The sequence below is a fragment of the Budorcas taxicolor genome, chromosome X, assembly GCF_023091745.1.
Source record: "Budorcas taxicolor isolate Tak-1 chromosome X, Takin1.1, whole genome shotgun sequence".
NCBI classification, from domain to species: Eukaryota; Metazoa; Chordata; class Mammalia; order Artiodactyla; family Bovidae; genus Budorcas; species Budorcas taxicolor.
In genome coordinates, this window is record NC_068935.1 from 27,699,152 (window position 1) to 27,836,559 (window position 137,408).

A 137,408-nucleotide genomic window follows, 5' to 3' on the forward strand; every position below is an offset into this window, starting at 1 on the left:
ACATGTGGTTTGAGAAAGATTACAGGTCTTTTTCACCAGCTCCAAAATAATATTAGAGTCATGGTGGCCACAGGATCCTGCACCTCTGCAGCCAGCTGGGCCAGGGGTGGGGTGAGCCCTCCCCCCGGAGAGCTGAGCCAGCAGCAGGTGAGGAAACAGGGCATAGTTGCAGACAACAGTTGGGGATCTCTGCTTTTGGGGGACCTTTCCTAGTTGTGGCTGTGAAGTGTCTGTCCCCCCACCCGACCATCTGGGTTGATTGGAGGCAAAATGAGAATGAATAACAACAGGACCTCTGTCTCCCCATGACTGGAGAGGGGAGGGGGCAACTGGGATGAACTTTGGGCATTGGATAGAAAGGGTGATGTTACTGAAGAGGTGAATGATGGAAGGGATGATAATGAAAGTTATTACCTTAAAGGATACCTCAGAGTTTCCTCAAGACTCTGAAGTGAGAAGCGCCAGATTGGCAGGGTAGAGAGAAGGACACAACACTTGGAAGAAGCTTGCAGAGCCTATCTTGTCATAGGCAGCACACTTTGGTGCCTTACTGACCTAGGAGACCTTCTGTAATGAAGGCAGTGTTTCTTTGTGCTCTCTAATATGGTGGTCAATAGCCACATGTGGCTTTTGAGCACATAAAATATGGCTGGTGTGACTGAGGAACTGAATTTTTAGTTGTAGTTAATTTTAATTAAATTGACCTACATGAAAAGATGCTCATCATCACTAATTATTACGGAAATGCAAATCAAAACTACAGTTAGGTGTCACCTCACACCAGTCAGAATGGCCATCATTAAAAAGTCTAATAAATGTTGGAGAGGGTATAAAGAAAAGCTAACCCTCCTACACTGTTGATGAAAGTATAGGTTAGTACAGCCACTATGGAAAACAGTATGGCAGTTCCTCAGAAGACTAAAAATAGAATTACCATCTGATCCAGCAATCTCACTCCTGGGCATATATCCAGACAAAACTCTAATCTGAAAAGATAACATGCACCCTTATATTTGTAGTAGCACTATTCACAAAAGCCAAGACATGGAAATAATCCTAAATTTCCATTGACAAAGGAATGGATAAAGATTTGGTGTATATATACAGTGGAATATTACTCAACCATAAAAAGAAGGAAATAATGTCATATGCAGCAGTTGAACGAATCAGAAGATTATTACACTAAGTGAAGTAAATCGTGAAGACAAATACCATGATACCACTTATCAGTTCAGTTCTGTTCAGTCACTCAGTCGTGTCTGACTCTTTGTGACCCCATGAATCGCAGCATGCCAGGCCTCTCTGTCCATCACCAACTCCTGGAATTCACTCAAACTCACGTCCATCGAGTCAGTGATGCCATCCAGCCATCTCATCCTCTGTCGTCCCCTTCTCCTCCTGCCCCCAATCCCTCCCAGCATCAGAGTCTTTTCCAATGAGTCAACTCTTCCCATGAGGTGGCCAAAGTACTAGAGTTCCAGCTTCAGCATCATTCCCTCCAAAGAAATCCCAGGGCTGATCTCCTTCAGAATGGACTGGTTGGATCTCCTTACAGTCCAAGGGACTCTCAAGAGTCTTCTCCAACACCACAGTTCAAAAGCATCAATTCTTCAGCACTCAGCTTTCTTCACAGTCCAACTCTCACATCCATACATGATCACTGGAAAAACCATAGCCTTGACTAGACGGACCTTTGTTGGCAAAGTAATGTCTCTGCTTTTGAATATGCTGTCGAGATTGGTCATAACTTTCCTTCCAAGGAGTAAGCATCTTTTAATTTCATGGCTGCAGTCACCATCTGCAGTGATTTTGGAGCCCCAAAATATATGTGAAATCTAAAATATGACACAAATGAACTTATTTACAAAATAGACCCACGGACATAGAAAGCAAATTTATGCTTACCAAAGGGGCAAGGGAGTGGGGGAGAGAAGGATTGGGAGTTTGGGATTAGCAAATGCAAACTATTATATATGGGATGAATAAACAATAAGGTCCCACTGTAAAGCACAGGGAACTATATTCAATATCCTGTGATAAACCATGATAGAAAAGAATATGAAAAAGAATGTGTGTATATGTATGCGTGTGTGTATGTATACATATAGTGTATGTATAAATGACTCCCTTTGCTGTACAGCAGAAATTAACACAATATTGTAAATAAATTATACCTCAATAAAATTTAAAAAATAAATACATAAATTGACCTAGCTGCATGTGGTTAGTGTTTGTCCAGTGGGGCATCACAGCCCTAGAGTCACAGTTGACTCAGGCAAATGGGGCAGTCCACTGCAGAGCTGTAAAGTACTGACTACAGCCGACAGCCCTGGCATAAATCCTGGTTTGCCATTTACTAACTTTGTAACCTTGCAGAAGTTACCCAACTTCTTTGAGCCTATTTTCTCATCTGTAAGATGGAGAGTCTAACAGTGCAGAAACCACAGAAGGCTGTTGGAAAGATTGAATGAGGTAATTCATGTAAAACTCTCAGCAAAGTGCCTGACATCTGTGACGTGCTCACGAAATGGTTACTGTCAGGATGTTTTGATGTTAAGATGTAATGATGTTTAGACCTATCTTATTTTTCTGTGCTTTGGCCCTAGTCATTGAACATCAGTAAATCAGCCTGACTTGCTAAGTGCCTGGAGGTGTGAGGATGATGACATTTGCCCTTATTGGCTCCCTTGAGCTCCATAGCACAGGATCTGTTATTTGATTTTGTAGCTTTATTGAGTCTGAGCTCTGAATGAAATGAGGTTTTTTAATGAAAGAAAAGATGAAACTGTCAAGGTCAGAGTAATAACATAAAAAAAAAAAATCACATGTCCCACGTTCCCAATTTTCCATTCATTGAACAGGCATTTATTTGCTGAGAGACTAGTGATTACAAGCACAGACATTGGAGCTAGACTGACTTGGCTTGTATCCATTAGTTACTAGCTGTGTGACTTGGACAAAGTTACTTAACCTCTCTGTGTCTATTTCCTACTTCTCAGTTGAGCATAGTAATAGTACCTGCCTCACAGGGTTGTCGTACATATTAAATGAATCATACAATGGAATATTGCTCCACCATAAAAAGAGTGAAATAATGCCATTTGCAGCAACATGGATGGACCTAGAGATTGTCATACTGGATGAAGTAAGTCAGAGAGAGACAAATATAATATGACGATACATATACATGGAATCTAAAAAAGTGGTATAAATGAACTTATTTGCAAAACAGATAGAGTCACAGATGTAGAAAATTATGGTTACCAGCGGGGAACTGGGGTGGCGTATGTGTGTGCTCATTCACTCAGTCATGTCTGACTCTTTTGCGACCCCATGAGGCTCCTTTTGAAATCTCCATGGGATTCTCCAGGCAAGAATACTGAAGTGGGTTGCCATTTCCTTCTCCAGGGGATCTTCCTGACCTAGGGATCGAACTCAAGACTCCTGCATTGGCAGACTGATTCTTAATCACTGAGCCACCTGGGAAGCCCCATACACTACTGTATATAAAATAGATAACGAATAAGAATCTACACAATACCCTGTAGTGGCCTAATGGGAAAAGAATCTAAAAAAGAGTGGATATATATCTATGTATAACTGATTGACTGGCTATACACCTGAAACTAACACATTATTGTAAATCAACTACAATAAAAATTTTTTTAAAGATTAAATGAATCAGTGCATGTAAAGCACTTATCAAATTACTTAGCGCTAATAATAAACTGTGAAGAAAGCTGAGTGCCGAAGAATTGATACTTTTGAACTGTGGTGCTGGAGAAGACTCTTGAGAGTCCCTTGGACTGCAAGGAGATCCAACCAGTCCATCCTAAAGGAGACCAGTCCTGGGTGTTTATTAGAAGGACTGATGCTAAAGCTGAAACTCCAATACTTTGGCCACCTCATGCAAAGAGTTGACTCATTGGAAAAGACCCTGATGCTGGGAGGGATTGGGGGCAGGAGGAGAAGGGGACAACAGAGGATAAGATGGTTGGATGGCATCACCGACTCAATGGGCATGAGTTTGGGTGAACTCTGGGAGTTGGTGATGGACAGGGAGGCCTGGCGTGCTGCGATTCAAGGGGTCACAAAGAGTCAGACATGACTGAGTGACTGAACTGAACTGACTAATAAGCACTTGATAAATATTGGCTGATGTAATTAACTATATGCTCAGCACCATATTAAGTGCTGGTAAAACAAGTAAGTACCATCACTGCTTAAGGTTATTGGCTAGTAGAGGGAGAAAGCTACATGGACATAGAAATATAATAAAATACAGACAATAAAGATGGAAGCATGCTTAGGATACTGAGGGTACATCAAGAAAGAAGAGATCCAAGTTGGCTTGGAGGGCAATCTGAAAACTTTTCATAGAGCTGGAGAACAGTTAGTGGTGGGGTGTATTGCAGGTAGGTACATGTTTGTAGAAATAAATAAGAATGATGTGTCCAGAGAACTAAAGACAGTTGATCAATTGGTATGCCTAGGATGTAAGGGAGAGGGAATAAATGGAAGATAAGGTTGAAAAGGTCAGCAGGAAACAAATCCTAAAAGACCTTATACATTAGGTTTAAGAATTTGTACTTTATCTTGAACAATGGAAAATCATCAAAAGGTTTTAAGTAGGGAAATACCATGATTGGGCATTTTAGAAGGACCCTACTGGCATCAACTGGGGGAAAATACTAGAGGCAGAGATGCCAAGCTAGAAACTACTGTAGTCATCCAGGCATAAGATGATGAGGTTGATGACCGAAAGTAACTGTCATGGGGATGGAAAGGTGGGGAATAGTACTGGAGATTGAATTCACTGATGAATACAGAAGGAGGACCAGTTTTGAAGAGGAAGTCGATGGAATCATTTGGGGCCATATCAGGTTTATGTAAGGCATTTGGAACTCATGGAAGAAGGAGGTTAGCACTAGACATACAAATATGGGAGACATCAGAACTCTGCATCAGGCCCTTTTTTTTCTCATTCTCCACTTTCTTCCTAGGTTATTTATTCCCAGGGCTTTAAATACTATATCTATATTGATAAGTGCAGTTTCTAAACTTCCATCTCTAGCCCTGACCACTTCACTGAGGTCTATCTAGACGTCTATAGCCAGCCATCTACTTAGGATCTCCAGTTGGATTACTCACACACATCTCAAATTTAATATGTCCAGAACTCGCTTGCTCCTCCCCTTGTCTTCCAGTCTCAGTGGCACCCACTGTCTTTCTGTTTGCTAAGGGTCAGACACTCTGGTTGTTCCTTCAAGTTGCCTTTGTAAAAATTCCTTCCTCTTAGTCCAACAAATGGACTTAGGAACAAACTGGACTTATGAATGTATTCTTGGAATGGAATTCATTCATAGGTAGGGGTCTTACTGTATGTTTATTGGAGAGGGGACTGGTGGAATTCGCTGGGTGAAGGATGGGAGGTGAGGGAAAGGAAGGATCAAAGGTACTCGTACAGTACCTGGTAGGTGCTCAATGAATATTTGCTGAATGAATGGGTCGGGATATGGATGGAAGTTGAAGCTGTGGGAAATGTGTGATCTTAGGATCACTTCAAGGAGAGCCTGAAGAGTAAAATGAGATTCTAAAGAGATGTGTAGAGGAAGGGATGCTTACAAAAGCAACTTGAAGGAACAACTAGGGTGGTAGGAGGAGAAGCCAGAAAGTGTGAGAGTACAGAAGGCAGTCCTGCTTCCCTCTCCAGAAGTAACCAATGCTAACAGATGGGTGGGGAGCCTTCCAAATCATCTTCTATATATTTACATACATTCACAAATGTTTATATTGCATGCATATGTAGTTTGGGGTTTTATGTAAATGAACTCATAGTACATGCATTATTCTAGCACTTGCTTTTTTAAAAAAATAACAGCTTTATTGAATTGAGCTGTACTTCGCACACCATACAATTCACACATTAAAACTGTACAATTCAGTGGTTTTTAGAACTGTACAATTCAGTGGTTTTTAGTATATTCATGGATATATACAACCACCTTCATAGTCAGTTTTTGGAACATGTTCATCACCTCAAAATGAAACCCTGAGCCCTTTAACTGTTACTCACTTATCCCCAATGCCCACCCACAGCCCGAAGACACCACTAATCTCCTTTCTGTCTCTATAGATTAGCCTATTTTGGACTTGCCTATAAATGGAAGCATGTAATCCATGGTCTTTTGTGACGGGCCTATTTCTCTTAGCACATGTTTTCGAGCCTTATCTATGTTATAGCATGAATCAGAGCTTCATTCTTTTTACTGCTGAATAACGTTCCATTGTACATGTACACCACATTTTTTTTTACCAGTTCATCAGTTAGTGGACACTGGGTTTTCACATTTTCAGTTCAGTTCAGTCACTCAGTCGTGTCCGACTCTTTGCGACCCCATTAATTGTAGCACGACAGGCCTCCCTGTCCATCACCAACTCCCGGATTTCACCCAAACTCATGTCCATCAAGTCAGTGATGCCATCCAGCCATCTCATCCTCTGTCGTCCCCTTCTCCTCCTGCCCTCAATCCCTCCCAGCATCAGAGTCTTCTCCAATGAGTCAACTCTTCGTGGCCAAAGTATTGGAGTTTCAGCTTTAGCATCAGTCCTTCCAAAGAACACCCAGGACTAATCTCCTTTAGGATGGACTGGTTGGATCTCCTTGCAGCCCAAGGGACTCTCAAGAGTCTTCTCCAACACCACAGTTCAAAACCATCAATTCTTTGGCGCTCAGCTTTCTTCACAGTGCAACTCTCACATCCATACATGACCACTGGAAAAACCACAGCCTTGACTAGATGGACCTTTGTTGGCAAAGTAATATCTCTGCTTTTTAATATGCTATCTAGGTTGGTCATAACTTTTCTTCCAAGGAGTAAGCATCTTTTAATTTCATGGCTGCAGTCACCATCTGCCGTGATTTTGGAGCCCAAAAAAATAAAGTCTGACATTGTTTCCACTGTTTCCTCATCTATTTCCCATGAAGTGATGGGACCAGATGCCATGATCTTCGTTTTCTGAATGTTGAGCTGTAAGCCAACTTTTTCACTCTCCTCTTTCACTTTCATCAAGAGGCTCTTTAGTTCCTCTTCACTTTCTGCTGTAAGGGTGGTGTCATCTGCATATCTGAGGTTATTGATATTTCTCCCAACAGTCTTGATTCCAGCTTGTGCTTCGTCCAGCTCAGTGTTTCTCATGATGTACTCTGCATATAAGCTAAATAAGCAGGGTGACAATATACAGCCTTGATGTACTCCTTTTCCTATTTGGAACCAGTCTGTTGTTCCATGTCCAGTTCTAACTGTTGCTTCCTGACCTGCATACAGATTTCTCAAGAGGCAGGTCAGGTGGTCTGATATTCCCATCTCTTTCAGAATTTTCCACAGTTTATTGTGATCCACACAGTCAAAGGCTTTGGCATAGTCAATAAAGCAGAAATAGATGTTTTTCTGGAACTCTCTTGCTTTTTGATGATCCAGCGGATGTTGGCAATTTGATCCCTGGTTCCTCTGCCTTTTCTAAAACCAGCTTGAACATCTGGAAGTTCACGGTTCACATATTGCTAGCTGTCGTGAATAATACTGTTATGAACATTCAATTTCAAGCTTTTGTGTGGACGTTTATTTTCATATCTCTTGAATATATACCAAGGAGTGGAATCGTTGGTGTTTTGCTGAAAGTTTTAACTTTTGTCTCAGGTTCAAAGGAGTTGTTAACAAAATAAGCCACTCATTATATACAAATAAATAATACAGATATTTATTAGAGAATTATCTAGCTTACTTTCAACATACTAGCGTTAAAATTAAAGAGAACTAGAAAGAGCGGAGAATACATCACAAAATTGGATTTTGATCAACATCCAAACTTAAAGTCCTGTGTCACAGCACATCTGGAGTCCCGATTGGGAAAAGAGTCCCAGGCAGTGTGTCCACTCCGTGGGTGAGACGTCAAAGATTGTAGTTCAGGGTTACCACTTATAATCCTAGGATGGATGCAAACTGATATCATTATCAATCTGTGACCAAATTGCGAGCCTAGTTTCCTGTTAATGCTGTTTGTTTTGTCTTGTAAAACTTGGAATGTTGCTAAGCCTATAGCAACATTTCTATAAAGAAAGCTGAGCACTGAAGAATTGATGCTTTTGAACTGTGGTGTTGGAGAAGACTCGCGAGTCCCTTGGACTGCAAGGAGATCCAACCAGTCAATCCTAAAGGAAATCAATCCTGAATATTCATTGGAAGGACTGATGCTAAAGCTGAAACTTCAATACTTTGGCCACCTGATGCGAAGAACTGACTCACTGGAAGAGACCCTGATGCTGGGAAAGATTGAAGGCAGGAGGAGAAGTGGATGACAGAAGATGAGATGGTTGGATGGCATCACCGACTCCATGGGCATGAGTTTGAGTAAGCTGTGGGAGTTGGCAATGGACAGGGAAGCCTGGCGTTTTGCAGTCCATGGGGTCACAAAGAGTCGGACACGGCTGAGCAACTGAACTGAACTGAACTGCTAAGCCTGGGGCTTGGCTGGCCAGGCCCCCCCTCCAGGTTCTCAACAATCTCAAGATGCCTCCCCCATCTTATCTATGGTGCTGCAAGTCTTGCACTCATAGCAGGCAGTCACTCCCAGTCACTCCCAGTCAGGGCAGTGTCCAGGCAGGTTAAAAGCAAGGTCAGAGGCCTGCTCTGCTTTGTCTCTGAAGCCTATACAAGAATGTTCATTTAATTTCCCTGACACTGGATCATACAGTATCTCTAGGTTTGAAATTTTGAGAAACTGCCACACATTTTCAAAGTGGCTGCACCATTTTACATTCCCACCAGCAACCCAAGAGGACTGCAGGTTCTCCACATCTTCACTGACATTTGTTATCTATCTTTTTGATGATTGCCATACTCAGGGTGTGATATCACTTGCTTTTTAATTTAAGGTGCCTTGAATATTTGTCCATATCAGCACTTATAGATTTCTTGCATATATAACCACCATGTAATATTCCACAGAGACCATCCTTTTCAAGATGATCCTGTCCTGTACCACTGTGCTCTTTCCTCTCCCAGGGCTCAGCAGCATGGACACAGAAAGAGCAGTGGTGGCTGATTGCATTGATCTGGATTTGGAAGTTGTTAAAGCAGAAGGATAAGGTAAGAATGGTATTGTGGTAATGGTGAGAGAATGCTTGAAGTGAGTTACCAACCCTGGTGCATATCGTGATGGTGACACCCACAGTGACAAAGAGCTGGAATGGGTGACATAGCACAGTGGTTGGTACCTTAAAAGTAGAGGTTCTGCCCATGTTCATTGCAACACTGTTGACAATAGCCAAACACGGAAGCAACCTAAATGTCCATCAGTGGGGGAATGGATGAAGAAGATGTGGGGTGTGTGTGTGGCAGGGGGTGGTGGAATAGTATTCAGCCATAAAAAAGAACACAACAAATGCCATTTTCAACGACATGGATGGACCTAGAAATTGCCATACAGAGTGAAGTAAGTCAGACACAGAAATTACATGATATCACTTACACATGGAATCTAAAAAGCAATGATACAAATAAACCTACAAAACAGAGACTCACAGACTTAGAGAATGAACGTATGGTTACCAGGAGAAAGAGGGGGGATAGTTAGAGAGTTTGGGATGGACATGTACACACTGCTGTACTCAAAATGGATAACCAGCAAGGACTGACTGTATAGCACATGGGACTCTGCTCAGTATTATGTGGCAGCCTGGATGGGAGAGGGGTTTGGAAGAGAATGGATACATGTATATGTATGGCTGAGTCCCTTTGACACTCACCAGAAACTATCACAATGTTGTTAATCAGCTATACTCCAGTACCATATAAAAAGTTTAAGAAAAAAAGTAGGGGTTTTCCATGACACTGGAAGCATAGTTTTTTGTTTTATTTTGCATTTACCCATTTTCTTCGTTGAGGTTTTCTTTCTTTTTTTAATTGCATCATTCACTGTTTACCTTCTTAAACAGATGGCTCAGAACATAATATAACCTTGCTTTGTGACTCAGAGTGGCCATTATGACCATCTGCTTTTGCCCTGGACCTCTGAGGCATGTAGTAATATGTCTTTCCCTATTAAATGGGCCCCAGATTTCTGTGCTTTTGAAATTCTGTCTTGTTTAGTTTCCAGCTTTACTCTTTTTGTGTCAGAGGCTGAGACCAGTATATTCTAGGTTCTTCTAATGTACAGATGTTTCACCAAGGGCTGACCTCATATATCTCCTGTGAAGTTCATAGATTTTATGATAGCAGTTTGACAGGCTGTTTAGATGATTTTTCCTCTTCTAGGTTTGTGCTTGTATTATGGCAGAGGTTATGAGAAATCTGATCTCCAGAGAAGTGTTGGTGCTTCTTTAATTTGATAAAAGCTGTTTTTGGCAAGCTAGTTTTCTTGCATTGAAGAATTGAACGAATAAGTTTGTATTTACCTTATCCACACTCTTTTTAATGGTAGAGACCTGCTTAGTCCAATACAAGTAGCCAATAGCTACATGAAACTTTTGAAATTTAAATGTAAGTTAATTAAGTAAATCAGATTAAAAATTCATTTCCTCATTAGCCCTAGCCACATTTCAGGTTCTCAGTAGTCACATGTGCCTAATAATGGCTATTGTATTGGAGAGTGCAGATACAGAACCTTCCCATCATCATAAAAAGTTCTAATTTTCAGCCGTGGTCTAGACTTTGAATCAGTCTCCTCTCAGACTGGAGTTTTAAACGTGAAACTTATGCAGCAAACGTTTAAACAGCAGCCATGTTGCTACTACTCTACAGTACTCTCTGACCTTCCACCCCCATCATGACCCTTCCTTGCCCTCCGTCAGTGTATTACTTCCTGTTGCTACTATAATAAATTACCACAAACTTCATGGCTAAAAACAACATAAATTTATTATCTTACACTTCTGGAGATCAGAAGTCTAAAATCATCCATTTTTCAGCTTCCAGAAGCCACGGGCATTCCTTGGCTCATAGGCCCTTCCTCCATCTTCAAAGCCAGCACATAGCTTCTTCAAACCTCTCTCTCGGTGTCTGACCCCTGCTTCACATTGCCTTCTTTAATTCTAACCCTGCTGTTTCTCCCTTATGTGGACTCTGTAAATAGATTAGGCCCACCTGGATAATCCAGGATAATGTCCCCATCTTAAATCCTTAACTTAATTACACCTGCAAAGTCCATGTAAGGTAACATCTTCACAGATCCCAATGATTAGGACGTGGACATCTCTGGGGGATCACGATTCAGTGTACTGGAACAGGCAGTCTTCTCCAGTGGCCTCTTGTTTTCCTTGAAGATCAGTGCTGCACAGAGTACACTGCACACTGATATGCCAAGGTTTGCTGCAGAGAAAGGAGAATATTTTAAAATCTTATTTTCAGATTTTCTGCCTACATCCTGTCTGGAAATATTAATGCCAAATTTTGGTTGTTCTGACTCCTCAAAATATGATGTGTGAGTACAGGGCCACTGGAGTGTCATGTAGGCCAGACAGATCCACAGCTGACTCAGCCTCCAATCAAGAGTGTTTCCCTATGATAACACAGTTGCTGCTTCAGGGCTGGTCTCTGCCAGCCTTTCTTTTAAAAAACAAACAGACCACAGACATAAACAGAAAAAACCCTCCTGAACTGAGAACTTGTTATATTACCCGAAGCAAAGCCTCCTGAACATCTCTTTACCAAGAGAAGGGTGGCAGATGAAAGCAGAGTCATTCCTAGGAGAAGCAGCAGCAGAAGCCAATGTGAAATTGGACTTCTACTTTCAGTCTGGACAAGATGGCGTAGACTCACTGCTCCCTGTTCCTCTCAGCTGAGTATAATTATGAATCCTAGAAATAATTCAAGAGGCAACCAAAGAATTCTAAAAGAGGTAAAGAGGAAGGCAGAGTGGCTGGAAATTCCAGGACTGGAGGAACACCGTGGTAGCCTGATGACTTACCACCCAACAGAAGGCAACACAGGCCCAGCATTTCCCAGCTCCCAACCTAGCAACAGATGGTTGCTCAGGTAGGCTCCTCTGGATTGAATGGGAGTCCTGCTGACAATACCAAATGAGCATGGCAACTCCAGCAAGGAAATGTAGCAGGGAGCCCCACTGACAATAAGCAATCAGAAGTGCTTTCCTTTCCCACCAGGCCAGAGACTCCCCTAGCCCATGAAAAGATACTGTGCAAACAGGGCACCATCAAGGGGAAATGCTATTGCAACAAGCAGTCTGGCTCAGGAAGCCTTTTGTCCTTATGATCTTAAGGATTCCCCTCTCCCCAAAAGATATACCAGGCATATAGCACTGGCAAGGGGTGGGGGAGTTGCCACCAGAATAAGCAAAGCCAGGTAAGATGTGCTGTTTTAAAGACTAGAGACTCACCTCCTCCACCTAGAGACATGGGGCAGCCCAGCCTGGTGAAGCACCGTCTGCTCCCTTAGGCAGCACCAGCAGGTACCAGTGAGGGCCCCGTCAGCACAATGTTAACCAGCCAAACAAAATTGCACCACAGAGGCTCTGAAAAGTAAATTGTCATTGAAACTGCAGCCTACAAAAGTAGGTTAGGAATTGTGTGCTAAAACTAAACATTGTCCACTAAAATAAAAGATTTAAATTGTCTCCTAACATAGTAGCCAAATGTCCAGAATACAATGAAAAATCACCCATCATACCAAGAACCATAGAATCACAACTAGAGTGAGAAAAGACAATCAACCGACATCACTATCAAGATGAATCAGATGTTAGAATTATCTGACAAGGATTTATTTTTTTATTGAATGATAATTGCTTTACAGAATTTTGTTGTTTTCTGTCAAACCTCAACATGAATCAACCATAGATATACATTTGTCCCCTCCCTTTTGAAACCCCCTCCCATCTCCCTCCCCATCCCACCCCTCTAGGTTGATACAGAGCCCCTGTTTGAGTTTCCTGAGCCATACAGCAAATTCCCTTTGGCTATCTATTTTACATATGGTAATGTAAGTTTCCATGTTTCTCTTTCCATAATCTCACCCTCCCCTCCCCTCTCCCCATGCTGCTAAGTCTGCTGCTAAGTCGCTTCAGTCGTGTCCAACTCTGTGTAACCCCATAGACGGCACCCCACCAGGCTCCCCCGTCCCTGGGATTCTCCAGGCAAGAACACTGGAGTGGGTTGCCATTTCCTTCTCCAATGCATGAAAGTGAAAAGTGAAAGTGAAGTCACTCAGTCGTGCCCAACTCTTAGCAACCTCATGGACTGCAGCCTACCAGGCTCCTCTGTCCATGGGATTTTCCAGGCAAGAGTACTGGAGTGGGGTGCCATTGCCTTCTCCGCCTCTCCCCATGTCTGTAAGTCTATTCTCTATGTCTGTTTCTCCATGCTGCCCTGCAAACAAATTCTTCAGTACCATTTTTCTAGATTCTGTATATGTGTGTTAGAATACAATATTTATCTTTCTCTTTCTGACTCACTTCACTCTGTATAATAGGTCTAGCTTCATCCACCTCACTAGAATTGACTCGAATGCATTCCTTTCTATTTCTGAGTAATATTCCATTGTGTATATATACCACAACTTCTTTATCCATTCATCTGTTGATGGACAGTTAGGTTGCTTCCATGTTCTAGCTATTGTAAATAGTACTGCAATGAACAGTGAGATACATGTGTCTTTTTCAATTTTGGTTTCCTCAGGGTATATGCCTAGGAGTGGGATTACTGGGTCATATGGTGGTTTTATTCCTAGTTTTTTAAGGAATCTCCATACCATCTTCCATAGTGGCTGTGTCAGTTTACATTTCCGCCAACAGTGCAAAAGGGGTCCCTTTCCTCCACACCCTCTCCAGCATTTATTTTTTGTAGACTTTTTGATGATGGCCATTCTGACTGGTATGAGGTGATATCTCATTGTAGTTTTGATTTGCATTTCTCTAATGAGTGATGTAAAGCATCTTTTCATGTGTTTGTTAGACATCTGTATGTCTTCTTTGGAAAAATGTCAGTTTAGGTCTTTTTCCCACTTTTTGATTGGGTTGTTTGTTTTTCTGGTATTGAGTTGTACGAGCTGCTTGTATATTTTGGAAATTAATCCTTTGTCAGTTGTTTCATTAGCTATTATTTTCTCCCATTCTGAGGGTTGTCTTTTCACCTTGCTTATACTTTCCTTTGCTGTGCAAAAGCTTTTAAGTTTAATCAGGTCCCACTTGTTTACTTTTGTTTTCATTTCCATTACTCTAGGAGGTGGGTCATAGAGGATCTTGCTTTGATTTATGTCATCAAGTGTTCTGCCTGTTTTCCTCTAAGGGTTTTATAGTTTCTGGTCTTACATTTAGGTCTTTAATCCATTTTGAGTTTATCTTTGTATATGGTGTTAGGAAGTGTTCTGATTTCATTCTTTTACATGTAGCTGTCCAGTTTTCCCAGGACCATTTATTGAAGAGGCTGTCTTTGCCCCATTGTATATTCTTGCCTCCTTTGTCAAAAATAAGGTAGCCATAGGTGCATGGGTTTATTTCTGGGCTTTCTATCTTGTTCCATTGGTCTATATTTCTGTTTTTGTGCCAGTACCATACTGAGAATTATCTGACAAGGATTTTAATGCAGCACTGCAAAAATGCTTCAATAAGCAATTGCCATGTCTCTTGTAAAAAATGAAGGAAAAAAAAAGAGGAAGTCAGAGCAAAGAAACAACAAGTTATAAAAAAGAAACAGCAATTATAAAACTGAAGGATACAATAGCAGAAATTAAAAACTTGCTGGTTAGGCTCAGTAGTGTAGTGGAGATGACAGAGGATAGAATCAGTGAACTTGAGGATACACCAATAGAATTTACTCAATCTGAGCAACACAGGAAAAAATAGACTGGAAAAAAAAATAGAGCCTCTGAAACCTGTGGGAAATTACACAAGATCCATATCAGAGTCCCAGAAGCATACCAAAATCAAAGACAGTGCAGAAAAGGGAGAAAGCTATAGACAAATATCTCATGAACTTAGAAAAATGTTCAACAAAACATTAGCAAAATGAAACCAACAATGTATAAAAGAATTATACACCATGACCAAGTGAGATTTATTAAGGTATGCAAATCTGGTTCAATATTTTTAAAATCAACATATAAAAACTTGAAAAAAATCAGTCAACATAGGCTACCATATATATCTGACTCTTTGCAACCCCATGAACTGTAGCCCACCAGGCTCCTCTGCCATGGTATTCTCCAGGCAAGAATACTGGGGTGGGTTGTCCTTCCCTTCTCCAGGGCATCTTCCTGAACCAGGGATTGAACCCAGGTCTCCTGCATTGCAGGAGGATTCTTTACCTCGAGCCACCAGGGAAGCCCCATCCGTATGCCCATATCAATTAGCAAAGAAAAACACATTTGATAAAATTCAACACTTATTCATGATAAAAACCCTCAGTATACTAGGAGTAGAGGGGAACTTCCTTAACTTCATAAAGAACATCTAAACATAACAGCTAACATTATACTTAATGGTGAAATACTGAATGCTTTCCCTCTTAAGATTGGAATGAGGGAAGCATGTCTTATCATTTCTAGTCAGCATTGTGCTGGAAGTTCTGGAAAGCGTAACAAGGTAAGAAAAAGAAATTTTAAAAATACAGATTAGAAATAATCAAGGAAAATTGTCTCACAGAAAATTTGACCATCTGCACAAGAAATCTTTAAAAAAAAAACCTTCTAGAACTAATAATTGAACTCAGCAAGGCCATATGATATAAAACTAACACAAAAATCAATTGCATTTCTATATAATAACTGGAATCTAAAATAACACCATTTACAATTGCTCAAAAGAAAATGAGATATCAATATTTAGGCATAAACTTAACAAAGCTGGTACAGGATTTGTATGCTGAAAATTACAAAACACTAGTGAAGGAACTTGAGACTGACTGTGTTCGTGGACTGGAAGATTCAACATACTAAAGATGTTTGTTCTCCCCAAATTGATTTATAGGTTAATGAAATCTCTATCAGAACCCCAGCAAGGATTTTTGTAGACAGAGATAGGCTTATTATAAAATTTATATGGAAGAAATTCCTTGATTGCCTAGTGGTTAAGATTCCATGCTTTTACTGCCGTAATTTGGGTTCAGTACCTGACCAGGGTACTGAGATCGCACAAGCCACTTTGTGCAACGCCCCCCCCCCCAATAGCAAAGAACCTAGAGTAGCTAAAAATGATTTTTATAAAGAGCAAACTTTTATAAAGAATAAACCAATGTAAAGGCTTACTATATAGCTACAGTAATTAAGCCAGTATGATAAAAGTGGAAGGTAAACACACAGATAAATGGAACAGAATAGAGAACCCAGAAACACACCCACACAGATTTGTTCAATTGATTTTTGAAAGTTGTAAAATCAGTTCAGTGGAGGAAGGATAGCCTTTTAAACAAATAGCGCAGGAACAATTGACATCCATGGGCAAAATAAATGAATTTTGACCAAACATCACACTGTATATAAAGATTAATTCAACATGGATCACAGACTTAAAGTGTAAAACTATAAAACTTGTAGAACAAAAGCCACAGGAGAAAATCTTCATGGTCTAGGGCTCAACAAAGTGTTCTTAGACTCCATACCACAAGCATGATCCATAAAAGGAAAAACTATTAATTGTATTTCATCAAAATAACAAAGTTTTGTTCTATGAAAGATCCTATAAATATGAGCTACAAACTAGAGAAATTATTTGCAAAGTACTATCTGAAAATGATTTTTTAAATTTATTTATTTTTTTGGAGGCTAATTACAATATTGAGTTGGTTTTGCCATACATTGACATGAATCTGCCACAGGTGCACATGTGTTCCCCATCCTGAACCCCCCTCCCACCTCCCTCCCCATCCTATCCCTCTGGGTCATCCCAGTGCACCAGCCCTGAGCACCCTGTCTCATGCATCAAACCTGGACTGGCGATCCGTTTCACATATGATAATATACATGTTTCAGTGCCATTCTCCCAAACCATCCCACCCTCACCCTCTCCCACAGAGTCCAAAAGACTGTTCTATACATCTGTGAAAAGGATTTTTATCCAGAATATATAAAGAACTCTCAAAAATCAAACAATCCTGTTAGAAAATGAGCAGAAGATATAAACAAACTTTGCACTAAAGAGGATATACAGATGACACATAACACATGAAAATATATTCAACATCATTAGTCACTTTAACCTCTGAGCCACCAGGGAAGTCCTCATTAGTCATCAGGAAAGTGCAAATCACAACCATAGTGAGATATTACTACACACCTATCAGTTCAGTTCAGTTACTCAGTCGTGTCCAACTCTTTGCCATCCCATGGACTGCAGCACGCCAGGCTTCCCTGTCCCTCACCAATTCCCAAAGCTTGCTCAAACTCATGTCCATTGGGTTGGTGATGCCATCCAGCCATCTCATCCTCGGTCATCCCCTTCTCCTCCTGCCTTCAATCTTTCCCTGCATCAGAGTCTTTTCCAATGAGTCAGTTCTTCCCACCAGGTGGCCAAAGTATTGGAGCTTCAGCTTCAGGATCATTCCTTTCAATGATTATTCTGGACTGATTTCCTTTATGACTGACTGGTTTGATCTCCTTGCAGTCCAAAGGACTCTCAAGAGTCTTCTCCAACACCACAGTTCAAAAGCATCAATTCTTTGGCGCTCAGCCTTTTTTATGGTCCAACTCTCACGTCAGTACATGACTACTGGAATAACCATAGCTTTGACTAGATGGACACACCTATCAGAACAGCTAAAATAAAAAATATTGACACCAAATGCTGGAGAGGATGCAGAGAAACTGGATCATTCATACGTGTATTCAACATATTAATGTTTAAATAAACTGTAGGACATACATGCCATGGAATACTACTCAGCAATAAAAAGAAATAGGGTATCCGTTCATGTAATAACTTGGATGAATCTCCCAGGAATCCTCCTCAGTGAGAAAAATACATCTTAAAAAGTTACATACATAAAAAGTTGTTTATATAATACTAATGAAATGACAAATGTATAGTGATGGAGGACAGTTAGTGGGTGCCACAGGGGTTAGAAAATGGGGCAGATAGAAGGTAAGTATGAATGCATAGGGAGCAGCTGGAAGGATCCTTGTGATCATACAGTTCTGATCTTATTGGTGGATTCTTGAACCTACACATGTGATAGAATTGCAAACAACTCAATCCACAGACGTATACAAACAAATGATTACAGGTAAAGCTGGGGATATCTAGGGAAGATCAATGGTTCATGGGCAGTATTGGTGCCATGGTTGTGGTATTGTACTACAGTTTTATAAAATGTTCCCACTTTGGGAAACTGGGTAAAGTATACATGGTATATCACTGCATTATTTCTTACAATTGCATGTGACTCTACAATGATCTCAAAATACAAAGTTCAGTTTTTTTCAAAAAGAAAAACAATTGGGGCCTTGAATATTTTGCCAGAAGCTGAACTATGGAATCTGGCTCATGTGTGGGCATGAAACTGATTGGCCATCTGACTACAGAGTAGATAGTTATAAAGAACAGTGACTCCTCCACCTTGGGGATACAGCCCCTTTGGGAGCCTGTAATAATCCAAAGAGGTATTGTTCACCTTCTGGAAATTCTCAATAACCAAATTTAATTGAAAATCACTTTCATGAAATAACAAACATTTGCTACGTAAATCTTCATCTCAGAGAACCACACTAGAAAATCAAAATAGGGTATCTCTAACCTCTCCACACCTTGGCCCTTCCAAAACAGGAATCACCAGCCTGATCGTTCTTCATACAGTCAATGTCTGAGATCTGAATGGGCCTGTTAAGTCTGTATGGTGAACAGCTGTCACCCCTAACCCTGGGCAACCAGAAGGCTCAGACCATTGAGAAACGCTGAGGGGGAATGAGAGGCTGTGGATGATTGGCTGCAAACCCCATTCCATTGCTCGGCCAAGGGCTCCAAACGGATGCACCACCATTAGATTCAACATCTTCCTTAAGAGGAGCTTAGAGGGTTTTTATGATCTTTTCCTAAAAGCTCTTTTCCTGCTTGTTCTTTAGACCTGGAACATCTTGAACTTATCACTTGCTTTGATCAAAGAGAAACTTGATTTCACAGAGGACTAAACAAACAATGGGGAAAGCACATTTCCCCTTAATATTAGGTTTTTTTCTTTAGTGACTCAAATTTAATCTTGTCAAGTTGGCTTAAAAAAAAATGTCCTCACAAATTTTTTGTCTGCAAAAGAGATCATTTGGAAGTTTGCTTTGGTTTTATGATTTAATATCGAAATTACTAAATTGGCCAGGTTAAAAACCTTGACCTTCCTTAAGGTTTAAGTTCTGAGGCAAGAATACTGGAGTGGGTAACCATTCACTTCTCCATGGGATCTTCCCGACCCAGGGGTCAAACCTGGGTCTCCTGCATTGCAGGCAGATTCTTTACTATCTGAGCCACCAGAGAAACCCTATATCAGGATTCCCCCCAAACTCCCTTATGTTGCCCCTTTGTAGTTACACCCCCCCAACCCTGGCGACCACTGGTGTGTTTTCCATCACTGTAGTTTTCTCTCTTTGAGAAAGTCATAGAAATGGAATTATAAAGTAGAGAACTTTAAAACTGGCTTCTCTCCGCATCATGTCTTCAGGATTCATCACATTGGTGTATCTATCAGTAGTTCATTTAAGATCCTTTTTTACTTAAGAATTACTCCCCAATTTCCTTAGTTAGTTTTCTAAGCAGGCTTTGTAATAGTGTAGCAACAGTATAATCTGTGTGCAATGAAATCACCTTTGGTAAAATGACTGACAGTTACCAAGGTTTTTCTTATCCAATTCTTCATCTGTTTCTGCTGATTAAAAAAAAACAGAGAGGCAAGAAGTAGATAATAACTTCTAAACAAGCATCATAGAGTTCTAAAACCAGCAAGCAGCACCCCTGACTGCCTGAACTGTTCTCAAACGACTTCTCTCACCACTTAAGAAACCTACCAGGACAGTAGTGGCCACTGGACTTCTAGACATATGCCTCCTGCCCAGGAGCCTTCCTGTTGATTCTCGAGCCAGCTTCACACAAAAGAATGAGTACAATTGTCTAGAAAGTAACATCCCCCCACTCACCCACCCACAGATCACACCCATATCTCCTGATCGCACCCACATCCCCTGCAGTGAAATCATGGACTCTCAGCCACTGGACTGCCAGGGAAATCCCTAAGGTGACATTTTAAGAAATTCTTGAACTGCCCTCCTGAGGAACCCCAAATGTCTTTTACTAAAGATTTGTCATACCAGAAACTTCTACCATTAGAATCACTCATTTAGGGTAAGAGGTTCCAGAAGACCTCTCTTTAAAAAATGCAAACATGTCACATAGGAGGATATCCCGTTATGAAGTTGGGCCCTGAAGGGCTGAAACAAAACCTTCTGACCTGAGGCAGAGGCCAGATTTGGAGTGGAGCTCAGTGCTAAGGGCTGGGACCCCAGCTTAAATTAGAGGTGAGGTCAGATGACTCTGCAAGGCCAAGTGGCAGTGGTGTAACAAGCAGGGCTTTATGAGGCCTTCCCAGGAGAGCTCTTCCCCCATGTCCTCTGCTTTAGCTCCTCTCTGAAGTACCGAGATGATAGGATTTGACGCAAATTTCCTGAGTTGTTTTGCAGATGTGAAAGTTCAGTTTAGTTCAGTCGCTCAGTCATGTCCGACTCTTTGCGACCCCATGAATCAGCACGCCAGGCCTCCCTGTCCGTCACCAACTCCTGGAGTTTACTCAAACTCATGTCCATAGAGTCGGTGATGCCATCCAGCCATCTCATCCTCTGTCGTCCCCTTCTCCTCCTGCCCCCAATCCCTCCCAGCATCAGGGTCTTTTCCAATGAGTCAACTCTTTGCATGAGGTGGCCAAAGTATTGGAGTTTCAGCTTCAGCCTCAGTCCTTCCAATGAACACCCAGGGCTGATCTCCTTTCGAATGGACTGGTTGGATCTCCTTGCAGTCGAAGGGACTCTCAAGAGTCTTCTCCAGCACCACAGTTCAAAACCATCAATTCTTCGGTGCTCAGCTTTGTTCACAGTCCAACTCTCACATCCATACATGACCACTGGGAAAACCATAGCCTTGACTAGACGGAACTATGTTGGCAAAGTAATGTTTCTGCTTTTTAATATGCTATCTAGATTGGTCATAACTTTCCTTCCAAGGAGTAAGCGTCTTTTAATTTCATGGCTGCAGTCACCATCTGCAGTGATTTTGGAGCCCCCCAAAATAAAGTCTGCCACTGTTTCCACTGTTTCCCCATCTATTTCCCATGAAGTGATGGGACCAGATGCCATGATCTTCGTTTTCTGAATGTTGAGCTTTAAGCCAACTTTTTCACTCTCTTTCACTTTCATCAAGAGGCTTTTTAGTTCCTCTTCACCTTCTGCCATAAGGGTGGTGTCATCTGCATATCTGAGGTTATTGATATTTCTCCCGGTAATCTTGATTCCAGCTTGTGCTTCTTCCAGCCCAGCGTTTGTCTAGATGTACTCTGTATATAAGTTAAGTAAGCAGGGTGACAGTATACAGTCTTGACCTACTCCTTTTCATGCAGATGTGAAAACCCCCCACCAAATTGAAAATATTAACTACTTGATGACCAGGAGCACATAGCCCCAGGCCTCCCAGAGCCTAAGGACTTAACCCCTGTGACACTACCTTCTTCCCTCGCCATCAGAGAATCCTGTGTGAGTTGATCACGTACCTGTCGATCCCCTGTCCCACCTGACTTTTAAAAATGCTTTGCAGAAACCCTTCAGAGAGCTCGAGGCTTTTTAGGGCAGGAGCTACCTGCCTCCTGGCATGGCCCTGCAATAAACCTTTCCCTATTCCAAACTCCACCTTTTCAGTTTGTTTAACCTCACTGTCAGGTGCACGAACTTGCATTAACAGCAGGAGACACTGGGACCCAGGGAAGTGGGCTGAAAAGGGGTGGGGGTAATGTGTCAAAGAGGCAGTGGGACATGCTGAGAACAAACATTGCCTGTGTCCTCAGTACAGCCAGGCCATGGCCTGGTGGCCCCACTCTGGAGTCAGATTGCTAGATGCTGTGTTTGCTTCTGTCTTATCTATCTACTAAGTCAACACGAAGTTGAAGCTCTGAAACCCAGTTCAATAAGAGTGTTTATGAATCCAGGGTACTTAGCCAGCATGAAGGAGGAAGCCACCTTCCAACTGTGGGAGGGCTTTCCTTTTTTATTCAGTTTCCCTTTCTTTTGTGTTTATAGTCTTTTCCCCTTCTCCCCAAAGGCACGTCACTCTGAAAGTCCTGCCTGTATTAATAAAAGCAACTCGATGGCCAAGAATCAGAGACTCTAGGTGGAGGGTAAACCAAGTCATTTCCTGTGAGGGAGGGGAGTCAGCCTCAAGTGGTCAGACTTACCCCGAACTGAGGGCAGTAGGACGACCCTTGCACACTATTTAGGAAGCCAGGGCCGCCTAAGCCTGGGGTTAGCTGGGGCCTTGGTCTTCTTCACCGCTGTTATTTTATAACCTCTTGCTCCACGCAGACACGTACAACTAATGAAGTAACTGTTGGTGCGTCTGCCAGTAACACAGCTCATTTCTGTTGATTAGTCATAGACCAACAATCACTAAATTGGTAGACTGCACTTGAGCTGACACATTTTCAATCTAACGGTTCATAAAACAGAGGGCTGCTTATTTTATGTATATATAAGTGGCTCTTAGTGCATCAAAAGGATGTTTAAAACAACAAAGGAATAGTCAAAAGCTCAGTTTATCATCTTGGTAGCATTCAAGGCAGCCCTTGGTTAAATAAGCAAAGCAGCACACAGGCAGAGGGTGGAAGTGCTGGGGCAAGTGCAGGCTCCTTCCTAAGGGCTTCTGGCCATGGCACTGGGGGCTCCAGGCAGGTGTGCTGAGGGGCTGCCCAGGGAGCAGGAGAACTGAGTTGCAAGATGGTTCAAACCTTTGCAAAGAAAGAATCATAGAGACAGTGCTTTCTGAGAAAGAGCAGAGATGAAGTAGACCTAGGAAGCTAGTTGGGCGTCCCTGGTGACTCAGTGGTAAAGAATCCGCCTGCCAATGCAGGAGGTGCAGGTTTGACCCCTGGGTCAGGAAGATCTGCTGGAGACTAAAATCACAACCCACTCCAGCATTCTTGCCTGGGAAATCGCATGGACAGAGGAGCCTGGCGGGCTACAGTCCACGGAGTCTCAAAGAGTCAGACAAGACTTAGCGACTCAACAAAAGGAAGCTAGTTAAGCGTTTGAGACCCAAATGCCAATGGAAAAAGCTCTGTGTCTTTAGACCTGATGCAATTGGAGCCTTTCATGTTGAGGCACGAACATTTACAGCTGGGCAGCAATCGCCCCTACATTTCTGTTCATCTGATTTTCAATTTCAGTTGTTCATTCTCTATTCCCAGCCCCACTGTGGGACTGCGTACTAATTATCTCATGGTGGTGATACCATCTGCTGAAAAGGCTGGCAGCTGAGCCATTACCATCTTCCTGCCTCTACCTGCCCTGGTACATGAAACAGAAGGCAGTGTACTGTCCCCTGTGCCCTACTCAGGGGACTGACTCAGCTTCACAGATTGAAGCAGAAACTGAGAACTTGACCCATGCTCCAGACTGGAGCCTTTGCCTATGATGTTTAGTACTGAAGTTGGGGGACTCAGCCTGTGTGTACATGTGGCCTGGGTGGTGGAGCAGGTGACACGGGCCTTACTGTGAAATATTTGGCTAAACTACCTTCCTCTGTGGGTCCACACACCTGTGATTGATTCATGGGCCTGGGTCTGATCTAAATGAACAAGTGAATTTCTTAACCACCACTTTTACCTCTCTCCCTGGCCACCTGGACACAATTAAAAGCCATCTGGTCACAAGAGGGTTGAGGGGTAGACAAGACTGAATAATCCCATCCTTGACCCTGGGAAAAGAACTGAAAGGATCTGATGTATACACAAATCAGTTGTACCATCTTTTTGTGGAAATGGCAGCATGATCTTTCTTTGTAATCCCACTCAAAGTATTTTTAAACTTCAGAATAGGAGTGAGGAACCCAGGCGTTGACTCTAGTAAATTGTCGCAGGCAGACAGCATGGAAGAAGGTGGACAGGGCATACGGTCCCTAGTCTAATCTCCCCCGCCCATGAAGTTCTGAAAGTTTGGTGAGAATAACTGGTGAGTTAGAATAATAGTTAAGCATCTATTCTTTTACATATGTTAAAATATTCTTAACGCTTATGACAACTGTGAGGGATGTTACAGAGAGAGGAACATATGCATTGTGTCCTCAAAAGTTAGCAGGGACAGGGAATAAGTCTTGATTTCTTTTTTAGTTATTCTTTATTTTTACTTATTTTTAATTTTATTTTATATTGGAGTAGAAAGTCTTGATTTGACCAGAGAAAAAAGGTGGTTTGTTTTCCACTTTTGAGCCATTGATTTGATCTCCAGGGAACACAGCCTTACTGTTGCACAGCTGGGCACTGACATTAGTAGCAAGAAGCCAATCAAATTTTTTTTCCTTTTGACTCTCCTTTTCTTTTACTGATCGTATTTTGTGATTGTTCAGGTTCCTTGGATTTTTTTCCCTGTTATCAGTTCAGTTCAGTTCAGTCGCTCAGTCGTGTCCGACTCTTTGCGACCCCATGAATCACAGCACGCAAGGCCTCCCTGGTCCATCACCAACTCCCGGAGTTCACTCAGACTCACGTCCATCGAGTCAGTGATGCCATCCAGCCATCTCATCCTCTGTCGTCCCTGTTATCATTAGCTTGTAAAAGAATGTGGTCAGCTTCCCCCATTTGTATGAATGTAGGAGAATATTAATACAGCTACAAGAAAAGCAGAGATAAGCCAGAAGTCAAAGAATCAGTGTTCCCGCCCCAGAGGAACCATAGAAACAACTGAGACCAGCCCTTCACTTGTTTATGTGTGTTTTTTGTTTGTTTGTTTTTTGCCGCTCTTCCCTCGTAGCTCAGTTGGTAAAGAAACTGCCTGCAATGCAAGAGACCTGGGTTCAATCCCTGGGTTGGGAAGATCCGTTGGAGAAGGGAAAGGCTACCTACTCCAGTATTCTGGCCTGGAGAATTCCATGAACTGTATAGTCCATGGGGTCGCAAATAATCAGACATGACTGAGCAACTCGCTTTCATTTTCACTCGCTTTCATTATTATGTGGGATCTCAGTTCCCCTACCAGGAGTTGACCCCCTGCAGTGGTAGCTCAGAGTCTCAACCACTGAACCACCAGGGAAGTCCCAGCCCTTCCCTTTCATGGTGGGGAAACAGAGACCCAGAGAGGGAAGGTGGGTCATAATTCCCATTTCTGTCCTCTTTCTGGAATGCGATATATGATTTTAGTGCTCCATACTTGCCTTTCTAATGATAGTTTGTAAAAGTTATTATTAGGCACTCCTGGGGCACAAGGCCAATTAGGTTAAGGAGTGGTACAGAGCTGTATGATGGTAGGGAAACCTAGACCCAAACTAAACATTCACCCTGGACCATCAGATCTGGAGTTGACCCTCGTTTGTGTTGTGTTGGCATTCCCCTAGGTACTAGGTACTGTCCTTGGCCTGCTTGTCTTCTGTTGGGTTGGCCAAAAGCTTCATTTGGGTTTTCTGTAAAATGTTACTGCAATTCTTAGGCTGTTCTACCTGTCTCAGCGAATAACTCATCCCTTCTCCAGTTCAACACCCACCTTGTCACCTGTCCATCTCTTTACAAATCTCTGCTCTTCCCGTATACCCTGCTGTACTTGTAACTGCAACAAAACCTCTGTTTTGTTTGAATAAAAACAAGCAAAAATCTTTTCAACCTATGTCTCCCTGCCCTCCAAGCCTTGCCAGCCAAGCCTCTTGAGAGAATGGCTTGTATCTGATGTTCTAAGTCCTTCCTTGTCATTAACCCCAGTGCCCAAACTCAACGGGTACCTTTTAAGCCTTTATTTTACAGGATCTTGCTCTGCAGCATTTCTCACTGTATTTGTCTGCCTGAAACTCTTTCTCCTGACTTTTCTTCTCTGGATTCTTCTACTCCTCTGTCCCTCAAGGGTCTTAATCGATAGTAGTTACAGTAGTTATATCTTGGGTTCACACCCAGCTTACATCTCCTTTACTGCAGTACTTCCCAACCCATCATCTCTCAGGAAGGGATGGTAAAGCCCCCGACACAGCCAATAGGTCTAGTGATGGCTCTCTAATGGGAGGTGGATACCGTACCTGTGGGAGTCCATTCTCTCTCCCTCAGAATGCAGTGAGATAGAGGAAGCAGACGGTAGGGAACTCGGCTGAGGGGTCACACTGGCTCAGAGGCTGACCCTACGGTTGTGACTTGTGGATGAGTGACTAGAAGACACTTCCGGGCAGAGGAGGCAGCATGAGAAATAAAGGCAACTCTGCCTGAGAAACAGGGAAGAGATCCTGAAACAGGGAGGGGTGCAGAGGAGAAGAGAGGGGAAGCGTGGTGAGAGGAATAGGAGGGAGACGGGAGTGAGGAGAGGAAGCGTGGGAGAGGGCACCCAGGGGAGTTCTGACTCTCCATGAGGGGCTATGGTGCTGGCTGTACTACATTTCCACGTGACTCCCTGGATCCTTGTAATGACTCTCTCGTCTCACTACCTTATTTTAGTGGGGTTTTGTTTCTTGCCACTTTTATCCTAATGTACCTCTTCTTTTGTGGTGCTGGAGAAGACTCTTGAGAGTCCCTTGGACTGCAAGGAGATCAAATCAGTCAATCCTAAAGGAAATCAACCCTGAATATTCATTGGAAGGACTGATGCTTAAGCTGAAGCTCAAACTTCAATACTTTGGCCACCTGATGTGAAGAGCCGACTCACTGGAAAAGACCCTGATGCTGGGAAAGATTGAAGGCAGGAGGAGAAGGGGACCACAGAGGACGAAATGGTTGGATGGCAACACCAACTCAATGGGCATGAACTTGGACAAACTCCGGGAGATAGCGGAGGATAAAGGAGCCTGGTGTGCTGGGATCCATGAGGTCTCAAAGAATCAGACATGACTTAGCGATTGAACAACAACAACAATCTCTTCCACCACTTCCTCAACCTCACCCTGAGTGATCTACTCTACTCTTTTCAGTTTAAAATGTTTTTATTCAATGCATATAGTTTTTTTTTTAAAAAAGCATACCAAAGGCTTATACAAAAGGCTTATACAAAGTGATAAGCAGAAGACCCTATGCCCATCCCTTTCATGCTTCCTGAAAGCAATATCTCTTTGAAGTATTCCTTATGGTGTTTACCTCAGTCATTGAAAATAACATGATTATCCCACTGTTTCTTTATTTTTATTCCAGTAAAATATACATTGCACAGATTTACCATTTCGACTAGTTTATGTGTACAGTAGCATTAAGTACAGTTGAGTTGTGGTACAGACATCACCACGAGCCATCTACAGAAGTTTTTCATTCTCTCAAACTGAACTTCTGTATACAGTAAACAGTAACTTCTCATTCCCTTCCTGCCCAGCCCCTGGTAATGACTCTTGTAGGTCATGTCACTATAAATTTTATTCTAGGTACATCATATAAATGGAATCATACAATTTTTGTCCTCTGTTGTCACACTTATTTCACTTAGCAAATGTCTTCCAGGGTTGTCTATGTTGTAATATATATCAGAATTTCATTCCTTTTTAAAGGTTGAAACATATTCTATTTTGTATACACAAAACATCATATTTTATTTATCTTTTCATTCATTGATGGACATTTGATCTATTTCCATCTTTGGCTATTATGAATGTGCTGCTATGAACTCAAGTGTATAATATCTGTTTGAGCCTCTGCTGGCATTTCTTTGGGACATATCTGTATCTCCAGAAATGGAATTATTGGATCATATGGTAATTCAGTGTTTGCTTTTCTGAGGAGCACCGTGTTGTTTTCCACATTCTACTGTTTTCTTATCAAACACTTTTTAAACATCATTTACTGATTTTGTGTTATGGTATCCACTCTTAAAGTATTCTCTAGGCCTTGTGTGCTGATGACTTCCCATCTATATTTCCAGCCCTCACTTTCCCTTGAGCTTCAGGCTTATATTATCCAAATGCTTACTGGACATCTCCATGTGGATGTTAAGCTCACCGTATGCAGAGCATAATTAAAATGCTTGCCCCTGCCCTTACCCAGACTTTCTCTTCCTCTGGTTATTATACTGCCCCTTTATCTGTGAATGTCACTAATGTCTACCCAATAACTCAAACAAGAAACCTGTAGAGGGGTGGGAAGGGGTGGGTGGGAGGGAGACTTAAGAAGTAGGGGATATATGTATACTAATAGCTGATTTACTTTGTTGTAAGGCATAAACTAACACAACATTGTAAAGCAATTATCCTTTAATAATAATAATAACAAAGAAACTTGGAGGTTATCGCAAATTGTTCCTGGACCTTACCATCCAATGGCTCACCAAGACTTCCAGATTTTACCTCTGAAATATTTCTAAACTCCATTCTCTTTTCTTCTTACTCACTGTCACTGCCCTAGTTGAGATTTTCATCATCTGTTGATTGAACCACTTGCAGCAGCCTCCTCCTAACTTGTCTCCCTGCCTCCATTCTTGCCCTCATTTAATTCTACTGCAAACTGATCTAGGCCAGTTTAGCCTCTAGCACCATCAGGTACTTTTCAGTGAATATCAGTAATTTCCAATGTCTGGAATTATCTGTGGGTTGTAGTCTTCATCCCCCGGAGCCTCCATACCAGGTGGTATGTTCCACTGAAAACAGGACTTCGACCCAATTCTGCCAAGCATACATTTATTAGCAGTTGGGCATAGCCCTGCAACCTGTCCTCACAAGCTCCAGGAAGCCCCACGCAGGAAAGGTTCATTTGAAGCACATTGAGCAATTCTCCAGCAATAGCATTTTAGCTAAACTTCTGGCCAAATCAGGCAGCAGACTCATCCATCAAGTGTCAGGAGCCAGGACCGAATGGATTTCTAGACCTAGAATGCCACTTGGAAGTACCAGTGTTTTAGGCCCCCTTGATGCAAGGGCAGACAAAAGCAACAGTCCATAAATCTGGAACACTATTTATTTAACAAGTGAAAGTTTATTTCCACCATCCTGTATGTAATGAGCAAACCCTCTAGTGTAGATTTAGGTAGAGTGGTTGAAGCTTTCCAGTAGCTGCTTCTGGAGCATAAACTCATAATTAGAGTCCTTCAGATGCAAACTAAGCACTGCTAGAATGTGTTCCTCTTTGAGGTGCTTCAGACAGTAACTGTCCCTAGAGTTTATCTATATGTTGATGTATATGTATAGGTGTGTGTGTATCTTGCATTGTCTGTGCTGAGGCTTTTGTTGTTGTTATTTTGTTTGTTTTGTTTTTTGGCTGCATGGCATGTGGGATCTTATTTCGCCAACCAGGGATCAAGCCTACAGCCCCTGCAGTGGAAGCGCAGTCTTAACCTCTGGATCACCAGGGACGTCCCTGTGCTGAGTTTTTTCAAGGTAAATTTCAGGCTATATAACAAACCTGTCCTCCCGTGGACATCTGTCCATATTGTTCCCCTGCATAAAACCCTTCCCTTTCATGGTTCCCTGTTGCCTATAAAATCAAGTCCAAACTCTTTCAAGTGACATGCAAGGCCTTGTCAGACAACCCTCTACCACTTTCTTTTCTGTACTTTACACTCTAGTCTAGAATTACCAAGCCACGTGTAGTGAAGCCCCACCCAGGATGCTCTCCCCACCTGCCTAGCCCACCTTCGCACTTTCCTTCACCTGGCTAATTCTCACTCATCCTCTATGACTCAATTCAGGCAATTAGCCCTTTTAAGAAGTCTTCCCTGGAACCTAATGGACTTAAGCACAGAGCCGGACACAACTGAAGTGACTTAGCATGCACACATGCATTTAACATTTGAATAGCACTTATATATGCCAGGAACTATTCTAAGCACTTTTCAACCTCAAAACAACTCTGTGAATTAGGTTCTATTATTATCCCTCTTTTTAGATAAGGAAACTGAGGCAGATGAAGGTTTAACTTGTCCAAGTTCACATAATTGATGAGTGGCAAGTCACACTTCAAACCCAGGGTGTCTGGCTCCAGAGTCTGTGTGTATAGAAATCCATAAGCAATGCTCTGTATTTTCATAGCACCATATACATACCTCTATCTCAGCATTTAGCATAGTAGTTTGACGTTCTTTCTTTGAGTATGTGCCTGCGGCTTTGCCATCAGGACCTTAAAGCTTAATAATCTCTGAAGTATGGTGTAGGGTTAGATCATGAAGTTTGGAATTAGCCATACCTGGGGTTGAGTCCCACCTCTGCTCTGTACTAAGCTGTCTAACCTTACTCAACCTTTCTATGCTTCCTTTTCCTTATCTGTAAATTGAGAATAAGAATACCTCACGGGCCAATGGAAAAATTGAAATGAGATGATATCTCTAAAGCACCTAGCACAGGGTCTGACATAGCTTTAAAAAAAAAAGAAAAACTTTTGGTGATGCTTAACTATTACAAATAGTTATTATCTCTGCATCTCTAGCAACTGGCACAGTGCCTGAAAAATAAACATTTGAGAAATATTTGTTGAACTGAACTATTACGGAAATTAGTAGACTGACATAGATATCTGAAGTATATCTTGTGTGTACGACTTCAGAATTGCTCCCCTGTAGTTAAAACAGAATGTGCCATCTCTCTTTGCTAGGGAGCTTATGAGTTTTACCTCCAAAGGATAGATAGCCCTGGAACTCTCCAGTCATATGATGAACAAGCATACCATTCTGGTCCTTGCAACCATCAGTTTTATTGTAGCTAAAGCTCAAATAGGATAGCTCATCACCTTGAAGTGAGTCTTGTTATCCTAAGTCATCTCATCATCTTTCAAACTGAAAAGAGAACTCCATTTCGTTTCCTTTTCTTAGAAAAAGGCTTCAGGAGTTCCCTGATGGGCCAGTAGATAAGAATCTGCCTGCCAGTGCAGGGGATATGGATTTGATCTCTGGTCCTGGAAGATCCCACATGCTGCAGGGCAGCTAAGCCCAAGCACTACAACTAGTGAAGCCTGCATGCTCTAGAACCCATGTTCAGTATCAAGAGAAGCCAACGCAATGAGAAGCCTGCACACCACAACTAGAGAGTAGCCCTTACGGCAACTAGAGAAAGCCCGCGTGCAGCAATGAAAACCCAGTACAGCTAAAAAATTAAAATGAAAAAGACCAAGAGATTCAGAACTTCCCAGGGCTATCCATTCTTGTCAAATCTCTGACCTTTTTGGCTTCTGAAATTCCTATGTAAATTTCCTTCCCAGTATCCCGGAGATTTGAATTGTTGATGAAAAAATCCAATAGTCAATCTATGAACAGAATGGAAAATTTTAAGCCAACCTGAGGATTATAACCTGGGAGACAGTCTCTCTCAGAGAACTCTGAGAACTGTTCTGCCCATTAGAGGTCAAAGAACAGTTATATCCATTTTTGAGACAAAGGGTTATACATCAGATGTATTGATGGTTTACATAATTCGGATGTGTACCTATTAAGTACTGGGTTACTGTGACCCCTTATGGTGTTAAGAAGGAATATTATCCCCTAAAGGAGTTATCGAGTAATATGTCATCATGACCCCTTACAAGATTAAGAAGGAATGTTGGTCTCCTAAAAAGTGATTTTGCCAGCATTAAGAAGGAATATTATCTCCTAAAGGAGTTATCAAGTAATATGTCATCATGACCCCTTACAAGATTAGGAAGGAATGCTGGTCTCCTAAGAAGTGATCTTGCCCACACCAGGAGAACATAGTTCTTTACGGTTGAACAGGTATTTCTGCCACTGGGGAGATCTGGTTGGTGCATAATGCACACTAGATGTGAGGGAGGAGGTCAGAAGGTGGAGAAAAATTTTATGTTTATGCTTTTCTTGATTTGCCTTAAAATGTGAATTTTTATTTCATCAGTATTAATCCTGGTCATAACCTAAAATCTTACAGTTTGATTAAATCTCTGATTGTTACACTATCATTTTTCTCTTTTTTAGAAGAACCTCACCCATTAACACAAAAAATGTGCAACTAACTGAGGATTCTGGATTCTTAGGTGCTAAGGGAATAATGCCTGGAGTGTGGGTTTGGTCAGGGCAGGCTGCCCAAAGAAGGTCTCCAGGCAGATGGTGAAGGGTTGGTAGATTTCTGATGGCAGGGGCTTCCCAAGTTGAGGAAAAGGCGTTGGGCATGAGTCAGAGACCACAGAGCATGTAATAAACTAGAGGTGAGGCTAGCAGTTTTATGCTTAGAGCAAAACCTGGGATTCCCCTCTCTTTTTCTGTCCAAATGATCAGAAATAAATCCTGGAGGGTCCAGAAACACAGAGATCAGAAATGTTCATCTCTAGAAAAGTGCACTGGGCCAGACATGAGGAGATACGGTCCCTCATTCTGGTTCTACCACCAGTTTGTCCCATAATGGTGGGCAGGTCATATAAACCCATTTTAGACCATTTCCTTGACAGTTAATTAGAGATAGATATGTAATCAGACTATCACATAGAGCTGGGGGGAGGATTCAGTGGAAACTTACAAATATCCATCAGATATAAGTTACTGAGATATTACTATGAAAATGTAGATACCACAGGAAGAGAGACCACTTTCAGCCTTGCCATCTTGCATGTTACTGAATAATAAATACCAGCTGCTCAGAGACTCCAAGAAATAGGTGTCAGGTGCACTGAAGAGAAAGGATTCTTTTTAACAAATGAAGAAACCAAAGTTCAGAGAGGTTAAATCACTCCTCAGTTATTGAGCAGGAACTGTGCTAAAGCCAAAAGTGAACTACTTCACTGCTTTGTTTTCAGAGCCTGAAAACCTAGTTGGATTCCTTTGGCAGGCTCTTTAAGAGGGAGAATTGGTGAGAATTTCAGGAATAGTGGAGAACTAGTGAGGGCAGTATTTTGGAGGTTGGCAGCTGATCTCAGATACAGGTAGCTTAATCTTTTTGTGTGCCTTAATCCACTCTGACCCCTAGAACTAGAGGTTCATAGATCTCTAGTACGTGTGACGGAGAAGGCAGTGGCACCCCACTCCAGTACTCTTGCCTGGAAAATCCCATGGGCGGAGGAGCCTGGTAGGCTGCAGTCTATCGGTCGTGAAGAGTGGGACATGACTGAGGGACTTTACTTTCACTTTTCACTTTCATGCATTGAGAAGGAAATGGCAACCCACTCCACTGTTCTTGCCTGAAGAATCCCAGGGACAGAGGAGCCTTGTGGGCTGCCATCTATGGGGTCACACAGAGTCGGACACAACTGAAGGGGCTTAGCAGCAGCAGCAGTACATATGAAATATGTATCACTCCTTTTCAGCCTCACTTGGAAGGAGGAACTGGGAGTTGATAACACTGAAAAAAGTGGCAATATCCCTTTAAATCAGTAAGTATTTCTGAAGTGAGGTCTCGGCAGAGAGAAAGCAAGTGAAAGGAAAGTGAGCTGGCGTGGAGAAGATCCGCACTCCAGGGGATCAATGAGCAGAGTGGGAATTCAGGTCTATACAAGAGAGCCTGTCCATGGCACTAGTGGTGAGAGGGAGAAAGACAGAGACATTTTCATTGTCTTCCAAAACAGAGTTGTACAGTTCTGGAAGACCTTGGGGCTACTCCATGCAGACACTGGTATAGATCCTCTTTCCATTTTCTCTGGCCTCTTTAGCCAACACTCAACATGTATATCATGAGAGGTTGCTGATTGTCTTTCTAGAAACATACTTAACCAGTTTCTTCATGCTATTTCAGAATCTGAAAGTAGAAATTCTAAACTTTATAACCATCTAAAAAGGAATTTAGGGCAATCTTATGACATTGTTGTGGAGGTTCCAGGCTTCCTCTTGTAATGCATGGAAGGTTTTAAAGCAACTGTTCTCTTTGACTAGCTCAAAAAGTCCTCTTTCCTCCATCTCCTGTTTTTTAAGATTTTTTTTTTTATGTGGACCATTTTTATAGTCTTCCTGAGCACCACAATAAAAAGCAGCCCCTGCTCACCACAACTAGAGAAAGCCTGAGCACAGCAATGAAAACCTAGTGCAATCAAAAATAAAAATTAATTAATTATCTTTAAAAAAACAAAGATTGGGAAAGTCCAGAGGAACTGGCAGTGAAAATATAAGCCAGTCATGGGTATATCATGACAATGGCAATAGCAAATACAAAGGCCCTAAGGTGGGCTTCACTGATGGATGTTTTCCAGATGTGGCCTCAGTGAGGACTCCATCACACTGAGAAACTGGTAGCATTAGCCCAGGGTTTCTAGATCAGCATCTTGCTGAAATGAGCCCAGTTTAGGCCAATGGTCTGGTGGCTCAGTCAGTAAAGAATCTGCCTGCTATGTGGAAGACCTGGGTTCAATCCCTGGGTTGGGAAGATCCCCTGGAGGAAGGCATGGCAACCCACTCCAGTATTCTTGCCTAGAGAACCCCATGGACAGAGGAGCCTAGCAGGCTACAGTCCGTAAGGTTGCAAAGAGCTGGACACAACTGAGCACAGCACACAATATTGCTTCTGTTTTATGTTCTTTGGGGTTTTTGGATGGAAGGCTTGTGGGATCTTGAACCTGCACCTGATGCACCACCAGGGAAGTCCTTCTCCATCTCCTTGAATCTAGTCTGCATATCTGATAGAATTCTGATTATAATTTACGTGACAATGGCATCTGCTCCTATCACTTCATGACAAATAGAAGGGGAAAAGGTGGAAGCAGTGACAGATTTTGTTGGCCTCCAATCACTGTAGACGGTGACTGCAGCCCTGAAATTACAGGATGCTTGCTTCCTTGGAAGGAAAGCTATGAGATAGCTAGGCAAGGTATTAGAAAGCAGAGACATCACTTTGCTGACAAAAGTCCGTGTAGTCAAAGCTATGGTTTTTCCAGTAGTCATGTACAGATGTGAGAGTTGGGCCATAAAGAAGGTTGAGTGCCAAAGAATTGATGCTTTCAAATTGTGTTGCTGGAGAAGACTCTTGAGAGTCCTTTGGACAGCAAGATCAAACCAGTCAATCCTAAAGGAAATCAACCCTGAATATTCACTGGAAGGACTGATGCTGAAGCTGAAGCTGAAGCTCCAATACATTGGCCACCTGATGTGAAGAGCTGACTCATTGGAAAAGATCTTGATGCTGGCAAAGATTGAGGGTGAGAGGAGAAGGGGACCACAGAGAATGAGATGGTTGGATGACATCACCAACTCAATGGACATGAGTCTGAGTAAGCTCCGGGAGTTGGTGATGGACAGGGAGGCCTGGCATGCTGCAGTCCATGGGGTCACAAAAAGTAGGACACAACTTAGGGACTGAGCCACAACAGCACTGGTGCACCATAACACTGGTGCCCAAGGGCCATTCCCATAGCGAAATCCCACCTTTTACACCTGGGTTAAATGAAGGGGTTGGTGGGAGTTCAAATGCATGTTAACATATGACTTTAATCAGAGACTGAAGATGAACCCTTGTTAATAATTTGGCATATGAATCATTTGAAAAACAAAACACTTTTGTTGTAGTGAAGAGAGGTGCTAGAATTCACCCTCATCCCCTCATCCTGAATGTGCATTTTACATAAAATTACTCAGATTTTCTAACAAGTTTAATAGTATGCTGTTATAACATAATTGCAATATAATACCAGAAGCTTTATCAATGCTAACTACTCTCCAATTTAGAATACATGAATAAATTCTCTAAAACTCTTGAGAAGAGTATGCATTTTCCCAGCTAAATAATCTTTAAGTTCAAAAGGTAAAAGAAATATTTCTTCTTATATGGAAATGGATATATATGGGAGTAGAGTTTTGATAAGCATTTGTGAATTCCATGCTGGTAGATTTAAAAACCTCCTTGGCAAGCTCAGCTCAGTGCTCTGTGATGGCCTAGAGGGGTGGGATGGGGGGTGGGTAGGAGGGAGGCTGAAGAGGGAGGGGATATATGTATACTTATAGCTGATTCACGGTATTGTATAGCAGAAACTAACACAACATTGTAAAGCAATTATCCCCTAATTAAAATTTTTTTTAAATGCCTCCTTGGTGACCTCATGGCAACTAGGGATACTATGCCCATTTCTCCCTAGATGCCAAAGTAAGAGTGTCTGCAGAATTATGTATCCATTAAGGTAACAAGGCTATGGTTTTTCCAGTGGTCATGTATAGATGTGAGAGTTGGACTGTGAAGAAACCTGAGCGCCGAAGAATTAATGCTTTTGAACTGTGGTGTTGGAGAAGACTCTTGAGCGTCCCTTGGACTGCAAGGAGATCCAACCAGTCCATTCTAAAGGAGATCAGCCCTGGGTGTTCATTGGAAGGACTGATGCTAAAGCTGAAACTCCAGTACTTTGGCCACGTCATGCGAAGAGTTGACTCATTGGAAAAGACCCTGATGCTGGGAGGGATTGGGGGCAGGAGGAGAAGAGGACGGCAGAGGATGAGATGGCTGGATAAGTTTGAGTGAACTCTGGGAGTTGGTGATGGACAGGGAGGCCTGGCGTGCTGCGATTCATGGGGTCGCAAAGAGTCTGACACGACTGAGTGACTGAACTGAAGGTAACATTAACTTTGTCGTTTCAACATACAGCATCCAAGGTCACCCTGGATGCTGACAACCAAGCCAATAGATGGGAAAAACAGAAAGAGTAGAGAAGGGAGGTGAGCTTTTTGGATTGGCCTAATTGTCACCCACACTCCTTCCACCAGCATTCCATTGGCAAGGACTTGTCAGGAAGGCCCCACCTAAACGCAAAGGGAACTGAGAAATGGTAGTTCTTGTCTGTGGAGTCACTTCCCAGTCACATCTCAGGAATGATGGAAGGACAATACAGATATTTGGAGGCTAGCTAAGTGACTTTGTCGAAGTTGTACTGTGGTAGTAACCAAGTTCTTATCTCAGCTCCAAACTCTGCTTTGTAATGCCAGCAGTAAGGCACTACAAGCCACATTTCTGCTTTGTTGGCCAACTCTATGTTGTTGTTGTTCAGTTGCTCAGTTGTGTCTGACTCTTTGAGACCTCATGGACGCCAGGCTTCCTTGTCCATCACTATCTCCCAGAGTTTGTTTAAATTCATGCCCGTTGAGTCAGTGATGCCATCCAACCATCTCATCCTCTGTTGCCCCCTTCTCCTCCTGCCCTCAGTCTTTCCCAGCATCAGGGTCTTTTCAAATGAGTCAGCTTTTTGCATCAGGTGGCCAAACTATTGGAGCTTCAGCTTGAGCATCAGTTCTTCCAATGACTATACAGGACTGATTCCCTTTAGGATTGACTGGATTGGATCTCCTTGCAGTCCAAGGGACTCTCAAGAGTCTTCTCCAACACCACAGTTCAAAACCATCAATTCTTCAGCGCTCAGTCTTCTTTATGGTCCAACTCTCACATCCCTTCTTGACTACTGGAAAAACTGTAGCTTTGTTAGGTTCTGCCAGTAGGGGGCAGTAGAAGGAGACCGCAAAGCTGGAGAAGGTGGAGACTTCCTGCCTATTTGCTTACCGTGGATTTTCCTGTCTGTTTGTGGTTCCTGTATCACTGCAGCCTTGTGTGTTTCACCCTGCAAACAGCAGTGCCTTCCTGTAGCATCAGCTGAATCTGGTTGCAGTTTTTCCAACACTTGGAAGAATCTGCCTCATCATGTCTTCTCAGAGACACTACCAACAATCTGTCCCCTCTCTTCAGAAGTCTTGGTTCCAGCAACACAGGCACCTTCCTCCAAACTCAGACATCTTGGCACCAGTTGGCAAGTATCTCCTTTTCAGAAGCCTGAGGTTTAGCTCCAGGGAGCCCTTCTCCCAAGTTCTAGTAATTACAAACTCTTCTCTTCCCACACCCCCAAAGCTCCAGGGTGACAGCTGCTCCCTGCAGTTTTTACCTCTGTGATACCTTAGAGAAACACTATCCAATAGAAATATAATGTGAATCCTAGTTTTTAATTTTCTAGTAGCCACGTTAAAAAAGTTTTTAAAATGGTGAAATTAATTTTAATGATGTATCGTGTATATCAATCTGATCTGCTTTCATTTCAGTATATGATCACTGTAAAATTAATGAGATATTTTTATATGAAGTCTTTGAAATCTGGTGTATCTTTTATACTTACAGCACATTTCAATGTGGAGGATAAATTTCACCAGGAATATTTGATCTATACTTAGATTTCATAAAATTTACAGTTGAAAATATAGATTCACCAAATCAAGTTGTTCCAAACATATGTCAAAGTTTTCTAATAATTTAATTGAGTATATCAATTTGTAATTTTTATTTGGAAATGACTGTGCCTCTACTTAATTGTATTGTGCCAATTAATTGTCTTGTTTTGACAATGACTCTAATTATGGAAAATATCACTGATGAGGGATGCTAGATGGTCAGTACATGCAACCTCTCTGTAGTATTTTCTGGCGGTTTTTTGCAATTTCTTGTGAAGGCACAGTTGAGTTTTAAAAGTTCTTGACATATTCTGTATACAAATCCTTTGTTCGAGATGTGATTTACAAATATATTTTCCCAGTCCATAGCTTGTCTTTTTATCTTCCTAACAGGGTATTTCACAGAGCAAAAGTTTTTCATTTTGAGGAAGTTCAATTTGTTGATTTTTTTTTCTTTTATATGTTGTGCTTTTAGTGTAATGTGTAAGAACTCTTCGCCTAACCCTAGGTCATGAATATTTTCTGCTATGTTTTCTTCTAAAATTTTATAATTTTATATTTAAATCTGTGATCCAGTTTGAGTCAATTTATATGTAAGGTATGAGGTTTAGGTCTAGTTTTATTATTATATTTAATACCTTTGCCTATGGATGTCCATAAAAGAAAGATTGAAGCAGGAGGAAAAGGGGGTGACAGAAGATGAGATGGTTGGATGGCATCATTGACTCAATGGACACGAGTTTGAGTAAACTCTGGGAAGTCCCTGTAATATGCCTTAAAATCAGATAGTGTAAACCGTCTGAATGTGTTCTTTCCTCAAAGTTGCTTTGACAGTTCTCAGTCATTTCCATTTACATATGAATTTTCAAATCAACTTGTCATTTTCTATAAAAGTTCCTACTGGGAAATTGAAAGGGATTGTATTAAATCTATAAATCAATATGGGAAGAATTGTTGTCTGAACAATATTGAGTCTTCTAACCCATAAATAAGGTATAAAGCACTTTTTAGATTTTCTTTAGTTTCTCCCAGCAAAGCTTTATCGTTTTCAGCATACAAGTTTTGCACATCTTTTCTTGCCCAAATGCTTTGACCAGAACCTCTAGTCAGTGCTAATATAAACAGTGAGACTGGACATCTTGATTTATTACTGATCTTCTTATAGGGGAAGAACTCAGTCTTTCAATATTAAGTATGATGGTAGGTATAGATTCTTCATAGATGCTCTTTATCAGGTTGATGAAGTTCCTTTGTATTCCTAGCTTGCTGAGAGTTATTATCAGTAATAGATGAAAGAGCTGAGAAGTGGAGGCTTTAGACCTCACCCTACCTTAGTCAGAGTTGTTCTGTTTTATGTTTTAAGTGTGGATTTTCTCTGTGAAATGTGTTTACAAAATGAATTCAACTCCTAATAAGAAAAAAAAGTTTGAATGACACTACCTTATACAATAGGCAAATGTATTAGTCAGGCAAATTCTATTAGTCCAGAAAATAGAACCAATAAGATAGATAGATAGATATGTGTGTGTATATAATATAATGAGGAATTGGTTCACAATATTATGGAAGTAAGAAGTCACAAGATCTGCTGTCTGCAAACTGGAGGCTCAGGAAAGCCAGTGGTGTAATTCTTAGAGAATGGATGAATTCCAGTCCAAGTCCGAAGGCCTGAGAAGCAGGGAAGCCAGTGCTGTAAATCTCAGTACAGGGGCAGAAGATCAATGTCCCAGCTCAGTCAAGCATACAAGAAGCAAAAGGGATGAGTGCCTCCTTCTACCTGGTGTTCTATTCAGGCCCTTGATGGATTTGATGATGCCCACATTGGGGAGGTCAGTCTCCTTTCCTGAGTCCACCAATTTAAATGTTAATCTCATCCAGAAACACCCTCATAGACACACCCAGAAATGATGTTTAATCTGAGCACCCCTTAGGTCAGTCAAGTTGACACATAAATTAAATCATCACAGTAAGTTGATTCATGTTGATGTATGGCAAAACCAATACAATATTGTAAAGTAATTAGCCTCCAATTAAAATAAATAGATTTATATTTTAAAAAATTATAAATTTTCCAATGAACTAGGAACACATAGGGAAATCTTTTGAAAGACTATTCCTACATCCTTGGTAAAATCTAAAGGATTCTGAGGCCATACTTGAAAACGCAGGTTCTGGGAATTCCCTGGTGATCCAGTGGTTAGGACTGTGTACTTTCACTGCCTAAGCCATGGGTTCAATCCTGGGCTGGGGAACTAAGATCTTGCAAGAAGTGTGGTACGGCCAAAACAAACAAAAGCCAACAAAAAACCCCACTGATTCTCTGCCTCTTAAGTAGAGTTGTAAGACTGAGAGGGAACTTTCCAGAGAAGATTTCTGTCACCTTCCACCCCCAGGGATGGTAGTGCTAGAGAGAGGATGTGGCAAGTCTAGAGAAGACATCTCTCACCGTTCTGTATCTTAGCAACAAGACAGAAGTTCTGCACAGCCCTGAAGTCCCTTGGGATCACAGACTGCTTGAGGGCAGGAACTGTATTACTTTCTTTTCTGTAGCTCCTCCAGCTGTCTCTCACATTTCTTTAAACATTTCATGTGCTCAATGGATAAATAAATGGTACATGAGCAAATATTTTTTCCATCCTACCATCTCTTGCCCCTTACTTTTTGAGCTCACTGGGCCCAGCTCTAGACAGACCTGTGAAACAGATCAAGTTTGCCTTTGGTGCTCTTTGCTGAGCAGGTGGTCCTGTCTCCTGAGTGCACATTGTGTCCTCTGACTCATGATGGTTTCACTCTCAAATCCCAGAAAGGCCTGTTCTTCCTAGGCAGCATCGCATACCTCACTTGAGCTTCCTCATTATGTGTCCCTTATCTTGCATTCTTCAAAGGTTTCACAAAATTAGGGTTAGGCCACCTGGCCAATGAGCATTACAGAGAAGAGAGCCTTCAAACTCTTGCCTTGGCATGCAACTTGGGTATCCATAGCACTTTCCTCCATCTCTCATCTTCTTTAAGCACTGAGCCCACCCATGGTGAGCAGTACTTACCCACCTCCTAAGCCCCTTTTTCTCTCTCTGAGGACAGTTTTGTGTAATCCTGGGGTTGTTTGGTTTTTAAGGGCAGGTAAGCGTCAAGAACAGAGCAAGCCCTGCTTGGATCAGTGTATCTTTGTTATTTGTTGGGAAAATAAGGTATTCATCATACTGAATGACAATGTCTGTAGTTAAAATGACCAGTGATCACAATGTATTGATTACTTTTCTTCTGAAATTCATAAACTGGCTTTGAAAACAATTCCAAAGAAGGAATTACAAAAGGTTTTGAGCATTAGAAGCATCCCAGGGCAGTATCTTTGAAAGACTAGTTCATTTATATGTTTGAGTTGAAAATGTGTTTAGAGAAAACTCAAATATTTCTCTTGAAAATTATTGAACATCTACTCTAGGGAGCAGAGTGTGCTATTTAGAGGTTAAGAGCATTACTCTGGAGCTGGACTGCTTGGGTTCTAATCCTGTGTCTGTACCTAAGTTACCTGTATAGTCTTGGACAAGTTACTCAACCTGTTGTTTCCTCATTTGTAAAATCAGGATAGTCCTTCCCACATAGGGTCACTGTGACAAATCAGTTGAGTTAATCTAAGCACATAAAGTGCTTAGAATGCAGGACCTGGTAAATAATAAGGGCTTATTTTCTTGTGCTCCAAAATCACTGTGGATGGTGACTGCAGCCACAAAATTAAAAGACACTTGCTCCTTTGAAGAAAAGCTATGACAAACCTAGACAGCATATTAAAAAGCAGAGACATCACTTTGACAACAAAGGTCTGTCTTGTTAAAGCTATGGTTTTTCCAGTAGTCAGTCATGTATGGATGTGAGAGTTGGACCATAAAGAAGGCTGAACACTGAAGAATCAATGCTTTTGAATTGTAGTGTTGGAGAAGACTCTTGAGAGTTCCTTGGACAGCAAGGAGATCAAACCAGTGAATCCTAAAGGAAATCAACCCTGAATATTCATTGGAAGAACTGATGCTGAAGCTGAAGCTCCAGTACTTTGGCCACTTGATGCAAAGAACTAACTCATTGGAAAAGATTCTGATGCTGGGAAAGATTGAGGGCAAGAGGAGCAGTGGGTGACAGAGGATAAGATGGTTGGATGGCATCATCAACTCAATGGACATGAGTTTGAGCAGACTCTGGGAGATAGTGATGGACAAAGGAGCCTGGCGTGCTGCAGTCCATGGGGTCACAAAGAGTTGGACACAACTTAGCGGCTGAACAATAACACATAGTAAGGGCACAATGAGTTGTTATTATCATCATAACAATGTTTGAGGCATTGTGTTAGAAAACACTTAAGGTAATACTTAAAAGACATATCCCTACCTTCAGGAAGTTCACAGTCTAATAGGAAATACGATGTATAATTTATGTCATAATAAAATTTGATGGGTGCTCTCAGAAATGCCAATGGTCATGATGGGAGGAACAGCTGACACGAAGAGGGCTCTAGTAGGGAGAACATCTCAGTACAGTTCTGTAAGTGCCGAACACCCTCTACTTCATTCAGAACATTGTGTCCTGAGAACAAGAGTGTCAGTACAACCAGATGCTTGATATTCATAGTAGTGATGAGAACAGAAGGACCTGAGAGTAGAGATCATACTTTTTACTAAAATGCTTCCCCCTTTAAAAAAAAAAAAAACACAAAAGAATGGTTTGCAGTGTCAGTCCCTGTGAAAGTATTTAGTGCTCATCCCTTCACTCCGAATAGAAACCTGTCTGGACAGAGAATTCATAGACTCTATCATCAATATATCTCTCTGTTTACAGTTCCCATTTCAAAAACTAACATATAGTATTGCTCTGATCCTGAAAGAATTGAATAGTCTGGAAGAATTTGCCTTTTTACCAAGAGAGTTTAGTGATTTACTCTGGATTAGAATTGCATCAAAATTTAAGAATAGTAACATTAAATAATGAGATAATTTACACTTGAGGAGTCCATTGTTTCATTACTGTATCACTTTTTATGGTTCAGAAATTAGTTTTTTCAATTAAAATATTGGTTGCCTTTTTTTTTAAACCAGAGTTTCCCCCTCTCAGAAATAGTTATGAAGATGACAGTTTGTGTTGCAATCAGTTATTTTGTATGATTCATGAAGAAACACTTTAAAAATAACTTTGTAATAAAGATGGAAAACTGTTTCTTCACGATTGTGATTCATCATCATTATTTTTGAACATTTGGTAAATCCTATTTCTGGGAATTTTAAGAAGTGCTTTAAAACTCTCAACGCCTGTTTAAGGCCCTCAATTATGAATTCTGCAAAAGCTTCACTTTGTGAAGATATGGGCTTGAGGTTGTAAGCATAGTATGAGACAGTGTGGTTAGATGTTTCTGCCCTCTCCTCATCTTTTCAGTTTCTCTTCTGAGAATTGGAAAGTCAAAGGATTGTTTGGGGGAATTAAAGTAATTGCAAAGAAAAAGAGCACAGGCCTGCAACCTTTCCAAAATGGCATGTTCTGTGCTTCTGTGCCCAAGGGGCAAGCAATGGGTGGGGTGTGTACTGAAAGGTTTCTCTTTCACAAGAGAGAAAGGTGAGATTCCCTTACCAATTCTTAAGAGAACTGTGATGGAGCCACAGATGTGTTTTCTTAAGAAAGGGAGAGAGAATATGGCAGTCGTCACTGGAGCCGCCACATGCTATACTTAGTGTTTGTTCCAGATTTGCTAGGTTGAACTGAATTTCCTGCTTAAAGTTTGTAATTACTATTTGGAGAATGGGCAACATACCATTCCAAGTTGTACAGAATGAGCATACAGCTGTCATCTTCATTTTCCTCCAAAGGCTATTTCCTCCGAACAGTTGGTCCTAAAGTGAAGGATTTTCTTCTGCTCTGTAGCTCATAGAGTAGAGCAATCATAAAGTGTATTGATGTTGGCCAGAAAATCTGCATTCTGAGCATGTGTATGATTAACACCCTTATTGAATACAAATGATGCCAAGAGTTTCCAACCTTACCTGGAACTTCCTAAAGGTAGAGAAAATGAATTTTTCACCAACTATGGCTGCTATAATTCCTGGTGCACTACTTTTTTATTTATCTTACTTATTTTTGCCTGTGCTGGGTCTTTGTTGCTGCCCGGGCTTTCTCTAATTGCAAGGAGTGGGGGCTTCTCTTATTGCAGAGCACAGGCTCTAGGGCACTTGGGCTTCAATAGTTGCGGCACATGGGCTCAGTAGTTGCAGCCCCTGGGTCTAGAGCATGGGCTTAATAGTTGAAACAATAGACTTAAATGCTCTGCGGTATGTGGGATGTTCCCAGACCAGGGATCAAACCCTTGTCTCCTGCACACTGGCAGATGGATTCTTTACCACTGAGCCACCAGGAAAGCTATACTGCTTTTAATTTTTTTTTAATCTATTTATTTAACTATAGTTGATCAATAATATTGTATTAGTTTCAGGTGTACAGCTTCAGATTCTTTTTCATTATAGGTTATTACAAGATATTTAATATAGTTCCCTGTGCTATACAGCAAATCCTGTTGTTTATTTTATGTACATTGATGTGTATCTATTAGTTCCATACTCCTAATTTATCCCTCCCCTACTCTTTCCCCTTTGGTAACCATAAGTTTATTTTCTATGTCTTTGAGTCTGTTTCTGTTCCGTAAATAAGTTGATTTGTTTTTTTCACATTCCACATATAAATTATATTATGTATTTGTCTTCCTCTGCCTGACTTATTTCACTTAGTATGATATGCAAATAGAAGTAGTTCATTTTTCTTGTGGTTGAGTTATATTCCATTGTACGTATGTATGTGTATACACACATATACCACATCTTCTTTATCTGTTCGCCTGTCGATGAACACTAAGATGTCCATGTCTTTGCTATTGTAAATGGTGCTGCAGTGAACATTGAGGTGCATGTATCTTTTTGAATTAGAGTCTTCATCTTTTCCAGACATATGCCCAGGAGTGGGATTGCTAGATATGGTAGTTCTATTTTTAGTGTTTTAAGGAACCTCCAGATTGTTTTCCATAGTGGCTGTACCAATTTACATTCTCACAGTGTAGAAGGGTTTCCCTTTCTCTATATCCTCTCTAGCACTTATTATTTATAGGCTTTTTGATAATAGCCATTCTGACCAGTGTAAGGTGCTACCTCATAGTTTTGATATGCATTTCTCTAATAATTAGCAATGTTGAGCATCTTTTCATGTGCCTCTTGGCCATCTGTATGTTATCTTCAGAGAAATCTCTAATTAGGTTGGACTTAGTGACTTTATTCTAATGTAGAGAATATGGCAAAATGATGGGATGGCGCTTCTGTGATTAGGTTACAGAAGATTGTGACTTTCATCCCACTGGCACTCTCTTTTGCCCTCTTACTTTAATGAAGCTTGATGCCATATTTCCACGTGCTATATGGGGAGACCCACATGCCAGAGACTCAAGGAGGCCTGCGGCCAACAGCTTATGAGGAACTGAATCCTTCGTCCAACAGTGTATGAAAAACGGAATCCTGCGAACAACCATGTGACTGAACTTGGAAGCAGATACTTCTCAGTAGAGCCTTCAGGTGAAGCAGCATCCCTGGCCAGTGCCTTGATTGCAGGCTTGTGAGAGGCCCTGATGCAGATGACCTAGCTAAGCCATGCCTGGATTCCTGAAAGTGTGTTTTAAGCAGCTAAGTTTTGGGAGTAATTGGTTATACTACATACTAATACACCTCCCAAGAGATAACCACTATGCTAAGTGTGCTATCATCCTCATGTGTGTTAGTCACTCAGTTGTGTCTGACTCTTTATGACCCCATGGAGTGTAGCCTGCCAGGCTCCTCTGTCCATGGGATTTTCCAAGCAAGAATACTAGAGTGGGTTGCCATTTCCTTCTCCAGGGTATCTTCCTGACCCAGGGATTGAACTTAGGTCTCCTGCATTGCATGCAGACTCTTTACCATCTGAGCCACCAGGGAAAATCTTAACATTCCCATACATGTGTTTATATATATGCTACATTTGTATGTATCATTTCTATGTATGCCTGTTCACACATTTTATATATATATGCATATATATATACACATTACTATATATATGGTATGTATATACATGTAATACAATTACTTTTACAATTAAGAACATGTAATACAATTACTAGATAGATACATGTGTATATATATATTGTTGTTCAGTCACTCAGTCGTGTCTGACTCTTTGCAACCCTGTGGACTGCAACATGCCAGGCTTCACTATACTTCATCTCTCAGAGTTTGCTCAAACTCATCTCCATTGAATTGGTAATGCCATCCAACCATCTCATCCTCTGTTGTCCACTTCTCCTCCCTTCAATCTTTCCCAGCGTCAGGGTCTTTTCCACTGAGTTGGTTCTTTGCATCAAGTGACCAAAGTATTGGTGCTTCAGCTTCAGTATTAGCCCTGTCAGTGAATATTCAGGATTACAGTATTACCCTTATGCCAAAACCAAAGACATCACAAGGAAAGAAAATTATAGATTATTGTCTTTTATGACTATAGGTACAAAAATCCTCAACAAAATACTAGCAAACTGAATCTGACAATATCTAAAAGACTTATGGAGAAGGAAATGGCAACCCACTCCAGTACTCTTGCCTGGAAAATCCCATGGACTGAGGAGCCTGGTAGCCTACAGTCCATGGGGTCGCAGAGTCGGACACGACTGAGCGACTTCACTTCACTTCACTTATGCACTATGAAAAGTGGGATTTATCCTAGGAATATACAGTTGGTTTAACATCTGAAAATAAATTAATGTAGTATATTGTAATGATTGAATAAAAAACAGAATCACATGATCATCTCAATAGATTAAAAAAAAGAATTTGACAAAATCCAATAGCCTTTTATGATAGAAACACTCAACAAACTAGAGATAGAAAAGAACTTTCTCACCTTGACAAAGGACTTCTATGACCCACAGCTAATCTACTTAATGGGGAAAGTATAGGTGCTTTATACCCTTACACTTAGAAACAAAACAATGTCTGCAGCTCAACAATTTAATGGAATTCTATCCAGGGAAAGTAGGTGGGAAAAAAGAAATAAAAGGCAGCCACATTGGAAAGGGAAAAGTAACATTATCTCTATATGCAGATGACATGATCTTGTATGTAGAAAATCTCAAGGAATCTGCAAAGAAAACAAAATACCTATTATAACTAACTAAAAAGTTCAGCATGATTGCAGAATACAGGATCAATATACAATAATCAATTGTGTGTCTGTATACTTACAATGAACAATCCAAGAAGATTGCAAAGACAGTTTAATTTACAGTAGCATCAAAAAGAATGAAATATTTAGGAATAAAGCTAAGAGAAGGAATATACAACTTATACTCTGAAAATTACAAGACACTATTGAAAGAAATTATTTGGGAACACATTCTATGCTCATGGATTGGAAGACAATATTATTAAGATGGCAGTTCTTTCCAAATTGATTTATGGATTTGATGCAATCTATATAAGAATTTCAGCTGGCTTCTCTTTAGCAAATGGCAAGCTGATTTTAAAATTCACAAGGAATTGCGTGTGACACAGAATAGTCAAAGGAATCTTGAAAACAAAGAACAGGGAGGGGACATATGAATACCTATGGCTGATTCATGTTGATGTTTGGCAGAAACCAACACAACTCTGTAAAGCATTTATCCTTCAGTTAAAAAAAATCCAACAATTCTCTTCCAAGAATTGAAGAATATCTTCCTTCCAAGAGAAAGGAAAATATATGCCCACAAAAAACATTGTGTATAGCAGCATTATTCATAATAACCAAAAGGTAGGTATGTGTGTGTGTGCTCAATAGTTCAGTCCTCTCCGACTCTTTGTGACCCCATGGACTGTAGCCTGCCAGGCTCCTCTGTCCATGGAATTTTCCAAGCAAGAACACTGGAGTGGGTTGTCATATCCTACTCCAGGGGATCCTACTGACCCAGGGATTGAACCTGTGTCTCTTGCGTCTCCTGCATTGGCAGATGGATTCTTTACTACTGGCGCCACCTGGGAAGCCCCAAACAACCCAAATGTCCATTAACTGATGAATGCATAAATTAAAGTGCTATATCCATACGATGGAACATTGTTTGGCCATAAAAGGAACAAAGTGCTTACTGATACAGGCTACAACATGGATGCATCTTGGAAAACATACTGAGTCGAAAAAGCCAGTTACAAAAGACCACATATTATATGATTCCATTTATTTGAAATGTCCAGAATAAGGAAATCTATAGACAGAAAGTAGATTGGTAGTTGCTTAGGGCTGGAGGGAATAGGGAATAGAAAACTAAAGGCTATGAGATTTCTTTCTGAGGTGATGAAAATGTTCTAACATTAGTGATGATCACACATGTTGGTGAATAGACTAAAAACCATTGAATTGTAAAATTGAAATGGATGAATGTGAATTATAATTAATTATAATGTTTATGGATATGAATTATATCTCAATAAAGTTGTTTTAAAAATAAGCTGGTCATTCATAGGGCTCATCTCATTTGCTTTCCATCTCTCTAGGATCACTGTTCTTTGTTGCCTAATATATAGTGTTTTGAAAATTGTTGCTTCATACTGTCTGGATTTTTTTTTCTTGGTTGTTTCATGCGGGAGGGTACATACAAATTCTGCCGTGCTGTCTTAGCTAGATGTAGCAATCTCCCTATTTTTTAATTGAGGAAACTGAGGACAAAAGCAGCTAACTGGCTTACCAAAGTTCGTACTAGTTAGTGGCAGAATCAGATCTATAACCAGGATTTCCTGATCTCTCAATCTGAAGTTGAAACAGGATTGTTTCTCACCTCTGCAGCTTCTAGAGCAACTTGAGAGCTGAAGGTTCTCAAGGTTAGTTACCCAGTCCAAGTGAATGTCTGGGCCTTGTGGATCCCTAAAATGTCCAATCAGTTTTCTGCCTTCCCTTCAATCAGCAAGTATTTACTGCACACCTGTGTGCATTTTCCAGTTTATTGTGATCCACACAGTCAAAGGCTTTGGCATAGTCAATAAGGAGAAATAGATGTTTTTCTAGAACTCTCTTGCTTTCTCGATGATCCATTGGATGTTGGCAATTTGATCGCTGGTTCCTCTGCCTTTTCTAAAACCAGATTGAACATCTGGAAGTTCACAGTTCATGTATTGCTGAAGCCTGGCTTGGAGAATTTTAAGCATCACTTTACTAGCATGTGAGATGAGTGCAATTGTGCAGTAGTTTGAGCATTCTTTGGCATTGCCTTTCTTTGGGACTGAAATGAAAGCGGACTTTTTCCAGTCCTGTGGCCATTGCTGAGTTTTCCAAATTTGCTGGCATATTGAGTGCAGCACTTTCACAGCATCATCCTTCAGGATTTGAAATAGCTCAGCTGGAATTCCATCACCTCCACTAGCAACAGTTAGCAACAGAAGCAACAGTTAGAACTGGACATGGAAAAACAGACTGGTTCCAAATAGGAAAAGGAGTACGTCAAGGCTGTATATTGTCACCATGCTTATTTAACTTTTATGCAGAGTACATCATGAGAAACGCTGGGCTGGAGGAAGCACAAGCTGGAATCAAGATTGCTGGGAGAAATATCAATAACCTCAGATATGCAGATGACACCACCCTTATGGCAGAAAGTGAAGAGGAACTAAAGAGCCTCTTGATGAAAGTGAAAGAGGAGAGTGAAAAAGTTGGCTTAAAGCTCAACATTCAGAAAACGAAGATCATGGCATCTGGTCCCATCACTTCATGGGAAATAGATGGGGAAACAGTGGAAACAGTGTCAGACTTTATTTTTCTGGGCCCCAGAATCATTGCAGATGGTGATTGCAGCCATGAAATTAAAAGATGCTTACTCTTTGGAAGGAAAGTTATAACCAACCTAGACAGCATATTAAAAAGCAGAAACATCACTTTGCAACAAAAGTCCATTTAGTCAAAGCTATGGTTTTTCCCGTAGTCATGTATGGATGTGAGTGTTGGACTATAAAGAAAGCTGAGCACCGAAGAATTGATGGTTTTTAACTGTGGTGTTGGAGAAGACTCTTGAGAGTCCCTTGAACTGCAAAGAGATTCAACCAGTCCATCCTAAAGGAGATCAGTCCTGGGTGTTCATTGGAAGGACTGATGTTGAAGCTGAAACTCCAGTACTTTGGCCACCTGATAGGAAGAGCTGACTCATTTGAAAAGACCCTGATGCTGGGAAAGTTTGAGGGCACGAGGAGAAGGGGATGACAGAGGATGAGATGGTTGGATGGCATCACCAACTCGATGGACATGGGTTTGGGTAGACTCCGGGAGTTGGTGAACAGGGAGGCTTGATGTGCTGCAAAGAGTCGGACACAACTCAGCGACTGAACTGAACTGACTGTGTGCATTACATTTTGGGAGACATTCCTGGGCACAGAAAAGCAGGGGCTACCATCTCTGACTCACCAAGAGGTTCACCATCTCTTTGGGAGAAAAGGCCGCACATGAAACATCTCTATGATTCAAACACATTTACCGATGATATAACAAATGACTCATTCAACTGTGTAGCCAGGAGAGGTAGGAGGGGTCACTGTGTGAGGGCTTTTCTCAGGGAAGTCTTCCAAGAGGATGGAGAGCTTGAGTTTGAAGAGATGGTAGCATCCCCTGACCAGAAAGGCAGGATGTTGTCTCTGCAGGGCTTGTGTTAAAGTGCACATGATGTCTCAGAGTCTCCTTGGCTATAATAAAAGCCTGAGTCTTGGGGTAGGGGAAGGAAGAGGATGTTATTATAGGAAAACAAGTGTCTTCTCAGGTCATGAAAAGCTGGGTTGTCCACTTGAAGTTACAGGACAAATGTTCCAGACCCTAGCTATTCAGCCATTCACTAAGCACTTACTGTATACTGGGAGTTGTCCTGGGGGCTGGGGATTGACAGATATCCAGGATTTGTGACTTGCCCTAATTCATGGTCTAGAGGCAAAGATACTTGGACATCGATGACAGATTTCCTTAAGGGAAGGTGCTTGCTTTCCCCGCCCCACTCCCCACTGGTCAACAGAAGCAGCCACATCCTTTCCTTTTGCAGATCCATCATCAGAGTCGGGAAAGGAGAAACAGGGGAAGGACCCAGGGCCACAACAGCTGGAAGAGGTCTCTGCTTCCTGGCGGGCGTGGCAGGGCACACTCCCTGATCAGTCCTGAGCTCTCCTTTACAGCCCGGCCCCAGACCCACCCCTCCAGGAAGCCTTCTCTTCTGTATCTGCTCCCCCTGCGACACCCACAGGCTCTCCTGGTTGCACTGAGATGTGTGGACACTGTTTGGCTCCCCTGGAAAAGCACAGGCCCTTTAGGGGGATTGTCCAGACCTTCTTCAAATTTGCGACCCCCCACCCCCCACCCCACGGAGTTTGCACAGGTAGGTGTCTGTTGACTGAATCATGGGGCTTTTGAATCCGTCTCTCTGTCAATGGTGCTTCTCTTCTACCTGCCAGGCCTGACTGTCTCTGGAGGGTCTTCCCGCCCTCTTCCCATCTTGCTTTGGCTCCTCTGCAAGGCCTCCCGGGAGATTTCCATACCTGTAGCCAGGTGTGATGCTCGTGCTGTGGTGGTGGGTACAACAAGGGCCTGCGCCCCCAGGTGAGGCCCCACCCCCACGCCCACAGGGAGTGACTTGTGCTGTCATTGGCCTCCTAGACCACGTGTCACGGCCAGACCGGGCTGTGGGTGCTCACCGAAGAGGAGCACCGACACAGGGGTGCCATCTCCCTAGGAGAGACGAAAGCCCTGGGGTAAAGAGCACAGGGTGCTGAGTCCCAGCCCCTCCTCTGTTCACGGAAACCGCAGAAGACAGGGAGCCAGCAGGCCTGCGGGAGTCTCTGGAGTCGACCTGGCCTGCACATCTCAAGGGGGTCACTGCCCAGGCCTGTGGCCTGGAGCCCACCCCTACCCCTGGGAGTGGGGTGGAGTGTCAGGGCTCCATCCTTCCTGCTGAGCAGAAGTTCGGCCCTGCGGGGCCCTGGTCCTGGCCAAGTCAGAACTGCCAATGGCCCCTTTTCACTCACAGGCTCCCCTAGCTTGTGGGGTTTGAAGCAAGAATAATTGTGTCATCTCACTGGGTGGAGAGGGTCCCGCCATTCATAGACACTGCTCCTCCCCCATCTCCTCCACGCCTCAGGATAGGCATAGTGCCGGGTGGGCTTTTTCCATAAACTGTAAACTCACCTTCATTTTCCCTCTTCCTGCTGGTTTTATAACAAAGAATTGCACTTCCCCCAACCAAAAAAAAAAATCTTAGCCAGTACAAGTGTCTGAGAGAGAACCAAACATTCCCATACATCTTGGTCGGCAGTTTAAGTCTGATAACACCATGCTCAGCAAGTACAGAGCAGGGACATACGCCCTGCTGAGCAAACAGTTGGGTTTCAGGGCAAATCCCTAATATCTATGAGCATCTTATGGGGTTAGAAACCCACTTGACCCAACATTCATGACAGAGTGGTTTTTCACAATTTGAAGGAATGTTTATTAAAAGAGATTCCAAAGTTATTGAATCTGAGTGACTATGCATTTGCTTGTTCTCTTCCCCTGGGTTTTCAAATAGGTGTTTGTAGAAAGAAAGTGACTCATTCTATCCCATAGCTAATTCATGGCTAAGCCTAGGACTTGGGCTCACTCTTTCTGAGTCCTGGAATCTTCATCTGAGCCTCCCTGGGATTTGGTCAGGGTTTGCTTCCAGGCTGAGGTTTAAACACTAAGTGGAATGGAAGGAAAAGAATATGTCTTAAAGCTCAGAGGTGTGAAGCCTTAGGACGTTGACAACCAATGAAAAACTCATGAAGTGCCTCTGAGAGGATTATATGCTGCAAAGGAGTCAATGGGGAAACAGGACTTGAGTTCCTGCAAGGGGATTTATACATAAAGATCTAGGGACTCATCTAACAGCATATTTGGGAGGAGTGAACAGGAGATGTCAGGGTGGAAAGTCAGAGTCCTGATAAGATTCTTTCTGGCTCTGGGACCTCGTACGAATTATTTCACCTTCTTCAGCCTCTGCTGCTCATCTCAAATGAAGGAATGATGCTAATGCCAGAGTTATTTCCAGCCAGTTGAGGTCATCCCATCAGTCCCTACATCTGCTCCATGTTATTCTAAATGTCTTTTGAACCCCCCACTTCTCTCTGCCCTTGTGGTTCCTTCTTCAGTTCATCTTTCTACCTGGTCTGCCCCAGGCCGCCTCCTTTACATTCTGCTCTACACACTGCGGCCAAAGAGATCTAGCTTTCTAAAACTCAAAGCCAGTTACATGGCGAATCTGCTTAGAACCCTTCAATAGCTTCTTATTACTCTCAGGATAAGACCCAAATCCTGGCCCTGGTCTACAAGGCCCTTTATTTTTTGGCACCTGTCTATCTCTCCAGGCTTATCTCACACTGCTCCTCTCTCTTAAGTTCCAGGCTCAAGCCACAATAAACTAGTAGCTATTCCCCAATGAGGCAGCCTCTCTCACCTCCAGTTTTTGCATAGCTTTTGCTTCTAGCTAGAACACTCAGCCTGCTCCAGCACCCTGTCCTCCCCCTAACCCTGTAGTCCTGTGGAATCCAGTAACCATTCCACCCACCTGGGAAGTACTCACCTGCTCCTCTGTGCTCCCCAGCATCCCATGCTTCTGACTCCTTGGCACTCATGGCCCTGATTAAAATGACCTTTTACCTTGCTTTCTCCGACTCAGCTCTGCAGGATTGTGACTTATTCATCATTATGTTTCCAGCAAAGACAAGTTGAATGAACGATGTATGTTGAAATGATTCATAAACTGCAACTTGCTACACCAGTGTTAATAAGTATTATGTAATATTACGGTGTTCAGGTTGGTTATTTAATATTGTTGACCTACTCACCCATTTGATAATAACTAATATCAGATTTCACTTACATCATCCTGGTCCCTTATTATACCCAATACTAACTAATAAAGGTTACCACTTATTGAGCAGCTAATCTAGGCTAGATTCTGTGGTGAGATTTTAGATGTGATCTCATTTATTCCTCATTATATTAGGTTGGCCAGAAAGTTCATTCAGGTTTTTACAGAAAAACTCAAATGAACTTTCTGGCCAATCCAATAGCAAGCTAGGTGCTATTATAAGCATTATTCCCATTTTTCAGATGAAAAAAGTAAGGTAAGCTCAAAGAGGTTAATTAGCTTTCCCAATATCAAATAGCCAGATTTTGAATCCAGAAACTTTGAGTTCATGATCCAAACCCTGGTTCTAATCATCGCCCAGTTCTGCCAAAGTTTCAGATAAGGACACTATCAATGGAGTGAGAAGCAGCCCATGGAATGGGAGAAAATATGTACAAATCACATATTTGAGAGGAGATTAATATCCAGAATACACAGAAAACACTTAAAACTCAACAACAAAACAACAAACAACCCAGTTTTTTTTCATTCTTTTTTTAAATTGAGATATAGTTGATATACATTATATGTTCAGTTCAGTTCAGTCACTCAGTCATGTCCAACTCTTTGTGACCCCATGAATCGCAGCACGCCAAGCCTCCCTGTCCATCACCAACTCCCGGAGTTCACTCAGACTCAACGTCCATTGAGTCAGTGATGCCATCCAGCCATCTCATCCTCTGTCGTCCCCTTCTCCTCCTGCCCCCAATCCCTCCCAGCATCAAAGTCTTTTCCAATGAGTCAACTCTTAGCATGAGATGGCCAAAGTATTGGAGTTTCAGCTTTAGCATCATTCCTTCCAAAGAAATCCCAGGGCTGATCTCCTTCAGAATGGACTGGTTGGATCTCGTTTATATGTTACAGATGTACAATACAGTGATTCATAATTTTTACAAATTATTTTTCATTTATTGTTATTATAAAATATTGGCTATATTCCCTATGTTGTGTTATATATGTCCTTGTAGCTTATTTTATACCTAATAGTTTGTGCCCCTTGATCCCCTACTCCTATGTTGCCCTTCCTCCTTTCCCTTTCCTCACTGGTAACCACTAGTTTATTCTCTATATCTGTGAATCTGCTTTTTTTGGTTATATTCACTAGTTGGTATTTTTTAGATTCCACATATAAGTGAGATCATACAGTACTCATCTTTCTCTGTCTGACTTATTTCACTTATCACAATACCCTCTAATTCCATCCACATTGTTGCAAATGACAAAATTTCATTCAGCCACATACAATCTTATTTTTAAATAGGAAGACTTAATAGACATGTCTTCTAAGAAGATATACAAATGGCCAATAAGCACGTGGAAAGATGCTCAAATCACTAATCGCTGCTGCCGCTGCTAAGTCGCTTCAGTCGTGTCCGACTCTGTGCGACCCGATAGACAGCTGCCCACCAGGCTTCCCCGTCCCTGTGATTCTCCAGGCAAGAATACTGGAGTGGGTTGCCGTTTCCTTCTCCAGTGTGTGAAAGTGAAAAGTGAAAGTGAAGTCGCTCAGTCGTGTCCAACTCTTAGCGACCCCATGGACTGCAGCCTACCAGGCTCCTCTGCCATGGGATTTTCCAGGCAAGAGTACTGGAGTGGGTTGCCATTGCCTTCTCCCACTAATCACTAGGTAAACACAAATCAAAATTGCAGTGCTATGCCACCTCATACCCCCTAGGGTGGCTATTATAAAAAGAAAACAACAGAAAATAACAAATGTTGGCAAGGTATGGAGCAATTGGAACCCTTATGCATTGCTGGTAGGAATATAAAATGGTGCAGCCACTGTGGAAAATAGTATAGTGGATCCTCAAAAACATTAAAAATAGAATTACTGTGCATCCAGCAATTCCACTTCTAGGTATATATCCAAAGGAAGTAAAAGCACGGTCTGGAAGAGATATTTGATACTCGTGTTCATAGCAGTATTATTTACAACAGTCAAAATGTGGAAATAATCCAAGTGTCCACTGATGGATAAATGAATATACATACAACAGATTATTTTTTGGCCTTTAAAAGGAAGAAAATTTTGACACATGCTACAACATGAATAAACATTGAGGTCATTATACTAAGTGAAATAAGCCAGTCCCAAAAGGACAAATACCACAGGATTCCACTTATTTGAGATACTGAGAGTTGTCAAATTCACAGAGACAGAAAGTCAAATGGTGGTTGCCAGGGCTGGAGGGAGTGGGGAATGGGGTGGTTATTTAATGGGGACAGAGTTCTGGCTTTGCAAAATGAAAAAAAATGTTCTGGAGATGGGTGGTGCCAATGGTTGCATAAGGATATGAATGAACTTAATACTGAACTGTATGCCTAAAAGTAACTAAAATGGTCAATTTTGCATTTTGTATATTTTACCACAATTTATAAAAGAAGATCCAAGCCTTGATTTTAACCATTTCCCAGTCCTGCCCAAGGCTTCTGATATTTTCCTTCTGATGAATGCTTGCTGCTTTTCCTCCAGATAACCTGCCTTTTCTTTCTTTTTCCTCCTGACACTAGGCTGCTCTCTACCAAGATCTCCAGAGCCTCACATTGGTCAGTGCCCTCAAGGAGGCAGAGTCTGGCTTCAGGCCTCTAGCCTTCTCTCTTTTGGGGAAGAAAATACCTCTACTCTGAAGGCAGCCAGCACATATTTTACTCACAACAGTCAGCAGATGGCTGTGGATCCCAGGAATCACATCAGGACAAAGCTCGCTGTGCATTTTCCATCACTGGTAGCTATCCCAACAGTGACGTGGGGCATCGTTATTAATAGGTGAAGGACAAAGAGAGAGGGGAAGTGGCTTGGGTTGAGTCACACAGCAAAGTTAGAACTCCCAGCTCCCAGCAACTGGCCTCACCCTGGGCTCTATCCCGCACACCTGGCAGCTCCAGAGACTTGCTCCTTTTTGTACTTTGGGCCATGAACTCTCTGGTTAACCAAGCGGGTCCAACTTGTCTTGCAGAGAAATGAAGCAAAATCTTCCTTGGGACAGTATATTGTGGTCTTCTGTTTCTATTGATTGGCAGGAAATTGAGTGCCCCCTACTTACTGAATGACTTTGAACATGTCGTTGAAAGTCCCTGGACCCTCAGGTTTCCCTTCAGTAAAGTGTAGACAAGAGTTATTGGTGCCTACCCCCAGAGAAGCTGCGGATGAGCTAGGGAGAGGATCAGGGTACCCTTATCCAATTTATTCTGCATTATCCTTTACACGGGTGAACTTCAGTCCCGGCTGAGCATAATCACATGGGTGGGCTTTAAAAATACAAATTCCTGGGCCTTGACCAACCTGGCTTACTTGGATTTCTTCTATGTTCTTCTGGCCAAGTGGCCCCCAGTGTGAAGGGAACCCCCTTGAGTTGAGCAGTGGGGTGGTCTTTAACCTTTCTGTTTAAATCCTCTCAACTCAGCTTAAAGGAACCTTTGGTAGGAGATGGGAGACATTGCATTCCGTCTCAAGCTCCCCCTTGGACTCCCTGTTCTCCCAATTTTGGCACTTCTTACATACTGCTTGTTATTTTTACTTAACTGTTTCAAATCTTTGCCTCTTATTTCCTCAGTTAGCTATCAGAGGATAAAAACAGTGTCCTGCCCTTCTCTTCTTGCCCCCCCCAAAATGCCAGCTCCATTAGCACCTAGTAGCTCTTCAATAAATATTTGTTGAATGGCAGATCTTGTAATTCAGAAATCTGAAATCATTTATTTATTTGGGAGGTGTTCTGTGTCCTTTGGAAGCTTTCTGGTCACATGGAAAGAACTTTAAACAAAGAGGCAAGAGCCCTAGCTTCCAATCTTGGCACTGTCACAAACTCCCATTGTGACCTGCAGCAAGTCGCCTGCCTTCTCTAGCCCTCAGTCCCTCACTTGAGAAACCAGGACTGATATATAAGTTTTTTTCAGCTCTGGATTTTTTTCACTACTCTGGTTAGCCAGGGGCAGCCTTTTTCGTGTCAATGTCTTTATGTCCACCATGCTTTATTTATTTATTTTTTTTCCTGTAAGAACTATGTCATTGATGGATCACTCCCAGTTTATAAAATGAGAAACTCAACTAAAGAACAAGTAAATGCTTTGGCCAAGCTTCCACCCGTAGTGTGTGTGGGGGGAGAGTGGGGGGGGTGGGGGGTGGGGCGGGGGTTGCTCATTCCTCACTGCAGCTCCCTGGCTAGGGCTGGATTCTTCCCTTCCAGAGCTGTTACCAGTCCTTCCCAAGTGTAGGACTGTTAACCCCGTGTAGGACTGCCCACCCTCTCTGTGAACAGTCCAGGGCAAAGGTGTGACATAGACCAGCTGGGTTTTCCTCTTGTCCCTCTGCTCACTGCCATCTAGGGCCAGAATGTCCACTGCAATGTTCGGTACAATCTGTTTCCATGTTGTTCCCTGAGGAGGAGATGAAGGACATGAGGCCAGTCCTTGTACCCTAGCCGGCCTGGGGAAAGCTGTGCTACCATATGTAAGGGAAGACCTGGGAGTCAAGTGCCTGGTCCAGAGAAGATGCTCAACAAATTTGTTAAAAGAGATGAAAATTGTCAACGTTTTAAAACTTTTTAATTTTAAGGACGGGAAAGCCTTTCTTCAATGAAATCATCCCCAAAGCTCACTAGGTAAAACTGGTGAATGCCCAGTTGCCCCGGTTGAGGGGAGCTGGAGTCAAGCCCTGCCTGCTCTCTTCTCTGGGCCCCAGAGAGGATCCTCAGAGCTCAGGTGGGAAACTTGCTGTGAGTCAGCTGAAAAGAAGGGACAGATCAATTCGTGGGCTTTTTCCTGGTTAGCCTTAGCTAGGAGGGACTCCTGGCCAAAAAAAAAAAGGAAGTTTGAAGGACCCAGCCCTCTAAAGGGAATATTTGCATCTGAAAAGGAGTCATCCATTTCTCCTCTCTCCTTAGCTTCATCAAGTTCTAGGAACTTCAGTTATTAAGGGCAGAGGAGAAGAAGTTTTGAGTAGATTTGTTTAAGTTGGTTCACCAATGAATATCAATGGAGTTGTTTAAACAAAGAAGGAAAGAGAAGCATTGTGGTAACATTTTCCAGTGTTTAATAGAAACCCATTTGGTGTCATCCTGAAGGCAGTCTTGATGTGAAAATACAATGTAAAACTCTCATGGAGTCTGGTGAGTGGGTGGTGTTACCTTTTGCACCATTGCTCCTTGCAGTTTGAACATTCCTAACTTCATGGTTAGCCATGAGAACCCACAGCTGCCCAGAGGGGCTACCTAATGAGAGCATCTCTATTCCAAGTCTGCAGGCCTGCCTGACTTGGGCTTCTCCTTGTCTCTCCACCCATGACAGGTAAGGGAGGGAAGCCAACCCAGGGGATGCTGACTTGTCAAGGTGGTCCAGGGAACAAAGCACATCCCAAATCTGCATCTGGAAGACAATTTTGGATAAGCAATATCTAGTTTTAAAACTTGTCAAAGGGATATAATTCTTGAATTAAGAGGTTTTCGTTATTATCCATCTCATGGCCCTTTCATATGAATTTCTTTACCTGCCCCACAGACTGTCCCACCTCACAGGTGCCAGAAGAGGCAGGCAGATGATTAATGCTGGGAACCCTGCTACAGACTGTGTCCTCTACCTGAATTCATATGTTGAAACATAATCCCCAATGTGATGGTATTTGGACATGCGGCCTTTGAGAGCGATGGTGTGATCACTCATCTAGAGCTAGACATCCTAGAATGTGAAGTCAAGTGGGCCTTAGAAAGCATCACTACAAACAAAGCTAGTGGAGGTGATGGCATTCCAGTTGAGCTATTTCAAATCCTGAAAGATGATGCTGTGAAAGTGCTGCACTCAATATGCCAGCAAATTTGGAAAACTCAGCAGTGGCCACAGGACTGGAAAAAGTCTGCTTTCATTCCAATCCCAAAGAAAGGCAATGCCAAAGAATGCTCAAACTACCGCACAATTGCACTCATCTCACATGCTAGTAAAGTAATGCTCAAAATTCTCCAAGCCAGGCTTCAGCAATACGTGAACCGTGAAGTTCCAGATGTTCAAGCTGGTTTTAGAAAAGGCAGAGGAACCAGAGATCAAATTGTCAACATCCACTGAATCATCAAAAAAGCAAGAGAGTTCCAGAAAAACATCTATTTCTGCTTTATTGACTATGCCAAAGCCTTTGACTGTGTGGATCACAATAAACTGTGGAAAATTCTTCAAGAGATGGGAATACCAGACCACCTGACCTGCCTCTTGAGAAATCTGTATGCAGGTCAGGAAGCAACAGTTAGAACTGGACATGGAACAACCGACTGGTTCCAAATAGGAAAAGGAGTACGTCAAGGCTGTATATTGTCACCCTGCTTATTTAACTTATATGCAGAGTACATCATGAGAAATGCTGGACTGGAAGAAACACAAGCTGGAATCAAGATTGCCGGGAGAAATATCAATAACCTCAGATATGCAGATGACACCACCCTTATGGCAGAAAGTGAAGAGGAACTAAAAAGCCTCTTGATGAAAGTGAAAGAGGAGAGTGAAAAAGTTGGCTTAAAGCTATGAAGATCATGGCATCTGGTCCCATCACGTCATGGGAAATAGATGGGGAAACAGTGGAAACAGTGTCAGACTTTATTTTGGGGGGCTCCAAAATCACTGCAGATGGTGACTGCAGCAATGAAATTAAAAGACGCTTACTCCTTGGAAGGAAAGTTATGACCAACCTAGATAGCATATTCAAAAGCAGAGACATTACTTTGCTGACTACGGTCCGTCTAGTCAAGGCTGTGGTTTTTCCAGTGGTCATGTATGGATGTGAGAGTTGGACTGTGAAGAAGGCTGAGCACCGAAGAACTGATGCTTTTGAAGTGTGGTGTTGGAGAAGACTCTTGAGAGTCCCTTGGACTGCAAGGAGATCCAACCAGTCCATTCTGAAGGAGATCAGCCCTGGGATTTCTTTGGAAGGACTGATGCTAAAGCTGAAACTCCAATACTTTGGCCACCTCATGCAAAGAGTTGACTCATTGGAAAAGACTTTGATGCTGAGAGGGATAGGGGGCAGGAGGAGAAGGGGATGACAGAGGATGAGATGGCTGGATGCCATCACTGACTTGATGAACGTGAATCTGAGTGAATTCCGGGAGTTGGTGATGGACAGGGAGGCCTGGCGTGCTGCGATTCATGGGGTCGCAAAGAGTCGGACATGACTGAGCAACTGAACTGAACTGAACTAGGTCATGAGGGTGGAGCCCTCATGAATGTGATTTGTGCACTTAGAAAAGACCTCACAGAGATCCTTGCCCTTTCCACCATGTGAGGTTACAGCAAAAAGACAACTGGCTTGAGTCAGGATGATGATTCTTACCAGACAGTGGATCTGCCAGCACTTTGATCTTGGCCTTCCCAGCCTCCAGAAATGCATTTCTCTATAAGAAATATCTTTTTTTGTTTGTAAACCACCCAGTCTATGACATTGTGTAATAGCAGCGTGAACAGACTAAGATGGACCCCACTGAATAACAGGGGAAACTGAAAGATAAAAGGAGCTCCCCTTAGACAGCAAGATAGGAGGAGCCCCAGCTTCTCCCCAACTGCCTGGCACAGCCCTCTCCTCTGCCTCCTGGCCAGTCCCCTGACTTCCCTAGCTTCAAAATCTGGCTCAAGCCTGACCTTGAAAAAGAGGACAGCCATCTAATTACCTGCCCTTCCACCAGTACTGCTGACTTCACCCCCTTGTCCAAGCCACCACCTCCTATAGCATCTGGACTAGTCTTTTGTACTTAATTAGTTGAGTTGAGTATCATGACATCTAGTCTTAGGATAGAAGGCATTCAAGGTTCAAGGGGAACTTGGTCATTAGGACCAAGATCTCTTGTGGGAGGACCGGCCCAAAGTCTCACATCAGTTCAGTTTAGTTCAGTTGCTCAGTCGTGTCCGACTCTTTGCGACCCCATGAATCGCAGCACGCCAGGCCTCCCTGTCCATCACCAACTCCCGGAGTTCACTCATACTCACGTCCATCGAGTCTGTGATGCCATCCAGCCATCTCATCCTCCGTCATCCCCTTCTCCTCCTGCCCCCAATCCCTCCCAACATCAGAGTCTTTTCCAATGAGTCAACTCTTTGCATGAGGTGGCCAAAGTACTGGAGTTTCAGCTTTACATCAAGTTATGACAAAAAGCCAGGGCTGCTAGCCAAGTTTTCCTATGTGTGCCTTCTTGGCTATATCCTGAGTTCCTCGGTTTCTTTTCTGGGTCCCCTCCCCCTATGTGCCCGTGTCCCTTCTCCCCTTTGACTCTCTCCCCCTGTCTTGTCTTAGAGGGAGACTCTAAGGATCGCTGCAAAGTACCTGTTCTCTGGGACCTTGGGGTTGACTCAAGGGGAATTAAAGAGTGGAAACAGACATAGCCTGGATGGATACTGTGGTTCTTAGCTCCGCAACATAACCTGTCATTCTTGACGTTGGTTCAGAAGCCAAAACGTTGCCTCTCAGAGTCTTAGATCACTTACCCAAGGTCATTCAGCTCAGAAACGGCCATAGCAGGAATCCATTGTAGATCCTCAGGCCTATGGGACAGCACTCTTCCCCAGGCACCGCTCCAGGCAATATCCAGGGCCCGTTGACTCCCGAGGCCCGCTGAGCCAGAGGCGAGCCCAGACCCCTACCTCCGTGCTCAGAGCAGCGGACCCCGAGGGAAGTGCGTTATTCCTTTAAGTCTCTGAGCCTGTCTGCTTATTTGTGCTTTTGGCTCCCTTCCGAAGTGTGGGGGCGGGAGGGAGACACAGTGTGGGCGGTTCACTCTGGCCTTCTGGAAGTAAGCGGGGCACCCTCGACACAGTAAGCCAAGCACTTAGGCTGTGCGCAGCCCCCTTCCCCCCCACCCCCACCCCACTGTGACTTGCCAGTGTCAGAAGTCTCCGTTCTGGAGCAGCGGACCTGGAGGCATCTGAGCCAGCTGCTGGAGCGCGCCGGGACTCGCAGACTTTCTCCTGAGCCGCGCTCTAGGTTCCTGTCTGCCCCTCGCGGTTCTCCCACGCCCCCAGAATACCCACTGACCCGGCAGCCCTTGTGCTTGCGGCCGCGCCCATCCGGCCAGTGGCCCCCAGGGCCTGGGCGCCGGCCGCCCGCCCAGGCGCAGGTTCCATCGCTGGAGGGGAGAGAGGTGAAGAAGCAGGGCGCGCTGGGGGCCTCTTCCCGGTCCCGGCCGGCTAGTGCATCTTCTCCGCTTGTTCTTTCCGCTCTGCGAGCGCAGCCAAAGTGCTGAGCCCGCTGGGCCGGCTGCTCGGAGTCACTCGCAGCACAGGAGACCAAGCGCCCTCGGATAACCACACTTACTACCTTTGGGGGATTCCCTGGGGAAGGTGGCCAGGGACCCCGCAAGAGAGGAGCCAGGGCAGGGACCCAGGTGAAGGGCTGCCCCGAACACTCCCAAGGTGCTTCCTTTAGCAGACAGCCGCTGTCGCCCCTGGGAGCGCAAACCTCCTAAGTCCCTAAAGACCTGGAGGACTGTGCTTCTCGAGGTACCGGCCTCTGGAGCGGGGAGGGGCCAGTTAGTGAGCGGCTGGCAGAGGGGACCTGTTTGCTGACGGGTTTGGAGGTGGGATGGAATAGGGTTTGGAGACGGAGAAGCCCAAGAGTAGACATTGGTGCTTTTTTTTTCCCTTCTTCACTTTTCCAAAAAGAAACCACATCGCGAGGGGAGAAATAAGACAGAGTGTAAACACAAACAACTGCAAAAAGAAGCCAAGAAAAGCGAAGCCAAAAGAAGCAAGCGCAACACTGTTACAAAACTGTCTGGTTTTGTAACAATCGCCCCGCCGCCGGCCAATGAGCGGCGAGGCGGCGCATCACGTGGTGCCGTTTTATATAACACTTTGCTGAGACAAGACAGTTATTAGGCGGCGCGGGGCGGCCGGCATGGAGCTCGCGGCGGCGCGGCAGGGACCCGCGCGCGGCAGAGCGGCGGCGGTGGCAGCCCCGATTCCCTCCAGCCGCCGCTTCCATCTCCGCGTCCCCCGCCCCTAGACGCCTCTTCTCCACGCGTGTCCCTCTCCCTATGGATTCATTTCAGACTGGACAGATGCTGAGCTTGCCCGCCGAGCTCGGCAGCAACAACTTAGAGCTGGCGGAACCGGCGGCATCAGCGGCCCGCGGAGACACGGGCCCCCACCCGGAGGCGGCTGCAGAAGGCCCCGCACCTCTACCGACTCGGCCGCCGGAGCAGGAGCAGCCTCCGAGGGCCTCGACGCCGGAGTGCAAAGTCCTGCTCACGCAGGCCGACGCCCTGGCGTCTGGGGGGCGCCTCCGGGAAGCCCTCGAGGTGTACCGACAGCTCTCCGAGCGGCAGCAGTTGGTGGCCGAGCAGCTGGAGCAGCTGGTGCGCTGCCTGGCCGAGAACGTCCCGCAAGCCGAGGAGCCGGCGCCCGAGCCCTCAGACGGGAGCCGCGCTGGGAGCTGTGCGCTGGCGGCGGAAGAACCAGGGGCGGTGACAGCTGCCGAGGCCACCGAGGTGTGGGACGGCTTCAAGTGCCGGAAGTGCCATGGGTTTCTCTCAGACCCCGTGTCCTTGTCCTGCGGCCACACCTTTTGTAAACTGTGCCTGGAACGCGGGCGGGCAGCGGATCGGCGCTGTGCGCTCTGCGGCGTCAAACTCTCCGCGTTGATGGTGACCACCGGGCGGGCGCGCGGGACCCGGCGGGCTGGGCAGCAGGCGCCGCCGCCGCTGCGGGTCAACGTGGTGCTCAGCGGCCTCCTTGACAAGTTGTTCCCGGGCCCGGCACGGGCGTCGCAACTCCGGCACGAGGGCAACCGGCTGTACCGCGAGCGCCAGGTGGAGGCGGCCCTGCTGAAGTACAACGAGGCAGTTAGGCTGGGTGAGCGCACCGTACCGCCGGGGCCGGGGCGGGCGGGGGCTGGAGCCCGGAGGGGACCTGGGGGTGACTCCGGCGGAGGAGAGCGCGCAGACCGTGGGATGCACCGCGACCGGAGTGGGGGCGGGGAACTCTGGAGTTCCCTCTCCGACTTTTTCTCTGTGTCTGCTCTTGTTCTGGGTCTCTGTATGTCTCCCTGCTCTTTGTCTTATGTCTCCTGTTAGCTCGTGTGTTTCTGCGTGTCTCAGTCCCTGCTTCTCTTTGTGTCACTCTGTTTCCTCTGTCTTTTCCTTTCTCTCCGCATCTTTGCCACTTGCTTGGTGTCACCGTCTCTGTTTCTCGGGCTCGCCTTCTCCTTCTCCCTCTGCGTGCCCCAGCCCCTCTTACACCTGCCCACACCTTGCAAACAGGGAGGTGAACTTCGCACCCTTCCCACTCGCGCCCCGGGGCCCCTGCGCTCCAGACCGCCGGGGATGTTCGGTCGGCGCCTGTGTCTGCCGCTCCCTCCCGGTCCGGGGCCGCCCTGCCGGCCGGGAGTTGTCCCTTCCGGGGCCGCGGCTCCCGGTGGGGTGGGTCCGGCATGGAATTAGGTCAGGAGAGCACTGGTTGCATAAGGGCCGCGAGCGGCCCGGGCCGGGCAGCCCCTCCTCCGCGCGGGCGGGCGGGATTGTGTAACGGCTGAGGTAACCGAAGTGGGCCACGCTCGCCTCGGAAACCATCCCGGGAGCGTGTGCGGGCGGGGGGGGGTGGGGGCAGGAGCTCTCGCGCCCCGCTGCCCTGTGACTCATTGTCACCGCTTCCTATCACACGATCCTCGGCTGAAATAGATGCCCTCCCCGTCCCCCCTCCCGCGCCGCCTGCCCGCAGCCTGCGCCCTCGCTTCGAACCCTAGCCCTCCAGCCCAGAGGGCGACGGGCCGGGCGACGGCTCAGGGATCCCTGAGGACACTGGACTGGCTGCCAAGGGGGCCGCCTCTTCCCAGCTTTTCCGTGCCGCCTGAAGACGGATGGGTGGGCTCTGCGGCCTCAAGGGCAACATGGGCAGCCCCGCGCCTCTGGCCGCACTAGGGCGCCTGAGTTCCCTCAGGGAACGACTACCCCCAACCCCCCACGTCTGGACCCAGGAAGTGGCCGCCCAGCGACAAGCGACGGGTATTGCCCAGCTCGGGCCGGCTGCCAGGAGCTCAGCGGTGGGGCGCGGTGTCTGGCGAGGCGTGCCAGGGAGAAGGCGACAGGGCTGAGCAGACAGGATTCTGGGATCCGAGGGTGCCCTGAGCCCTGCTTGGACGGTGGAGGAGGGGGTGGGCTGCAGTCTCCACGTGTCGAATCTTCACCCGAGCTTGCAACAGGTAATGGGGGAGGGGGAAGAATGAAGATGGACTGGGGAACACTCTCACCCCCAAACCCCCGACCCATGTGCCCAAGCAGAGCACCTTGTCCGCTGCCACCAGGCTGGCTTGTGCTGCAGGAAATGAACAGAGGAGGCTGTAAACTCTTAACTGATGTCTTAAGAGCAAGTAATGGGCACCCATGCAAACCCTCTGCACACCCCTGGGGGAAAACAACAACAAAGCCTGTTCCCACAGCAGAAGCTGGAGCCCAGTCTCTAGGGAAGAGCAGAACATTATGAAGGAGACAGGTAGAGCCTGCTGAAGCCAGGATCTCAAAGGAAGGTTCCATTCCTGATCGGACCTAGGTCTCCCGCACTGCGGGCGGATTCCTTACCAGCTGAGCCACAAGGGAAACCCCAGCTGTCCCTTAAGAGCCAGGAAAGCCCTTTCCTTCCCTCTTCCTCCTCTGTCTTGGTTACTGTCATCACTTTCCCTGGGGGTTCATCCTTGGACCACTTAGGATCTGGGGTGAAAATGTGAAGACCTCTTCACCCTTCAAAGAGGAAAGGGGCCTCCCCAACAAAGAGTATCTTTGTGCTAGAAAGTGGCCAGTCTCTCTTTCTATTATTCTAAGTGCTATACTGTCCTTCAGAAAAAAAGGAACCTGTCTCTTACCCCAGATTCAAAGTCTGTCAAGGTAGCAATGACTCTGACCAGCTAGCTAGGCTTTGAGCAAATGCCTTCACCTCTCAAACTTGATTTTCCTTGAAGATTGGGTTGCTTGAACCAGGTGATCTCTAAAGATCTTTCCAGCCCTGGGTCTACCGATTTAGAGCATTGATGAGAGCTAACCTCACTTTATTCCCAGAAGCCTTGTTCCAGCCCATTCATATCTGCCCATCTGTAATGAGATGATGGAGCCTTGCAAATGCATTTCTGTTTTCTTAAGAGAAACTTCATATGTGTTGGGGTTTGTAGACAAAGATGTTGCTGATAAGACTAACTTGGACTTGTCTTCCTGGTGGCAAGAATGGGGATCACATCCAGCCACCACCTCTCCCTCTTCCCTGGCCTGTTTCCTTGTGGGCAATACCTGACTCAGAAGCTAGGCTGCCAGTTCCTAGCCACAGCCATGAAGCAGGGCGCCAGAATTTGCTCTGTGTTAGAATTGCTAATAATGCACTACTGACCCCACAGGCCCTCTAAGGAACTGCTTGAGAGAGGGGGGATAATGACTTCCTTACAGTTGGGAACGCTCAGACCTAGAGTGGCTGGGGGTGTGGTAGGCAGGGCAATACTAGGGCTGGAGATTAAGCTTACACTTTTGGGTCTCTACTAGAGAAGTCCTAGAAAACTTGCCATTTTGCTCAAGGTTTTTTTTTTTCCTCTCATTTTGGCAGCTCCAAATGACCATTTGCTTTACAGCAACCGGTCTCAAATTTATTTCACCTTGGAGTCTCATGAGGACGCATTGCATGATGCCGAAATAGCATGTAAGCTCCGCCCCATGGGGTTTAAGGTGAGTGTGGGATGGGAAGGGTGGGAAGGAATTGTACTGAGGACAGGAACTGGCAGGGAGGACTGCCACTGGGGGTTTGGGGGGGAAGCGGTGGGTAGGGGCACTAGAGCTCACTCAGAGCAGGGGAAAGGCTCTTCATAGGAGCTGGTGGGGGGAGTCCCTTGACAAAGGGTGACAAGAGAGCTGAGTTCTGTCCCAATTTGATCTTAAACTGATGACTTGCAAAGCAGCCTGGAATTTGTGATTCTTTAGAACTTGAACTTGGGAGCCAGACTGCCCGAGTTTCTGTCCTAGCCCTGCTACTTTTACTAGCTGTGTGGCCTTGACCAAATTACTTAACCTCCTTGTGCCTCATCTCCTCACCTATAAAATGAAGATATTCAAAGCATCTACTTAACAGGGGGAGACGACCTGTTGTGAGGACTACATGAGCTAATGCAGGCAGATACGTAGAACAATGCCTGGCATATAGCATTGTATGTATTTGCCAACATCATCATCATCACCATTATTTTCCCAGGACACTAGAGAGAGGAGGGGAAGAGAAACATTGCTGTTTGGTTCTGCCATCTTAAGTCCTTAATGTAGTCAGTCAGCCTGCTGCTTTCCCTAAACATGTAGGTCACATGAGGGTGTGGGGTGGGAGTGGGGAGGGGAGAAAGACAGGTTCAGCCTCTTTCAAGATGCCAGGATGCACAATGTCACTTCCTGCATCTCTGTCCAGCCTTCCTCAGGACTAGCCTTCAGCCACATGTCAATAGTTGGTTTAGAAGATTAGATTTGAGCCTGGATTCTATACCTGCAAGCTGAATGACCATAGGGAAGTCGCTTCACTCTCAGAACCCTAGGTGTCCTTGTTTGCAAATCATAGATCTTGCTCTCTGCCCTCATCACCTTGCAGGGGGGCAGTGCTGGTTCCAGGCCAGCTTGACCAAGAGTCTGTTCTGTGAACCGTAACGTTGTAGTGCTCTCTACGCAGCCCCAGGATGCTGTCCTCTGAAACCCACTTCATCCAAGGCCAAGTCCATAATCCCTTATCTGAATCCCATAGAGCTGGATATGTTCAGAATCCAGAATGTTTCCAGTTTCACTAAGACCAGGTATCAGCCCTGGACAGTGCCCCATAGTCAAACACAATAATATTTCTGCAGCATATTACATGAAAATTCACACTAAGTGGGAAGAAGACTGTAACACATATCATTTTAGATCAAGATTTGCCACCTAATGACTTTTGATGTCAAGCTTATGAAAATGTTGGATTATCAGCCTTTTTTTTTTTTTTTTTGGATTTGGGAAACTTCAGATAAAACACTGGGGAGCTGCATACTGAGGTCATTAATGTCAGAGTGAATCTTATACTCTTTCATGAGAAAGTTTTCATGAGTGATGATAGATTAATATATCCTCTTTCCCAAGGAACACATTTATGGTTTATTCAAACTCACCAATGTCTTAACCCAAAGGAACTTCACTGGGAGTATTTCAGGCCTTGTAGCAGTGCAGGCCAGTGAGCGACCTGGGGGTAAGAGGACATCTCTTGTGACTGTTTCTGCTCCCATTCTAAACCATATTGAGGCAGGGACCTCGATAGTGCAGTGGGAAACAGGGCTAAGTAAGCAGTGGACCATTTTGGATGAAATGGGAAAAGTGACTTCCCCAGTGAAGGAAGAGTTGGTGAAAATATTAAACAGAAGTTCACTTTCCCTAAGTGCTGGGTTAAGCAGAGAGGCACTGATGATAGAACTTTATGGACTTGGGAATTGAAAGAAGACTGGAACTGATGCCTCTGATTCAAAGCCACCTCACACCCCAGTTTATGGATTTCCCACCATTTCTGTATGAAACGCTCCTATGAGAGGTGTTCACTTCGTACATCCCTATTCCAGCCACCCAGCCAGGGCTGGAACTCTCCTGAAAGTATGACAACTGAGCTGGCTGCCCTGAGCAGGTGGAGTATATGGGTTGCTACTTGGTATGATTGGTCAGATCCCCAAAACTGCCAGTCTCCCAGCACTTAACACCCTCTAGCCACCTTGAAATGTCAGGCAGGCCTTTCTCCAGAGGGCCCCTGGCAAGCACTGCTGGGAGCATCCAGCTCCGGAAGGAGAGGGAGGGCACAATTCAGGGAGAGGCCCCCAAGAGGCTTGGAGCAGGGGCCACTGCTCAAGAAAGCAGATTCTGGCTGGCTCCTGTAAGCCAGGCCCAAGCCAGGAGGCACCAGGGCCCACAGAGGCATGTCCGAAGGGGAGGTCCATGTATTAGAGTGCCCAGCCGCCACAACCTGGTTTGTTGCCTTCCCTAAGTTAGACTTGGGGTCAGCGTGTAGGCAAAGGCCTGGGGAGCAGGCCACTGAGGGACAGCCTCTAAGCCAAGCTGCCAGGCACAGAGAGAAGACAACCCTCTTCTCACTTCTCTTCTTTCTCCTCCATCTTCCCCAGGATGCTCCTCTCCTACCCCTTAAGGTTTCTCCCCCAGGGCAGTTTGATTTGGACCCTGAGAAACCCTAAAACTTCTTATACGATTTCAAGATGTGGTGAGGGAGCAGAAATGAGCTGAATCCACTGGAGCCAAAGCGTTTGTGCAGCCCCTGGTTAGCGTTCGGAAGGGCTTGGTGGGGAAGCTTCCAGTGCTAGTTCCAGATTTGCCACTAGCTGCCTTCAAGGTCTTAAAGAGGTCACATGCCTTGGCTCACTTGGGCCTCTTCTAATAAGTGATCACTGAGTGTGGGTGGTCACTCAGCCGGCAACATGGACTAGGTCTTTGCTTGACAGACTGGTTAACAGGAAGGCCCATCCAGGCAGGTCCTGAAAGCTGGTTAGTGTGACCTCAGATGGGAGTTCTTACTACATCTGATGCCTCCTCCAATACAATGGTGGGGCAGGGGGTGGGGGGTGGTGGTAGTATGGCACACTGGTTGTGAATCTGGTCTTCTATATCAGTCATTCCCAGGCTGTCAATCTGATTCCACAATTTTCCAGCCAGGTTACTTCAGGCAAGTCACTTCTCTGGGTCTCAGTTTTATTTTCCTGAAAATGGGCTTCAGAACAATTGCCTACACCAGCAGTCCCCAACCTATTTGGCACCGGGGACTGGTTTCATGGAAGACAAATTTTCCACAGATGTTGGGGGGTGTGGGGGGAAATGGTTTGGGAATGATTCAAGTGCATTACATTTATTATGCTGCCAGGAGAAGGAGCTCAGGCAGAAATGCGAGTAATAGGGAGCGTCTGTAAATATGGATGAAGCTCTGCTTGCTCGCCTGCTGCTCACCTCCTAATGTGTGGCCCAGGTCCTGACAGGCCACAGACTGGTACTGGTACAGTGGCCTAGGGGTTGGACAGCCCTGGCTTACGCAATAAGGCTGTGGATAAGATAGTCCTTTTAAAGCCCTCACATGACAGTAAACACCCAGGAAGTAATTTAGCTGATGTTATGAATGATAGCAATGTCAAGAGGTGGAGAAGAATGGGACTGAATGCTCATGTTTTCTTCCAGGCACACTTCAGAAAAGCACAAGCCTTAGCCACCCTTGGCAAGGTGGAGGAAGCACTAAGAGAGTTTCTATATTGTGTGTCCCTCGATGGAAGGAACAAAAGAGCAAGAGCTGAAGCCCAAAGGGTGAGTTGAGATGACGTCAGGTCCAGCTGCCCAATGGGCTTCCAGCCCTCTGTCCTCTCCAGGGCAGGGAATGAGGGAACTGCCTTCCCTAGGGTTGGGGGTCCGGAGTGGATGGTTTCCTAGGTTGAGGGGACAGGAGCAAGACACAGAGGCCAGTTGATGACCCAGAAACACCATCCTTTTGGCATGTACAATCAGATTGAGCAGTTCCTACATTTCTGTAGGAGCCTGTGAGGAATGTGTTTGCCTCTTTGACTCAGAATACAAACAAACAAACAAACAGAAATAAAACCAAACAAGTTAACATGGAGATGGAGGCCCACAGAGGAGACTCTGGCTGTTGGCCAGAGATCCCGGGTGTGAGGCAGTTTTAGAACTTTCCTTGGGCTGAGTCACAGCTTCACCAGCCACACAGGGTGGCCAGCTCCTCACAAGGGGTGTTGGGTCCCATCTGCCTTGCCATATGCAGAACTCCAACCTTCAGCTTCTTTGCTAGAAATGAAACACATATGTGATATAAGTTGGGGACCATGACACTATAATCCAGTCATCCCAATTCTTGAGTCGCTGGAGGATGTGGTTGTTATTTTTTTTTTTAACTGCATGAGATACTGGGCACATTAGCGAATGCTCAAGCATCCTCAATTCGTAGACTTTGTTGCTTATTGTTCTGCAGTGTGCTCTCTCAGTGTCTGGCTCGTTGGCCTGGAAATGGGATGCTGACAGTCAGCGGGAACCTCTGCTATGCTTGTGCCCCGCCCCCTGTTCACCACTGCTCCCCAGGTGCCTCTGTCCCAGGGTGCTTTGGCAGAGCAGTGGATGAAGAAAGGGAGCAAGAGACAGGACTGGTTTCTGAAGGCTCCAAAAAGGAATCTTCAGCAAAATCATTGAACTAGGGGCAGCTGAGCACTGGAGGTTCTGGGAAGTTACTTTGGGCTGGTTAGTAGGAGCTAACCAGCTGGTGGCTGGTGGCAGAGAATTGCTCCAAGCTGTGGACCCTTCCCCAAATCTTAACTGTAGTCCACAGTGTGAGTAATAATAGTAGTAATGGCAAACATTTATTGAGCATTTCTTGTGCACCAGGCACTGTTCTGTGGACTTTATGGGGAAGCTATAATTAAATCCCCACAACGTCTCTATGAGAGTAGGTACTATCATTTATCCCTATGTTACAGATGAAACAGATGAGGAAGCTGAGGTTTGGTGCCTTTCCTGAGGTCATGAACCTAATGATCGGTGGAAGAGCAACCAAACCCAACTCCCCCTGCTTCCAGAGTCTGCCTTGTGAGCTGCTCCACTATCCTACTGGCCCGGGAGGCTGACTCAGGAGTCTCAGCACCCACTGCTGAGACTGGGGGAGAGGAGCAGTGGGGTTATCCAGCTCTGGGACGTATGCACAAAGGTGGTTAGAAGAATAGAGTGTGCAAAGGCCAACAGAGGCAGGTGTGGAGCCAGGAGAGAGTGATTTCTTTACTCTCATTTGTCCATTTCCCAGTTGGCCTGAGAGGCTCTTGGTGTCATCATTTGGGTTGATCCTATTTCCCACCCACTTTATAGACCACCTAGTATCATTTCCCAGGTGGCTGAGTGGTAAAGAATCCGCCTGCCAATGCAGGAGATGCAGGTTCGATCCCTGGGTTGGGAAGATCCCCTGGAGGAGAAAATGACAACCCACTCCAGTATTCTTGCCTGGGGAATCCTATGGACAGAGGAGCCTGACAGGCTACAGCCCATGGGATCAAGAAGAGTTGGACACGACTGAAACAACTTAGCATGTAAGCATGCATGCAGTGTCATTTCCACAGCTGCCTTAATGGGATGGGGCAAGAACTGTGCTAAGCTCTGGAGACCCAAAGAGGCATAAGCCACAGTCTCAGGCCTCCAGGACCTTATACTCTTGCACTGGTTCTATAATATAATATAAATGCCAGATAATACAATCGAACATTTGCCTGTGATGAGTGTTCCAGAGTTCTGAAGCTAGGGTGAGAATTTAGAGGCGAATTTAGATGGAGTGAGGTGAGGACATGGCACTTAGTTAAGAACGCTGAGGACCCTCTGTGCTTGTTTGCTGGATTGTTCCCCTTTCCAGGGATAAAGATGTGACAGAGATGGTCCAGGTTCACTTGGCATGACTTAGCTGCCTTTGTCACTTACAGGCCTGGGTTTCTTTTCAATGTTTGTCTTTACCTCAGATTCTTTTCGGACTTCTTGACCCACCTGGGCCTTTCCAAGGCTGATGCTGAAGTGAAATTGACTTCCATTCGTATGTGGAATGCTCATTTTCACTGAGAGTTGACCCCAACTTTTGTTTTCCAAAGCCACTGGGAAGGCCTTCAGTGAGATCTTAGGTTGCGGAGGAGGAAGCTCAGTGCTGCTGTTCTTTTCCCTAGTTTCCTCTAAGCTTCCCTCTCTGCCTCTCTTCCCCTCCTACCACACTCTGCGCTCGTATCCTTGTACCTGGGGGTGCCCTATGGCTTGCTACGTCTCTCTGCGGGAGAATTCCAGGGGGAGCCCTTCAGAGGTGGTTCCCAGTGGGTCACTCAGAGGCCCCTGAGAGCCAAATTTGGCTCCAGCAAAGGAGGAGTCTCTGAAAGTTGGCATTTACAGCCCTGGTCAGTGGGAGAACCTCCTGTCTCATTCCTGTACCAACTTAGAACTGGAAGGAAACAGAGACATCTGTCATCTGGGGGCTTTGGGCCTGAACCCTAGGCCTCTCTCTGGGCCCTAGGATGGCTGGTGTCTTAACTCAGTTCCGTCCAGTGTGATGAGTATTTATTGGACATCAGTCATGTGCCCCCCAGAAACTGAGCATCTGTAGAGAGCAAGACTTAACATTTGCAATGCAGTTTGAGGCTAACACCAGACTGGGGAGGGTAGGGCACTATCTTCTGGTGCAGTTGAGAACACGGAAGGATGGGAGAGATCAGGGAGACTGGAGGAAGAGAAGAAGGGAGCCCTGGAGCTGAGCCTTGAAGGATGAGCAGGGCTTGGCCACGTGGAAAGTGCTGACATCAGAAGAAACATCGTGAAGGAACTGCTGGGGCCCAGTAAGGAAAGAAATCAAACTGGAGAGAGTTTGATCCCAGTTTCGGTCAGATTCCCCTGATCAGTTAATACCCTGTTACCTAGAGGAAGGGGTGGGGCTCCCTTTAGTTGGTCTCAGCAGAAAGCATGTGAATAGGTTTTAGAAGCAAGTGACCTGCCTTCCTGGGTTATGTGTTACATACAAAAATACCTATGTATACAGATAATTGGCACTTTCACAGGAGAGAACTGAAGCAAGGATGCAGGCGGTTGATGGGGCAGCCTCCACCAGATCACGTATCTTTGACTCCCTTCTGGATCTTGTATCTGCCCCACCCTCATCCCCAGCTTACTCAGTTGCAGAGGAAGCCAACCATAGACTAGAACCAGCCTGTCGTCCCCCATCTCCACCCCAATCATTGAAGTGACTTGACATTCTCTGGAAAGTGAAGGCTAGAAAGTAGGAAGAAAGGCTGGGAGAAGAGGGAGGAAGACTCGGCTCTGCTTTTACTAACACATCACTGCTGAAGGGATTCATGATCCAGGGCTGGTGGTCGGGGAGGAGAGGCAAAACAGGCAGACGGGGAGGGGCAACATACAGAGGAACCTTGGTGACATTTGTTGCCTTCTACCCAGGGGGACGTCTCAGACACGACTCCAGGTCCCCCAGCTGATGTTGGTCTCCTGCCTTCTCCTCGGCCTCTTTCCTCCTAGACAGGTTTTGAAATCCCCCTGCAGATCTTTCTGCGGAAGGGTAGCAGCAGAGTGGTGGTAACTGGGAGACAAAGGCAGATCTGTAGTGCCTTTTCCAAATTCAGATTCCTGGCCACACTTCAGACCCAGGGGAGCCAGGCATGGGAACTTGGAACCTGGAAGTCTCATAAGCTTCCCAGGTGATTCTGATGAGCTGAAGGAGGATCCCTGCCCCGCTGTGTTGGGGTCTTTGGTCCAAGTCTTCCTCCCTGGGGTTTGGCCCCACAAGCTGTACCCTTTGTCCCTTCCTGCCCTCCCACCCCTGCCCTTCACCCGAGCACCTGTAGAAACTTAAGTAGTGAAGTCTTCTGTTTTATGTCCCAGCTTCTCCTTAGTTTCTTTACACCATCATTCCCGGGGGCCTCTCAGGAACATTCTCCCGATATACTGAAGCTGTTGGCACCTCACCCTAGATTAAAGGAACACGTAGAGTCATTGGCTACTGAAGGCACCAGCCATAATCTACCAAAGTTGTCACAGGTAAAACTCCACTCACCCAGCTCGCTCCTGACGCTTCGTTTGGCTGTTTTGTGGGCAAACATGGAGAGTGAGCCCTCACCCTCCTACTTTGTTTGGTTCCCAAGAAAGAAGAAATGGAGTTGCTAGTGGCTGTCTTCTTTGCTGAAAGGCTATTTAAAGATAAAACTAGATTTCAGGCAGGGGCCCAGGTTGATGATTTATTATGTTCAATTTTCAATTCTTGATCAGGTCCAGTTGAGAGAGGTGACAGAACTAGAAAGGCCCACTTCCCCAGGAGCCATTCAGTTGGGGTGAGCTTAGGGGCAGAGCCTGGGAAGAGGGCCTGACAGCCCCTCCTTTCCTGCTTTTTGTTTGTTGAAGCTGCTGGTCTTTGAGTACCAGCTGAGTTCCTTGTGCAAAGACATCTCCATTTGATCCCCAAGTGGAGGTCATTTCATATTCCTGCACCTGTCTTACACATAAGTAGACTTCTAGCACATATGTGGAGCCGGGGAGAGGGAAGCAACTTAGGAAGTGTTAACTTTCTGGGATTTGAGTCTTTGAAAACCATGGTCTCCAGGCCCCAACTTTCCAAGCAGAGGGCAAGTGGGCAGAAGCTGGGGCTCCGAAGCACAGATGTGTGGACAGAGGTGAGTTCTGAAGATCTAGGCCACTCGAAGCATCTGCCTGCTTGCTATCCATGCCCGTGTCCTCCTCTGTGTGTGAGCCCTAGGGTCTCCATGGCTTCTGGGATCTCTGACAGGTGAAAATCTTATATTTCCCTGACTTCTTTCCCTGCTCTGGAGAATGAACAAAATGCAGGTGTTCCTGACTCAAAAAGGCTGGGGGGTGGTGGTGATGGGCAGAACTTAGAGTATATCCTGAAATCAAAGCAGTACTATGTGCTAAGTCACTTCAGTCATATCCAACTCTTTGCAACCCTGTGGACTGTAGCCAGCCAGTCTCCTCTGTCCATGGGATTCTCTGGGCAAGAATACTGGAGTGGGTTGCCATGCCCTCCTCCTGGGGATCTTCCAGACCCAGGGATCGAACCCGCATCTCTTATGTCTCCTGCATTGGCAGGCAAGTTCTTTACCGCTAGCACCACCTGCATTTCAGTACTTCTTTGAGATCATTATTACAGGATTGAGAACCATAATACTGAACCCAAGTGCCTGGAGTGACTTCTAATTGCAGCCCAATCAGAAATGAAGAAAAAAAAGCACCCCTGGCTTTCTTGTATGAGGAAGCTGAGGAGTAGGGACTGGGTTTCTACCCAAACTTTGCCTTGCAAAGCACTGTACTGTGTAGACTCTGCCGAGGGCTCGTGGAAAGCTGAGGATGCGACAGTGCCATAGTGCTGATAAAACCCTGAACTCCCTGGGTTAGAGACTCAGAAAAGCCTTTTCCTCCTCACCTCATCATTTTCTCCCAGCTGTGTGCTCCCCATTTTTCATCTATCAGGTGTTTTTTTGTTTTTTTTTTTTGGTTGGAGTTGGAGGGAACACTACAACCTGAGCATTTTGACCCATGCACTTTGAATGTAGAGTAGAGAGGGGTTCTCCAGGTAAACCTGCATAAACACTTTGTCATTGGATTTTTTTTTTCTAGATCTCTCTCCTGGACAAAAATTCTTGAAAAGGCTAGAGACGTTATTGATCATTTTGCCAGATGATCTTGTCCCTTTTTCAGACTTTTTGCCCAAAATCTAGTGAAAGGATTCATTTGTTCCTAGTTCCTTTGACCAGTATAACATAGCTCTGGAGCGTGAGGGCACTCAGCAGGCCTGTGAGCACACCTGCACCAGAACCTTCCCGAAAGTTCTTTGGAAGCTGGGTGTGGGACTGGAGGATGGCTGGGAATGGCAGTGAGGGTGAGAGGAAGGGCCGAGTGGCAGGATCTACCCTCACTGCACTGCATGCCTTGGTGTCCCTCAGGTGGTGACTGGGGTCTGACTGGAGAGGAGCGGAGACCGGCGCTGCACTTGGCATCTTGCCTTCACTGCTGCCCAAGGACTGTCTCCCTGCATGCCTTACTCTGCCCCAGCTGGGCCTTCTGTGCCTTATGACTGCCGCCCAGTTAAGCTACCTGTCCTGTAGATGGTCAGGACTAGGCAGTGTTTTCTCCTCGTCCCTTCTGGAGACAATTATCAGAGGACGATGGTGGGCCCCAGTAGATTCTGATGTTTGGCTCTCTCTTCCTCCAGGAAACGCCCGAGCGCCCACATTGTTCCAGTCAGGAGGGGGCAGCAGCCAGGGGCCAGGGGGGCAGCCTGATGAACCTGGCCACAGTGACAGGGGATGGGCCACAGGACCACACAGAAGACTCAGCTGGAGCGGAGGAGGAGAAGGGGGTCGCTGCCTCTTCCCAAGCTGCCTCCAGTAAGACTGGCAAATGCCAGGAGAAGAAAAGGAAGCACTGCCAAATTGAACCCCAAGACCCAGAGAGGCCTAAGAAAGCATCTAAGCCAGGTGCAGACTCTACCCAGGGAGTTGGGGGCTTGGAGGGGAGCCCGGGCTCAGCAGTGTGTGGAGGCTTCTCCCCTCCACACGATGGCTCCTCTGCTCTGCCACTTCTAGGGTGGCTGTGGGGTTTCTGTGAGAGCCAGCAGTTCCTAGCATCCTGCTGGTGCCCCATATGAATTCTAAGGGAAAGCCAGGGCTTATGGGCCAACATAGTGTCAAGTAATGACATCTCACGCCCTTGATGGTGTCACTTCCTTCCAGGCCAGCCTCTCTGCACCCCCTTCCCCATTCCGGGGAAGTCGGACCCGGGCAGCTCCATCAGGCCTCATCCTGCTCATTCCCAGTCGTGTCCCCGTAGGTAGGCATCTGAGAAGCAGCAGCTGCAGCTTGGTATCTTTCCAAGAGTGGCTGCCAGTGCCAAGATTCAGTGTCAGCTATAGGCCTGGCTCAGTCTGTGGAGTCGTTGCAGCTGTTTGTCAAGAGTGAGGTGCCTGTTCCATTTGAATTAAGCCCCCCCCCCCCCAGGGCTCCCAGACGATCCCTGACCTACGCGTTTCTTTCTTTGGGGCTGCTGGAAGCCTCCACGTGCCTGTATCAGGGTACCCCATTCTCAGTGTCTCACTTGGCCACTAAATCAATTCTCGGGGAGGTGATGAGAGTGGCTGACTGAAAAAAAATGATTGGGTTCTTTGGCCTGAGAAGTGCTGTCTTGTGACACCAAGGTTGGTTCCCCTCTGACTTCTGCTCTCTACATCACAGATCCTTCCACTGACCCCCGGGCCAAGCCTGCACTCAGTGTCCCACTGGCATCTTTTGACGCCTCTGACCTTGAATGCTCCCTCTGTATGAGGTATGTGAGGTGTCCTGTCGCTTACTGCCTGAGAGGTCTTCCCCTCTGGTGTCTGCACCTCTCTGCTAGTGACCTATGGCTTGGTTGGTTAGCACAGAAAAACATGGTTCTAACAAAATGGAAGTCACGTTGACTGTCACGCGGGCGAGCTCATGTCCCTTGTTTACGGATCACATGCCCCGCACTCCTGCCTTGGGAATACCTAGAGAGCAGCAAGGAAACTGTCTACTCAGAGGTCAAACTGACAGTCCACAGGCTGGATGTCTTTTGTTCAGCCCTCATGGGATTTGGGGGGTTGTTGTTAGGGTGAATGTTTAGAGACAGGACACTCACTCTAGTTGGTCACGGCCCCCCTCCCTTGGCCACTGCCTTCCTCTCACATTTGCATCACTTTCCTGGCCTCTAAGTTTGGGACCCTGGAACTAATTTCTACTGGCTACCAGATCAAGATCTCAAAGCGTGAGTGCCAGTGTCAGCCTCACGGGCCTATCCTCTGGAAGCCAAAGAGGGGGCTGGACTCACTTTTTGTCTGTACCTGCCTGCGCAGTCGTCAGTAGTGGGCATGTTCGACTTGGCTAAGAGTCTCTCCTCCACCCACTGCCACATTGTCTCTGCTTTCTCAGATCTCTGGAGATACATGCCCCCCCTACCCCCACCCCACAACATATACAAATAGGAAACTGCTGCAGTAGTGGTCTGCAAAAACAAATGACTTTCGCTTGTTTCATTTCACAACCCTGGCTTTGTGGCTAAGAGGAGGTCTCCAAAAACAGATGGCCTGGGTTTCCACCCAGGCTGTGCCACTTACTGGCTGTTTGACCTGGAGCAAGTGACCTTCTCCACCACTGTTTTCTCATCAGTAAAACACAGAACAGTGGTACCTATTCTATGGTGGTGTTATGATTAATTGAGAAAATCTATTTGAGACACTTAGAATAGTGCCTGACATATAGTAAGTACTCAATAAATGTTAACTTTTTTTCCTAGACCAGAGGTTCTTTAGCTTTAGGTCCATTGACCCCTGAGGGGGTTCTGTGTATGGATTCTAGTAGATCTAGGGATTCCCTGATGTTATATGTAAAGGTATGTGTCTGTGTTAGAGAGAGAGAGAGAGAGTGTTTTCCAGGACAAGGTCCACAGCTTTCAGTAGATTCTCAAATGCGCCTTCCCCTTGGCAAAAGAGCTTTAAAAGGAGGCTGAGATATTTGCACAAAAGTTGTTAAGATGACTGAACCAAGACAAGAGAGGTCAAGAAAAATCTTTTGGTCCATCACACAGATGGATGCAGCCAATGGAGGCCCCTCAGATGTCTTCTTGCCCTTTACAAGCACATATGCCTTCCATGTCAATCCCAGGCATTTGTCACTGCTCAAAGTGACTTTTCTTGTCCTCTGAATAAAAATGAGTAAGGCAGCTGTTACCTGAACACGTACTTTTTCTTTCTCTCTCTCTCTCAAAAAAAGAGAATTGTCAGATTTGCTTGTAAGCTCAGACAGATTTGATAAGGAACGTAGCAGCACTTGAAGCAAGTCCTGCATACATTGTCAGAGTTCTAGGTGGAGTGGGTGAGGGTGGGACCAGCTGTATAACCCGGTCCCTTGTGCCCCCTCCCCATCACAACAATGTAGCAGGTGGGTCAAGCCAGAGCCAAGGTGTGACACAGACAAGCTCTGCTTTCCAAGCTGAGGTGTGGGCCCCCACAGGTAATGCCATTATGGTGCTCAGCCAGCGATGAGAGCCAGGGTCTTTCAGATGTCAGACTTTGATAGACTTGATTCAGCTTTTCCTCCTGGACACGCCTCCCAACATCCCGGGGATGCAAAATCAAACATGCAGACTCATCCTGTTTGTGTTTTCCCTGAGGGCTAAGAATTCTGAGGTTGAAGTTCTTTTGTTCCCTTTCGTCTGCTTTCTCCCTTTCATCTTGTTTGTCCCTGATCTCAACAGGGGGCTTCAGAGAAGGGTTAGAAATTTGGTCCAAGAAATAAACACCAAGAGGATAAGACCCCCTTCGAGTTTGCTCGCTCTGAGTTGAAAAGCCATTATTTCCCTTATCCTGCCCCTCTGTTCTAAATGAGACTTCAAAGCAAAAACCCATCTTTGCCTGGAGCAACTATTGTATGGGCTGCTGAGTTACATGGGGGACACTCGGGAGCTGCTTGATGGCGAAAAGAAACCTGCCAAGTCTAGAGAACATTTCTAATCTCAAGGCTCTTAAAACTGGAGCCCTAGTTCAGAAACATGTGGTTCCCCTTCCAGCAGGGCTTGTCTCCAAGTCAGAAATCACATGTTGACAGAGGCCATTTCAGATACATGCTTTAGTTTGAATTATTGCAGTCTTGAAAAAGTTCCTGTTTCCTGTAGTGTTTTTATTTTTCTAATCATGATTAGAAGTATTCTTAGGTTCTGTCATGACTGTCCTGTGTCTTTGGTGGAGAGGGTTCATGGTAAGAGAGATTTTCAAGCAATCTGCCGGGTCATGAAACTGCACACGTGTACCTCCTGTGCAGGTTTCAAGAATAAAATCCAGCGCCATGGTGCTGTTTTGGTTGAAGACGAGTTAGAGTAGGAATTGATCTGTTCTGAGTCTAGAGAGAAAATCAGGAGCTGCTTATAAATTCCTCAGGGGAAAATGGTGGAAAGAGTGAATGGAGCAATCATTGGAGGGTGAGCTAAGGAGAAACTTCCCAGTCTCCGAGTCCCCCTTGCTGGACAGAACAAGGTCTGCTGGGGGAAGTTGCTCTCTGATTCCAACACCTCAGAACTCTCCTCCTCCATCTTTAATGACTGCCGATCCTCCCTTCAGATTCACCTGCTCTGGATACCCTTGCCTTGGGGTCACCTCTGGGCCTGCTGTGGAGCAGGAATGTTGGATATTTGAACCAGTTACCTAATGGCCCAGTGGCCCCTTTGTCCACTGAAATGAAAAGCTTTATATTTAACCTAGTTTGAGCTGCTCAAGTAGCTGGGTGTTACAGAGTCGGTTCACTGCTCTCTCTCTCTCTCTCTCCCTCCACCCCCTCCCTCCTCCTTGTTCCCCCTTTGCTCTCATTTGATAGCCACACAAGAGCACAATACAAGGATGTAACTGGTGGAAAAAGATAGCTATTTCCAGACAAGCCAAACATTTTATCCGGGCTGACATCTAACTGAAAGCATTTATTATTACTATTGTTTACTCCATCACCCTGACAATGTAAAATGCTTTCTTGTGAGAAAATCTGGCCCTACACTGATTTATAAATCCCTCCCTGAAGTGTTTTCTGAAATCATTCCTAAAGTGATAAATAAAAGGGAGAGGAATTTGAGTATATATTTCTAACTCTATCCTCTATATATAGAGTTTCTCTCTCACTCTCTCTGGTGGTGGGGAAGGGAAGGGAGAGAGACAGAGAGAGAAGGAGAAAAGGGTGTGTTTGTGTGTGAGTGTGTATCTACATGTACACGGATGGTGTTTGTTCCAAGATCTAGATTCGCACACGGTCGTCTCTGTGTCATCTAGTGGAGAAGGAAGATGGGCTTGAGAATCACGTGTGACTTCACATCCCGAGTGCTGCTATTTACTAGCTAGCTGTGTGGCCTTGGGCAAGTTATTTAACTTGCCTGAGCCAATTTCCTCCATAGTAAAACAGAGCTAATCCAATTAACTACTGCCTATGACTATATAAAGCTAATTTATATGAAAAACAGCAATGCACACATTCCTGATAGCAAGAGAAATGTATTCCATCTGTTCCCAGTCTCTTTACTCAGTCAGCCTGACTAGAAGTGGGTTGAGTATTGAAAGATGATATATTCAAAGCATCTGAACCTTGAATTATTTCAGAGCAATAATTATGCAGCATCTGTGGCAGCATTCTTGTTTGTGACCACTCGGATCAGGGGCATTTTAATCATAGCTCTTGCTAGGAGTTGCTGTATCCTTTTGTGTCTGCTACATTCATCTGCTCATTAAATGTCAGTAGTTATTGCAATTAATTGGCTAGCTATATCATTATTATTTGTATGTGGATTACATTCTTCAGTAAACAAAAGGCCCAATTTTGAAATTCTCAGGAAAAATAGTTTTACAGATACAGGTTCATCAATCAGTCTTCATCATTAGTGTCATCAAATAATGTATAAAAGGCATTCAGATTCACAGGTTTCAAATTACTGAGGAAATGAGATCGTCTGTCTTGGCTGCTTCTAGTAGTTAGATCACAGCAGTGGTTCACAAAGTCAGCCTGCAAGTCACAATCTTGAGAAATACCTTAAATTGTGAAATAGATACACTGGGAAAGTACATAAAAATAGGAATGGATTCTCATAAAATACTGTAAAGAGGCTACTCAAGCAATCCCTTTCAGCCCAAGAAAGAAAACGTTAATTACCGGGACTCCGGAAGCTGCCCGTATGTCACTTCTAAATCACCACCCCCCACTGCCCCTAAAATCACTGTCTTGACTTTTATCTCTTCTTTTTTTAAAAAAAAAAAGTCTTACCACTCTTTTGTTTATCTCTAAACAGTGCAATTTCATTTTTTCCTGTTTAAAAATACTTAATGTAAGTTGAATTTTCCAGAATGGATTCTTTTTGTAACTTCTTTTCCTCGGGATGAAGATTTATCCATGTTATTGCATGTTGGTGAAATTTGTTCATTTTCACTAGTGTATAGTGTCCCATTGTATGAATCTAACAAAATCAGTTATATTCTAGATGGATATTTGGGTTGTATCTAGTTTAGGGCTATTATGGACAATGGTACTCTGAACAGTTTTAATGTCTACTAGTGTATATATGTGTGTGTTAGTTGCTCAGTTATGTTTGACTCTTTGTGACCCCATGGACTGCAGCCTGGTGGGCTCCTCTGTCCATGGGATTCTCCAGGCAAGAATACTGGAGTGGGTAGCCATTCCCTTCTCCAGGGAATCTTCCCAACCAGGGATCGAACCTGGGTCTCCCGCATTGCAGCCATTGCCACATTCTTTACTGTCTGAGCCACCAAGGAAGTGTATATATAACTCTCCCCATTTTCAGTTGGGTTATCTCTCTTTTTCTTACTGACTTGTAGGAGCTCTACGTATGTCCTAAATGCAAATCCTTCATTAGTCACCTGTGTTGGAAATATCTTCCCCCACTCTGTGACTTGCCTTTTTGCACTCTTACTGGCACCTTTCTTTTTTTTTTTTTCCTGTTAATGGCCTTTAATTTTTAATTTGGTTTTTAAATTTTTATCAGAGTTGTACATGCACATAGTTTAAGGAAGAAAGCCATTCTGTGAGGCTTATTAAATAAAGACATTTTTCAGCATGAAAGGTCTCTCAATGGCCTCTTTCAATACACTAACAAGTTCTTAAATTGAATATGGTAACAATGATCAATCTTTTCATTTGCAGTTAGCATTTGTGTGTGTGTATGTGTGTGTGTGTTGTTTAGGCAATCTTTTCTCCCCCTTGAGGTCATACAGATATTCTGTCTTGTATTCTAAGAGCTTTACTCTTTGTCTTTCACATTCTTTTTTACAGCCCACATGGTGTTGCTTTTTGTGTATGGTATGAGAATCAGTCCAACTTCTTTGCCCCCTATGGATAGCCAACTATCCCAAATAGCACTTATGGAGAATTCTATTTATATGTGGAAAATCTTCTCTCTGTTTTGAAGTGCCACATTTTAAAAAATCAAGAATCTGGGTCTGAATCTATTTCTGGGGTTTGTATTCTATTCTACGGATCTGTTTGTTCCTGTGCTAGTCTTTCTGCTTTTCAGTCAGTACTGTTTTATAATAAATTCTCATGTCCGGTGGAGCAAGTTCTCCCACGTTGCTGCTCTTCAAAAGTGTCTTGGCTCTTCTTGGCACTTTGCCTTGCCTTATGAAGTTTAGAAATCAACTTGCCAAGCTCCACAAAACAAACAAACAAGTGAAATAACCCAATGGGGTCTTTCATTGGGACTTAGTTAGGTATTCTTTTACTTTCAATGAAATGTTTGCAGTTTCTTATAATAGAGGTCTCATAAGCTTTTGTTAGATTTATTCCTGGGCACTTGATTTTCTTTTTCATTTTTTTGTTGTCTTTTTAAAAAGATTTTTATTGGAGCATAATTGATTTACAATGTTATCTTAATTTCAACAGCAAAGTGGATCAGTTATATGTATACATATATCCACTCTCCTAAAAATTCTTTTCCCATATAGGCCATTCTAGAGTATTAAGTAGAGTTCCCTCTGCTATACAGTAGGTCCTTGAACGCTGTGTGCTAAGTCACTTCAGTTGTGGTCCAACTCTTTGTGACCCTGTGGACTGTAGCCTGCCAGGCTCCTCTGTCCATGGGATTCTCCAGGCAAGAATACTGGAGTGGGTTGCCACTCCTCCAGGGAATCTTCCTGACCCAGGGATAGAACTCGTGTCTCCTGAATCTTCTGCATTGGCAAATGGGTTCTTTACCACTAGTGCCACCTGGGAAGCCCCCAGTAGGTCCTTATTAGTTATCAATTTTGTATATAGTAGTATGTATATGTCAATCCGAATCTCTCTCCCCACCTTACCCCCTGGTAACCATAATTTTGTTTTCTATGTCTGTGACTCTATTTCTGTTTTTTGAATAAGTTCATTTCTACTTTTTTTTTAGATTCCACATTTAAGCGATACCATTATATGTGTCTTTGTCTGACTTCACTCATGGGCACTTGACTTTCGAAAGCAATTGTAAATGTCATCTTTAAAAAAATGTATTCTCTCACGCTTCTTGCTGGTATGTAGAACTACAGTTGTGTGTGTGTGTGTGTGTATTTGTCTAGCATTCTTGCTAAATATCTCAATTCCTATTAATTCTAATAATCATTCCAAGATTCTTTTAGATTTTCTAAGTTCATCATCATACCATTTATGAATAACAACAGCTTTGTTTTTTTACTTTTCAGTCTTCAGACTTTTTTATCCCTTGCCTTAGTACACTGGTTAGCACCTCCATTAAAGAGTTTTTTTTGAAAATTAATTTTACTTTTTGGCCAATTTAGTAACTAAAATTTATTAACTCGGTTAGACACATTAACTACTTTTTAAACACATTGATACTATTTAAAAAGTAGAAAACAGTAAATATATGAAAAACTTCTTCCCAGGTCCAGACCTTCCTTGGCTTGTTAAAAATAACAAATCTGAATTGCAAACTTTATCAAGTGAGACTTTTCCATGTCTGTGTTTTTAAAGTTCCACAGGGGATTCTGATAGTTAGGTTTAGAGACCAATGGAGATTTGTCCATGCAGAGTTTAGTAGGATTGTGTAATTCAGTGACTCCCAACTCTGGCTGCACATTAAAACCACCCAGGAGCTTTAAAAATCCTGATGCGTGGCTCTTACCCTGGACCAACTGATCTGAATCTCTGTAGGTGAGGTCCAGCCTCTATAGTTTTTAAAAGTTCCCCAGGTGATGGGGGAGGGTGGTCTAGGGAGGAGCAAGAGGGAGGGTTTGCCCAGGAACACAAAGGAGACATTTGGGGGTGACAAGTATGTGGATTATCTTGATCTTGGAGACGGTTTCATAGGTGTGTACATGTGTCAACACTTATCAAATTGTACACTTTAAGTATGTGCAATTTATTGCATGTCAATAATATATCTAAAAAGCTACTTAAAGAAAAAACAATCCACGTGATTCTCGAATACAGCAACGGTTGAGAATCATTGTTCTAATAGAAAGGGCATACGGCTGGAAGGGGAAGTTGGAAAGACTTTCACCTGCAAACAGTTGGCTGGGTACTCTTAGATCAGCGACTTCATTCACTCTGGATCTGTTTCATTCTGGCCTGTGGGCTCGATGTTTTCTCAAGTACTTTTCAGCTCTGATGTTTTGATTCTTTTGCTTGCCTGGCTGTGTGGCCCAGGCTGCTGGTGCACCTCCTGGCCACACGAGGGGGCTGTGCAGCTTGCAGCCTCTTCCTCTCAACTGAACACTCTAGTGAGGTCAAAATAGGCTGTTCTGGCGTCTTTCCCTTCTTTCTGTCCTCTTGGAGAGTGCGAGCTCCACTTCTGAAGCATCATCTTCAGCTGCCTCCATCCAGTGGTCCTACTGCAGGTGAGACTTTCATTAAGCAAAATAAATCCATGAATCTCTGAATGTACAGAACAGCTTTTTAAAAGAGGCTCAGATTGCTTTGAAAAAAATAGCCAGTTCCTGCAAAGCAATGAAAATAGGATCTAATTGGAGAATGTGTATGTATACACATGTATCTATGTATGTGTTTGTCTGTCTATTAATAAGCACAGTAATAATCTTACTCTACTGCCCCTGGGCAAACGATCCATCCATGTAAAAGGCAGTATGTTTGTTACAGGTGCAATTTAGAGATCCTTCAGACTGTAAACATTGTTTAGATGAAAAATGGAATCAAGGTTAGCAAATAAACCTCGTCTTTTTCCATTTAATATTATATAAAGTGCTTAAATATGGGAGTGTGTGTATTTATCTCTGTGTCTCTTTATCTATGTGTTTACGTATATTCAGGTGAACAGGTTGGCTAAGTATTTTAGAATGGAATCTAATCAGACACTCTGGGCATTCATCTTCATTTTTCTGGGACCTGACAGGGAAAAAATCTGGAAGCTCTGGAAGAGACTGACTAGAACTGATGTTATAAAATGATCTAGCTATGTCCTAAATTTTAATAAATGCATTATTTGATGCATTTAAATCCAGCTCAGAAATAAAAAGCAAATGGTTTTCCAAGTGTAAGGGATTGTTTTTTAAAAAGGAAAAAGAACCCTCCTCTTACTCCCACGCATAGACTTTCTCAAATAATACTGTAAAAACCTTAACATTCAATAGCTCTGTCTTTTATGTTTGGTCTGATTGCAATTTTCTTCCATTTTGATTCCTAAATTTCAGATTATTCTACGAACCAGTCACAACACCCTGTGGGCACACCTTTTGCTTAAAATGCCTTGAAAGATGTCTAGATCACAATGCGAAGTGTCCACTGTGCAAAGACGGTCTTTCCCAGGTAAAACGTTGTTTCTTTCTTGATCGGGTTAGCTTATTTGGAATTGGGTATGAAGACAGTATCCTATTGGATCCCAAGCCACTGCACTGTGCTACAGCAAAACATCCCTTCAGACCATCAATTTCTCCTGTCTTAGAGCCACCCCTCCTCTCTCCACAAAGTCCTCCAGGGAAATGAGGCAACAGCTAGCTTTTTATGAACTGCTAGCAGTGAGATCAATCTGTGTTGGAAACAAAAGTATCAAAATGATGATAAACATGAATCAAAATGGTGATAAACATGGATCAAATTGATGATAAACACAGATCTTGGTTCTAATCCCATCATGGCCTCTGATTCACTGGCCTTGGCTCATTCATCTATGAGCTCCAGTGTTCCTTTATCATCAATGTTTATTCCATAGTTTGAAGAGATCACTCCCAGGTTCCCAGGAAAACCTCACAGCCCTTCATTGTGGTCCTTGTCCCTCTCCTCAGCTGCCTCCGTTATTATTAGCAGGTATTTGTCTGCTTGAAAATCTCTGGGGGTTCCAGGTCCTCTAAAATGAATCACACAAACACCCACCTTTGCTTTTCAAGTGGGTTTGCGGTAATTTTCTCTAGCACAAGAAGATCTGGGAATCCATCTTGTCAGCCCCTCTCCCTCTGCCAGGGACTTGTTTGCCACATTTACAATTAGTATTCATGTTCCTTGACCCTTGTCATCCCTGAGGAGAGGCTGGAGATGATGCAAGACTCTCTCTTGGTGAATGTAGATCCAGAGAAGTCACATGTTGAGCTTTCCCAGCACCCCACCATTTAAACTAAGGGAAGGAAGTGAGATAATCACCCAGGATAGCCCTGAGGGTGTGTGTTGGGCTGGGGGGAGGGTCAGTGTCATGTCTGGCCTGGGTAAAGAGGTGGGATTGCTGTCCTGATTGTAGGTGAGGAGCCCATGGCTGTTATACTTAAATAATGCATTCATGTTGTGGGAACATTACAACATTCAGAACAGCAGAAAGAAGGAAAATATACTGTGGACATTTTAATATGTGCCTTTCCTGGGTTTTTGTTTTAGCATCAGCAGAAGTGTCACCTCCTTCTTGAACAGGCTACCTTCTGAGCCATTGCCTTCTCCCAAAGACTGGGCAAGCCTCTGATTTTCCTGCAGCCAGGCAACAGCAGTGGCTAAGAAGGCATCCTGGAAGCAGAGGCTGTGGGGTCCTGGACTTAGGGGCTAGAAGTTATTTCCACCTGTCTCTGGGTATTCACCTGGGGTCACACTCGCACCATTTTCCAGAGAGAGACATATCTTATTCTGATCATGTTCACTGCGGAATAGACATACGTTGGCAAAGGAAAAAATGTCTGAAGCCTGCCGTGTTATACTCAGGAGCTCCCCCTGCTGGGTCTGTGTGGGTAGTTTCCATAACCAGCAATTCTCTGCAGATGTTGTCATCCCCATTGTCTGGTTCACGCCTTTAACACCCACTCCTTACAGTTCCTTGGATATGCATAGACTAGGGCTGTTTGGGATGGGAGTAATAGTGACAGTTGAGCCTGAGTTAGGTTCTGAAATCAGGGTTTATAACATAAATTCAGTGATATCTAGATGTTATAATTAAAAAAAATAAATAGGCAAATGAAATCACCAGTATTTAGTTTATTTTAAAAATACTTAAGTTAGAGGAGAAAAATAGTTATAATATGTAGACTCAAAGTATTCAGAAGCCAAGCACTGAGAGTGTGTCAGGGCAGGAAAGGATGAATGATTTTAAAATTGCTTTTTTGTTCCCTGAACCGTTTGACCATGGACTTTCAGCATATCTCAGGTGGAGAACATTCTGGGAGCTTATAAACACAATAATCAGAAAAAGGAAAGGAAAAGATTGTCTCCCTTAATTGACAAGAAACATGATCATAATCAATTTCAGTGTTTTAGGAAAGCTATGGCATTTTTAAAACTTCAATGCAGGTGTTTTTCCTTGTTAAAATATTTTTTCTAATTATAAAAGTAATTCATTGCATGTGTTTTTTTTAAGGTAAACTCTAACCTCCAGAGATTATATACATTATGACCATATGAGCTGCCAATGTGTCGATCCACGTTACTCCAGTATGTTGGTCACTGAACTGTTCTACTGATTACATCAGAAGTGCTTTGTATTTCTCTGATGACTGCATAATATCTAACTGCCTTGTTCCCCATGTAGTGCTTGGCATCAAGAAAGTACAGCAAAAACGTCATAATGGAAGAGCTAATAGCTAAATTCCTTCCAGAAGAACTCAAGGAACGAAGGAGGCTTTATGAAGAAGAAATGGAAGAACTTTCTAAGTATGCACACTGCTGTTTTCAGTTTCATTCACGCCAGCTCATAGAACTGAAAGTGCACATATCTTCCCCATTTAATAATACCATGCTGATAGCTTGAAATTGGCCACAGTGAGAGTGTTGACACCATGAAAATTGGCAAATGCAGTAACAAGGACTTCCCCTCCCCACCCTAGAAAGCTGATTGTTCATTTACCAGCTCACCACTGAGGAAACTTAAGTCAAACCACTGACCAGGTTATTGGCACTAGTAGCTGGGTGTCATGGGCAGGATTAGATTGGAATAAGTTATCAGGGGAACTGAATGAAGTATAGTTGACCCTTAAACAACATGGATTTGAATCATGCAGTTCTACTTATATGTGGATTATTTTCAGTAGTAAATACTGTAGTACTGCATGATCCAATGTGTGGTTGGTCAGATCCATGGATGCTGAACCATGGATAAAGATCAATGAAAGTGAAAGTCACTCAGTTGTGTCCAACTCTTTCTGACCCCATGGACTCTACCGTCTGTGGAATTCTCCAGGCCAGAATACTGGAGTGGGTAGCCGTTCCCTTCTCCAGGGGATCTTCCCAACCCAAGGACTGAACCCAGGTCTCCTGCATTGCGGGCAGATTCTTTACCAGCTGAGCCACCAGGGAAGCATGGGTAAAGAGGGCTGGCTCTAAGTTACATGCTGATTTTCAGCTGTGCAGAGGGTCAGTCCCTGTAACTCCCGAGTTGTTCAAGGGTCAGCTGTATTCTGAAGACAGTCTTCAGATACATAAGGAGGTTCTATGAGGTTAAGAACTTTGATGTCAGTCAGACCTGAGCTTGTGACACAGTTTTGCCACAAAGTGAGTAGACTTCATGACCTTAGGCAAGTCACTTAATGTCTTTGGGCCTCAGTTTCCTCATCTGTAACTTGGGGATAACAGTAGTTCCTACCTCAAGGACTCATTATGAAGATCAAATGAGCTGGTGCAGAGTAAGCACTTAATAAAAGTAATGGTAAGAATGCTTCTGGTTATTATGATTCCTCTTCCATCACAGGTGTTGTGAGAGGTAGCGAGTAGGGGTGAGATGGAAGTAGGGCTCCAAACTCTCTGCCTCAGGTAGCAGAAGAAGCAGTGGGAAGTCACTAATTTCTGCCTCTCATACTGCTGCCCACTCATCTCCCCATTCCCAGCAGAATTCTTACAGTGTTCTGAGGGTGAAGTTCCCGAGGAGGCTGTTCTGGTTTTATGCCCACCCCATAGAAAACATTGTTAAACTGAAACCAGTTTGCACCTCTTCCTTTGACTAACATGTTTTCCTGGGAAGCCAGAAGTGCAGTCCTTTTCTCATTGACATGTTAGATCTCCTGCAGGAGTCTTTATCTTTCTTTCTGATATTAAATTCACCTTGAATCTTTCTGAACCCTCTTCTCACGTATCATTTAATGTCTTATTAATAAACACTGGAATTTACTGGGGATATTCCTTTAGGGGAATCAAATTTAATCCTTTTGAGATTTGGGCAGACAATCTTATATTTGTTGGCAGATTTAGGTTCAGATGTCCCTGTGTTGGATTTACTAGACAAACAAGAGAACTGTGATCAGGAGGAGCTGGCCTGGTTGGTGGTTCCCCATCAGGCTGTGTGTCTGAATCTTCATGGGCACACATTGAGAGGCAGACTCGTAGGTCTTGATTTCAGAGCCACTGCACCAGTGTCTCTGGGAGGGTGAGGTGCAGTGGCCAGGTTGTCTGTGTTTAAGGGCCTCCAGTGACTCCAATGCACAGGAGCATTTGCGCATCACTGGGCTATATTCCTCTTGCCTCTCTACTGCTCCCTCCTCCCAGCTGGACCTGCCATGCACATCCTCTGGGAGCTTTGCAAATGGGAGATGCTCACAGGGATCTTGCAGAGATTTTCCCACCATCCCTCTGGAGAGCTGGGTCCACTTTTACCACCAGTGCCCTTCCCCATACTGCCAGCAAGACACCTGGAGAGATTGTTTGGAGTGGAGAGTATAAAAGAAAGAAAAATATGAGGTATAACTATCATCGACAATGTTAAGGTACTAGAGAACTTCATTACCCAAATTAGAATGTATAGAATATCCATTTTAATCATAGCCATTAGGCTAACCTGTGCATCAGGTAATGGGACTCAGCCTACAGCATCAGATGCATTTTACTATTTTTTATCAGCTGTCCACACTTTATGCCTCCTTGTCTTCCTGTGGGGGATCCACACGGTGAAATTCGACCAGCCTTTCTCTGTTCTGCTCCCATGCTGTGAGATCCATGTCATTTGCTCTTCCTGACAGCTTAAATAAGAACGTGCCTATTTTCGTGTGCACCATGGCCTACCCCACGGTTCCTTGTCCCCTGCACATCTTTGAGCCTTGCTACCGTCTGATGATCCGTAGATGCATTGAGACAGGCACACGACAGTTTGGCATGTGCCTTGGAGATCCTGTCAAAGGGTAAGCGAGGAGTCAGGTGCGTCAAGGGAGGTTGGGTGGAAAGGATTTGTGGTTTTACTTCGGGGCCCTTCCAGGTGCGTTTGTAAGGATCAGGGTCCCTCTGGCCCCTAGTTTTATCGTGTGAGAGGCTGCCTGTTTAAAGGCACCCAAGGATCAACCTTTTATTAAATAGCTGATACATATTCTAAAACTTGTTTTATAAGAGTGTGAGCCCTGGAATTAAACTGACTGGGTTCATATTCTTGCTCCAGCCTTGGAGGAAGTTTGACTTCGGGCAAATAACTCAACCTTTCTGTGACTCAGTTTCCTTATCTGTAGGATGGGTACAATAATAGTACCTACTTCTCTGGTTTGTTGGAAGGATTGGGGAGTTAATAATGCACATAAAGTACTGCTGCTGCTGCTGCTAAGTCGCGTCAGTTGTGTCCGACTCTGTGCGACCCCATAGACAGCAGCCCACCAGGCTCCCCTGTCCCAGGGATTCTCCAGGCAAGAACACTGGAGTGGGTTGCCATTTCCTTCTCCAATGCATGAAAGTGAAAAGTGAAAGTGAAGTCACTCAGTTGTGTCTGACTCTTAGCGACCCCATGGACTGTAGCCTACCAGGCTCCTCCGTCCATGGGATGTCCCAGGCAAGAGTACTGGAGTGGGGTGCCAGTGCCTTCTCCGATAAAGTACTGAGTACAGTACAATAAACGGTAACAGTTACACATTAAGATCAGTTTTCATACAAGCATTGCCTGTGGTGTTATTACAGCCGTAGACCCTGGGACAGACAAGAAGGCAGAAGTCCCTCAAGATACAACATGGGGTATAGAGATGGAGCAGGGATAGCAGGCCAGGGAAACAGCTTATCAAGAATTTACTTTCTTAACTCCATTCCCTCTAAACAGGTTTGCGGAATATGGCTGCATCCTAGAGATCAGAAATGTTCAGTTCTTTGCTGATGGCCGCTCAGTGGTCGACAGCATAGGCAAGAGGCGCTTCAAGGTCCTCCATCAGGGCCAGCGGGATGGTTACAACACAGCTGACATCGAATACATTGAAGACCAAAAGGTGAGGGTGGCCAGTGCCAAGAATTCTGAAGCCAGGCTCGCCATGTAGCTTGGCAGATCAAGATGATTGCAGGAGGATTTCTCGGCACTGATGGGAGCCTGGGGATTTCTTCCCCATCTGCTGCAGCCACATTGAATGCCTCCGGGTTGCAGTTCGATTGTGGAACAGCAGTGCACAGCCCATTGTCCAGCCTTCCCCTGCTTAGTTGGTCAGTTGTATCTGTGCATGAGAGGTGCCGAGCCAGATCAACCCTGCAGCCCATTCAGCACTGGAATTGGGTCTCTGCCAGAGATACCAAGATCTGGAGCTGGATCTACATATATATTTTATTTATTTATTTATCTTTTACAACTTTTCTTTTGAGATAATTGTAGATTCACATGCACATTTCTATTTTTAAACGTGCAACGTGGCCAAGAGCCCTTCCCAATAATCCATCATTCCATAAGTGAGAAAGAGGACATGTCCAGTTAATCCTGGGTTTTCTGAATTAATGGCTAAATTATCCTGTAATCGATATTTATATTCACTTCTTAGTACAAGAGTAATAAACATTTGCTCAATGAATAAATGTATTTGCCTTGGAAGATAGAGTTACACGCTGAGACACAGACACATTCATGTCCCTCTTCCCAGGGAGCAATGGGAAAGCAGATGTCAAAAATGAAAAGGAGAGAGGTGTGAACTAGCACAACCTAGGTGAACAGCACACATCCACTCAGGCCAGTTTGCATCGCTAGTTTTCTATATGTCTCGCTGTTTCAGCTCATTTACCCAGCTGAACCTTTCTCCAATCCACCACTCTCAGCAGTATTTCCACACAGTCCATCATCCAGCTGAAGAGCCTTTCACACATCACACAGCCCACAACCAGAAGGGTGAGCCTTCCCAGAGGGTGGCAGGAAGGATGCTCAAAGAGCCACGTGTTAAAAAGGGTTCTAGGTGTGATGGAGAAGATAGAGAACGCTTCATTCCACTTTGGTACTTTCAGGTTCAAGGAGAGGATTGTGCTGAGCTCATGGGATTACATAGCTGTGTCTATGAGCAAGCGTCATCATGGTTCCATTCCCTCAAATCATCTCTGAAGAACCGGATACTCAATCATTTTGGTCCAATGCCAGAGAAAGATGCTGATCCCCAGGTATATGAAAATGTCTTTTTGTAATCAGTCATTCTCACCAGATAAGAGAGCCTGGGTTTTGTGATTAGATGGGTGTGTGGTTTCCATCCAGCAAATTTAGTGTAGAGGGGAAGATGGATCCAAATTGGTCTCATTCGGCTAGGCAGTGGGCATCATGGTTAAGAACAAAAGGACCCCAAGTCAGACTTGGGGTAACTAAAGTAAAGCAGTAGGAATTTGGATCCAAGACAGGTTTTGAGAGATTAGTTAAGTGAGAGGATGGGAACACAGGCATCATCAACAGAAGAGTCTTTCATGGGAGTCCAGATGCCCACCGTGGTGATGTGTTAGGGTGACAGGATTCACAAAAGGCCAGGCCTAAAAGAAGGGGATCTAGGGGAACTGAGACCACAGGCTGCCATGTCTCAGGGGCTTCAGAACTCTCTTCCCCATTGCTCAGGGCCAGCCACCTTGCAGGGCTCCAGCTGCAGGACCACAGAAACTTTTCATACCCAGCTCCCTTGAAGCTTAGCCCTGGAGGTCTAGACCCTTATCATTATCCTCGTTATGGGATGAGCAAGTTTCCTGAGAAAACTGACCCAATCCTTAAATCTACCCTTTTCTCTACTAGAAAAGAGCTCACTAGATTCTACCAGATCAATCTATTTCCTGGAGGGATAGGTCCATGTGAGAGATCCAGCTGCAGATCAGAAAAAAGCTCCCCAGGAAAGTGACAGTAGCTAATTTTCATGAAGCTTTCTGTACCTAGTGTAAATCAGGGAATAGGAGTTGGTGATGAATAGGGAGGCCTGGTGTGCTGCTATTCATGGGGTCGCAAAGAGTCAGACACGACTGAGCGACTGAACTGAACTGAGGACAAGATTGGAGATGTTATAGTCAAATATTAATATTTTCACACCATCACCTTTCCACATTCTGAGCTAGCTTCTGCAATATCATCCCCATAACTTCCTTGATTCTTGACTTATACTCATTCTTGACTCTGTCACAATAGTAAAATAGAGTATGTTGGTTCTGACATCCATGCTAAAAGATTGATCCTCCTTACCTCTAGCTATGTGACCTTGGGCAAGTCCTTTCCCTTTTGTCAACTTTCCCCCATCTCTGAAATGAGGGAGGTAGACGAGGAGGTCTCTAAAGTTCCTTCTTCCTCTTGCCTTCTGAGGCTGTAAAACACCAATCTCTTCCCTAATGGGCTGAAGTGTTTTGTTTTCTCCAGACCACAAATGTGGCTCCTTCCCCCTATTCAAAGGCATCATGAATGTTGGAGGGAGAAGGGCAGTTAATGCTTCCCAGTGATCAGGCTCCTGGCTCTGGGCCAGTGTGACTCATGACTACAACAGAGCTCTGAGAAAGCTCACGATCAAGTTGAATATTTCCCTTCATCTTCTGGAAAGCATTCTCCCCGAGTCAGGCAAAAGATAGAGCTCAGTAATGGTGACAGCATCTTCCATAAAAGAAAACACGGATGCCACAGAGTGATTCATAAGGGCTCAGTGACACAGAAAGCTGAAATCTTGGGTTCTGTTTCATTTCTTATGAGGACTGTTATCATGTTGCTTTGGCAGCAGCAGCAGCAAAAAAAAAAAAAAAAAACCATCTAGTTTGAGCCATTCAATTCTATAGCCCCAGCGGTCCCATTAATAAGAATGTTCTAAGGCTCCGAGGGGGTTTCTTAGAAACTGCCACATGTATTAACATTAGCTTAAATATCTTTCTTAATGATCTTGGGAAATACAGTTCAGGATATGTCGATCTAACATTCAGAACTTATCAGAGGAGGGAGGAGATGTTACAGACTGCAGCGAGGGACAAAAAGAATCCAAATGAATCTAGAGGCATAGAGAAGCAAAGAGGCAGCAAGGGTTGGGGGAAAATCAGGTGACCAACTTGGAGGCAAATAATCCCATGTGTAGATGGTTTGACCAGAATGTGATTCTCTGCAGTCCTAAAGCCAACCTTCCGAAGGATGTGGGCAGGAAGCTCACTTGGGGCTTAGTAAGAAATAAGTTGGGTTTCCCTGGTGGCTCAGTGGTAAAGAATCCACCTGCAATGCAGGAGACGTGAGTTTGATCCCTGTGTGGGGAAGAATCACTGGTAAAGGAAATGGCAACCCACTCCAGCATTCTTGCCTGGAAAATTCCATGGACAGTGGAGCCTGGAGGGCTCAGTCCATGGGGTTGCAAAAGAGTCGGACAGGACTGAGCAACTAAACAACGAGAGAATAAGTCAGCAATGCCTACAATGTGTGCCTGGGACACTGCTGACAAACAGAATTTTGGTGCAGGATTTCTGTGGGGGTGGGAAAGCTCTTTATTTGAGGAAACCTGGGGTGGAATATATTTCCGTGTGACTGTGTTTTGCAATTGGAATTTTTGCAAAGTTTTCCTTTGAGACAGTGAACCATTGGCTCTGGTTTTTGGGGAGAAGCTAACTGTGGCCCATATAGTGACCTGGCATATATATGTAGACTCTTGCCTTCAGCCAGAAACAGGGAAAGGAAGGGAGGTAAGAGACACACAAAGCGTAAGAAGCCATAAGAACTGAAGGCTCACATGCTTTGCATACCAGGCCTAAGGGCCTAAACAGAATCTAAGAGGTGGAAGAGGCTGAATAGTCATCTCTTAGTCTCCACAGGGGATTGGTTCCAGGAGGCCCCTTCTATAAAGTGATGCAGAGCAATGAGTACAACCAGCCCTCTGCATCTACAGGTTTCATGTCTGCAGATTCAGTCAACCAATTTCAGTCCATAGTTGGTTGAGTCTGCGGATATGGAGGGCTGACTGCAGTAGCTAGTTCAGCTCATGAAATCACACTGGCTAGAAGGTATGGTGTATTTATTAGGATATCAATGTGTCTGCTTTAACCACTACCAAAAATAACTGTAGCTTAAACTAGATAGAGAGCAAAAGTCATAGAGATGGGGAGCTAGGGCAGCCGTATTCCATGAGATCATTCAGACACCCAGGCTCATTCCTGACAAAGCTCTACCCTCCTGTAACTGCTGCCCTCATCCTCCTGAGTAAAGAAAGTGATCATCACTATGTCCACGTTCTGCCCAGGGGAAAGGGAGAGAAAGATGAAGGCAAGGGCACATGCCCCTTTCCCAGAGAATGACCCAGAAGTTATACGCATCAATGCCTCTTACATCTCATTAGCCAGGACTTTGTCTTATGGCTGCAAAGGAGACTGAGCAATGTAGCTTCCCCCTCCTCGGCCCCAGTGGCTGTATGCCCAGCTAAGATAAAGGGAAACAGATATTGGGGAGGGGGTGTAATTAGCAGTCTCTGCCACACACAGAAGCAGTTCCACCTGGATTGTTTCCTGGCAGCTTTGGAAGCCTGCAGACTGGGATCGCTTCTGTGGGAATAGGATGAACCCATACCATTTCTCTGTTGCAGATCAACCCGAATGGCCCGGCCTGGTGCTGGTGGACATTAGCGGTTCTTCCATTGGAAAGTCGAGCTCAGCTCCCGTTCCTAGCAATGAGGTCCCTGAAGGATCGGCTGAATGGTATTCGGCGAGTCCTGGCCTTTATATCCCGAAACCAGAACTAGTGAGTGGATTGCTGAAAAGGAGCCCCCACGCTCCCCCACCACTGCGGGGGAGTCATCTTGTAAATATATCTAATTGCAATAACATCTTAGAAGGAAGTATCAAACAGAATCACTCTCCTGCTATTGATCAGAGAGAAATTAAGTGAAAAGACCAGAAAAATGTGATCTGTTTGCAACTTTCTTTCTGAAGATGCTTCTTGACATGCTGCACAACTACATGCACAGCAGAGGTTGTTTAAGAGCCCAGAAGAAAAAAAATTTTTTGATTTTGACATAAAATTTTCTCAAAGTTTAAAGTGGTTTTGCTTTAATTTTCTGTCTTTCATAGAGGAATGACTGTGTGGTTGAAATGTGATACCCAGTTCCTAATCATGTTGCTACATTATCTTACTGACTTTTGAGATCTCATTCCAAATGTTTCAGATTTTATATAGCATTGTGTAAAATAATGTTCATAGTTCTTTCTGTTTTAATAATTTATTTTTTTGCACTACAATATCTTTTTCCCCCTACATGTGTGTTTGTAACTATTTAAGTGTGCATAACTGAAAAATACTGCTTTATTTATTGCTGTGGTTTACCATGTACCTAGGGGGAAGTAACAATACTAAGAAATGTGTGATTTTTGCTTTAACAGTTTGTGCTACATGTGACCCCAGTTCTTGAACCATTTCAGTATCTATCCAATTAGATGCTTAAAGGAAGTTCAGCATCATGCTAAGATCATCTGTCTTTACAGATTCTATTTTGCTTTCAATTTGAATGCAACAGTAGAAAACAGTTATGGGATTCGGCATAGGTTATGGAATGAGCCAGGGTGCAATAAAAATAATCCATTTGCTATGGAGGCAGGATGAAGGAATTATTTTTCTGGACTCAAGAGATGAATTAGAGGAGTATATTTTATTACAATCTCTCATAGGCATTTATTTCAGCAATCTAATTATATCTTAATTTCTCTCCAATTCAGTTAGAATGGGAAGGCAGGAGAATATAAGTCTTCAGAAGTGATGGTTTTCAGTCTGGCATGTCACAACCATGCCCAGCTAGCCTCCATACCCCACCTCTTGTCAGTCAGGGTTGTGAGGGTCATGGCCTGGCTAGCATGTGTGGAAACACTTGATGAGGATGGTTCATTATTAAAAGTGTAAAGAAACCAGGAAAAAAGATGTAGAACCCTTTTTAAAAAACCCTCAAACTACCTTTTTGGTTTTTAAGTCTTTTCAAAGGAAGCAGACAGTTAATCCATGATTTTATCTAAACATGATCTTCCCTCCTTGTGATGGGCTAAAGATTTCAACACAGGGGAGGAACAGTGAAAAGAGGGTAAGGGTGAGGTTTTGTTTAGCTTGCTTAGTGCAGTTTGATTTCTTTAGTGCCAGGACAACCTGAAAACAGGAGTGTTATAACAACCAAGTGAAAAGATTAGGGCAGGGAAGAAATGAATTGTGTTATTCCTACCTTCATGTAAATAATCCCCCCGTGTGACTCTGGACAGCTGCGATGTGTGATTCATGTGCAGCCCATCCACTCTGTTCCCGTGAGAGGTTATTGCCACAAGTAATCAGCCTGACTTCTTCCATCACCACCTGTGGCCAGAAACAGAAAAGGGAGAATGAGTTGATCCCTCAGAAAAGAGATTCACGTAAGCAGAAACCAAATAACCTCTTCTGCACTTTCTTAACGAACACCGTGTTGTCAGAACATTGTGGTCCCAGGTTGGGTGTTTGGAGCCCAACTGGGCCAGTAAAAAATGGAAGTATAGGAGTGGTTGCTGCCCAAGCAAACTCTCCCAGGCTCAGGGAGGAGGAAATGAAAGGCTCCTGCTCCCACCTGGTGCCCAACCAGATGGTCAGATACAGTCCTAGGACAATAGTTTCCATTATCTGCATAAATGCAGAAGAGGGCCATAAGTGTCTCTGATTGCTAGATGTGTTACTTTTGTGATTTCAGTTTTTCTGAGAACCAGTTTGTCATCTAGCAAATGGTGATGATAAATACTGCATGTAGGGTTGTTATGAATACAGCATTAAGTGAGATGATATACATATATCACTTAGCATAGTGCCTAGCACATAGGAGTCATTCAACAAATAACTGCTATGATTAGATTATTCATAGTTACAGAATATCATCAGGGGCTACATTTCCATAAAAACCTGCCTTTACATACAATACCCATTTCCAACCCCTTTACAATTGGTTGAGGGAATCCACACCTCTGATTTTCAGACCATAACTTGATGATTTACATGTAATTCCTTTGGGAGTCAAGTCTGTTTGGGAAAATGAAAAGACTGGAAAACAAATGAGGGTTAGAAATAAGGGGAAAATCCCATGCCAGCAAATTTTCCCTCTTTCGAGAGGACTAAAAAGTAGTGTTGTTTGGAGGTCTAGAATTTCTGATATAATGGAAGCCTTAAATTCTAACTCCATAGAATAACCAACTCATCACTTCTTGCTCTCCAAAATGTATAAAATTCCACATCATAGGATATTTCACATTGATGAGGGAGGACCTAACTATAGCAATAGATCTTGGCTAGGCAGACATGCACTTGCCTCCCAGTACCCTTGATACACATTTGGATTGTTTTATAGCAAGCTTTTGTTTCAGTAGTGGTGGGAGGCAAGGTGCAAAGCTAAGCCTTGACTTTCTTTGATATGTACTTGAATGGGGTAATCAACTGGACATGACCATTTTGCTGTTTGTGACTTGATTTTGCTGCAAAGCTTAAGAATAAAGAGTATACACAGTATAAACATAAAGTTAAATCTAGGCCAGAAGGACAAGACTTCCCCCTTGGTAGTCAGTGCCATTTATTCAGCTAGTTTATTGTGATTGACGTAGTCTTTTCCTAGTAGGTTATTTTCCCTGTGCGTGTGTGTGTGTGTGTGTGTGTGTGTATAAAGATGTATATAGGTGTATATAGATGTGCATATATATATATATATGTGTGTGTGTGTTTGTGTGTGTGTACTTGTGTATATATATATATATATTAGGTACCAAGCAGACATTATGCCTTTCTGCTTTGTACTGTACTATTATTGCTGCTAGCTAATAACCAGCAAAATGTAGAAAATGAAAAATGATAAAAACTAATTTTCTGTAGATAACTCGGAGAAAAGAGTGCTTGCCCCTTATGTAGTGGGGTAGAGAACTGACTATGTCAACAATTTGCCTTTTCTGAAGGATGACTGCATCTAGTCCTCTGCTGCCATAGCACTCTGGGGCTAGCCAAATCACTGCGCATGTGGCGCTTCCAATTCTGCTTGTGGAGCCGAACTGGGTTCAGATAGTCCCCTGTGACTGGGTGTTAGAGCGGTGGAGCTCTGAGGCTGGTTCACAGCACCCAGAGGTCTCTCACTGCCAATAGATCACATACTGTTGATGGCCTGGAACCCGCTGGGGACTATGTTTCCCCTCACCAATTCCTTTTCCAGGATGGGAGTGTTATTCAGGGACTCGTTCCTTGAGTTCCCAACATGTTGACTTTGCATCCATTTCTGTTTCCCAAGGCAGAATCATAGCAGAGATGTGCAATCGAGATGCAGATAGAAGGCATCCCAAATAAGAGAAAAGGACAGATTTTCAGCCCATTCTTGGGCATGAGGAATGAGGTTTTGATTTGATCAAAGACAGTTCTGAGAAGCAGCCAGCTGCATGGCCTGCGATTTGTGGCCTTTCCTGAGTGCAAGAAAGAAGGAAAAGGAGCCAAGTCAAATGTATGCATTTGGTTCCTCTTAGAATGATAGCTCCCACTGTTCAACTATTTAATAATCTGGATTATGCACAACCAGAGGTGAAATGAAGACATTTCCCCTTACAAATGGGTATTTTCAAATGCGCTAAATTAACCTTGAGAGAGAAGTGCCTGTAATCTCTGTTCCTGGTGTCATTTTAAAGCTTTTGCTTCGTGATTGTGTAGCTGTTTAAAACCTTGTCGCAGCAAATGTGATTAACAAGTTTACAAAGCAACACTGTAGCTTATGCTTCATTTTGAAAGTTGCTTGACATTTATCTATAGTCAAAGCAATGATAATAAACAACAACAAAATCAAAGGAGAGCAAATAGTTCAGTGTGGCATCATAGGCTTTACCTTAGATAAACTAGTTCCGTCATTTTATGCAGTTCTTGGTAATGCCAGGATTAAAATATCAAGCAAGCCATTTAAACAGTGGCAAATGTGTCTTTGTGTTTGTAATTCCCATTGTTTGTTAAGCAGCCATTTTACTCTTGCATTGTAATGACCCAAACGGGGAATAAATATAATGCTTCTTTTTTTTTCTTCCCATATTGCTATTCAACTACCTCTATATGCTTGTTGTCTCTTTAGGGTCTTCTTTCCTCTAAATCTATACAAATGAAGTTTCAGCTCATCTATGTTGTAATAACAATGTGATATAGACAGTCTCTGTGAAAGCTTGTTGTTCATTTAAAAATGTTTCCTATTGTCTCACTTTGTATCTAACACAACTCTACCCATACTGTAGGGCAAGAATTGCCCAAATGACTTCAGTATTTTTTTGTCAGAAGCTGAATTGAAAGCGATCAGAACATCTATTTTGTTCTTGCTCCTATTGGTTGTAATACATTTGACTGGAAGATGTTTCAAGGAAATAGACCTTATGTATGTGACAGCAAGGCGGGTGTGAACTGATTAAACTAATTGTTTAAAAATGCACCAGAAAAGCTTGTTGTTACTAATTATGTTGAAACTTTTTGCTAATAACCTGCCACTACTTTGTCAATCTGTTCATATATTGGGTTTGTTTAAAGCAGAGCACAATACCTAGTATATTTTCTTTGGCATGATAAAATGTTCATGAAAGCAAATTTCATGTTTTTATTTTGATTCAATGGTGTCTCAACAATCAGCTGAAGCTAAGGCCCACAGCATGAGCCGTTTGACAGGAAAACGGGTAAAATTGGCTAGGACAATGAGTGATATTGACTGAGCTGACACTGGCATAAGAGCTTCAGTAACATCTCACCTCCTTTAGCATATGCGTGTTAGTCTCGCACCACTGAGGACTTTACACAGGTTCCATTTTGCTGCTGAAGAAAAAAAAGACATGGGAGTAGAACAATTTAAAAAATGATAGAAAACTCCACTTGGGCCTGACCATGTTCTTTGTAACAGAATCTTTCCGGTAATTGAGAAAAATCCGAACTCCTACCAGCCAGGTCCCAGAGGGAATGCTTGGTTCTGTTGGACATGTCCCTTCTATGCCTTATTTGCTGCTGCCTGGTTCTCATGAGATAGAGCACACACAGGCCAAAGGCACAGTCTTCCCTTCAAGGCAGGTCTTCTGCCCAGAATGCCACCTAATTCTCTCTGGAGAACTGGATTGAATTATCTTAAAAGAAGGTCTTGTTCGATCAAAGCCAAAGCCAACACTTTCTGCTTTCTCTCTGCTGGGATCCACCCTGTGAGTTCTCCACGGCCAAAGATGCCTCCCTAGAAGGAACTTCTGGTCTCAAAACAAGACAGGAGCCAGAGAAGGGATGGACAAATGCCCCCAACCCACAGGCTCCCAGATGTTTAAACTTTCCTGCCCCCTCTTATCTTCTATGATTTCTTCACTCCTAGGAGGGACTGGGGTGGGATGGGAAGGAGCTGATGTCAATACTCTCCAGATTGCCTTCTTCGAGGCAATGCATAAACTTCCCAGCAAGACTTGTCCATGGTCAGCCCACTGCAGAGCCATGCCCTGGTCAAGGCAGAGGAGGGGGAGGCCCCAAGGAGCCCTGCTCTAGATCTCAGAGTTCTCCTCTCCCACCCTTTCCAGTTTTCTGCTACTGATTTCCCCATTTCAATTGATCCTCACATTGACTGGTCAGCCATGTTTACTGTCCACACATGTATGACCCAATGTCATGGTTGCATTACAAAGTCCTAAAAACCCCTTTCCTCCACTTAGTGAAGTGCTTCCCACTAGCCCCCCTGTAGAACACCACCTGCCTCTCAATAAGTCAACATCAACAATTTCTGGATACCACAAGTGCAACAAAGTTAAGTCCCCAAATAGCTTACTTAACAGAAGTCAAGTTTTGCTATAAAAATCTTGCTTCTCTTGGCTATTAGAGGTGCATTATGGGAACATCCAACACAGCCACAGGAAAAGGGGAGATCACTGACCCTTTGGACCATGTGCTTCTCCTACAAGCCCCAGTGAGCACTTTCATAAGAGGACCAGGGCTGAGGGTTGGGAGAGCATGAAGTCTACAAATGGAGTTAAGCACTTTGGTTTCAGCAGTCTACAAGGATAAGTTCCAACTGGAGGAAGGGAAGGAGGAAATGGTTAATCATGACAACTCACGTGACTTCCTTTTACTGCCTTCTGTGAAAAACTTCATGCATCCTCTTCTCATAGTGACTGGATTTGATCTTCCATCCTGGTTGGGGATACCACTTATGCCCAAACCAAGACTGAAGTCATGTCTTCAGGAAGCACAAGTCATGTTCTTACACCCTTAGATGTTCTAAGGCCCAGCTAACATACACTGAGTGTTCCCTGCATACCAGGCTCTTTTCTAGGTTTTCAAATATTTAGTGTCTCATGAGATCTTCACTCTAATCTGTGAAGTATATCTCTAGTCCCATGTTATAAGTAGTAAACTATAGCACAGCCTGGTTACAGTACTTGCCTAGGGTCATATAGATGAAAACCTGGGCAATCTGATTACAGAGCCCCCGACCTTCACTGCTCTTATGAGCTCCCCCCACAGGGTGCCACAGATTCACCTGGTGGACACTTGGTTGGGGAACCTGCAGAAAGGGTTATAGTAACCTTTTCTGTGTGAGCAGCACCCCTTGACCGATAATAAACGACATGCAGGGTGTTGTGATCCACATTATCGTGTTTAGTCCTGAGGTGGGTCCTGTTGTCATCCCTGTTCTACAGAGGAAGATGCTGTGCTTCAGAAAAAGAATGCAACTTCTTGAAGGCCACGCAGCTGACCTTGGGATCCAGGCTGTCTGACTCCACAGTCCTTAAGCTGCCTCTCATGAACTCCACCGCTCTCATTTCTCAGGCCTCACATTTCTTATATTCTGACAGCTGCCCCCCACCCCCCACCAAAAGACATCTATCTAATAGGAAGACCAGAAACGAGAGGTTTCAGGTTGGTTCTTAGGTCCAATAATCCCATCAAGTGCCTGGTCTGTTTCCATCTTTCCTGAATGTTTTTCTTTTGTTTTGTCTTTTGTGTTGGTTTTTGGCTGCACTGGGTGTTCATTGCTGTGCATGGGCCACTCATTGCGGTGCACGGGCTACTCATTGCATTTGCTTCTTGTTGCAGAGCACTGGCTCCAGAGCGCAGGCTCAGTAGTTATGGCCGGCGAATAGGCTTAGTTGCTCCATGGCATGTGGAATCTTTCTGGACAAGGGATCGAACCCATGTCACCTGCATTAGCAGGTGGATTCTTAACCACTGGACCACCAGGGAAGTCCATCCTGGATGTTTGTAAAGCCTCATCATTAATGAAACAACTTCACAAAGAAGGCTGTCTACCTCATCCTTCCCGCTGGGAGCCAGGTGCCAAAAGGGGTGGGGTTTTGTTGGCCATCTGTAATACAGGACTATAAATCCACAGATGAAAGGATTTTTTCTAAGTTGAAAAAGGTGTTTTGCATTCTCCTTAGAATAGCCTGTGACATCTTACCGGTTCCCTCATTAATTGCAAGTTAAACACAATCTTTGTGTTTGAAAAATAGATAAGTGAAAAGGGGATGGATCTTTTGATGCTCACATCTCCTTCAAAGTTCAGATGGAAGGGTATTCACCAGAGGCCTTTCCACCTATAGGAACTGGCAGCAAAACAGAGGCTCAGCTACAGTGGTAATTCTTAGTCCAGGTCCTGCAAGGGTAGGACAAGTATTTACAGGACACATTATATGCCATGCACTGGGCTACAGAGAAGAACACAGGACATCTGTGCCCTTGAGAGGCTCACAGCCTAGGGAAGAAAATGCAGGGTATTACATAGATACACAGAGCATTACTTTCTTCAAAGGAAAAGCACCTAATTTTGCTTGGGGTGGTATTCAAGGAAGGCTTCTTGGAGGAGGTGATACAGAAGCTGAATCCTGAAGAATGAGAAGTTTTCCAGATGAAAGTGTGGAGAGGGATTGAAAAACATTCCAGGCAGAAGAAACACATGAAAAAAAATCTATGAAGTTCATAAAGAGAGCATCAGCCAATGGTGTGTAATATTGTGAACAGTTCAGTCCAACAGAGCACAGGACCCAAGGCTTGGCAATTCCTGACAGAGAAGCAGGCCCCAGTGTCTCACACTTTTGTTTTATCCTGATTGAAAGCACCAGCCACTGTCTGGGGAGACCTGTGCAGTGAACTTCTGGGAGGAGGTGGGCTAGCATGGGAGAGCCCAGCCCACTGGCCAAGTCAGATTTCATGGGGTAACTGCCATGGGAGCCCCTTCAACACAGCCTGACTCCTGCTGTTGAGCCCAGGAGCCCTGTTATGATCCAGGCGAGAGAAAGAGAAGCTGGGGTAGTTGTGTGAGGGACATGCTTTGGGGAGTGACTGAAACCTTCAGAAGTAGGGAGGCCATGGTAGAGTGGGGAAAGGAGTTGGCTGGGCTGGAGTGAAGGGTTGTGCTTTATAAGATCTGGAGGCTTTAGCACAATGGACCCAGATGAATCTTCTCACCTTGATCAACCAGACATAAACGGGGCCCCTACAGTGGGGCACTAGAGCTGGCTTATTGTCCTCATGAAAGACAACTGTTAAGATTTCAGAAATTTTACAACCTGGTTGTTAAACATGGCCATCATTTTTAAATGAGTTGTATAAACTTACAATTAAATAAGTTATGTTAAAAACAAAGTAATGGATACTCCAAGTTTATCACTTCCTAATTGTTGGACTACTTCTCACTCTCATTCATGCTGTTGAAGTTATTGAGCCCTCCCGCATCATAGTACGCCACTCACTGAGCACCTCTCGTTCAGTGACATCAGGTTGGTAGCTGAAATCAGCCATGGTGGGAGATGTACAGCACGCTAGAAATTAGGGCTTCTCTTCCAGAGAACAGGTTGCTATATTTTTACCAGCACAGCACCGACTCTGGGTCATTTTCCTTTGTCCATCTCTCAACTTACCCCCAGTGCCAATAGCTATTTTCAGGAAACAGCAATCCTGAAAACTAATGTGTGTGGACATGCAAAGTGTTAGGAGTCCAGATTTCTGGTGGACTCTTAGATAATTTATTCGTGCTTTAAGAGAGGTCTTGGGGGGACACCAAGATGGTGTGATTGACAAGACATTTTCAGACCAACATTTTCAACCATTGTTGAGATGGACATAATAGACAACAATCCCTTCTATGCTTTTCTTTAAGATCATCCCTCAACATCCACCCCCTTCAAACCACAAGCCTAAAACTATTCTCCTGGCCTAGGATTTCAGTGGAATTAAACAGTTGATTCTTCATCATTCATCTCGCTAAGGTCATGACAAGATGGACTGACAGGTCCTTAGCCCAGGTGTTCCCAGCTGGAGTGGTTCATAATAATAACAATACGAGTTGCAGGTAACATATATTGAGTGCTTACTATGTACCAGGCAGTGCTCTTTAGTGCTCACAACAATCCTGGAAGGCAAATACCATTACCATCCTTATGTTATGGAAGAGGAAACTGAGGCTCAGAGAGGTTAAGGAACCTGTTTAGAGGCACAGAGCACTCAAGCCATGGAGGGAGCTAGGAATCCAAGCAGTCGGTTTCCAGATTGTTCCTTTCTCATCATGGAGGGGAGATTGCTCCCATCAAAGCTGTCCTCATGGTTCTTCCCTTGGCTTGGCCAGGACTCATCCACCCTTCTCTCTGACCAGACTGTACTCTCTCCATGTTCATTGAGGGATGGCACACCTAGGGGCTTATATGTGTGGCTGAATTTGACCATTAAGTGAGAAAATCACAGAAGCTGAGAAAGTCCCAGACTGTTTCCATTTTATGATTCTTCCAGTGTAATACAAACAAAAATATGAGGAAATACCAAAGATAAGGTTACAAAATTTGTAGTAACACATTCACGCATTTAATACAGAGAAACGTAATGCAATATAATTTTGTGAGTCATAAGAGAAGTGGGGCGTTTGTCCAATGAGGATAGTTTAAAGATTAAAAACTTCTAAGAATCTGTTGCACAACAATATGAACATAGTTAATATAACTGAACTTTATACTTAAAGTTGATTAAGATGGTATATTTTATATTAACTGCTTTTTACTACAGTTAAAAAAATTATAGCAAGTATATGAAAAACTGAGGAAAAGTCAAAGATAAGGTTATAAAAGTTGTGGTAACACATTCATATATTTCATTACAGAGCAGTTTAATACAGTATGACTTTGCTATTCACAGGCTAAATCCAGTATTTATATAGAAATTAATTTGTATTGCAGTGTCTGTAGTGTCATCTGAAAATGGGGCACAAGCTTTAAGCTATATGGCGAATATTGTGCTTTCCAGACCTATCAATGAAACTCTGTGAATGTATGAAAAATAGCCTAGTTGTGAGATAACCCCAAACACTGAGGTCGGTCGTGAATGTAAGGCGTTGATCAAATGGCTTTCCTAGTTGCCCTGGCCATGTTTTGCCCTGATCTGACATAAGGCTTCTGGCAGTAGAGGACCTCTCACAAGTATTGTCAATTTCACACTCAGTTTCACAGCCCTGACCTATACTGTAGCTTCCAGAGGGATCCCACAAGCTTGAAATTCCTTCCAGGCCAAAACAACCTCATCTTAACTTTTTTGATCATTCAAACACAAAGTTTAACCTTATTTCATCATTCTTTTTTTTAAAAAAAGTTTAAAAATTGAAGTATAGTTGATTTATTGACACAATTTGTGTTAGCTTCTGGCATAGAGTAAAGTTATCCAGCTTGAATAACTGGCTGTATATTCCTTTTCAGATACTTTCCCATTATACTTTATTATAAAATGTTGAATATAATTTCCTGTGCTATACAGAAGGACCTTGTTGTTTCATCATTTTTTATATTTCTGTATGTCACAGGTCATCACCTTTACTGTGTTACAAGTGCAGAACATTATGTGTCTGCTCTCTAGAAAAAGGCACACACACTATTTTGAATACACTTTGCATATATGCAGTCTACAGACCTCCTCCAGATCAGTGAAGCCCATTCATGTGCTCTCTGTGGAAGAACTTTCTACACGCTGAAGTCCACACTAATAGTATTTGTTTGAGGTCACCAAGGTTAACATGAAAGCCCCATAATATTTCAGTGATTTGATGCTGGTTCAGCATATCAGGACAACATGCTAAATTTGAACTTGAGCTAAACTCCCAACTTTCACAGTCTGACCAGTTTAGAGACTGCCCCCAACACCTCCCTCTGACTTAGTCTCCCCAGCATGCTGATTATTTGGCTACAGCCTAGAATTGACCCAGAAAACAAGCAAACATAAATACTCATGGACTCTCTCTGGGGCCATTCTGTGTAAATAGAAAAGGTATATAAGTCATTCTGCCTTTGAGAATCTGCTGAAAGCCATATACATAGGCACATATATTTGCAGACTCTTAGACCCCCTTGACATGCACTTATGGACCTTCCTGCTCTATATATTCTCTGGCTCCTGATCTGGGCCCTTCTTGAAATAGTTTTTCTCTGATTCTAGAGTCTAAGCTAAAGACAATTGGACATTCAGTTCCTGGTTTCCCCTCTGTTTTATTCATCTGGTAGTTTTTGTCCTTGCCTGCTTCCCTACCTCCACACACCCAAGTGCTCCCATCTTGGATCCATAGTTATGTTTCCATTTAGTTTCCCTCCTTTATACTTTTGGCCATTATTTTTTGAGGCTCGCATCACACTGTTCTGGCCTTTTGGTCTCAGTTCCTCTTCTCCCCAGTAGCCTCTGAACACTGCATGCCTGGCCCAGCTCAAGGTTCCCAGCATCTCCCACAAATGGACTTTGCCTTATTCTCCTGAAGAGTTTCATTATGGCTTCTCAATATATATTTGCATTTTGATTATAATTCTCATTCATTTTGGCTTTGCCAAAATAAAAACAAGACCCACACCTCAGGAAGCCATGCTGATATGTATTTTTAAGAGTCTTGTTTTGGCTCCCCTTCTTTCCTTCACTGGCTTCCACCATTCAAAAACCCGCCTTTGCCAGGAGTAGCTTTACACTTTTCCACTTGTCTTCCATCCCTTAGCTGTGGGGTTAAAGCCTGGACCATTCTGTCTATTTGGCTAAAGAAAAGAGGCCCTAAGATTGAGCCCAGAGATGTATATGTGGGGAGTTCACAAATAAAATGACCCCATTTTACTCTCTTGAAATATAATTTTAGCTAGATTACTTATATTAATAGCCATCCATTGGGGAAAATTAATGACTATAAATTTACAAAATACGATTATGAAATTTTGCAAAATAAGCATTAGATAGACAAACTCTTGCCTTGACATGCCTCCTTGACCTCGAAGAAGCTTGCACAAAGAATATAGTGTATTTCTGATAATGAAAACATGCCCTCTTTACCTAAACGTTTTTAGGTTCACAGTGGTACATACATGGGGCTTCCCAGAATCACCTGCCAATGCAGGAGATGTGGGTTCAATCCCTGAGTCCGGAAGATCCCCTGGAGTAGGACATGGCAACCCACTCCAGTGTTCTTCCCTGGTGAATCCCATAGACAGAGGACCCTGGTGGGCTACAGTCCATGGAGTCACAGAGAGTCGGCCACGACTGAGTGACTGAGCACACGTGGTGCATATACACTGTGATCCCTTCAAGGCAGCAAGACCACACTCTAAATCATGTTCTTTAGAACTTATGTTGAGGAGCATGATAGGCAAGTCTTCCTAGATATCTCCACCCCTCTGGTCCTTGGGACACGCACTGATATTCACAGAAGAACTAGCTGCCATTAGGGAATGGAATTTAAGGTTCAATAGTTTATCTAAAAGAATATCATATCAGGAGATTTAAGAACTCCAGATCTTTTAATCTAGTAAGTGCCCCACAAAGCTTGTGGGGACCTCAATAGAAGACTACTAGAGAAAGATACGAAGCTGGCATTAAACAAGATTGTGGGAGGGGAAGACAACCTGGTTTGCCCCTAGAAGGGTCAAGGGGATGGAGTAATGAGCCATTCCAAACTAATAGTGCCCAAAGCAGGGTGGCAAATTCAGGGAAATAAGCATTTGTTTATTTGGGATTGGGTTTCACACTAATGGCCTCATTTTTACTGTATCCAACTCTATGCGATCCCATGGACTATAGCCCGCCAGGCTCCTCTGTTCTTAGAATTCTCCAGGCCAGAATACTGGAGTGGGGTAGCTGTTCCCTCCTCCAGGGGATCTTTCCAACCAGGGATCGAACCCGGGTTTTTCACATTACAAGCAGATTCTTTACCATCTGAGCCACCAGGGAAGCACTTAATTACCTACTTAAAGGCAATTTCTTAAATAATAAGCATTTGTTCCAGATGATTTCCCTGGCAGTCCAGTGGTTAGGACTCCATGCCTCCATTGCTGGGGTCACAGATTCAATCTCTGGTCAGGGAACTAAGATCCCATAAGTTGCATGACCCAATCAAATTAAAAAAAAAAAAAAGATCTAAAAACAGAACAAGTATCTGTCCCTGAAGAAGCCCTAACCCACCACCCCGTACCTCAGAATGCGACTGTATTTGGGGAGAGTGCCTTTAAAGAAGTAATGAAGTAAAAATGAGGCCACTAGGGTAGACCCCAATCCCATCCGACCAGTGTTCCTATAAGAAAAGAAAGAGACACACAAGGACCCAGTGAGAAGGCAGTCATCTGAAAAAGCTAAGGAGGGAAGCCTCAGGAGAGCCAGCCAAGGTGCTGACACCTTGATCTTGGACTCTGAGCCTCCAGAACAGTGAGAGAATAAATTTCTGTTGTTTCAGCCACCCATATGTGTTATTTTGTTCTGATAGCCCTAGCGAATGAATACCAGCCCCCCCTTTTCTTTAACTTTCTAGACTCTAAAGCTCCTTCTAATATTTGGGGGAAGTCCACATTGATGAGGGCTTCCCTGGTAGCTCAGCTGGTCTACCTGCAATGCAGGAAACCCCAGTTTGATTCCTGGGTTGGGAAGATCCCCTGGAGAAGGGATAGGCTACCCACTCCAGTATCCTGGCCTGGAGAATTCCATGGACAGGAGAGCTAGGCGGGCTACAGTCCATGGGGTCGCAAAGAGTCAGACTCGACTGAGTGACTTTCAGTTTCACTCACTGATGAGTACTGGGGGAGGCAGAGCCTCTCTAGCAGCAGCAATAGTTGGAGTTCAGTGTTGAGAGCATTAAGGGGCCAGGCTGCTGTGTCTAGCACGCATGGAAGATGACTGTAGGAATGTCCTGGGCTGGCTAGCTCGCCCCCAGGGATTCTGTGAGCTACCAAGAACCTATAAATAAGTACTGAATACATTTTCTCCCTTAAATCAGGGGTGGTTTCTGTGGCTTATAATTAAGACCACTGACCACTACGATTCAGGTCTACATCTATATCCTGAGAGTAAATCAACTGCAGGTGTTCCTAGGTGTCAGGGACATTCAAAGTTGGATGGGTGATGGCCTCAGTGTTCCCAGGATTGAGGCAATTTTTTTTTTTTTTGGTTGCATTGCTTCACATGCAGGATCCTAGTTCCCTGACCAGAAATCAAACCTGTGTACCCTACAGTGGAAGCTCAGAGTCTGAACCACTGGACTGCCAGGGAAGTACCCCAGGACTGAGGCAATTTTGAGCAGTGCTCCAACCATCAGAGACGCTTGTAAGAGGACCACTTTCCTCTTTTCTCTTTCCTGCTTCCTTTGGTCCTTGTTTGTATTACTACTCATCCTTAGCCCAATGCTTTGGCTAGGTCACTAGACTCCACAGACATTGTTCAGCCCTAGGGCCCTTGGAAGTAAGGAAGCTGTGAGCCCTGCTCAATCTGGGCTGTCTTGGGAGTGAAAGTTGCCTTAGAATGCATCCCCTTCCGCCCCATCTCAGCCCTGCTTGGACTCAGCCATGAAGATTAGTAAATAAGGATAATACGACATTATTTCTGTGTAAACTTTGACTTTCTATTACTTTGGAACCAATCATTAGCCTGAGACAACATGGCAGCTCTAGAATCTGTATAAAGGAAGAATGTCTGGCTTCCCTGGTGGCTCAGACAGTAAAGAGTCTGCCTGAAATGCAGGAGATGCAGGTTTGATCCCTAGATTGGGAAGATTCCCCTAGAGAAGGGAATGTCAACCCACTCCAGTATTTTTGCCTGGGAAATCCCATGAACAGAGGAACCTGGTGGGCTACAGTCCCTGGGGTCGGACACAACTGAATGACTAACACACATTAAGGCCACAAATAGTTACTAGTAGGAGATGGTGAGGTGGGCCAAGACAGAGCGGCACTCTGTGTGGCCCTAAGTTTGCTAAGTTTATATAGCAAACACATGGTTTCTATTAAGGTGGTATATGGCAGTGGAGGAAAAATACCAAAAGCCTCCAAATATGGTCTTAGTCATACTTTGTGTGTACGTGCTAAGTTTCTTCAGTTGTGTCTGACTCTGTTCGACCCCATAGACTATAGCCTGCCAGGCTCCTCTGTCCATCGAATTCTCCAGTCAAGAATACCGGAGTGGGTCGCCACGCCCTCCTCCAGGGGACCCTCTCGCCCCAGGGATTGAACTCCTGTCTCTTATGTCTCCTGCATTTGGCAGGAGGATTCTTTACCACTGAACCACCAGGGAAGCCCTTTTAATACTTTACCGAATATTTAAAAATACAGGTTGTCCTTATCAAAGAAGGCTTTTCATATTTTTATTTGAGAGTAACTTTGAAAGACAGATAGATTTAAGGGGGTCTATATAGCTCTCCCAAGCTACTCATTGGTGGCCCCACTGCTGGACAGGAGGCACCTATGGCCCTCAACCTTATGTCAGAGGGCCGTTATTCAGCTCCAAGTTCAATTTTTGCTCTAAGGACTTAGGCTATTCCTCAGCCACCTGCCTGGGGCATGACTTCTGGTTGTCTGGCCCCCTACCTCTGCTCATTGGTCTCCCAGGCACAGGATTCAGGAGTTTCATGGCCTAATGCCTTGGGCCTAGAACATACTTTCAGCTGACTATTTTTCAGTGTGACCTCAGGCTTGCCAGGCTTCCATACCTCCAACTCTCTTTTCCATATCTTATCAATTCCCTGGCTTTTCCTCTTCCACTCCAGCCTGTGGAGTCTGGACATGACAGTAAAGTCAGTCCTTTGGCAAGAACATGCACAGTTAGGGGTAATTTTCAGCTTGTTATTTCTCCCTTGGGGGAACTCAATAGGATTATTTGATTGAAAATGTAAAAATACAAAACAAAACCCAAAACCCAAGAGACAAATTGAATTTGTCTGAGGTAGAAGGCTTTTGAGCATTCACCAGTGTGAAAGAACACACTATGCTTAAAATATACCCAATCCCTCATTGGATAGTTGATGTAACTTTGTTTTAACATTTTATTAGGGGGAAAAAAGGTCAGTGGAGCAAAAGTTTCTATAGCAACCTGGCAGCCGCACCTCTTGTAACCTATGAAATCATTAAATTATGAGGTGCAACTAGGTCAGAGAAGGGCCTTATGGGAATTGGCTGACCAATGGTTATATAACTGGATAAGTGAAGGTTACAGCCCACTCAACAAGGAGGAGACAAGTAGGTATTTACAAATGTCTGAGGCTGTGTCATATGGCCCTATTGTCAGGAAGGCCTTCAATTCCGAGTGGGGAGGGGAGTTTAGGAGTATATATATTGTGTACATGTCTTCAGGATGAGGTGGGGTTGGGGAGAGTGCCTTAAAGAGCGGGAAGACAAAGAAAAAAAGACCAGAAAGCCTAAAGCTTAATTCTGAAAAGCCTGGTGCTACTCAGACTAGGTAATCCCTGCTGGTCTGGTTCCTTGGCAAGAACGGGCAGGCCTCCTTTTTTTTTCTTTTTTTTGCAGGTGTGGGGTGGGGGTAGAGATGACTACAAGCCAGATGTATTGAGTTGGCCAAAAAATTCATTGGGTTTTGGCCAGACATACCCGAACGAACTTTTTGGCCAGCCCAATACTTGCCTGTAAAGTGATGTGTGGGCAAGAGAACACAGGAAGACCAGGATGGTAGGTACCAAAAAAACCCAAGAAACAACAACAACAACAAAAGACCTAGCCTTGGGAACCTGAGAGTTTTCCAAGGTTAAAAGGGCTAAGCTGCCCAGTAAACATGTTCCCTGCAGCCCTCATTCTCCCCATCCCACGATCTATGACAACAACAGGAAATTTCCATTTATACTTGCTCATGTCAGGTAGAAAACTGATGATTAATACAGAGACTGCTGGCAGTGAATACCCACCATTAGTGGCTTTGATCTCAGGGACACCTCTGCAAACCAGATCAACCCACTGTCATTTAATGTGGGGGAACTGCAGAGACTTATATAAGGCAGCTATTTTATTTTTGCACCTGAGGATGAGAATGGGGTTTAGCTTAGAGAAATTTGTTTCCAGTCTGGGTCAGACAATGAAGGAGAAAGAGAGATACATTCTATTTTCTCAGCATCCCATGGGAGGAATGTCTGTCACCTGATCAACCAGAGGGGCCGGGGCCTCACCTACCACGTAAATGCTGAGAGATGAATCTGGGTGGGTGGGGGGCGCTGCTCAGTTCCTGGACCCTGGAAATTGATTCTTTGTCAGCTTCTCTTGTGTCTCAGAACCCACCTCTACCCGCCCCATCCCCCAAACGGCACACCCAGGCACCTTATTTGTGTCTTTGATCACATTTGTCTGAGAGAAGGTAGGTGTGGGAAGCGGAAGAATTAAGTCCGTGGGAGTGGTAGAAAGGCAGGTCAGTTTGGGATAACAGCCAGCATCACAGCACTCATGTGTTGGCTCCAATACTAAAGTCCAGGGCCATTTCCAAGTTTCTGAGTGACCTTCAGTCTTCTATGAGTCACAGCTGCAGCTGAGTCATAGGCAGGAGAGAGACTGTGCTTTCTGATGATAAGCCTTCTCCTTACCCCCTCCCTATATTCTCCCTCATTATCTGAGGAAGGGGCTGTGTCTTCTATTATCATTATCACAAATGTCATGATGGCTTTGGAGTCACAGAGACCTGTCATTTACCACCTATGAAGACTTCCTCTGTCTGAGGCCTAATTTCCCGAGGATGATTGTGAAGTTTAAATGAGATCAATCATCCAAAGAAATGTTCAGAGTCCCTGTCACACATAAGTACCGAATGAGTGTGAGTCATTATTAAGTCATTCCCCCAAATTATTTTGGAAATATTTTTGGAAATTCCTCTATTATGAACTTGCTTACTGAGAATCCTTTCCTCAGAACCTCATCACCCTGGAGGAAGAGGTAGGGATACAATCTAACTTCTCACTCCTAAAAGTGAAGGACCGACCCTAAACATATGTTGACCACACCAAAGGGCACATACCCCACAAAGCTGTGCATGAAACAACACATGGGCTTGTCTTTGTGCCTTCCTTGTACCTGATAAGGAATGAATTATGCATTGACTACCTTCCACTTGTTAGATTTCCGTGAGGGGAGTGGTGGCCCAGATTTCCCCACATTTATGCTGTGGAATGGTTTGCCCAGTTCATATGGAAACACGATGCTGTTCCTCACTGTCAGTAGAACTTGTCCTTTGGCCACCTGGGTGCCCCCTGGGTTCTCTGGACACTTGACATCCCTTACAGGTGTCCCTTGGGTGCCCTGACAACACACTCAACCAATGGAACTGACCAGCACTCAGATTGAAAGTATTAATATTTTACTAGTTTCTTTCTCTGGAAACAGCACATTCATCGAGATATTTCCTTCTAAATTTCTTTATCTTTTTATTGTTTTCTTTTTATGTTTTGCCCCCAGAGAAAGGGAAGTCTACCAGTGAGCTTCTATAAAATGTTGCTTAGTCTTTTCTACAACAGGTGCAGAGACACAATTTCAGGACTGGGTGTGCTTTTAATATCCCCCCCCCCCCCCAAAAAAAATCTGTTAGGACCAATTTCCCACATAGCCTTTCAATCCCAGATGATAACCATGAGAAATCTACATGCTTCCAGACTCTGGAGAGAGCTTTTTTTTTTTTTTTTTCAGGAACAAATTTGCTGTAATGATTCATCCACACAAAGCCAAAGGCATGTTCAGTGCGATGTTTTCATTGTTCCAGACACAGTCATCAAAGAACTACTGTATGGGTGCCTCTGAAGCACCCCCATTTGTTCCAAATGTAAAAAGTAGAGGCACATAAACGTCAGTGATCAGGCGTGGGCTCCACAGCCTCGTTTGGCAGGCTCATGACACACTCCTAGCCTGTGCCAACCTTCTCCTGTAGGTTTCTGCACGGCTTGCACTGTCATCCCCTCATCATGACAGACTACAGCCATGGGCAGAAAAGTGCTGCAGTACAGCTGAGAAGCCTGTACAGATTCTCCTCTGATCATCTCGTGAATACTTTTTTGAATCCAGTAATTTACACCTGTTAGTTCTCCTTACTTTGGGGCTAGTTAGGAGATAGAGAGAGTGGACTTTTTGTCATAGGGAAGTTATGGAATTATCGTGGAATGATATTTACAATTGGACAGGTCCTTAGAAATTATCTAGTCCAATGTCTTTATTTTTCACAAGTGAACCAGCTAAGGTCCAGAGAGATTTTTGTCATTTTCCCAAGGCCATTACAGCAATTTAGTGGCAGAATCAGAACTAGAATGCAGGACTCTTGCATCCAGTTCAGTACTCTTTCTGGAACAGCATGTACTTTCCACTGTAATGGCATTTGTTTTACCTTAGACAATAACAGCTAATACTTTTTGACCATTTCCTACGTGCCAGGAATTATGCTAAGTACTTGAGTGCATCATTGTATTCAATCCACAAAACAACACTAAGAGGTCGGGACTTATATTTTCCCAACTTCATAAGACAAAGAGGGGGAAGCTTTGAAATGTGAAGTGACTGAGCCAAGGTTATACATCATACCATAAAACTCTTAATATTTAATTTACTAAACTAACTAACTAATCTAATCCAAGAAGAAAAGTACTCAGACTACAGGGGATATTTTCATTGACCATACTCCATAAGGCAGAATGTCAGATGTTATTTGTACATTTCTTTGGTTGTATCCTGAGTCTGTAATTTTCTGCATTAATACTTACAAAACTATTTCTAGGAGGTTCTTCTCCCTTCTGAATGCGCTCATTGATATTCACGACTATAATGAGCCTTTGCAAATGTGCACACGTTGGAATAAAAAGGGGAAGATAAAATGGAAGAATTAAAATATTGATTGAATGGTATCCTGAAATGTTTGCAAAGAATGCATCCATTTATTCCATTTGTTTTTTCCAATTATTCATAAATCTCACATTGAATTTTGTTGGAATAAAGCCAAGTTAATAAAAGTCATCTGAGGCAATGGATCTATCCTCTCTGTTTGTGCCTATCAGGCTTTCCCCCCACAAAATATCTTCATACACACATCCTACCCTCCTCCTCTGCAACTGAGCACTAGGTACCCTCTGTATCACCCAGATAAACCCTAAAGCAATACCTTAAAAGCAACTCATTTAATCTCTTATATGAGCAAAAAGTCCTCAAGGGAAACCATGCTGGAATGTACAGGCTATGAGGCCCTGTTTTACTATTTAGTGAATACCTCCTTCAGTTTCCATTCAAATCTCCATCACACTGTCCAGACATTCTACTGTTTCTTGGAAGTAGGGTTTGAGCTAGTGGATGGAGTTGGTAATCTATAGAGTTGGACTTTAGTCTCAGTTATCCTTTAAGAGGCCTTCCCAGGTGGTGCTAGTGGTAAAGAATCTGCCTGCTAATGCAGGAGGTATAAGTGACCTGGGTTCGATTCCTGGGTTGGGAAGATCCCCTGGAGGAGAGCATGGCAACCCACTCCAGTATTCTTGCCTGAAAAGTCCCATGGACAGAGGAGCCTGGCGGGCTATAGTCTATGGAGTCGCAAAGAGTCAGACACGACTGAGTGACTGAACTGAACCGAACTTAATATGATGTTAGTTTCAGGTGTACAATATGAGGAGTCAATATTTTTTATATTTTTTAAAGTTATTATAAAATAGTGGCTATATTTACCTGTGCTGTACAATGTATCCTTATCTTTTATTTATTTTATACATAGCAGTTAATCCCCTACCCTTATCTTGCTCCTCCTCCCTTCCTTCTCCCCACTGGTAACCACTAGATTTTTCTCTGTATATCTGAGTCTATTTCTGTTAAGAGGAAATAAAATTATTTTTAAGACAAGAAAAATTTTAAACATAAAATTATCTCTCTGTCCATTTGGGCCACTAGTCCTTCCTCTTTGGCTTCCCAGGTGGCTCAGTGGTAAAGAATCTGCCTGCAATGCAGGTGATGTGGGTTAGATTCCTGGGTCAGGAAGATCTCCTAGAGAAGGAAATGGCAACCCACTCCAGTATTCTTGCCTGGGAAATCCCATGGACAGAGGAGCCTGGCGGTCTACAATCTATGGGGTCACAAAAGAGTTGGACAAGACTTAGCGACTAAACAACAGCAAATCTGTATTATACATTAATTAGATCCTCACTGAAGACACTGGAAGACCTGCTCACCAGGAAAGAAAAAGGCAAAGTAATTCCTTGGGAGATAACATTTCCTGTAAGGGGTCATGATGACCCACTACCCACCCACTGGACAGTTTACACTGTCAAGATGCTACTTTGAGGTAAAACCTTTTGATGCATAACCCTTTGTCTCCCAAAGTTACATAACTGTGCCTTGACCTCAGAGCTTTCTGAAAGACTGTCTCCTGGGTTATAATCCTCGGGTTGGCTTGGATAAAATTTTCCATTTCTTTATTAGATGGACTATTGATAAATTTTTTCCACTGACAGTTATATTCATCTGTTTTTTTTTTATTTTTTAGATTCCATATATAAGTGATAACATAGAGTATTGTCTTTCTCTGTCCAACTTATGTCACTTAACATAATGAGATTATTATCTGTAAAAAGATTAAGTAAAAATTTAGCTATTTCTTCCAGAGATTTTTGTAATAAAGAAAAAAATATTGACAATGTAAGCATATTTTTTCAATGTAGAGTAGGCACATAAAATAAAACTAAAATATTTCTATGCAGGAACACCTTGCCACTAAACAATTATTCTGTATGCACTTTTGATTTTCTGGTCTATATATTATTTTGATACTGGTGACACTGTTGAAAAGTGACTATGCTAAACACAAGGAAAAAACAAATGGGACAATATTAAAAAACTGAAAATCAACCCAAAACTTTACTAGTTTACACTGAAATAAATCACACTAAAATTAATTTAAATTACTTAAAAAGCCATAGAGTCATCATCCAGAAAAGATAAATTAACACTTATTTTATAACAAATGAAATTAAAATCTATAAAATATGCAAAATATTTTGTATTTTAGACTCAATAAACTTTAGTTTTTACTGTGTGATATTCTTTTTCTATGGGTTTACCTTAATATTTTTATGATTTTAAAGGTAGCATATACTCATCATTGATGGCATTGATCTCTGAGGGAGGCTTTCTTATCTCTCCTTGATGCTGAAGCTGAAACTCCAATACTTTGGCCACCTCATGAGAAGAGTTGACTCATTGGAAAAGACCCTGATGCTGGGAGGGACTGGGGGCAGGAGGAGAAGGAGACGACAGAGGATGAGATGGCTGGATGGCATCACCGACTCAATGGACATGAGTTTGGGTAAACTCTGGGAGTTGGTGATGGACAGGGAGGCCTGGCATGTTGCAATTCATGGGGTCACAAAGAGTTGGACACGACTGAGCGACTGAACTGAACTGATACTCATCATAGAAAATACACTACTGTATATAAAATAGATAACTAATGAGAACCTACAGGGAACTCTGCTTGGTGCTCTGTGGTGACCTAAATGGGAAGAAAATCCTAAAAAGAGGGAATATATGTATATGTATGGCTGATTCACTTTGTTGTACATTAGAAACTGACACAGAAGTGTAAAGCCACTATACTCCAATAAAAATAAAAAGTAAAAAAAAAAAGAATAAATAAGGAAAGTTATAAAAAATAAAGGAGTTTCTGCAATATATGATAACACTGATGAACCTTGAAGATGTTGTTGTTCAGTCACTAAGTCGTGTCCCACTCTTTGCGACCCCATGGACTGCCGCACACGAGGCTCCTGTGTCCTTCACTATCTCCCTGAGTTTGTTTAAACTCATGTCTATTGAGTCAGTGATGCCATTCAACCATCTTGTCCTCTGTTGTCCCCTTCTCCTCCTGATCTCAATCTTTCCCAGCATCAGGGTCTTTTCCAATGAGTCAACTGTTTGCATGGGGTAGCCAAAGTATTGGAGCTTAAGCTTTGGCATCAGTCTTTCCAATGAATAATCAGGATTGATTTCCTTTGGGTTGACTGGTTTGATCTCTTTGCAGTCCAAGGGACTCTCAAGAGTCTTCTCCGACACCACAGTTTAAAAGCAGCAATTCTTCAGTGCTCAGCCTTCTTTAAGGTTCAACTCTCACATCCATACATGACTACTAGAAAAACCATAGCTTTGACTATACAGACCTTCAAAGGTCTGTGCTTTTTAATATGCTGTCTAGGTAGGTTATAGCTTTTCTTCCAAGGAGTAAGCATCTTTTAATTTCATGACTGCAGTCACCATCTACAGTGATTTTGAAGCCCAAGAAAATGAAGTCTTTGTCAATGTTTCCATTGTTTCCCCATCTATTTGCCATGAAGTGATGGGACCAGATGCCATGATCTTCATTTTTTGAATGTTCAGTTTTCAGCCAGCTTTTTCACTCTCCTCTTTCACTTTCATCAAGAGGCTCTGTAGTTCCTCTTTGCTTTCTGTCATAAGCGTGGTGTCATCTACATGTCTGATGTTATTGATATTTCTCCTGGCAATCTTGATTCCAGCTTGTGCTTCATCCAGCCCTGCATTTCACATGATGTACACTGCATAGAAGTTAAATAAGCAGGGTGACAATATACAGCTTTGATGTACTCCTTTCCTAATTTTGAACCAGTCTGTATTCCATGTCTGGTTCTAACTGTTGCTTCTCAACCTGCATACAGGTTTCTCAGGAGGCAGGTAAGGTGGTCTGGTATTCCCATAATGAAGACATTTTACTAAGTGAAATAAGCTAGTCACAGAAAGACAAATACTGCATGATTCCACTTATATGAAGTATCTAAAAAAGTCAAGTTCATACAATCAAACCGTGGAATAATGGCTCCCAGGGGTTTAGAGCAGGAGGACATGGGAAATTACTAATCAACTGGCATAAAGTTTCGGTTAAACAAGGCCTATAAGTTCTAGAGACCTGTTGAATAAGATTGCACCTGTAGTCAACAGTAACATATTACACATTTAAACATTTTCTAGGAAGGTAAATCTCATGTTTAGTGTTCTCACAACAATAAAATAAAATTGCTTTAAAATTTTTAAAAACTTGAAAAAAATTATGTTAACAACCATGCTGGAAAGAAGTTTTCACTTTTATTTCATTATGGACATCTTCAGTTCAGTTCAGTTCAGTCGCTCAGTTGTGTCCGATTCTTTGCGACCCCATGAGTTGCAGCACGCCAGGCTTCCCTGTCCATTACCAACTCCCCGAGTTCACTCAGACTCAAGTCCATCGAGTCAGTGATGCCATCCAGCCATCTCATCCTCTGTCGTCCCCTTCTCCTCCTGCCCCCAATCCCTCCCAGCATCAGAGTCTTTTCCAATGAGTCAACTCTTCGCATGACGTGGCCAAACTACTGGAGTTTCAGCTTTAGCATCATTCTTTCCAAAGAAATCCCAGGGCTGATCTCCTTCAGAATGGACTGGTTGGATCTCCTTGCAGTCCAAGGGACTCTCATGAGTCTTCTCCAACACCACAGTTCAAAAGCATCAATTCTTCGGCGCTCAGCCTTCTTCACAGTCCAACTCTCACATCCATACATGGGCATCTTACTATTATACTAAAGAAACTTATACTGTGATCATAAACTGGGCTTATAAAATAACTACACTATATAGAATCCTGTGTATAATATATTTAAAAAATTGAAACCACAGAGACATGCATGGCAACAAAGTATACAAATTGTTCTCTATAAAAATAAGTATATGACTGAAATACATGACCCCTACCAGAATAACTAAAACATATATAGTGACAATGAAGAATGAAGGTGAAAGTGAATTCCATCACTTGTGACAGGTATGGGTTTGTAGATGCCATTGATGTAGGAATTCTCCTTGGCAACTCTTCCAATCAGAAGTTGCAGGTCTTTGCACACTTGTGATTTTGTGTTTTTTTCTAATCTAAGAAAATTCATATTTGATGAAATGTGCAGATAGCTGCTTGGCAACATTTCTCAGGAGAACTAGGATTACAGTAAACAGTGAACATTTTTAGCATTGTTTTTGTGAGATCCTTGTTTGGTTTCAGTGATCTTAAAGGAATACTGCATAATCCCCTCAGACTTAATTAATTATCCCAATTCATTTTATACTAAAGTCAATCAAAGCATGAAATGCTCCCCTCTCCAAAAAAAAGCCCTTTGCTCTAAAGCATATTTTACCCTCTCTTCTTTCTCTACAAAGCCATCCTAGTCTCACTTGACACACGGTGAGCTTCCTATGAGAATTCTTCCTGCATTTATGAGGCAAGTTCAGGTAGCTTTCAAAGAACCATGTAATTAGCATACTCTTCCATATTCTTATTTTATTTGTCAATGATTTTCTGTCTCATAAGTCAGATGGTACACTCCTTGAGAATAAGGTTAGCATGAGATACTTACACCACCTTGTCCACCCCCTCAGTGGGTTAGGAAAGTTTGGAACCAAACGAATTTTCAAAATAACACTTGAGAATATACTTTGGAATATCATCAACATAATGTTGATGTTCCTCTAAAGCATTAAAAATAGCTACAAGATGGTTCCTGCATGAGCATTAGTTAACAAATTATTTTGGGCTTTGTATTTAACCACCCTGAAGTGTGGACCTGTCTCCCCATAGCCAGAGATTACAGAGAAAAACCAGCTGTGGCTGAAAGTCTTGTTGGGAAGTGAAAAGACACTGCCCAGGTGTTGGTGTAGGAACAACAGCAGATAGAAGCTGAGTCACCTCTGTAACTGGAGCGTGATCAGGACAAAAGGAAGTATGATGCACACTGGATTGGGGAGTTGTGATTTGTTACTAAAAGTAGTCTTTCTCTGTCTCCACAGTGCCTGCAGTTGCTTCTGTCATTTCATTTATCATGCTGTGTTGTATTGTGAATGTTTCAGACGTTTCTTGGATGTGTCTGGGGAATTCTTGAAATGAAACTGAGTGGCAGACCTTCATCCATAGACTTCAATAATTTTAGTGATAATATCAATGTCCTCTAGCCAAACACTCCCAGGAACATACATATACTGATCAAGCTCTGCAGGAGACCCAGGTTTGATTCCTGGGTCAGGAAGATCCTCTGGAGAAGGAAATGGCAACTCACTTCAGTATTCTTGCCTGGAGAATTCCATGGACAGAGGAAACTTGCAGGCTACAGTCCATGGGGTTGCAAGAGTCGGACACGATTTAGGGACTTAACCACCATTAACCAAAGACTCCCAGGAACACACATACAGTGATCAAAGTGGGTTTGTCACTTAGTGAGAATCTATACCATGGAGAACTGTGAGGCATCTCAAGAAAAAAACAGTGCCAAACAAACTTATTCTAGGCTTTGAGCTTTGGTTGAGTGACTTGGGGGAGGGTCAAAGGAATCTGTGGTTCAGTCTGGGTTGGGTGCCATCAGAAAATAGAGCCGTCCTGTGATTGAGTATCTCAGGTCAATTTTATCAGGGGTGGGGGACAGACTAGAATGAGACTAATTGATAAAGAAGCAGTGGTCACTCATATTAGTCAGGAAGGAGAAATATTCGGTTATTTCTGTGGTTTGGACAATGTTCGTATTTTGTCTGGGTTCAGACATTATGGAGTGGTCTTGATTTGTCTTGATCCATCATAGTTGCAGAGTTGCCTGATCTGATACTGATAATCTGTGAAATTTGGGGGGATCAACAGAACACCAAGCTTTAGTTTGGTGTTGCTACTAGTGCCAGGCCAGCACCTACCAACACCAAGGCCAACTGATAGTACTAGGCTAGCTCTTGGATGTTAGGAGATGTTTCTCTTTTTAGTTTGTTGTTTTACCAATAGGCCATGTGAAAGGGGGCTTCCTTAAATGCATTTCAAAGAGGTCTGACCTCCCCCTCCACCCTACAGGCATTTCTGTCTCTAAGCCCATGATCTTTTGCCCCCACTGCATTTCTCTAGCTCCATCTGCTCACCCCCTGGCATATTTCTGGGGCCTATCCCAAGTCCTACATTTTCCATGAAGTCATCTCTGATCACTCCACTCCAAAGGGCTTTCTTCTGCTCTGATCTTGGTGCTTTTATTGTTTAATCTACTTAATTGGCACTTTTAGGGTCTAACACTACATGCAATCTCTGTATGTAATGATAAGAGGTAACATGTACTGTTAAAAGATCTTCTACTGCAAGAGACTTACCTCTCCAACTGAAACCTAAACTGTTAGAGGGTAGGGATCAAATGCTGAAAACTCATGTCTTTTATGTTTCAGGTTCTGTTTCAAGTTTTTGCATATGTTAATTCATTTAATACAAGTCTACAAAGTAAGTGCTATTACGATCTCCTTTTTTCAGGTGAAAACAAAATACCTCTTATTAACCCTCTGTTACCCACCCCCACCCCTTCCCCATCCAGTTAACTAAGAGGCTGGTTAATGATGTATAGCAAAAGGCAGGGGAGTGGTGTGTGGAGATTTTCTCCCCAAATACTTTTCAAGTATAACTCACTTTACATAATACATGCTCTTAAAAACAACATTAATAAAACCATGCTTGCTTAAACAGAAGAGCTACCACCACTATGCAGATTATCAAAGCATTGTGAGGGCTTATGAAGATAGATCAACACAATTTGGCATGTGGTATCTCCTTAGACTTTCACAATGCTACACTTATCCTCATTTTACAGGTAAAGAAACCATGCTGCAGAGTGGTTCCCAGAAAGAAAAAGAGGAAGAGAAGACAAAAAAGGTTAAAAAAAAAAAAAAAAGAAGAGACAGAAAAGTGGAGGTACAGATTCAATGCAAGTTCTATGAAAATTCCAATGACATTTTTCATGGAAATAAGACAAATAGTCCAATCATATGGAATCACAAATAGCTAAAGCAATCCTGAGAAAGAAGAACAAAGTAAGAGGCATCACACTTCCTGATCTCCAACTATATTACAAAGCTATAGTAATCAAAATAACATGGCACTGGCATAAAACAGACAAATAGATCAATGGAACAGAAATAGAAGCCAGAAATAAACCAACCTGTATACAGCCAACTAATACTTGACAAGGGAGCCAACAATATTCAATGGGGAAAGGATGATCTCTTCAATAAAAGGTAATGGGAAAACTAGATATCCACATGAAGAAGAATAAAAGCAGACTCCTATCTTATACAGCTCACAAACATTAACTCAAAATGGATTAAAGGCTTAAATATAAAATCTGGAACTGTAAAACTCCAAGAATAAAACATAAGGTAAAATCACCTTCACAATCGTCTTGGCAGTGATTTTTTTTAAATAAAACACCAAAAGCACAAACAACAAAACCAAAAATTAATAAGTAGGATAATATCAACAAGTAGGGCTTCCCAGGTGGTGTTGTGGTAAAGGACCCGCCTGTCAACGCAGGAGCCAAAAAAGACATGGGTTCAATCCCCAGATGGGGAAGATGCCCTGGAGAAGGAATGGTGACCCACTCTAGTATTCTTGCCTGGAAAATGCTATGGACAGAGGAATCTGGGAGGCTACAGTCCAAGGGATAGAAAAGAGTTGGACACGACTCAGCACACACACACACAAGATGACATCAAACTTTCAGTGCTTCTGCACAGCAAAAGAAATAATAAAAAATGAAAAGGTAACCTACACAGTGGGAGAAAAGAGTTGAAAGCCATATATCTGATAAGGAGTTAATATCCAAATATATAAGGAACTCAATAGCAAAAATCAAATAATCAAATTTAAAAAAAGGCAAAGGACCTGAATAGACATTTTTGTTTTCTAGGAAACACATCTAAATTGCTAATGGGTATATGAAAAGATGCTAAACATCACTAATAATCAGGGAAACACAAATCAAAAACACAATGAAATATCATCTCACACATGATAGAGTGGCTAACATCAAAAAGATAACAAATATCAAGTGTTATTTAAGGATGTGGAGTGCAGTGTGCCTTTGTGCACTGTTGATAGTACTGTAAATTGATACAGCCACTATACAATACAGTATGAAGGGTCTTCAAAAAATAAAAAATATAATAAAACTATCATGTGATTCAGCAATCCTACCTCTGGTTGGGTATATTTGAAGAAAGTGAAGTCACTATCTGGAAGAGATTTCTGTACACCACACCTATGTTCACTGCAGCATTATTTACAATAACTAAAACATGAGAACAACCAAATTGTCCATCGATGGATGAATGGACAAAGAAAATGCGATACACACACACACACACACACACACACACACACACACACACACACACACACACACACTGGAATATTATTTAGCCATAAAAAAGGAAATTCTGCTATTTATGACGATACAGATGGATGGACATTATGCTAAGTGAAATAGATAGTGAAAGACAAATACCATATTATCTCACTTATATGTAGTATCTAAAAAAAGTCAAACTTATAGAAACAGAGTAGAATGGTTGCCAGGGAATGGGGACTGGGGAAAATGGAAAGGTATTGGTCAAAGCATACACAGTTTCCATTATAAGATGAGTAAATTCTGGCTACCTAAAGTGCAAGGTGGTGGCTATTGTTAACAATGTTGTATTATATACTTGAAGGTTGCTTAGAGGATAGATCTTAAATGTTCTCAGAAACAGCGGTAGCTATGTGATGTGATGAAGGTATTAACTAACTTTATTGTAGTAGTCATTTCACAACATATACATGTATCAAATCATCATGTTGAACACCTTAAATTTATGCAGCGTTATGTGTCAATTGTATCTCAATAAAGGTGGGCAGGGGAAAGGAAAATGGAAGGCAGAAGTGAGAGAATGGTGTTGGAGCTTTGTAAGGGAGGGTTAGGAGAGGTGAGGAAAGGTTAGGTAGGATTTGTTTTTTTCTTTTATTGTGAACCTGAAAGGACAGGAAAAGAAACCAGGATTAGAACTTTCCTGGAGGCACTGTCAAGCCAACACTCCTAGAATAAGATCTGAGGTAAGAGTTGCCAACAAACACCCAAAACAAATCTGCCTATCAGTTCAGTTCAGTTCAGTTCAGTCGCTCAGTTGTGTCCGACTCTTTGCGACCCCATGAATCGCAGCACGCCAGGCCTCCCTGTCCATCACCAACTCCCGGAGTTCACTCAGACTCAGGTCCATCGAGTCAGCGATGCCATCCAGCCATCTCATCGTCTGTCGTCCCCTTCTCCTCCTGCCTCCAATCCCTCCCAGCATCAGAGTCTTTTCCAATGAGTCAACTCTTTCCATGAGGTGGCCAAAGTACTGGAGTTTCAGCTTTAGCATCATTCCTTCCAAAGAAATCCCAGGGCTGATCTCCTTCAGAATGGACTGGTTGGATCTCCTTGCAGTCCAGGGGACTCTCAAGAGTCTTCTCCAACACCACAGTTCAAAAGTATCAATTCTTTGGTGCTCAGCTTTCTTCACAAACTTCCAGATGTTCAAGCTGGTTTTATAAAAGGCAGAGGAATCAGAGATCAAATTGCCAACATCTGCTGGATCATCGAAAAAGCAAGAGAGTTCCAGAAAAACATCTATTTCTGCTTTATTGACTATGCCAAAGCCTTTGACTGTGTGGATCACAATAAACTGTGGAAAATTCTGAAAGAGATGGGAATACCAGACCACCTGACCTGCCTCTTGAGAAACCTATATGCAGGTCAGGAAGCAACAGTTAGAACGGGACATGGAACAACAGACTGGTTCCAAATAGGAAAAGGAGTACGTCAAGGCTGTATATTGTCACCCTGCTTATTTAACTTACATGCAGAGTACATTATGAGAAATGCTGGGCTGGAAGAAGCACAAGCTGGAATCAAGATTGCCGGGAGAAATATCAATAACCTCAGATATGCAGATGACACCACCCTTATGGCAGAAAGTGAAGAGGAACTAAAAAGCCTCTTAATGAAAGTGAAAGAGGAGAGTGAAAAAGCTGGCTTAAAGCCCAACATTCAGAAAACGAAGATTATGGCATCTGGTCCCATCACTTCATGGGAAATAGATGGGGAAACAGTGGAAACAGTGTCAGACTTTATTTTGGGGAGCTCCAAAATCACTGCAGATGGTGACTGCAGCCATGAAATTAAAAGATGCTTACTCCTTGGAAGAAAAGTTATGACCAACCTAGATAGCATATTGAAAAGCAGAGACATTACTTTGCCAACAAAGGTCAGTCTAGTCAAGGCTATGGTTTTTCCAGTGGTCATATATGGATGTGAGAGTTGGACTGTGAAGAAAGCTAATAGCAGAGTCCAATCTCTACTCCAAAACACAGTCCCACTGCTCCACCCAGTGGCAATCTTGAGATAGTGCATAAAGGATATCTGCCAGAGCCCCTCAGATTACATCAGAACCTTGACATTGCAGGGAGAAGTGGCCATATTCCTATTCTTTTTTAATCTCCAGGGACTCTGATGTGCTTCTGCATTTGAGAATGGCTGGCCAAATTTGCACTTTCCCTATGACATAGAGACTTCCTTGTGTGAGCTGGAATGGCAGGTTGCACCTGGGCAAGGTGCTAACGTAGGCTATCACTTTGTTTTTTCCATTCTGTCATCAGGAGTTTAATTCTTTCTCATCAACTGCCATTTCTCAGTGAACACTATGTATTGGGTGCTGGGAATACAATACTGCACAAGACAAATAAGGCTTTTGTCTTACAGTGAGGAAGACAAGCAAATCTGTACAGATGGCAATAAGCTCTATGAAGGAAAAGGACATGGCGTTGAGATAGAAAACAACTGAGGTAAGAGAAGACCTCTGAGGAGGTGACACTGAACTGAGACATGGAGGAAAAGAAGTCAATTATACCCCAAATAGCCAAAGCAATCTTGAGAAAAAAGAATAAAGCTGGAGGAATTAGGCTTCCTGACTTCAGACCATACCACACAGTTATAGTAATCAAACCACCATAGTACTGGCACAAAAACAGACACATAGGTCAATAGAACAGGACAGAAAGCCCAGAAATAAACCCACATACCTATAGTCAGTTAATCTATGACAAAGGAGGCAAGAATATACAACGGAGAAAAAACAGTCTCTTCAATAAGTGGTGCTGGGAAAGCTGGACAGCTACATGTGAAAGAACAAAATTAAAACATTTCTTCATACCACATACAAATACAAACTCAAAATAGGTTAAAGGCTTAAATGAAAGACCTAAAACCATAAAACTCTGAAAAGAGAACATAGGCAAAATACTCATTGACATAAATCACACCAGATGTTTTTTTACCCACCTCCTAGAGTAATTAAAATAAAAGCAAAAATAAACAAGTGGGACCTATTTAAATTTAAAAGCTTTTGCATAGCAAAGGAAACCATAAACAAGATGAAATGACAACCCTCAGAATAGGAGAATATATTTGCAAATTATATGACTGATAAAAGACTTCTCTGGTGGCTCAGACAGTAAACGCCCCCGCTTACAATGTGGGAGACCCAGGTTCGAGCCCTGGGTTGGGAAGATCCCCTGGAGAAGGAAATGGCAACCCACTCCATTACTCTTGCCTGGAAAATCCCATGGAGGGAGGAGCCTGGTAGGGCTCCTACCAGTCCATGGGGTCGCAAAGAGTCAGACACAACTGAACGACTTCACTTCACTTCACTTCATGACTGATAAGGGGTTAACATCCAGTATATATAAACAGCTCATATAATATAGCTTAATGTCAAAAAAAGAAACAGCCTGATTAATAAATGGGCACAACTTTTGCAGCAACATGGATGGACCTAGATAATATCATACTAAGTGAAATAAGTCATATAGAGACAAATATTATATGATATCACTTATGCATGGAATCTAAGATATAATACAAATGAATCTATAAAGAAAACAGAAATAGATTCACAGACATAAAAAATAAACTTACAGTTACCAAAGGAGAAAGGAAGGAAGGGATAAATTAGGAATATGGGAATAACAAACTACTATACATAAAATACATAGGCAACAAGGATTTACTGTATGGCACAGGGAACTATAGTCAGTATCTTGTAATAATTTCTAATGGAAGATAATCTGAAAAATGTATACACATAACTGGTTCACTTTGCTATATACCTGAAACTAACAATGCCATAAATCAGCTATATTTCAATTTAAGGAAAACAACAAAATATGGACAGAAGACCTGAATAAACATTTTTCCAAAGAAGACAAACAGATGGCTAGCAGGCACATGAGAAGATGTTCAGTATTACTAATCATCAGAGAAATGCAAATCCAAACCACAATGAGCTACCACTTTACACCTGTCAGAATGGTTATCCCCAAAAGAACACAAATAACAAGTGTCAGCAAGAATATGGAAAAAAGGGAACCCATGTATGCTGTTGGTGGGAATGTAAATTGTATGGACAGCTGTGACTGAAGGATCAAAAAGGATAAGAATTAGAAAAGTGATCCATGACTTTGACCAGATGGTGATCATTGAGGATCATAAGAAGAAGAGGACCAGACTGGAAAAATAAGAGTGCGGAATTTTTGAAGTTGAGATTTTTGGAACTAATATCGATTTTCATTAAGAAGGTCTGGGACCCTAGGCATGGCACCAGGAATGAGTGACTAAGGTAGAGTGGATGACAAATCATGCAAAATGAGGCACAGAGGGTGCTGGCTGTTGCGTGGTATAGTTGTCAAAGATTTGAGGTGGAGAGGAAGTGTAGTGAGGTTGCCAGGCAGTTGTGTGTTTTTTAAGATTTACTTATGTATTTTATTTTTTGGCTGTGCTCAGTCTTTGTTGCTGCATGTGGCTTTCTCTAGTTGTGGTCAGCGAGGGCTACTCTTTGTTGCCATGTGTGGGCTTCTCATTGTGATAGTTTCTTTCGTTGTGGAGCACAGACTCTAGGTACCCAAGTTTCAATAGTTGTAGCACATGATCTCAGCAGTTGTGATACGTGGGATCAGTAGCTGTGGCACACGGGCTTAGTAGCTCCGTGGCATGTGGAATCTTCCCAGACCAGGGATCAAATCAGTGTCCCTTACATTGCAAGGTGGATTCTTAACCACTGGACCACCAGGGAAGCCCCAGGCAGTCTTGAGTGTGCTCGTGATCATAAATTTGTGGTCAGCCCAGCCATACAATTTTTAGTATTTTCAGCTGCTTCAATATAGACAGAGAAGCATGTGGTTCAAGTAGTGCTGTGGATTGCCTAGTGAATATGATAGGGAGCTAAGAGCAGAAAGGAAATGGACTGACTTTAACAAGGGAGAGTGTATTGATTTCCTGTTGCTGATGTAACAAATTACCACACACCTAGTGACTTTAAACAGTACAAGTTTTTTTTTTTTTTTTTTAATCTTACAGTTCTGGAATTCAGAAGTCCAAAATGTGTTTTACAAGGCTAAAATCAAGGTGTCAGCAGGTTTGCATTCGTTCAGGAGATTCTGGGAGCAAATCTGTATCGTTGGCTTTTCTCTTAATAGCTTCTAGAAGCTCCCTGTGTTCCTTTGCTTATAGCTCCTCCTACATCTTAAAAGCCAGCAACATTGGGCTGAGTCTTTCTCATGCTGCCATCTCTCCAGTTCTCTCTTCCAATCCTCTCTTCCACTTTGAGGGAAACTTGTGATTGCACTGGGCTCATCTGCCTAAACCAGGATAATCTCCTTTTATTCTAAGGTCACCTGATTAGCAACCCTAATTCCATTTTAACCTGAATTTCTCTTTGCTGTATAATCTAAAATATTCACAGGATTTCAGGGATTAGGATGTGGACATCTTTTTGGGAGGCATCATTCTCCCTACAAAGTGATTATGATGATGTCAATGCACGGACTCTGTACTGGGTAAGGAGGCAAATGGAGAAAACAGTGGGCAGATGAAAAGTGAAACAGTGGTGCAATCAATGAATTGGAGAAGTAACAGGATGAGCTTGAAGAACTGTAGCGCTAGAGTAGAAATTTTAAAAATGATGTAGTCTCTGATGATGACAAAGGCTAGGGTAGGATCACATCATAGAGGTGAGAATCTGATATAAAGTTGTAGAAAAGACCAGATAAAACAGTCATGAGATCTTGGCACAGATGAGCTAGAGGGTAAACTCCAGGATGGCTCTTGCTGGTCCAGGTGTCCATATGGTGGAGGGAGCTCCCAGGAATGGCTGTCACCAGTGTCTATGTTCCCAGGTGAGCTATGGTTGTTTTTTGCCCTCTGGGACACTTTCTAAGAACAGCAGAATTGTAGAATTACAAATCAAGAGCACACCTCAGAGAAACAAGAAGCAGCTGATGCATTTCAGAGGTGCTTTGAAGAAACCAGACCCCACTCAAATGGAGAGTGGTGAGTGGTAAGCACACAGCCCACATTTGGACTGCAGCCTGGACATTGGTAATGATAACCCCTGTGGCCTCACCTGGTTACCTCACCACCCACCGATCAGAGAACTGTGCATAAGGTGAACAGATTCCCCATGATCCTCTCCCTCAGCTTGCCTTTAAATCCCTTCCCTGAGAGCCATCAGGGAATTCAGGTCTTTCTAGCATTAGCTGCCCCTTACTCTTTGATCTTGCAGTAACTGCTGTGCTTGCCTTCACCACACACACATGAAAAGGATGTAATGGAAGTGAAAGTCTAGGGTGTGCAATGGGTCATCCAAGTGGATGTTAAAGTCACCAAGAATGATGAACGAGCTTCAGCCTACGGAGGACAACTGAGCCTTGAGGAGAAAATGTAAACCCCACAAGCTAGGGGAGCCTGTGAGTGAAAAGGGGCCATTGGCAGTTCTGACTCGGCCAGGACCAGGGCCCCTCATGGCCGAACTTCTGCTCAGCAGGAAGGATGGAGCCCTGACACTCCACCCCACTCCCAGGGGTAGGGGTGGGCTCCAGGCCACAGGCCTGGGCAGTGACCCCCTTGAGATGTGTGGGCCAGGTCGACTCCAGAGACTCCCGCAGGCCTGCTGGCTCCCTGCCTTCTGCGGTTTTCGTGAACAGAGGAGGGGCTGGGACTCAGCACCCTGTGCTCTTTACCCCAGGGCTTTCGTCTCTCCTAGGGAGATGGCACCCCTGTGTCGGTGCTCCTCTTCGGTGAGCACCCACAGCCCGGTCTGGCCGTGACACGTGGTCTAGGAGGCCAATGACAGCACAAGTCACTCCCTGTGGGCGTGGGGGTGGGGCCTCACCTTGGGGGCGCAGGCCCTCGTTGTACCCACCACCACAGCACGAGCATCACACCTGGCTACAGGTACGGAAACCTCCCGGGGGGCCTTGCAGAGGAGCCAAAGCAAGATGGGAAGAGGGCGGGAAGACCCTCCAGAGACAGTCAGGCCTGGCAGGTAGAAGAGAAGCACCATTGACAGAGAGACGGATTCAAAAGCCCCGTGATTCAGTCAACAGACACCTACCTGTGCAAACTCCGTGGGGCGGGGGGTGGGGGGTCGCAAATTTGAAGAAGGTCTGGACAATCCCCCTAAAGGGCTTGTGCTTTCCCAGGGGAGCCAAACAGTGTCCACACATCTCAGTGCAACCAGGAGAGCCTGTGGGTGTCCAGGGGGAGAAGATACAGAAGAGAAGGCTTCCTGGAGGGGTGGGTCTGGGGCCGGGCTGTAAAGGAGAGCTCAGGACTGATCAGGGAGTGTGCCCTGCCACGCCCGCCAGGAAGCAAAGACCTCTTCCAGCTGTTGTGGCCCTGGGTCCTTCCCCTGTTTCTCCTTTCCCGACTCTGATGATGGATCTGCAAAGGGAAAGGATGTGGCCGCTTCTGTTGACCAGTAGGGAGTGGGGCGAGGAAAGCAAGCACCTTCCCTTAAGAAAATTGGAAACCCCAGATTGTGCCAACTTCCTGACTTGGAGAAGATCAGAAGTCATGGCTGGAGATGGAGAGTAGGTGGCAACCGATAGGGGGTTGGATGTCCTGGATGGGTTTGTAGCCACAGGCAGGCTCAGGCAGAGGAATGAGGCCCTGGAGACTGACCCGTGGACTTCTGGGACACACACTTGCCGTGAAGAGGGTCCCATGTCAGAGGTGGGAGGAGGTGGGAGGAGATCTCCATTAGTTTTGCTTTACATATTTCCTAAAGGGACACCTCGGAGTAGGCAATGGCACCCCACTCCCTTCAGTACTCTTGCCTGGAAAATACCATGGACAGAGGAGCCTGGTTGGCTGCAGTCCATGGGGTCTGTAAGAGTCGGACATGACTGAGCAACTTCACTTTTACTCTTCACTTTCATGCATTGGAGAAGGAAATGGCAACCCATTCCAGTGTTCTTGCCTGGAGAATCCTAGGGATGGGGGAGCCTGGTGGGGTGCCGTCTATGGGGTTGCACAGAGTCGGACACAACTGAAGTGACTTAGCAGCAGCAGCAAAGGGACACCTGCTCAGCATCTTCCTTTCTTCTTTGTTTGCTGGTGCCAATTAGTTCTCCTCCCAGGAAGCTGGACCCAATGCCAACCTCATAGGGAGATAGCTTGTTGCAGCTGCCAAAGCACCACCTCCTCCAGGGTCCTCTTTACTCCCATCTTTCATAGTCACAGGTTTTCATTGGCAACAGCTTGCTCCATGACAATAGCTTTCTCCATGGCAAGCCTGGTGCCCCATCCCACCTCCCTACACAGAGAAGAGGCTCTAGGTGCACAATTTGTTACCAGAGACTTCCTTATTGACAGCAGATATCCTGTTGTGTTTCTGCCCTACTGATAAGTGGAGGAATCAACAGGAGAGGATGTGATTGAGTATAAATAGAATCTTGACAAATATATCAGAATAGCAACACTGAGCACAGCTGGGAGGGCCCAGCTTCCAGAGGTCTCAGCCAACCCCTCCAGCAAGGCCCCAGGAATGATGATGGGGGATGCAGTAGGATGGGGACTGTGGACAGTTCTGCTATGTTTGAGTTTTATGTGTTGAACATAAACTGATACAAATGACAGTTCTAATGGCAGATTGCATTGGTACATTGGAAGTTACCCAATAAATTTGGTAGATGTGTAAATATATGATCTGATGAATAAAACTGATGAGTTTGAGTAGGAGGGCAAAAAGATAGGAGGGCACTGCGCTAAGTGAGAGGGGAAGGGATTAATGGCACAAAGAGAAATATGCCCTTATGCAGAAGACATTCTTAGTAACGATTTTAGTAGGAATAATTAATTATTAGTAGCAGTCATTATGACCTCAATCTGCTTTCCAGGCCTATCTGCCACTCTGCCCATCCTGGAGCCATTTCATTCCCTGGACAGGTACACATATATACACATGCACACACACACCTCTCTTCTACTATGCAGGCTGTTTCCTTTCCATGCAGAGACCTCATTCCCTCATTCTTCCTCTTTCCCTGCCATCCTTCATTGCTAGGTAAACTCCTAGAGATCCTTCAGGATCCAGGTGAAATGTCTCCCCTTGAGTACCTTCCCAGTTAATTATTCTACTTCTTTCCATCCCCCTTTGGTCCTCCCCTTTTTCCTTCCCCTCTTTCCTTTCCCCTCCCAATTAATCATTCTCTCTCCCATACTCCCATAGCACTTTGGGTTCATCCTTGTTTTAGCACTTGTCACTTCGGTCGTTGTTGTTCAAGTGTCTG

At 43.7% G+C, this 137,408-nt stretch overlaps 1 protein-coding gene across 1 annotated transcript; it reads left to right on the top strand.

Moving 5' to 3' along the window:
- The first annotated feature begins 63,995 nt into the window (after positions 1-63,995).
- LONRF3 (LON peptidase N-terminal domain and ring finger 3) lies at positions 63,996-98,841 on the top strand. Its single transcript, XM_052662860.1, has 11 exons — positions 63,996-64,947; positions 67,675-67,793; positions 71,292-71,414; positions 77,860-78,124; positions 78,878-78,968; positions 87,835-87,949; positions 90,141-90,262; positions 92,557-92,715; positions 93,609-93,771; positions 94,763-94,912; positions 98,314-98,841. The coding sequence occupies exons 1-11, from the start codon at positions 64,131-64,133 to the stop codon at positions 98,467-98,469; spliced, it is 2,280 nt and encodes a 759-aa protein (XP_052518820.1). The 5' UTR covers positions 63,996-64,130; the 3' UTR covers positions 98,470-98,841.
- The last annotated feature ends 38,567 nt before the right edge of the window (positions 98,842-137,408 follow it).

Coding starts and splice junctions, on each gene's coding strand:
- LONRF3 (XM_052662860.1), top strand. CDS start 64,131: ATGGATTCATTTCAGACTGGACAGATGCTGAGCTTGCCCGCCGAGCTC. Junction 67,794..71,291: donor TCCGCCCCATGGGGTTTAAG/GTGAGTGTGGGA, acceptor GTTTTCTTCCAG/GCACACTTCAGAAAAGCACA. Junction 87,950..90,140: donor GCAAAGACGGTCTTTCCCAG/GTAAAACGTTGT, acceptor TTCCCCATGTAG/TGCTTGGCATCAAGAAAGTA.